The sequence below is a fragment of the Armigeres subalbatus genome, chromosome 2 (genome assembly GCF_024139115.2).
Source record: "Armigeres subalbatus isolate Guangzhou_Male chromosome 2, GZ_Asu_2, whole genome shotgun sequence".
Taxonomy (NCBI): domain Eukaryota; kingdom Metazoa; phylum Arthropoda; class Insecta; order Diptera; family Culicidae; genus Armigeres; species Armigeres subalbatus.
The window spans coordinates 297,607,153-297,729,048 of record NC_085140.1 but is presented as its reverse complement, the minus strand read 5'-3'; the positions used below and the strand labels follow the sequence as shown (position 1 = coordinate 297,729,048).

Below are 121,896 nucleotides of genomic sequence, written 5' to 3'. Positions count from 1 at the left end.
TTGATAGAATTTTTGAGAACTGAGGATCTTGGAATTTCAATTAAGAAACAGAGATTATAATGTTGTTATGTTCATGCATAGCTCAGCAAAATTATACATTGCTACAAAGCCGATCATGCTGAAGTTGACTGGTTTCGAGATTAGACTCGGTTTGAGCTAGTCATTTTGCCTAGAGAAGTCAAGTATGTAGGCAGAACGGTAAAAAATGCACCCCATAAGCTTTTTCGATGTTTTCACCAATATTCTTCAAGAATACCGAACCATTTTAAATGTAGATGCAAATTTTACAAACCCTGCTACATTTCATAACGATCTCCTATTTATTTTTTTGCATTTGCATTTTTTTGCTTATCATTGTTTGTGACCTGAACCATCATAGTAATTTATGATTTACTAATAATCTAGAACTGTTTTTTCGACCAACGGTAGATACAGGTCGAAAATTTTTCTCTTATCAGCCTCTCGCAAAGCCACGAGCTTTGATACCCATACTTGGACTAGAGGAATTCCTGCGTTCGAATATTCCAGCTTCGTCAAAATAGGATTATCTGCCTTTTTGTCTTTTTCCTGTACATCGATTGTTTATTGTTTTGCCTTCACAAACCGATGTGGCTAGTAGAATTCGTAATTAGTGTGCAGCCTCTGAGGAACTCTTGGGCTACTATGGACTTTTTGAAAACCGTCATCCATGTCAATCATGCTGAGGGTGGCTGGGTTCGATTCCCGGTGCCGGCCTAGGCAATTTTCGGTTTGGAAATTGTCTCGACTTCCCTGGGCATAAAAGTATCATCGTGTTAGCCTCATGATATACGCATGCAGAAATGGTATTGCGCTTAAGCCACAAAATTTTATCCCCCAAACCAGTGCCAGATTCAGCGACATGTAGAACTGTCAATTTTTTTTGCACTCTTTAATGTTTACATTCTTGTTTCGAAATGATTCAGTGAATAAATAACAAAGTTGATTTGGTAATTTGCTTTACATTAAAAATATTATTATTTATTAATTTGTACAAATCTTTTGCAATGGCTTTACTTTTGCATAATGAGGTCCATCGCAAACACGCCTCCTCGAACACAGTTTATCACTGTCTTTTCGGATTCTACGTACTCGGACTACCACAAAAATCACTGGCCAAGATTTATGGAAAAATCCCAGCAACTATCGGCAACTGGATCAAGCATTACGAGATGCACGCATTCTTCAGCAGAAAAGAAAGAGAGTTTAGACGTAAGCCCGGGGTGTCAGTAGTTTCCAACGAATCTGGCCTGCAAGAGACATATTATACGGATGGAACGTTCAACAGGAAGAAGTTTTTTGAATGTTGTAGGGATTTTGCCATCAACAGTAAAAAAGTGTTTCAGCACCCTGATTTCCACTCGGTATGGATCTGGGATGGAGCACGAAACGTCCTTGAATCTCCATGAATGTTCTTCTTTAAGCTTTTTGACCTCACGCGTTGAATGCGCACCTGCTCTGTCTTTTTGTGCTGGTTGAATCAGTTTGCTTTCGGCCTGCATCCACATTTGATGTGATTGAACAGACAAGGAATACGTATGAATAATTAGATTCAAATGGTTGTCGTTCCATTTCATCAGAGCTTCGATCGTCTTCGATTTACTCAGATTATACACTTTCTCAGAATCAGGATCTTGAACGAGCTCGTAGTTTTCCATGTCCTCATTACCTGGAAATTCCTTTGGGGACCATTCGACGTCGTATTCCAGTTTAGTGCATCCGGATATTCTGCGACTGTTCGAATAAATCAGTGCTCGATTACAAAACGTACTAGCTACTCCCCACAGCGCCTCAAAGATATCATCCACTGTGTCACCGGAGAGATCGAACGTATCAACCACTTCATTAGACCTCTGACCTTTGAAATCCTATCAAAGGTAGCTCTTCATTGCAAGGTACTTCACTCCATTCATATCCGGAATTCAACGGATCATCGTTGGCTCAGAGATCGCTCATATTGCATGTCTTGATACTCGGCTTCCGGATATTCGGAATTATTCAGAAATGCGGCATCATCGTTACCATCCATTTTTCCTAACCTAAATTATAATAGTTTTTAAGAATAACACATTAATTGATTAAATTAAAAATAAATAGTTTACCTGATTCGCAAATAGTTTGTTTTTGATTTGTTGTTTTTGCTTTTGTTGCTTTTGTTGTGCACGATGACAGTGAGGGTCAGTCACAATAGAATCCCTGTGATGAAAACTATATGCCCAGCAACAATTTGTGATTCGCATAATAGTTCGCCAAAGCTTGGCGTCAAAAGATTCAGCGGAACTTTGAACAGCGATTCTAGAATCTCTTCAAAACCCGAACAATAGGATTGTGGTAGTTATTCAGGTCGACAAATTTCCTCAATAGAATAAAAAGATTCCATTCTCTCTGATAGTCAAATGAATAAAATATACTGAATAAACGTGTACAAGTCGTTTTAAATTTCGATGTTAATCACAAAATTAGATTTTTTGCAATAATAATTTAACATCCGCCATTAGGCATTTTTGTCTTAGGTATCCCCAGACACCATCTAAGGTATCCCCAGGGGTACATGTACCCCAGGTTGAGAACCGCTGCTGTAGAACCTCCTGGATGAATTTATTCGAGGAATTTTCAATAGTATGAGAATAATGATTAATGATTCTGATTAAAATATTGTCGGGCCGGCACCAAACCGGACCGCGCGATTGAGCACTCGCGCTGCGACGCGAGTCGCGACAATTTGAAATATTTCATTAGTAGTGCGCATCATGCACGCATGGATGTACTATCATGCGCACTAATCAGAAATGAGTTGCGACGTCTGATAACTGCAAATATTTCATTTTATTGAAAACAAATTTTCGATTTTCGACTATACACGGAATATAATTGAGCGAAAAAACTTCATTAGCTGCAGGGCTGGTTATGCCGATTATGCCGATGTATCAGTAGAAATTTATTTCTCAAATCAACTGGAGTACCTGTAGCACTTGTTTTTAAAGCTCTATTATTGTGTTTTGGCTTTCTCGTAAATACTATGGCTCGGAGACCCATAGTGTTATATACCAATCGACTCAGCTCGACGAATTGAGGTTGTTACCGAACGGTAACTATTTTGGCAATTGGTGTGGGGTCGTAGGGCTAAAATTTGTATAGCTAGAGATCAACGGGCAATTTAAAATTGGCTCGTTTGGCTGCGGTGAGTGTTGCTACCAAAAGCGCTGATAACGAGTGATGAAGGAGATAAAAGTGGTAGCTATGCGAGGCATGTAGCGAGAGTGAGAACCAGGATCAAGAATAAGAGATATTGGCGGGAATTTTTTGGAATTTTTGGATGGATCGGGGATTGTTCGTAAGGTCTTTCGATGGTGCGGTTATATTTTCACCAACGGAAAATTGTTTTTTGTTCGGGTTAAATTTCAAACCAAACGGTTTATTTCTGGAGGATATTATACTCCAAGTGCAACAGTGTTTCGATTATACCGCGAACGGAGGCATACAAGCGAAAATAACGAAAAGCCACGTCGCCATTGTGCTCCGTCTGGCTAAACGATAGCACGGACCTACCACGCCAACGTGGCTTCTGGCCCGACCTTTTGACGTCAGTACCCGCTGAGTATAGGCCATTTCATGCTGCCATCGACATTCGACTGGCCGTCTACGAGACGCTGAATACATCCGCCGTGAACCCCGTTATCCGATAGGCCACCCGCCATCCGCAAAGCTGCTACCTATCGTCGCCTCTACGCTCCTGCAAACCAAGCATTCCCGGCCATCACCGTCCCTCGGCAGATGAACGAACCAACCAACCAGCATCCAAGCCATTCCTCGCCGACGCCGCCGCCGTCCTGCCACGAGACTGTATTCTGCCGCTACAAAGTCCGTTTCTTCACCTCCCTCCTCCTGCCAACCAAGCCGTATCAGCCATAGCCGTTCCTCAGCCGGTTAAAATCCGGCCAGCACCGAAGCTATTACTCGCAGCCGTCACCGCCGTTTTCCGACAAGCCTTTATTCTGTCGCGGCAAAGCCCATTTTGGACACGACGCTACTGCAGCCGCCACCCAGCCACCATTATTGCAAAGCCTGCGGTAATCGAAGCCATTCCTAGCTGTTAGCCGTCCTTCGGCCACCGCCGTTCCCGCTTTCGCTGGGGTTTTTCGGCCGCTAACAACAACTGGCCGTGGCGCGGACGAGCATTGTTCGCTTTGCTCACCGGAACCATCTCTTCGGCGGCATTTCTCGTCACCCGTAGCCACCGAATAAATTATCAAAAGGTAAATCAATATTTTCTTATTAGGACCACCCCACCGAAAACACCCCCATCCAAACAACGCCCTGGGACCCGGGAGAAAAGAGGCCTTGCGCGCCCACCCCGGAAGCTGCCGTTGGCTATAGACCAGCAGCTTGGGGCTTAGGCACGTCCCCTTCTGGGACGGAGCAAGACTCCCGGGGTCAAATATAGTTTCAAGGTGATGTCTGTATGTATGGTATTCCTGAAGAAATTTTCAATGGAACTAGAGGGATTTTATAAGAAATTCTTGGAACAATTTTCGATGAAATTACTTGAAGAATCTTTGAAGAAATTCCGGGAAAAATCTCGAAGGAATTTTTGGAGGAATATCCTATCGAATTCTGGAAGGAATTTTTGGATGAATATCTGAAGTAACACCATGAAAATCTTCCGCAGCAATTCATGGGATAATTTTTGATGCAGGAAATTCGAAAGGAATTTTTGGAGAAATTTCTTGAGGAATGCCTGAATTTTTTTCCGATGAAACTCCAGGGGAACTTCTTTTTTAATTCCTGAAACAAATTTCATAGAAAATACTAAAGGATTTTCGAAAGAAATTCCCAGAGACAATTCCAGGAAGAAGTTCAAAACAACGTGTGAAAGATTTTCCAATGGCACTCATGGAAAAATTACCAATGGAAATCCTGGAGGACATTCCGAAGGATTTCCTAGAGGAATTTTATAATGAATTACTCAAACCAATTTCCAAATTCTTCCACTATTTACCACAAAATCCAGAACCAGAACTAGAGCCAGAACCGTCCAAGCTTGCGCATTTTTGTTTAACCTGCACCCCTGGAAATAATTATAAGACATTCGCTGATTTTCATACAAAATGGTCATGTTTGAGGACCAAAATCCTGATTCCCAGCGACTAGATTGAGGGCATATTTGGTATCCCAGCCTAAAATGGCCTGAATTTTTAATTAATGTTGGTTTTTTGTATGCGCGTTTACTGAAAAGGCACGTTTTATTTGGTAATAATTATGAAACCACCTCTTTTATATGAAGCTCCATACAAGTGGAGGGGCTTTATAATTATTTCTAACTGAAACGTACTTTATTAGTAAACATGCATAATAAAAACCACCATCAATTGAAAATTTATGTCATTTTAGGCTGCCAAATATGCCCTCAATCTAATCGCGTGAAATCGAGACCGACACAAGTTCCATTAGAAAAAACACAGATTAATCTACCTAGCAGTGATGATGCCTTTCTCGTGCAATATAAAATATATCAAAAAAATACTTTAGAAAGATCAAAAAAGCTCCTTAGGGCAATAGATCACAATTTTTCGTTCATTTTGCATGCATTTTGTTCATTTTAAAATGCATTGCCACCGTTTTTGAAAAAAAATTGGTTTAGAATTTTTTTCCAAAGGTTCCTTGGGAAAAACCAATGATTTTCCAATAATTCCGAAATGCAATGTTCGATCGAGCCGATTCGAGTAAATCGGATAATGCTGAGTTCCAAAAAATGTATCTACACAATTTGTACACATACACACATACAGACATCACCTCAGTTCATCGAGCTGAGTTGATCGGTATATAACGCTATGGGTCTCCGGGCCTTCTATCAAAAGTTCTTTTTTGGAGCAATCATATAGCCTCTGAACATTATGAATTATTAGAATTTTCTTGACTTTCTTTGCTTTTTCCTTGACCACAAACATTTTCCCATTGGTTTTCAAGATCCACTTTGCAATTTTCCAGACCATCAATATTCATGGTGATATTCCAAATTCACCACATTGATGATTGAATCTAGTGTTGTTATATTTAATTTACTTTGATGAATCTGCTTCTGGAATATTATTTTTAGGTAATTTCAAATAACAGTCTGGTTCGACTGCCAAAAAGTGTGGCCCCAAATGGCCGGAGCGGAATATAAATGAGACGACAAACAGCTTACCGTGGATGTGTGCTGTCTGACAAGAAAAGTGGAAGAGTCACGGATAGCTGATCAAAAATGAAAATTTTCTGAAAAATAGCCTTAATATGTAAGTAATAATAACTTTGGGTTCAAGATGTCGCAAAACCTCTTCCAATAAGATTAATAAATCGTGAAAAAGACTAACGAATCTGTATCATGTTTTAATATTTTCAAATATTTTGAAATTTTTTAGAATCCAAAACGAATCTGTTTCAATTTTGAGCACCTGATAAACCACAGTGCGGCGGCGGCAGCAGCGTCCAGCGTGGAGGATGAGAAAACGAAGTCGAGAAAAACTCGGATCCGGATGGTGTGCACGATTTTCCACCGCGTGACGCTGTATCGGCGGGAGTCGGGCTCGGGACATGTAACCCGAAGCCCGACTAGATCCGATTGGACTTGGGCGGTATGTGGCGTCGCGACGACCGGCATGGTGATACCAGCATGCCACAGGCCGCAGTATCTAGCTCATCGTTGTCGTCGTGCTACCAGGAAGGGAAAACCCATATAAGAATGCTTGGCGGCTGGTATCAGTTCATCATTTTACTATCGGTTTCTGTTGCTCGCGGTTGGCACACCACACCACAGGATAGAGGAACTGAGTCAAGTGACACCACGATAGAGCGAGTAGTGGGAGGCCAGCCTGTAGGGCTTCCAGCTGTTGAGGGTGTGCGATTGCTTATCCAGCGAAGGAGAACGGAGGCTGCTGGCGCCTTTTGTCGACGCAGGACGGAGTCTTGGTTTTGTGCCGAGAAAGGACTTGTTGGTTTTCGTTCGCCCATGTGAATAGGTTAAAAGGAAAGCAAACGAGTCTGTCTTTGACAGAGACTTCCTGAACTACAAGGTGCTCTATTGTTCCGAAAACATACCCCTCGTAGAGAGTGCAAACAATAGTGTAGTGAATAGTGCCCCCACCCAAGGGTAGCTCCGTGGAATTGGGTGAAGTGCGCTAATAAAATCGGCGATAAGTGAAAGTGCTGTTCGTGGTTCCTGTCGGGTGGAGTGAATGCGTCAAAATGAATAAGTATTTGGTGAGAAGACTGTTGATCTGCCTGTTGATCATGTGTGTGGCTAGCGCCCGGGGTGCTAGCAGCTACTTCTATGACTCGGAGGAGCCTTATGGCAACATGTTGGACGGAACCGGTAAGTGGATGCATGCTTCCTGTATTTTGCAATCGGGTGGAGTCACATACCTGACTAATCGTGTGAAGTGCTAACATATGGTTCGATTGAGGCAAGACCGCGCCATTTCAGCTAGCGTTTTAATTTCCGCCGTCGGTTTCAGATGGCGTTCACGGCACGAGGGTGGGCTGGGAACATGAAACAAGCATGATTAGAGGTGTCATTCAATGCTGTGCACGTACGAACGCATGGTAAACATAATATCCGGTCAGATTGAGATTGAGCGTCCTTTCGTATGATTTCCACGTGCGTACACGGAAGAAAAAAAGTACCCAAAATTGAGTATTTTTAAACTTACTTTTGAGTTATTTTTTCTCTTTTCTTTCATCCACTCTTTCTTTAGTTGTCAAAAACAAAAGAGCCAAACAATCCAACGACGCCAGTTCAATACGGGAAGCCAACTTTGAGTTTTATTACCTGAGGTCGAAATTGAGTGAATTAAACTTAAATTTGGGTCAATAAATTTTCCGTTGGGTACTTTTTTAACATGGGAGTAAAGGCAAACTACTTCGACCCTACTTACTCAATTTTGGCTTCCCGTACGGATGTTCGAGGTTGGGTGAATTAAACTCACTATTGGGTAGTTTATTTCTTCCGTGTACCAATGTGTTTTTCTGTAGCTTTCTATATTTGAAGTGGTTTGTATGATTGTCACAGAGGATACAGTTGTGAAGACGGGTTAATGTCCTATTAATAGCTATGTAATAGTTAACGTACGAATATTTTTCAGCTCTTTACCATATTGCCACACTTGTTGAATGCCTCAAAGCTTCACATTTTTAAATCTTCTTAGAAATGACTTTTATGTGCTGAAAGGGCTAATAAAAATTACCTTATGGTTTCTCACTTAGAGTAGATAGAGTAAATATATTTTATATTTAAATTATAATGTATTCTGAACATGAATCTCTAATAATTGAATCAATTCAACTAATTTCTGGTACATTGTCTAACTATTGCCCTGGTAAAAATTTGTCAACCACCAAAAAATATAATTTCCGAAAATGTGATAATAAATTTAATCGCGTTATATAATTAACTTCTGTGGATTGCAAGCACATCTGTTAGCAATCGACTGTTACACGTTCAACCCTTTTCCGCTCATGGTGTACGTAGAGCATCGTCGAACTTGGCACCTTTTAATATTTGTCGAATAAATTCAACAATAGAAAGCAATATTCTTCATATCTTTTTGGTTTGACATTAAAAATGTCAATATAAATTCAAGATAGTGAAACTATTAAAACAATCAAGTAACTATTAATTCACAATTATAAGCGTTTCATTCCTTCTCTACTATTTTTGGCTATATTATATAACTGCTTTTCTTTAATTTATCTCAAAGGTCATAGGGAGGGATTAAAACCTTTGGGAAAAAGTCGTGGACGATATAGAATAATGATAAATGATTATGATTAAAATATAATTGAGCGAAAAAAATCATTAGCTGCAGGGCTTTATCTAGTGATTATAAATACTAGGGGAAGAAGTTCGATTCGGGCACCCTTTTTTCTGTGGTCTATAACGTTGTCCTTAGTTGATCTTATGCAGCCATTTGTATAGCAATGGGAAAGCTAGACGATTAACCCTACTACTAGCGAAGAAATTATATTGATTTTGTTGATTTGGAAAATTTTATTGACAATTTCGCAAATTTGATATTTTGGACATTTCAGCTTTATGATTCGGTTGTGGGCAATAACCTTATATGTTATGACAAAAAACATCCGAAAATACTTATACTCTTCATTATGCCTCCTAATTAATGATCCCTTATCAAAAAGCTAATAAAATTCATAAGTTAATGAAAAGTATAAGTTTTGGAATGTATATGACTAATGCGATGTATAAGTTTTTTTCTTATACATATCATTAAGCGCCTGGTTTGGCAAAAAAGTATTAGAAATAATAAATAACATAAAAATTTTTTACGTGTAGGAAGCAACAAACTTATGTCAATCCACCTAGCGGTAATGATACCTTTTTCGTGCATTAGGGAGAATTTTGAAAACAATCACATACCCTAGCATCAATATCTCCATCAATTTGGTTGCAGCAACTCAAATGTTACTAAATTCGGTTGTATATGGGTCACATAATCTTTTATGCAACATGTGTGCTGCTCCGGTAAGAAAGGTCTAAAATCGCACTTTAGATAAATGGATTTAATTTTTTAAATTGATTTGCGTTTTTGCATTCATTTATATGCATCACAGTAAAAAAAACCCTGATTGATCATCGTAGCGATAATAGTGCCTTTCTCATTCATTACTTAATAATATTTTGTTCATTAGTTTTGATTCCATAGACCGATCTGACCAACTTTAAATAGAAAATAATGGGATTCCCCGTCGGACAGAACTTATTGGATGCAAATCGGCCAACGCTTAGTTCTAAAAAGCGTGTGTACAATAACTAGACATTCCCAAGAAACAAAAATATAAATTAAACTCATTATTTTTTTTATCAATTATGCCTAAATAATTTGTAAAACTAGTGGATTACAACTGTGAAATTTGTACCTTAATTTTCGGATTGCCTTTCAGCCCTGATCGAGCCCTGAAGAAGATCCCATCCCCGGATCGAAACGTCGGCGATGAAGTAAAACTGTCAACGCTATTACCCGTGACTGAAAGCCAATCCGAAAATTTAATTTGAAAAGACTGCATAAAAACATCATTAGAAATAAGTTGAGGGTGCTCAACCGAATTTCGCAGCCGTTTTGAAAGAAGAAAAAATATAGCGCCTAAACTGCGATGACATTCATTATTGAACCGCAAAGTAGATTAAATTTACTATATAAATACCCATTGGAACTCATTTTTTTCAATTAAATCTCTTTGAAAAAGGTAAAAAAATTGTGTTGTTTTTCTTGTAAAAAATGATTTGTTCTTAGTTCAAAGTAGATATGTCTAATTGATTTGATATTTAGCACAAAACATTGTTCCTATAGCAAACAAATGACGGTAGTCAGAATGACAGCATCTGTTATCTGTCAAAAGATACGTAGTGGTGCCCACAACCCAACGATGTCACATGCAGGGAAATGGCTGTTCCAAAAAGAAAAATTCTGATAGCAACACAAAAATTTCTCAAGAATAGTGGCTAAAGCTTGTCCGAAATAGTTGGTATTGGTAATCTGTTGTGATCGATTGAAACTGAAACTTGAATCTGCTTCCGACACTGACCATAGGTCGAAGCTGACTGACAACCGCATTTTTTTCACGAAATTAGGCGAAATCCTAAGAACTGTGCCCCCAAAGTGTACTTAAAAAGTTACATCCGGGTGACATGCCACACCTCAGTGAAGAAATTAGGTCATAACACTTGTCATAAGACGAGTTTGTACAATCCCATTTAATTCCACCACTTAATTGTACCTTGACAGATACGTATTTCGACCTCAACAGTAAGGACATCTTCAGTGTCTCGTACTTGACTCGACGAGACACTGAAGACGACCTTACTGTTGAGGTCGAAATACGTATCTGTCAAGGTACAATTAAGTGGTGGAATTAAATGGGATTGTACAAACTCGTCTTATGACAAGTGAAGACATTCCACTAAAAAGCTCAAAATAATTTTCTTAACAAAATAGGTTATAACATTGTTTGGCAAGATATAGGGGGAAAGACGGCTTTGGCAGGTTTTGTTCTATTATTGGCAGGGGGTTTTTATCGACAAAATTTTATGAAATTAGGCCACAATATTCTTTGATATGCAAAGAATGTTTAGGTCATATTTGAGTCTAGTCAGTCATAAAAAAAACCCTGCCAATAATAGAACACAACCTGCAAAGCCGTCATTCCCCCTATATATATTTTTTTTCAGAAATATATAAATATTTGAAAAAACATAATTATTTGTACTTTTGTCTCATTCCAAAAACAATCAAATCCATTGCGTAAATTAAAAAAATCTACTGTGTTATAATAAACGGAGATTAGGCCTTTATGTATTTCATTGTTTGTCTTCCGTAGTGAATTAAATGCACAAGGGTCGTTTTTACGCGGTTTGTTTTAGGGTATTTCTGGCTTTTGTATTCATTGAGTTGACCCCACGAAAAAGATCATAAAAAAATCAAAGAAAAATCATCTAAAAACCTGTGGAAAATGAGGAAGATCGAGAAATATAATAAATATAATAATACCATAAACAAATTTTAGGTTGAGTGAATTATTTAATTTAATGTAATTAGCTCGCCAAAAGTATAAAAATATTCTATATTATAATGAATTGGCATCGAATTTTTTTCTATTGTGTCGAAATATTGTGGAATCGATAGTTTCGATTACAGTTGAACCTCCATGAGTCGATGTTCCATGACTCGATATCGACTCATGGAAGCAAATAATGCCATATTAAAAATTATTTTCTGGGCTACTGTGTTGGTCCCTCCAAACAGCTTCCCAAGGATTTCCTATTCCACATCTCGATATTTCGATGAGTCGATAGCCTTTCATTATTTAGTAGGGTGGCTCAAAAAACACTTTATCAAATTTTTTGATGGGCCGCCCTCTTATTCGGTTCTATTTGATGCCCTGATGCTCTGGACAAAATTTCAGCCAAATCGGTCACCTTTTGGGCGGTGCTGAACTCGTTGGAAGTTTATATGGAAAAATGTATGCAGAAATATCTAAAAACAGTGATTTGCAGTTGGACGGCACAATTTATGATTAGGAACAATGATACTCATTCAGTTCTTGTAGAATTAAATACAGAATGTTATGCTGAAAACCGCGAGAAGATTAGAGTTTATTAGGCAAAGATATTAGCATTTTACTGGAGTGTTGTAGGGGTGAATTTATTTCTTTTTTTTTTTTTTTTTAACTATTGTATTTATTTGGCAGGCTCAGGCGTGTATAACACTTAACGGAGCCGAGACTCTTAATGATATTTACAATCGATATCATCTTATTATCAACTGTTAGTAAGGGAAAGGGACAAAGACCAAGATACTCGTGGCGACTCAAGGTTAGATTGCGTAATTTGGTGATGGACGGGGTTGGGATTTAGGTTTGAGGTATTTCAGCTGCTCATCCGGGTATTTGACGTCATGTCTGGTTTGGCGTAGCGTCGTGCTCGGGTTTTAGTTCTTCAGGGAGCATCTTCCGGATGGCCAGAGCTTCATGGTACACGAAACAATGAGACAGAGACAAGAAAAAAACTGAGAAAGAAAAAATTGAAGTATTAAACTTTGATGTCAGACGAGCAAAGAAAGGCATAGATGGCCTGCAAATACACCACATCGCGATCTCCCAAAACACCTCTTAGTTCCCGGAAGGGTTGTTTACCTCGGGCCACAAGGGTATCCAATAGTTGCTCTCTGGAGGCGTCATTTTCCGTACAATACCAAACTACGTGATCGATGTCATCGTAACCGGCTCCACACCTACAAAGATTGCTATCGACCAGGTTAATTCTATAGAGATGTGCGTTTAGTGAATAGTGATTGGACATAAGCCTCGACATCGTGCGAATGAAGCCTCGGCTTAAGTCCTCACCTCTGAACCACGCTCGCGCAGAAACTTTAGGAACTATGGAAAATAGCCACCGTCCAAGTTCATTGTGTGACCAATTCATTTGCCAATTTTGGAGAGTACTCTGACGGACTAATGGGAAAAACTCGTTGTTCGTGATTTGTCTATCATAAACTTCACCTTCCTGTGCGCCCACCTTTGCTAGCGAGTCCGCCTTCTCATTGCCATAGATTAGGCAATGGGACGGGACCCATACAAAGGTAATCTTGAATGATCTTTCGACCAAATCACGCATCTGCTCTCTTATGTTTGTAAGAAAGTAAGATGCGTGCTTAACTGGTTTCATCGACCGGAGTGCCTCGATAGAACTAAGACTATCCGAGAAGATGAAATAATGGTCTACGGGCTGATCGGAAATTATCCCCAAAGCGAAGTTAATTGCTGCCAGCTCAGCAACATAAACCGAGCACGGTTCCTGAAGTTTTCGGAAGGTGGTTGAATTTTCATTGAAAACACCGAAGCCAGTGGATCCGTTAATGCGAGAACCATCAGTGAAATATCTGTTGTTGCAATTGACATGTCCATATTTTTCGGAAAAAAATTAGGGGAATAGATATGTGTCGAAGGTGATCTGGTATTCCTTGAATAGCATGTTTCATGGACAGATCGTATTCAATTGAGGAACTGTCGTTGATGAAGTGGGCTCGAGGTGGATTATAACATGGAAGACAAAGATCTGACGATATGTAGGTGAGGTAGACCCTCAGGAATCTTGACTGACGAATCAGATCAAGCATATTATCGAAATTTTCCAAGACAAGTGTGTTACTTGTTCCACATTTGATCAATATTCTAAGTGAGAGTTCCCAGAAACGGTGCTTTAAAGGAGTGACTCCAGCAAGTACCTCCAGGCTCATGTTATGCGTTGAATGCATACAACCAAGGGCAATACGCAAACAACGATACTGAATTCGTTCCAATTTGATCAGGTGGCAATCAGCTGCTGAGAGGAAGCAGAAAGAGCCATACTCTAAAACAGAGAGAATAGTCGTTCTATAGAGTTTGATGAGGTCTTCCGGGTGAGCACCCCACCATGTTCCGGAGATAGAGCGTAGAAAATGGATCCTTTTCCGGCATTTCTCTATCAAATAATCAATATGGGGTTTCCAGGTACATTTGGAATCAAACCAGACTCCAAGGTATTTAGAAGATAAAGATTGATTGATGTCATCATTCAACAGCTTTAGTTTCAGTTGAGCAGGGTACCGCTTCCTAGTAAACACAACCAACTGAGTTTTTTGCGGTGAAAACTCGATCCCCAAATGTCTGGCCCAAACAGTCAGATTATCTAGGGTACTTTGCAATGGTCCTTGCAAGACAGCTGCACATGGACCTCTTAGGGAGATCACGGCATCATCTGCAAGTTGTCTAAGCGTGCATTGTCCTTCCAAACAATTGTCAATATCTTTAACATAGAAATTGTAAAGCAAGGGACTTAAACATGAACCTTGGGGAAGGCCCATGTAGCTATTTCTGGAAGTTGTCAGAGTGCCGAGTGTGAAGTTCATATGTTTTACTGACAACAAATTGTACAAGAAATTATTCAAAATAACGGGTAATCCACTACTGTGCAGATTTTCTGACAGTACTTCTATGGAAACAGAATCAAAAGCGCCCTTAATATCCAAGAAGACTGAAGCCAGTTACTCCTTGTGCGCATAGGCCAGCTGTATATCTGAAGAGAGCAACGCTAGACAATCATTTGTTCCTTTACCTTTTCGAAAACCGAACTGAGTATTTGACAGTAATGCATTTTGCTCGACCCAATGGTCGATTCTTGAGAGGATCATTTTCTCCAATAATTTTCTCATGCATGATAGCATGGCAATCGGTCGGTATGAATTGTGATTAGACGCTGGTTTCCCAGGCTTTTGAATAGCTATTACTTTGACCTGTCGCCATTCAGGTGGCACAATGTTGTACTCCATGAAACAGTTGTACAAGTCAAGTAATCATCTTTTTGCGATATCTGGGAGGTTTTTAAGAAGGTTGAATTTGATGTTATCGCATCCCGGAGCAGAGTTGTTCGATGAAAGAAGAGACATAGATAGTTCCAGCATTGAGAATGGTCCACCCAAAGAACCGGGATCAGTGATTGATTCTCGAAATAGCGGTTCTGCTGGTACGGAGTCTGGACAGACCTTTTTTGCGAAGTTGAATATCCATCGATTGGAGTATTCTTCACTCTCGTTGGTGGAAATGCGGTTCCGCATGTTGCGGGCCGTTTTCCAAAGTGTTGTCATTGAGGTTTCTCGAGATAGTCCCTCGACAAAACGTCGCCAGTAGCTACGTTTTTTAGCCTTGAGAAGATTTTTTAGCTTTCTTTCAAGCCTCAAATACTCTTCAAAAAGCTCAGACCTTCCGTGTTTACGGAAAGCCTTGAAGGCATCAGATTTCTCAGAATACAACTTAGTACATTCATCATCCCATCCAGGAGTGGATGGCCTTCTTATGACAGATGTACTTGTAACGCGTCGTTCCTGAGGTTCCATTGCGCTTTTGAATCAACTCGGTGAGGAATCGATATTCATCCAGTGGTGGCAGAATATCAGTTGATTCAATACCAATTTCTACCGCCGATGCAAATGTTTGCCAGTCAATGTTCCTCGTGAGGTCGAATGGAGCCTGTGGTGACTATTGGCATGTGGTCACTACCATGGGGATCTTGGATTACATTCCACGTACAATCTAATGATAGTGAATTTGAGCATAAAGACAGATCTATTCGACTTTCTTGACCTTGAGGTCCTATTCGAGTTACTTCACCTGTGTTCAAGATATTCAAGTTGAAATCGTCGCACAAATCATAGAAAATAGGCGCTCTGTTATCGTCTCTGGTTTCGCCCTATGCAATACCATGCGCATTCATATCGCCCAATATTAAAACTGGGGATGATAGAAGAGAGACTGCGCTCCAAAGGTGTCGACGACTAAGCGAGGTATTTGGAGGAATATAAACTGAAGCTATGCAAAGATCTTTATTCTTTACATTTACTTGGCAAGCGACGATTTCCAAGCCATTTACAATTGGGATGGGAATTCTGTAAAAGGGGTGACATTTTTTGATCCCCAGAAGAACGCCACCATAGTTATCATCCCGATCTTGGCGAATAATGTTAAAATCGTGGAAATTGATTTCATCTTCAGAAGAAAGCCATGTTTCACAGAGTGCAAATATATCGCAATCGGAGTTGCGAATGAAAAACTTAAACACGTCCAATTTATGTTTCAGACTATGACAAATCCACTGCAGCACAGTGATTGTATCTTGTATGGCCGTATTATCCATCGAAAGATACAAGTCCTGCAAGAAGGGGCCATGAAACAGTCAATTGCTTCAGATAACTTTCAACTGTTGGAATAAAGAGGTCAATGATTGGCCTCAATGAATTCGGAATATTGAATAAGTTCAAAATACGATCCACAAGGTCCTTAAAGGATATCAATCCTCGCTTGGACGAGATTCTTTTCTTGGAAGTGCGAGTAGCAGTTTTCTGCTCGGAGATATTCCTTGACTGATGTTTCTTTGTAACATCAGTTTTAGGCAATGGCGGGAATGTCTTACTGCAACATGGGTCAAAAGGAGCAGTATAGACAGGCTGCTTCGGAATTTTAAATAATCCCCCATTACCATCAGATTTGGGCAAGCTTCTAGGGATGATTTTTGTTTTCTTACGGCGCAATCCCGGGGAAGACGGTTTCTTCCTCTTTTCGGGCACGTGTACCTCCGCAGAAACATCCTTATCGGCTACGTCAGAGTCCGATTCGTCAATGGAAATGACATCATAAAAGTCACTAACTTGAACGGCAGCTGAAATAGCGGCCGTTGCGTTGGCAGTTGCGGATGTGTCTTGCGACTTCACCATTTCCGCATACGACTGCTTGGAGCGCTGTACCAGCGAGCGCTTCACTTTTTTTGTGCGCTTTTTGTACACCGGGCATTCTTGCAAACCATGGGGAGGATCCAAGCCACAATAAGCACACTTTGTTACTTGTTGTTGGTAGGTCTCCTCCCGATGTCTTTCAAAACATTTGCCACAACGGGGCTTATTGTCGCAAAACTCGGCAGTATGCCCCAACTGTTTGCAGTTGGTACAATTAAAAACCCTGGGTACAAAAAGACGCACCGGAAACATCATATCTTCGATATCTACATATTTTGGGAGTATCGAACCGGCGAACGTCACTCGAAGTGAGCCTGACTTTGAATACACTTTTTTGCCATCTACCGTGGCAGCTGAATGCAACTCCTTGCAATCCAGAATATCCACGGTAGACTTTATTGCATTCTTCAAGCGGCCTTTTCCCGCAAGTACATCCTTGCAAGTCAGGCTCGCTGCGTTTATCACACCTTCAACCTCGACCTCCCGCGAGGGCACATAAACCAAATATTCTACATTATACAGTTGGTCTTTTGCAATAGCATTTGCATCCTGATATGTAGGTGCGGTTACACGTAGTTTATTCCGATTGATCTGATGAAAATCAGTTTTCGGAAAACGACGCGTCAAGTCACGTTTGATTCCTAGAAAATCAATACTTTTTACTTTCTGCCGAAAGTAAACAACCCAGGGACCAGGTGAGGAAGCCTGGTAAAATCGCGTGCGGACAACATTATCTTTGGGAGGCGTTTCGCCTCCGTTCTCTTCATCCATCAATTGCGGGATGAATTCAAAATTGATAAACAAAAAAAAACAAGAAATAAAAAAAAAAATAATAAGAAAGAAAAAAAAACTTAGGTCTAAATTAATTAGTTAATGTTTAGAAAAAAAAATTTAAAAGAGAAATAATAACTTTAATTACAAAATTCAAAATTTGTATTCTCGTATCACTCTAATTTTGTCGCACTCTAAGCAAGCCGACGGTAACTGGTGAACGACAGACAGACAGCGGCTCGACCACTGCTGTGTGGTGAGTGCAAATTGGTTGCAATGGGAACGGTTAGAACAATACACTTTGTTATACTTATCCGTTCCCGTTCGAGTAGGTAGATGCTGCGCTGGTGCTGTTCGGCCTCTCTGTTGACTTGATGGAGACCGAATAATATCACTTGTAAATGCACGCGTAGCCCTTTAGCTATACGTGCACCTTCTTCGACGATCACGAATCGCCTTAGACAGCCACTTAATCCACAGTGGGAATGACGCGGGAGGATATAAAAAACTCACTTTTTGTGAGAAAAAACTCCACTGTTTAGACAAAATAACTGCCTGCGATGGAGACACGGACATTCACATCCGGCTACTTCAAGCGATCGGCAAAGAATGAATTTATTTCTTTTCAAAGGTAAAAGAAACGAAATTTGCTTAAAGAGAAATGCTAATAACTTAGCCGGACAAACTCTAATCTTCTCGTGTTTTCTGCATAACATTCTGTATTAAATTCTTCAAGATCTGAATGGGTATCATAGTTCTTCTTCGTAAGTTGTGCCGTCCAACTGCAATTCACTGTTTTTGGATGTTTTTGCATATATTTTTGCATATAAACTTCCAACGAGTTAAGCACCGCCCAAACGTTGACCGATTTGGCTGAAATTTTGTCCAGAGCATCAGGGTATCAAATAGAACCAAATAAGAGGTTCTATGTATGCACTTCATATGGTCCATATTCATTGGCGTAACTACCTCCGACGCCTAGGGGGGGCTATAGCCCCTTTATATTTTTTCTCAAAGTTGACCCTCTTTTTGAAAACATTTTAACATCTCATCAAGTTATCAGCGGTAATGTGACAAATGCAGTCCAATCACCTAAGGCAATTGCGGATCCATCACACTCATTCATATTATTCTCTTTTTTCAAGCACGTGCACGTGTGCACGTGTGAGCAACAACTCACAGTCTATGTTTAATTGCGCTCGACTAGCGTCAGGCAGTGGATATATTTGCATACTTCATAAATATTCTATCTATCTCAAATGAAAAAAATAGTGCAACTTTCCATGGATTCCGCCGAGAATCTTCCAAGAATTCTGATGAGAATCCTTTAGTGATCCTGACTGGAATGTTCTAGGGACTCCGACGGGAATCTCTAGATATTTCGACGAGAATACCGATGGGAGCCTCCAGGGATCATGAAGGGAATCCACCAGAGATTTCGGAGGGAATATTTCAGGAATTCCAACGGAAAAATTTCAAGGATTCCGACGAGAATGTACCAGGGATCTTTCACCCTCCAGGAATTTCGACGGGAATATTTCAGGAATTTGAAGGGGAATATTCCAGGGATTTCGTCGAAAACCCTCCAGGAATTCCAATTTGATGGTTCCAGGTTTTTCATGAGCAATGTTCCAGGGATGAAGACGCATATCGTCGAAGGATTCGGAAGCAATACGTCGAAGAACTTCGAAGCAAATCGTCGAGCGACTCCGAATTAATCCTTCAGTTATTTCGAAAAGAATCTTCCAGCGATCCCGAAGGGAATCCTCCAAGAATGTTGAAGCAAATCGTTGAGGGATTCCGATGCAAATCATCGAAGAATTTCGAAGCAAATCGTCGAATGGTTCCAAAAAAAATCGTTAAGTGACTCTGAACAAAATCTATGATAAATTCTGAAGCAAACCGTCGATGTATTCCGAAACGAAACGTCGAATGATTCTGAAGCAACTCTTCGCGGGATTCCAAAGCTAATCGTCAGCCGGATTCCTTATCGTCTAGAGATCCCAACGCAGATCATTTGCAAAACGTCGAGAGACTCCGAATTAAATCTTCAAAGGATTACGAAGCAAATCGCCGAAGGATTCTGATTTGTCAAGGAATTCCTGAACCAATCTTAAAACGAATCTGGAGATGTTCCGGAGCAAATCAACGAGAGATTCTAAAGCAAATCCTCCAGTAGGAATTCTTCTGGATTACGATTGGAATACTTCGATGAATCCGAAAAGAATTCTTTAGATATTGAAGTGAGAATTCTTCTCGGATTCTGATGAGAATCCTTCTCGTATGCTGATGGGAATCTTTCTCAGAATTCAGAAACAAGCTAATTTTTCTTCCACTCATTTCATTAACCCTTAAAAGACTGGGACGACACTTCGACCATACTTTTGGTCATAACTTATGATGCCGTGGGCCGATTTTCGAAATTTATATAGTTTTACAAAGGGGAATAGCAGCACTTTCAAATGCCGTTACGAAATTCCGGTTCATAGATTCATGTCCGGAGGAATAACCGGAAATGTAGGGGACACCTCGCATATTTCCATTTATCGAAGGTCAAATTTTAATTGTAGTCAATAGTATTCTAATAAAAATAGCTCAAATCGACAATTATATTAATATATGATTGCCAGGAATCGATATCTGTGAATCAATAGACTTATATTGACAACTACGTCCACTATTCCGGGACCGGAATCACCGGTAGGTGGTTCCGGAGGACCAAATCATAATTTCAGAGAACCATACCATGCGACACATCAAATTACATTGCCGCAACGAGATATGACCAACGAAAGTGTAATCGGACCGTTTTGGACACATGTGACCACTCTGGCACAGGTTCCAGTACACCACTATCCGGTTCCGGAGGACCAAATCAAAATTTTTGAGAACCATACCATACGACACATCAAATTACACTGCCGCGACGAGATATGGCCAACGAAAGTATAATCGGACCGTTTTGGTCACATGTGACCACTCTGGAACAGGTTCCGGTACGCCACTATCCGGTCCCAGAGGACCAAATCAAAATTTCAGAGAACCACACCATGCGATACATCAAATTACACTGCCGCGACGAGATATGACAAACGAAAGTGTAATTGGACCGTTTTGGTCACATGTGACCACTCTGGCACAGGTTCCGGTACACCACTATCCGGTTCCGGAGGACCAAATCAAAATTTCAGAGAACCATACCATGCGACACATCAAATTACACTGCCGCGTCGAGATATAGCCAACGAAAGTATAATCGGACCGTTTTGGTCACATGTGACCACTCTGGCACAGGTTCCGGTACGCTACTATCCGGTTCCGGAGGAGCAAATCAAAATTCCAGAGAACCATATCATGCAACACATCAAATTACACTGCCGCGACGAGATATGGCCAACGAAAGTATAATCGGACCGTTTTGGTCAAATGTGACCACTCTGGCACAGGTTCCGGTACGCCACTATCCGGTTCCGGAGGACCAAATCAAAATTTCAGAGAACCATACCATGCGACACATCAAATTACACTGCCGCGTCGAGATATAGCCAATGAAAGTGTAATTGGACCGTTTTGGACACATGTGACCATTCTGGCACAGGTTCCGGTACGCTACTATCCGGTTCCGGAGGACCAAATCGACATTTTTGAGAACCACACCATGCGACACATCAAGTTACACTGCCGTGACGAGATATGGCCAGCGAAAGTGTAATCGGACCGTTTTGGTCACATGTGACCACTCTGGCACAGGTTCCGGTACGCTACTATCCGGTTCCGGAGGAGCAAATCAAATTTCCAGAGAACCATACCATGCGACACATCAAATTACACTGCCGCGACGAGATATGGCCAGCGAAAGTGTAATCGGACCGTTTGGTCACATGTAACCACTCTGGCACAGGTTCCGGTACGCCACTATCCGGTTCCGGAGGACCAAATCAGAATTTCAGAGAACCATACCATGCGACACATAAAAAAATACTGCCACGACGAGATATGGCCGGCCAACAAAAGTGTAATCGGACCGTTTGGAGCACATGTGACCACTCTGGCATAGGTTCCGGTACGCCACTATCTGGTCTCGGAGGACCGAATCAAAACTTTAGAGAACCATACCATGCGACATGTCAAATTATACTGTCGCGACAAGATATGGCCAATGAAAGTGAAATCGGACTAATAAGAATAAGAATTTGAGGGAGCAATGCATTGAAATTCCAAAATTTGAACATGGATAGCTAAAAATTCAAGCTTTATTCACTTGGTGGTCAATACAATTTCTCAAGTTCTAGTCATTCACTAAGTAGCAGCTACAAGTTGTATGGTTACCCTGCTCATGCTCGTGATATGTTGTTTCATTGTCCCTGTATCTTTCATACACTTCCATCTGGTGGGTTCTATACTACAGCTCATCCATATTTTGATATTGTCTTTCATAACTCGCATGGTACGGTTCTCAGAAATTTTGATTTTGTCCTCCGGAGCCGTATCGGGGCGTACCAGAACCTGTGCCGGAGTAGTCACATGTGTCCAAAACGGTCCGAATACACTTTCGTTGGTCATATCTCGTCGCGGCAGTGTAATTTGATGTGTCGCATGGTATGGTTCTCAAAAATTTTGATTTGGTCCTCTGAAACCGGATAGTGGCGTACCGGAACCTGTGCCAGAGTGGTCACATGTGTCAAAACGGTCCGACTACACTTTCGTTGGCCATATCTCGTCGCGGCAGTGTAAATAGATGTGTCGCATGGTATGGTTCTCAAAAATTTTGATTTGGTCCTCTGGAACCGGATAGTGGCGTACCGGAACCTGTGCCAGAGTGGTCACATGTGTCCAAAACGGTCCGATTATACTTTCGCTGGCCATATCTCGTCACGGCAGTGTAATTTGATGTGTCGCATGGTGTGGTTCTCTGAAATTTTGATTTGGTCCTTCGGAACCGGATAGTGGCGTACTGGAACCTGTTCCAGAGTGGTCACATGTGTCCAAAACGGTCCGATTATACTTTCGTTGGCCGTATCTCGTCGTGGCAGTGTAATTTGATGTGTCGCATGGTATGGTTCTCAAAAATTTTGATTTGGTCCTCCGGAACCGGATAGTAGCGTAACGAAACCTGTGCCAGAGTGGTCACATGTGACCAAAACGGTCCGATTACACTTTCGCTGGCCATATCTCGTCACGGCAGTGTAACTTGATGTGTCGCATGGTGTGGTTCTCAAAAATGTCGATTTGGTCCTCCGGAACCGGATAGTAGCGTACCGGAACCTGTGCCAGAATGGTCACATGTGTCCAAAACGGTCCAATTACACTTTCATTGGCTATATCTCGACGCGGCAGTGTAATTTGATGTGTCTCATGGTATGGTTCTCTGAAATTTTGATTTGGTCCTCCGGAACCGGATAGTGGCGTACCGAAACCTGTGCCAGAGTGGTCACATTTGACCAAAACGGTCCGATTATACTTTCGTTGGCCATATCTCGTCGCGGCAGTGTAATTTGATGTGTTGCATGATATGGTTCTCTGGAATTTTGATTTGCTCCTCCGGAACCGGATAGTAGCGTACCGGAACCTGTGCCAGAGTGGTCAAATGTGTCAAAACGGTCCGACTACACTTTCGTTGGCCATATCTCGTCGCGGCAGTGTAAATAGATGTGTCGCATGGTATGGTTCTCAAAAATTTTGATTTGGTCCTCTGGAACCGGATAGTGGCGTACCGGAACCTGTGCCAGAGTGGTCACATGTGTCCAAAACGGTCCGATTATACTTTCGTTGGCCATATCTCGTCACGGCAGTGTAATTTGATGTGTCGCATGGTGTGGTTCTCTGAAATTTTGATTTGGTCCTTCGGAACCGGATAGTGGCGTACTGGAACCTGTTCCAGAGTGGTCACATGTGTCCAAAACGGTCCGATTATACTTTCGTTGGCCGTATCTCGTCGTGGCAGTGTAATTTGATGTGTCGCATGGTATGGTTCTCAAAAATTTTGATTTGGTCCTCCGGAACCGGATAGTGGCGTACCGGAACCTGTTCCAGAGTGGTCACATGTGTCCAGAACGGTCCGACTACACTTTCGTTGGCCATATCTCGTCGCGGCAGTGTAATTTGATATGTCGCATGGTATGGTTCTCAAAAATTTTGATTTGGTCCTCTGGAACTGGATAGTGGCGTACCGGAACCTGTGCCAGAGTGGTCACATGTGACCAAAACGGTCCGATTACACTTTCGTTGGCCATATCTCGTCGCGGCAGTGTAATTTGATGTGTCGCATGGTGTGGTTCTCTGAAATTATGATTTGGTCCTCCGGAACCGGATAGTGGCGTACCGGAACCTGTGCCAGAGTGGTCACATGTGACCAAAACTTTCCGATTACACTTTCGTTGGTCATATCTCGTTGCGGCAGTGTAATTTGATGTGTCGCATGGTATGGTTCTCTGAAATTTTGATTTGGTCCTCCGGAACCACCTACCGGTGATTCCGGTCCAGGAATAGTGGACGTAGTTGTCAATATAAGTCTATTGATTCACAGATATCGATTCTGGCAATCATATATTAATATAATTGTCGATTTAAGCTATTTTCATTATAATACTATTGACTAGAATTAAAATTTGACCTTCGATATATGGACATTTGCGAGGTGTCCCCTACATTTCCGGTTATTCCACCGGACGGGAATCTATGAACCGGAATTTCGTAACGGCATTTGAAAGTGCTGCTATTCCCCTTTGTAAAACTATATGAATTTCGAAAATCGGCCCACGGCGTCATGAGCTATGACCAAAAGTATGGTCAAAGTGTCGTCCCAGTCTTTTAAGGGTTAAGTATGATAGAGTGAATATGAGAGATAACTCTTTAGTCTTCAAACTTTTTCGGTAATTCATTATGCTATATGTTGAAAACTGATATCACTGCTAACTAACTTATCAAATCCTAGGGGGGGCTAATTTTTTTCTAGGGAGGGCTTAGCCCTCCCTAGCCCCCCCTTATTTACGCCAATGTCCATATTACCCAAACCAGAATGTGTCCGTTTTATCCCACCACACGGTGTGTCTATGGGGAAAAATTATTTTTCAAAAATCAGTATCTCTGAAATACCCACCACGTGAAAGTATATGCTCTCCTCTTTCATATAGCGGGTAAACTAAAATGTTATATCGGGGGATCTAGAACAATTTTTATTTTTTTCACTATTTTTGGTGCAAACTCCATAGAAATCTCAAATGATAGCCGATTTAACCCCCCCCCCCCAAATGTATGGAAAAATTACTCCCGATAGACCATTTTAAAAATGCACCTACGTGAAAGAGGAGATCCTATACTTTCGTGTAGTGAGTGTTTTAGAGATACTGATTTTTTGAAAATAAGCCTCTTCGGACAAACACACCGTGACCATGATCCAATTTCTGAAATTTTTTTTTTTGAAAATCATCGGTTCAACCCGTACACAATCTTTGAATAGTGAGGTGCTAGATGCCATTAATAAGCTTAAGGTAGCCCGATTATTCATTAATTAATTGAGGGTCAAACAGCAACAGTCCCTTTGTACATAGTATGACCAAAAATTCGAGAACCCTCAAATCATTCAAAATCAAACTGCTAGGGCTTGGTGGCCTTATGGTTACCGCTTCGGCTTCATATGCAGGAGGTCATGGGTTCAATCCCAGGCTCGTTCAATTCTCCTACTTTGTATCTTTCGCTGTACTACTTATGATGTTCTAGCAATTACTAGAACAGGAAATGGAGTCCAAACCGTTTCCATATTTCACTACAGGTCGGACTTGATTATCCAGGGACTCGATTATCCGGGGACTCGATTATCCGGGGTTCGATTATCCGGAATTTTAGACTCGATTATCCGGAGTATTTTTTTTTTCTCCAAATTTTTTTAATTCTAAATTTTTATTTTCGGTAGGATAATATACACTATGATTATTTTAACAATGTGGCGTATCTAGGTTGTGGGAGGGGGTTGAAAAGGGGGTTGTTTTGTATATTGAAATTTGACTATAGGCTTGTATATCAACTGCATGAATTCAAATGATTATATTACTACTATATTCATACAAAATAGGATTATATGAAGAAATATGAACGTAGCTTGTATGGGAGGGACTGAAATAGGGTTGTTCTACATATTTATTTTATTTGGATGAATCAATTATTTTCTTCAGAACATGTCCACAAACTTCTCGCTTCAAAAACTTTTCCGTGGTCGGAGACCAGCCAGCCTCGGGCTAAAAGTCTCCCTAATAAAGGAAGAAAAAAAAATTTCCGTGGGAGCCTTGCCACCATGAAACGATGTGTTTGGATGCATAACATTGGTTGCAGAATTCGCTCTCAATTTATAATTAACGACGATGGACATAAAGCATAAGGCTTTTTCTTTATCATATAAAGACATGAAAACAAATTGCTCGTCACCTGATACAAATGCGAGAAAAGGGGCAGAGAAATATTTCCCCCACCGACGTTGTGATAAAACGCTTTTGAAGATGATGCAAAACAAGTCAAAATGCTCCATCAACACCAATAATGACCTTTCAATTGGAGTTATCCTAAATGAATTTATCTTGCAGAATATCACCCTTTAAGGAATAATCCATTAATTACGTAACGTAAAAATCGCGAATTTCCAGGAGAAAATCTTCAGCAACAAACGGAAACACGTTACCAAGAAGAGATTGCAAGGACCTGTAAATGGTTATTTGATGCGCGGATCATTGCCTAATATTTGATTCAAAAGACCCCTTTTTGTCTCCCTCGGACACAAAGTATACCGAAAGGCTATTTGTTTTCTCCAAAAACAAACATATTTTAGATGTCTCGGAGCTTCATAGAATTATATACCGATCATCTATGGTCGGCGAATTGGGGCCCATTTTTGGCACTTATCCTTATCCAATTTGCTTGCGACTGGTTGCATTTAACGGGAAATCTTATTAAGTTCTAACACACGTGACTTGACCGAAAAATTGCGACGCGATTCTAACGCTTGGCGAATGCGATTCTGTCGCCGTTGGAGTGGAAGAGTAACTGGAACATTGCCTACAGCGACCCAACGATAAAATCGCGGCTACTAGTTTTTGCCGTTGAGGCGATGAAATCACTCAGGCCTGGGAGACTTTATATTGTTTCCTATTGACAAATGGATAGATCGGACAATTGACTCAAAAGTTTCATAGCTTTTTGTTGAAAATTGACTAGATCAAACTTTGGGTTCAGAAATAATGACCAAAATACTATTTTTTGTACAAAAAGTGCGTAAATAGCCTAGTTATTTTTTTGGCGCTTATTCTCAACCATCAAGTTTGATTGAAATGGGAATCCTGTCTCATCATTTCATATTGAAAATTGGCTGGATCGTACTATAGACTCAAAAGTTATGCCAAAAATACTATTTTCCATTGTATTCCAGAAAATCACCGATACCGTTAGGCGGATTAATCAGGGTTTTTCCAAATTAATTTCTGACTACAGCACTGCAAATACACTCAAACATAATTTTTTCGTCATTTAATTGCAGATTTGATTTTTTTTAGTGATTCGATTATCCGGAGGATTCGATTATCCGGAGTGAAAAAAAAATCGATACTCCGGATAATCGAGTCCGACCTGTATACTTCCACTAACTATTCTAACATTCTGAACGGAACATTTCCAATTCTAAAAATATATTAATAATCAATTCGTTCCTATCACAATGGCAACCCGTTTACCAAGACGAATCTCTGCCATTGAACACTATCACTTAAATTCCAATAAAATTCCGCATGAACACGTCTCAGGTTTATAGGTACACTCGTGACTTGTAACTGAATCATCATTTCCTCTCCATTCCCGATGACCGAAAGGACATGGGCAGCGCCGTAATTGATCATTAAAAGTTGTGCACATTGAGCATTAAAAGACTGTGCACATTGAGGTTGGAGAGCAACTCCCATGGGGCCGTACACGAATTACGTAAGCAATTTTTCTGAGTTTTTCAACACCCCCTCCCCCATGTAAGATATTTTCCATACAAATTAATTTTTATTTATATGGAGTGTAAGAAATGTACGGCCATCAAGCTCAAGTTCAAGTATGACCAAAAATTCGTAGGTCGAACAGAGAATTGAATCTGCGATGATTCGAGAACTATCAAACCATTCAGAAGTAATAACGTATACTTCCAACTTATCCCTCTATTATATAATTCAGTCCACTTGACGGCTGGAACTTTCCAAATGGCAAACAGCGACGCATCGCAGTTAGTAAGTGTGCCACGCTTTTATCAATTAATTTCATTTCATTACAAGTACTAATTAAATGTCAATGCAATTTCGATGATGGCGATAGTAAACGTGCCGGAAAATCGATCACATTATGTGCTCATTAGTGTCGCAATCAGGTGTAGAATGGTAGCTAATGAGATTTCGTCATAGGTGTTTGGCTGTCGAGCCGACTGTCGCTCTGACACGGATCTATTAATTTCATTAGACGATTATCGAAAATTGATTTTCAAACTAAATTTGTTAAAACGCCTAAAGATGAAACAAACGTACTAATATTTTTTCCCTTGATTTTAACATGAGTAGCTGCTGAACCTTGTTGAATGTTAAGTGACAAACTTGACCATTGGCTGGAATAAGACATTATTATATACTAGCAAACTCGACGATCTTCGTTTCTCCTAAAATTGATTCATTCTCTTATTAATTCTCGAGTTATAAGGAAATTGATGTATGGGGCCCGGGGAAGGGGTCTCGAACCATCTTAAGAACCTTCCCCGGCCCCTAAAACCTCTGCATACAAATTTTCACGCAAATCGGTTTAGTAGTTTCGGAGTCTATAAGGTTCAGACAGACAGAAATTCATTTTTATGTATATAGATTAAAGATTATTATTACATTGCGTAAAATCTATAGTGTTGAACTTAGATTATAAAATTAAAAAAAAACAAGTAAATAAAGAAACAAATATCTTGAACTTTGTATCCATGTGAAAGTCCATGGATGGAACTTACTGCAATGTATTCTTACGGTAAGGGGCCATCCACAAAGTACGTCACACTCCTAAGGGGGAGGGGGGCGGTGTTTCCGAGCAGCGTAATGATTCATACAAAAACTTTAGAGTTTTAATACAAAAAGTGTGACGAAGGGGGGAGGTGGGGTTGCAAATCGCCAATTTTTCCGTGATGTACTTTATGGATCTTCCCTAATGAGAATCTAAATTTGCAAATTTAATTCCGGTTCATTTATCATTTCAAACCCAATTCGTGGTTTTGTGCAACGTTTTGAATGAATAAAATGTTTCACAGATTCACAATCGAAAATTAAATTAGATTGTTCGTATTGGCGAAGAATAGCATATTTAATTGGATTACAAAGCAAATTTATCCATGCTCTGCGAAACCCTTTTCAATTTCACTGCCCAAACGGAACGTGTCTACCGACACTTCCGGTACAGCGATGCCGGTTTACTCTTATTTATTTATAATGCGGACTATAACTCAACATCTTCGTTTGCAACTAATAATATTAAAATGTTAATCTGCATACACGTAATTGAATATCCAACTCGTTCGTTCCACTTGTTGTCTGGTGAGTGGCTAAGGAGCAGTTCGAATTCGCACCATCATCTTGGTGCGCCGGCTTGTCGGCAACAATGTTACGACTATAGGATTCGGCCCCTCTCGTGTTACAAACCAGTCAAGAAGCGGGATGCGAAATGATTTTGTTTTCCGGTAGATGCGTTGGGGGAAAAGAAAGATAACATATCAGGACCTGCGATGTATCCCATAAACTACATGCGACCAACATCGAGGACGCCCACGTCGAGACGGTGGTAAATAATTTATACCATTTTATTCACGATGATGCTGCTGCTGCTTCTGTAACGGGATGTAACTGAGAGCGACGGCTCCTTCTGGAAATGTAATTGTAGTCCTGTCATCGGGGAATGGTATTACAATATTAGATGCTGCACAAGGACTTGATAAGCAACACTCGACGATGGATTTACATACTTAGGTTGAATTTGAAATTTGAAAATGTCGTTTAGCATATTCAGTATAATCACGAAATGAATGCTTCTTTTTAGAATAATCATTTCCCTACAACAACACACCAAGAGAAGAGTATATATGATTCCTTTTTCGAAAGCACGCCTTTGTTCGGAAACGCAAGGTATATATGCTTCCTTATTCAGTTACCATTAGGCTAAACGATTTTATGTTGAACCGCATGTCAAATAAGAAAAACGTCATGAAAATAAAAAAGATCTAGTCTCTACCGTCCTTCTTCTACTTCTTATATGACTCTACATTCCAACTGGACCATGGCCTGTATTGCAACTAGAGTTCCATTAGCATTTGCATAGTTATTAACTGAAAGTTTTTCAATGGCTGCCATCGTTTTGATATGTACAGGGTCCGGCTATTGAAGTGCTTTATTAGAATAAACGGATAAATTGATCAAAACAAAAATATTTCTTTTAAATTTCATTCGATTTCACAAGAAAACATATCACTTTTTGAAAGTTCATGGGTAAAGTTAATATTTTTTGTCCTTGAGCTGGACCACTCGTCGCAGAAGCTTGAGTAACGCATCGTACGAGTCCCGCGGCTGCTCTTGTATTATTTTACCAGAGGTCACCAGATGTCGCTGCAGGACTTGTACAAAAAACATGATGTTATAGAGCAGCTGCGGCCTCCAACATACTCCTGACAGTGAAATTCACAGGGTTTATGTCCGGTGAACTCGCTGGCCGCTCTCAGCTCGAAATGACTCCTGAAAACCCCTGCCGGACCCTGTATTTTGTGTGGCAAGCACAATTGATACTGTGTGCTGTGATACTGTAGAGAATGTCTTTAACCCGAAAACATCCTAGACCGGACAGAGAATCGAACTCGCCATCTCCGGATTGGCAATCTTAAGTTTGCTAAGGTTTATTATAAATATCAGTATGAGACAACAAGGGTCAGCTGTACTTCGAAATCACAAACATGTTGTCTGAACATAACTGTTTTAAGAAATTCTTGCGTAGGCTTGGGATTGCACAGTTACCGGACTGATCGGAATGCATAGGTGAGGTAGAATCGGGTTGTAGTGTAAGTTAGTCTGGTAGCAACTGGATAAGACACTGAAAACAACCTTACTTTTGAGGAGTTATAATTCCACTTGTTTCCATAGATATTCTTCTAAACAAACTCTAAGACAAATTTCTATTACTTTGTTAAAATCAAGCTAATCAAAATTAAAAAATAGAATTAACGGCATCGGAGATGGTTTCCTTCTCAGCACCCATGTACAAGCGGTGCCCATTATTAAGTAGGAGCCAATACTCTCCAAGGGATATATATGGCCAACGTAAAAGATCTCCATCCTGGGAGATTGTTCGCTTCAGCCCTGATTTGTGCCCATGTCAGATTCCTATCAACTTTGTTCATTTCCTTGTTGAGGTTTCGTAGTCTCTGCTATAATGTCTTGCCGGATTCCAGTCTGCTCTTTGTGATACGCACAAAGTCTGATAGCGAATAATAATACAGATTTTACGATAGGGTTGAGTTTTCGAGGTTTAGTTCTTTGACTGGACTTGTTTTTATTGATCTGGTTCCACAGTGCGACGGTGGCTGGATTTGAGGATGTTAAAAGTTTTCGGTCTTCTCCACGGCCACCGTGGGGTTGAAGGGGTTGTTCGTGTTAACTACCAACGATTTAGTCTTGTTGACGTTAATGAGAGGAGTGTTCGATCAGATCGTTCAGCTTGCTCGGCATGGCAGAGCGAAGCTGCGCCGAATGGAGTATCCTTCTCCACTGGTCTCGATCCTGAGCCAATCGCTTCCAGTCGCCTGAACATTGAGCGCCCTCAGGTCCTGTTCAACTGCAAAAAGTCATCGTGTACGCGTCCTTCCACGAAGCCTGCGGCCTCTTCCGGGTCTACTAAATATTATCTTCGCTTGACGTTCTTCCGGCATACGAACAAAGTGACCAGTCTGCCGTGTTGTATAAGCTTAATAATGTCCAGCCCTTTATACACCTGGTACAATTCGTGATTCATGCGACGCCGCCAGCTGCCATTCTCCTGTTTACCGCCGAGTATTGTCCGCAGCACCTTACGCTCAAAAACTCCGAAAGCTCTCCGATCAGCCTCCTTTAACGTCCATGTTTCATGGCCGTATAAAGCCACCGGAAGTATCAGAGTAGTATACAGCGCGAGTTTTGTTCTCGTTTGCAGACTACGGGAGCTGGTTACGAAGCCCTATTTGCTGCTGCAATACGCCTTTTCACCTCGCAGGTAACATCATTATCGCACGTCACTAATGTTTCAAGATACACAAATTCTTCTACCACTTCAAATTTTTCACGATCCAGCACTATTTCACTACCACCACCACTGATAATGGTACCGCTTCTTTGCACACCAGCTCTCTTAATCCCTCCCTCGAGCGCTATATTGAACAGTAGATTCGAGAGTGCATCACCACCATGCTTTAATCCATCTAAGGTAGCAAATGACGACGATACTTGCGTCGATATTTCATCCGCAACCCTTACACTAGATTTCGATCCGTCCAACGTTATACGAATTAGCCATATCAGTTTTGCCGGAAAACCATGTTCAAGCATAATTTTCCGTAATTCATTCCGTTTCACTAAATCGTACGCCACCTTGAAATCAATAAACAGAAGATGTGTCTCAGGGTAAACATTTGATCCGTCGTTGATCGGCCCTCACGAAAACCTGCCTGGTATTCGCCGACGTAGGACTCTTCAAGCGGTCTCAATCTGTTGAACAGAATACGGGACATAATTTTGTACGCCGAATTAAGGAGGGTTATTCCTCGGTAATTGGCGCACTTCAGTCTGTGTCCTTTCTTAAAGAGAGGGCAAATGAGGCCGTCCAACCAGCTAGCGGCAATTCCTCGTCTTCCCACATTTTCGACATAACATGGTGTAGAACTTCATAAAGCTGCTCACTGCCATGTTTGAGAAGTTCAGCCGGGAGCTGGTCCTTCCCCGCAGCCTTATTGTTTTTCAGCTCTTTAACAGCTTTTTTAACCTCATCTAGTGTAGGCGACTCCACAGTTTGTCCATCGTCGCTAATATTTATTCTGTTCACCGATACACCGTCACTTCCACTATTCAACAAAGTCTCGACGTATTGCTTCCACCTGGCAGCCACTTCGGTTTTATCTGTCAGCAAATTCCCTTGTTGGCCATTGCATATGACGAGAGATGACGCTGTCTTTCTCCGTACGCCTCAGACTCACATAACCTCCGCATATCGTTCTGCTCCATTTTTGCTTGCGCCTCGCTAATCACTTGTTCTCCTTAATAAAGATACGTGAGTAGAGCAGGTTGAGGTCGTTCGGTTGGTCCATAGAGGTGGACTCATGATTTCATCGATTACGATGGGGAACAGTGACGAAGATAAAAAATATCCATCCTTGCCTCACTCCAGCGGCTACCCGGATGGAGCTGGACAGGGCTTCGTCGTGCAGTACTCTGCATGTAGAAGCTTCGTACTCCGCTTCGAGGCTGACGATTTTGTAGGGGACTCCCAATCATTATAAGGCGTCCCAGAGATTTTCGTGGTTAGATGATCAAAGACTTTTTCTTGGTAAATTACCAAATAGAGAGACTCGTTGAATTCGTAGGCCTGCTCAAGGAGCGGAGCGTAATAATGTGGTCTTCACATGATCTTTATGCTGCTTCCAATAGAAAAGCCTGTCTATCTCTCCCTGTATTCGAATTAGTTTAACTTTGCATAGAGCTTTGAGAGCAAGCAACATGATTCACCGCAATTTGTCGCACACAGTCAGATCTCTTTATTTGGAACTTTCTCCAAGACGTCTTGCACCTGGTCGGTCGTAGTGTCCCAGATATTGCAGAATGGTTGATACAGCATTTGCGCGGGTGCCATGGAGTCGGCTTTGGTCTCTACTGATATGCGGTTGATCCTGAGCGTTTTATTGGATTTCATATTTCGGATGACTACTTGACAGGATTCGAAATTCACGCGGGTAAGGCGTCGTACACTCAGCGACATATGTTGAGATGTTGATGGTTGGTAGCGTCAAAACTTGAAAAAGTTGTTTGAAGTGCTCAAGCCGATGTTTCTGTTGATCAGTTTACTCACTCAGGCGTCAGAGGCCTTCCTATCATAGGCCGGGAAGTCCACTGGCGTCTGCAGCGGCGTTTGAATTATTTCTCTAGAGCCGCATACAGTTGGCGGGATTAGTATTTGGCTACTCTTGTTCTTGTCCACTGTATGGAAATGAAGCTGGATATGGATCAGCTTTGTGCTGCTCTGGCAGTTTATTGTTGTGGAGCATCTAGACGACTCCGATCTAGCTGATTGTAATACGCTATGAGTAATTCTCGCTGAGACCGGGCCACTATTTGCACGAGGTTCTTAAAAATGCCTAAACTTATATTCATTCGAAAGCTTTCGGCGAGTATATTAAGGTTCCGAGCTAAATTCTTCAGAAAGATGAACCCCTCGTTAGCTATACACGAAATCATTTTAATGGATCCTTCAATTTTTGTCAATTTTTGACTCACCAAAGCAGTCATAACTCCAAAATTTCTCAACCGATTTTAGAGTTCAGCATATCGTTGGAAAGAGGAAGAGTGTATCCTTAATTTACAATAATAAAAATAGAGGCAGCCATATTGAGTTTGACCGCCGTCTTGGATTTCTTTTTAAAAATTCTTTTTCCGCTAGGTTCGCAACCACCTATTTTGGACATTAATATATCGATGGAAATCTTAGCTTATATTGTGCATTGTGTCAAAAAATCTCAGGTGTATGTATTTTCTATCAAAAGTTATGTACGATTTACAAATATGTACCAAAATTCTTGAATTATTTAAAACAAGAATTTAAATACGGCTCCGTTATGCTCAACACTTTTGAGCCCTTCAAATAAAGTACTGTTGTAGTTATGCTTTTCATTTTCGAAACATATTTGGCTCAGAATAGTGTATGAAATCAAGGAACTGACTTCGTAGTATCATATTAACCATAAAAATAACGTTCGTTGAACAGATGGGCCATCAAAAAAAAATTGTTACATAACTTTTGATAGAAAAACAAACATCTAAGATTTTTGGACACAATGCACAATATAAGCTAAGTTTTTCATCGATGTATCAATATTCAAAATCGGTGGTTGCCAACCAGGCGGAAAAATGGTTTTCAACAAGAAATCCCAGATGGCGGCCAAATTCAATATGGCTGCCTCTATTTTTATTATCGAAAATTGAGGATATACTCTTCCTCTTCCTCTTTCCAACGATATGCTGATTTCGAATATCGGTTGAGAAATGTTGGAGTTTGATTGCTTTGGTGAGTCAAAAATTGACAAAAATCGAGGGGTCCATTAAAATGATTTCGTGTATAACTAACGAGGGGTTCATCTTTCTGAAGAATTTAACTCGGATCCTTAATATACTCGCCGAAAGCTTTTGTATAAATATAAATTTCGGCATTTTTAAGAACCTTGTGCAAATAGTGGCCCGTTCTCAGCGAGAACTACTCCTATATTAGTACTGCGACGCTTTGTTATGTGGAGCAGGCTCATCAACCAGACCGTATGCTCCTTTGTGGCAGCAGGACTAGGTAATTTAGTGTCAACGGGAACAGCTCAAACTATCTGCAGGTCGTAGTCTTTCAATACCGTGATAGCCTGATATCGTTGAATGACGGAATTGGAATCGACATGGAAGCACTAGTAATCCGGTGAAAATTGTTCTCGACAACGATCCGACGGGCACAAAAAGGCGAGGTACACAGCGAGCAAGGTGGATCGATCAGGTGGAGAATTTAACGTATTCCACAGGCCACCCCGGCCTTAGTCTGAGCAAAGAATAATATTAATGGAAACACGAGTTAGGAAGGCTGAGGCTACCTTCGCGAGTATGCGAGTATGGAGTTCCAATCGTATTGATCCACGCGCCCAATTTTAATGTTCTACTCCAGCGGTTCTCAACCTTGTTGTTGAGTGGTACCCCTTGAGGCTGTGTCATTGCTTGAGGTACCCCTTAAGGATTTTTTTTTCTCATGGAAATTCAAATGTTGGCTTTCTCAGTCTAATTTAATTAAGACGGCTAGTTTGGCATAGCTAGGGCTATGCCAAACTAACCGTCTTAATTAAATTAGACTGAGAAAGCCAACGTCAAAATATGGATATTCAAACCTTAGCCGGAATTGTAGCGTAATTCTTAAGATGTGTGCGAAAGCACATGGAAACTTACGGTTCAAAATGATTTTTTTAACTTAATTTTAATACAAAAATATATTTGAACTGTTCGTTATTCAGATATATTCCTCTATTTAATTTTAAAACCTATTCTCAGGCTTCCAACAAAACTTCAAAAAAATTTGTATTTCGACAGAGCTATTGAAATTTGGAAATTGATAGTCGATCATTTTAAGCGATTTGGACAAGAAAAATCCAACTTCACCGAGTAGTGATACTACCTTTCTTGCATTTAGCCAAGGCACCAACCTTATATGGAGCTAATTTGATTCGATGAACCATTTTCTTAATAACTTCTAAACGCAACGGTTGATCGTTACCAAATTCAATAGTGATCAACTAGCACTTGCCTTCTGTCGAATGCAACTTGTTGCAAGAAAATCGGTTAAAGATTACTATATAAAAAGTTGGCTAATGTTTTTCTTAGCTTTTGTTCACACACATACACACACACATACACACATACATACACACGGACAGACAGACATTTTTTCATGAATTAATTTGAGTACTGCAATAAAAAGCTTTAATATTGGTCCAACTAACCATCCTTCCCCTTCCATAGCATTCGCAAGGACGTGGCCAGGACAGATCTCGACTATTGGAGAGTGCATTGCTTCCATCTAAGAAATACTGGTTAGTCCCAAATCAATATCTGTGGTAACGGATGAAAGTAATGCTACTCTCATACAATAGTCTTGGCTTGTACCACCTACGAATTTGTGCGAACTGCTTAATGCTAATGCTAATGCTAATGCAATAAAAAGCTTTAATATTGGACTGTTGATTGCGCTATTCAAACTATTTCATGAAAAAAATGTTACTTTGGTCCTTTTGAAAAGTTAAGCGAGAATTTTTTAATAATTTATCTTATCGTCCTCTTAGGCTTTAAAATTAAAACAACAAACATAAAACATAAATTGACAATCAACGAACGTATTCACCTGTTAAAAATGTACCAGAAGTACTGTGTTTAGTTTATAAATAACAGTAGGAGAACGATTCGGCACTTCATCTCATAGCTTCCATGTTCATCCCATCAAAAACAAAGCATTGAGAACTGGCTGGATCTTGTTATGATGGGGCACCTATGAAATATGATGGCGTACCTAACAGGAACTCGAGTTTTTCTTTATTTGGCGTGTTCCACCTTTATTTTTGGCGTAATATGAATTAGAAACAACAACATTGCGCTAGAAGGTGTCATGCGGAGAGCCGGGTGTAACAGCCGGGGTACGATTTTCAACAGATCCAGTCAATTTATTTGCTTCGCGGATGACATGGACATTGTCGGCCGAACATTTGCAAAGGTGGCAGAACTGTACACCCGCCTGAAACGTGAAGCAACAAAAGTTGGACTGGTGGTGAATGCGTCAAAGACAAAGTACATGCTTGTGGGCGGAACCGAGCGCGACAGGGCCCGCCTGGGAAGCAGTGTTACGATAGACGTGGATACCTTCGAGGTGGTCGAGGAATTCGTCTACCTCGGATCCTTGCTAACGGCTGACAACAACGTTAGTCGTGAAATACGAAGGCGCATCATCTGTGGAAGTCGGGCCTACTACGGGCTCCAGAAGAAACTGCGGTCGAAAAAGATTCGCCACCGCACCAAATGTGTCATGTACAAGACGCTTGTGAGACCGGTTGTCCTCTACGGACATGAAACATGGACAATGCTCGAGGAGGACTTGCAAGCACTCGGAGTATTCGAGAGACGGGTGCTTAGGACCATCTTTGGCGGTGTGCAAGAAGACGGTGTGTGGCGGCGAAGAATGAACCATGAGCTCGCCCAACTCTACGGCGAACCCAGTATCCAGAAGGTAGCTAAAGCCGGAAGGGTACGATGGGCCGGACATGTTGCAAGAATGCCGGATAGCAACCCTGCAAAGATGGTGTTCGCTTCCGATCCGGCAGGTACGAGACGGCGTGGAGCGCAGCGAGCGAGATGGGCAGACCAGGTGCAGAACGATTTGGCGAGCGTGGGGCGTATCCGAGGATGGAGAGATGCGGCCTCGAACCGTGCATTGTGGCGTCAAATTGTTGATTCAGTGTTATCTGTTTAGACTTTAACTAAATAAATGAAATGAATGAATTAGAAAACGAGAATAACATTCGATTGACGATATTTCGTTAAACAAACACATAATTAATTTTCATTTGGCGTCATAGAAAAAACCACAGCAGAACTGGTAAGACGCATCAATATTTTTTCTGCAGTGAGTACGATTGTCAGTAAAAAGAACTGACAAGATTGGTGCTGTGCTGTATTTCTTTGTTTTGTGATATTCAGTGAGATGGAAAACAGAACAGTTCTCCAGAAAAATGTGAAACCAACGCAGTACAAATCAAAGAGTCTGTTTTTCAATATATTGTGAAATTGTTTGCAATGTCAGTTTAGTCCATCATCAGTCTTGTTTAATTTATTGATTCAGTCAAAAAATAGCAATACGGATTTCGATCCATTGCTTCAGCATCTGTCCACGGTTGTTGAGTTATTTTGATTCAGGAGGTGTTGAATTATATCAATATTCTGATCAACTTTTCGTGATTTTAATATGTGAGAGTGAAACACCCAAAGAATCAGGCCTCTATGTAATTGTACAAACGACGAATGATTTATTTACCTACTTCCAATTTTTGTACTTGGTAGGCACTACTGTATTAATTTATTGGAGTGCTTGCTTAGGTGTACGGCTCTCGGGGTCCCACGGTAGATGTTTTATGTTTTTGAAGTTTATTTTATTATAAATTTAATAGGTTTTTGTTTGTGTATCTGAAATTGTATTAATGTGAAGTTAATTCAGAGTAATATAATTCAAATTTCAATTAAGTTTCAAGTAACTTGGTTGTAATTTAAAAGCCAATTGAAAGTCATTTGCCATATAAATAGGCAATTCACATGGGAAAAATGTTTAAATCGTCGTACAGCTTTAAAATAGTGACGAATTTGATTGTTCAACTTCCATTTCCATTATAAAATAAAATAAGCGAATATTTCATTAATTTAGAAGTGTTTTTTCTATGATATTTGCCCATTTTACTAATATGTCAATCAAACCGTTTTATCGATGAATCGGTAAAAACTTTAAATTGTCTCTTAATGTTGTATTTTGCACAACACTGTTTTTAATAAATAAGAATATTTTAAAAGTCACTTTAAAAAGTTAAAAAACAGCAGAGAAATCCTGAGTTAATGTTCATAGCATAAGCGAAATAGCATTTGGGACCCTGATGCGCGCTCGTGCTGAACCGTGGGGCATCGAAATCTAAGCACTTAAGCATATTTAAAAGTCTTCTGAAATACGACAAATATTCGTCGTTGATAAGAGTGCACAAGTGCCTCTAATTTTTATGTGGGAAACATTTTGAAATAATTAACAAAATCAACTCCACGTGAGTCAAAATCCGTTCCCCGTTGATTGATTTCGAATCAAAATATCAAAATTAGAGAAGCTATCATTAGACTGAATTTTTGAAAGCCGACGAATTCACTGGGCCACTACTGTAAATGTCCAAAACCACCCCCGTGGCTACGCCACTGGCTCTTATATTTAGTGAGTATCAATCATCAAGGAAGAGCCTATAAATGGGTATACACCCTTTGAACTTCATCCGTGTTTTGGAGTAAATAATCATTATTTTAGTCTTTCAATTTGGCGAACGTCTTAGATTGCTGAGAATTGGTATTTCCTCTATGTATTTTTCAATAGATGTTTCTATAGCCAACAATGTCTATAAATAAATCAGTGAAAAACTAAGAGTTAGTTATAATCTACTGAGGTTAAGTTCATGATCAGGGGGTGTGATGAATCGCTACATAATCTCTTTTCGTGATGATTTTGTTCACATCTTATCAATTGTGAGACTTTTGGGTGGGCGTTGTTAGATGAATAGACAAAATCATATTTCATATTTATTTTGGATCTTCGATACAACAGAACTGACATCTGCTTACCAGAGATTACCAGCAAAGATAGCAACGTCAGCCGCCTCACTCCCACAGTTTTGTTTTCTCGCAGATCAAAAACATGCCCAACCAACAGCAACTAAGCCATCTCCGAACCAAAAACCCGCAAACCGCACAGACACTTGCTGATTTCGAGGAAATTTTTCTCGTCGTCATCGGCAGCACGTAGAATGTGATTGATCCTGACTCAATCGCACAACCCACGTCAAAGAAATGGAAATTTCTCGGACCTGTCATCGCCCGGCTATGCCAGAGAGCCACGTATCCAGTGAATGACCATGACCAGCTTATATGAGTAAGGTAATATTGACGATAAAATTAATCTTTCCCACCCCAGCCTGGCAGTTCCTGGTCTGCTACGGACTGAATCCCCACATCCACGCATAGGTACAAGGGGGGTCGAAATGATTCAATTTACATCATTCATATCACTTGCTTGGCTTGATGTTGCAGACTACCCACTGAGGTTACGGCTCCTATGTTGTCCATTTCGTATCGTTATCTTTGCAACATGAAGAAATGTGCCACGTAAAGCGACACTTTTTCATATTTACGTAAGAGTTTGTAAAAAGTTAGTGCTCTGCAGGGATTCAGCAGAGACGTGATGTTTGTCACGTCGTCCCCCGTATTCTTCTTTGTTGGAAATCTTTTTTAACTTCCAAATGCTGCTTTCGCATGTATCTAGCAATTGCATAAACCTGAAGATGAGATAAGATGAAAATAGTTCAAGTTTTCGCAGATATTTCAATCCTGTTTTAATGCAGATACCTCAGGCAGGACCTTCCTTAGCCGTGCGGTAAGATGCGCGGCTACAAAGGAAGGCCATGCTGAAGGTGACTGGGTTCGATTCCTTGTCCGGACTTCCCTGGGCATAAATGTATCATCGTGTTAACTTGATGATATACGAATGCAGAAATGGAAGTGCTTAATGAACACTAAGCTAAGATATTCCGTACTAGAGATGGGCGTTAAGATCCGGAACTGTTAAAATGATCCGGATCTTTGATGTGAACGAATGATTCGTAGCTCATTTTTTAAAAGATCCGTTTCACCATATCGGCAAATTATCGGACCATTTGTAAGAAAATGACAAAATAAAAAGTTTTTTGTAGTATTTTATAAATATTATATATATAATAAATACCTGTGACTGAGAGAAGGATGATATTATTGTATGTATATTATACGGGTCAATAGTGTGAGCTTGAATGAAAACCATTTCATCAATTTGCTTTCTCCTTACGGTTTGTTTCCAAGATCCGATTCGTATCGAATCCGTATGGAGGATGCGGATCATTAGACTGAATGATCCATATCTGATTCGTTCGTGGATCACTCTCCATTTTGCCCATCGATATCATCTTATTGTTAAAAGTTAATAAGAGAGGGAGAGCCAACGTGATGACTCAAGGTTAGGTTTGAAATGTTCAAGGAACGACACGGCTTAAGAATCTGGATCAGTGAAATAAGAACAAAGCAAACAATAGATAGCCTGCATATAGACCACAGCACGATCTTCCAAAACATCTCGAATTTTCGTGAAGGGTTATTTACCTCGGGCCACAAAGATGTCCAATAGTTGCTCTTTCGATGCTTCATTTTTCAAATAGTACCAAACCTCGTGACCCATGCCATCATAACCGGCTCACCCCATATTTAGTTGCTATCAACGAATTTTCTTATGTAGAGATGTGCGTTTAGTAAATAGTGATTGGACATAAGCCTGAACATCACGCGAATGAAACCGCGAAAAAGTACGTTTGAACTATTTTAAGAATCATGGAAATTAGCCACCGTCCAAGTTCGTTGTGTGCCCGATTCCTTTTCCAGCTCTGAAAAGTACCTTGACAGACTAAATGGGAAAAACTCAATTAATTGCATATTATTCGGCAACTCGGCCGTAAGAAAACCATTTTTTTGTTAAATATCTTGGCTGTGCATATGCACAGCACATGTTTCGAAATGGACAAATTGATATGAAATTTGCGAAAAAGAATCCACGTGTCTTGGAGGGACTCGAACCGTCAAACTCCTACTCTCTAGATAGGCATCATAACCCCTACACAACAAGACCACTTAAAGGTCACGTTTGCGGAAAAGCCATCAGAATCCGAGTACCAACCTCCACCGCGGTTAGCTCTTTTTTTTGCAGATTGAATATCTTTCGAATGCTTGATTTATCCAATCTTCACATGTGCTTTATTGTTGTATATCCACAGCCAAGCGAGTGCATTCTAGTCATATTTTGTTTAGGATTCTCTCTCGCTATATCGATGTCAAATTTCCACGATACTAGACCATCTTTGGACAATAACAAATACATCAAAAACAAGAAATGACATTTGCTATGTTGTCGTTTTTCATAGCAACGAGTTTTTTTCGATCTATTACCCATTTCAATTTTCCTTCCATTCCTCGATCTCTGCTTATCTCGATGGTCCGCTCAATATCGAGATGGGGAGAGGCGACTGTATTATCATTTAACTTTTATCATTTAGTTCAAATCTAACCAAGATTGTGTGCTAGTGCTAGATTCTAACTTGATACTAGTTCAACTTTTAATGTTTTCAACGAGTAATTTTAGCAAATTTAACGTGATATAACTTTTTTACCTATTTGTCAATCTAATGTCAACGTCTTATACCGATCGGTTGACGTTCAGATATATTTTGTCAATGTCGACATGGTGTTTATGACTGTCCGAGGGGGCCCTCCTTAGCCGTGCGGTAAGACGCGCGGCTACAAAGCAAGACCATGCTGAGGGTGGCTGGGTTCGATTCCCGGTGCCGGTCTAGAGAATTTTCGGTTGGGAAATTGTCTCGACTTCCCTGGGCATAAAAGTATCATCGTGTTAGCCTCATGATATACGAATGCAAAAATGGCTAAGAAACCTCGCAGTTAATAACTGTGGAAGTGCTTAATGAACACTAAGCTGCGAGGCGGCTCTGTCCCAGTGTGGGGATGTAATGCCAATAAGAAGAAGAAGAAGAAGACTGTCCGAGAGTCGTCACAAGGATATTTTTCTGATGTTTTGCAACAGAACTATTTTCACCTAATTTCGGAGCACTTTTCTGGAATTGAATGTAGGAGAAGAGGCACCAAAACGCCAACCCCCACCCCCCGGGGGCAAAACTAGACCTAAAATTATATAAGTTAGGCGAAAAAAGTGTCAAAATATTAGATAGGAAGGTGGGAAAACCCGAAATTTTGATGAAACATCTAACATTTCGGCGAGGCAAAACGCCCTAGAGGGATTAACCTACAATGTACTACGCGTCTCCACGCACTGTTCATACTAGAATGCTGATTCGCCGACGCGTGGTGCGTTGTTCTCTATGATCAGCCAAATACAAGGCGTGTTGCCTCATGAGTTTTTCGGCAACGAAATATCACCACTTTTTTAAAATATGAATATTATCGATATTATGAGAATCTCTACAATTTAAGGATGGCATCAGCTAGCTATATTGTTTAACTGTTACATGCGGTGAAAATACCCATGAAAATTGTTACAGCTAAGACATTAAAGCATTATTCGCTTAGCTAGGGCATATCACCCCCCCCCCCTTTCCCAAAGAGTAAATTTATTCACTTTTTTCACTTAGCATAAGACAAAGAAGTAGGTAGATGAAGTTTTTTTTTCCAGAGATGGAGTGAAAGATGGCTCTTTCTTTTAAAGCGCGCGTTATTTCGGAATAGTTTGACCGGTTTGATGCCATCCAACAGACCAAATGAAGCAACTGATAAGGATGGTATCGGAGCTGAGCTCGCCAGGATGGACCCGGAAAAGCTGGCCACTTGCCTGCACAAACATATACAAGAAAGGCAACAAGCTGCAGAGAACTTTCGAGCGATCACCATCCTAAATGTCGCCTACAAAGTATTATCTCTTATTATCTTTGCCAAAAAAAAAATAAAAAAGAAAGCTTTCCTGGGAAGCTTGCCAGATGGATCAAAGCAACGGTGGGTGGTGTGCAAAACTGAGTGGCAATTCCTGGCGAACACTTCAGTGCGGAGAGCCGGGTGTAACAGTCGATTTTCAACAAATTTGTCATTAATAAAAAACAAAACAAAAAAAAAACAGCTTTCCAGTAAATCTGTTTGTTTCGCGGATGACATGGACATTGTCGGCCGAACATTTGCAAAGCTGATTGTACTGTACACCCGCCTGAAACGTGAAGCAACAAAAGTTGGACTGGTGGTGAATTCGTCGAAGACAAAGTGCGCGCTAATGGGCGGAACCAAGCGCGATAGAGTTCGTCTGGGAATCGGTGTTACGATAAACGGGGATACTTTCGAGGTGGTTGATGAATTCGTCTACCTTGGATCCTTGCTAATGACTGATAATAATATTAGTCGTGAAATACGAAGGTGCATCATCTGTGGAAGTCGGGCCTACTACAGGCTCCAGAATAAATAGCGGTCAAAAAGATTCACACCCGCACCAAATAAGCCATGCACAAAACGCTCATAAGACCTGTAGTTCACTACGGACAAGAGCCATAGACCATGCTCGAGGAAGACTTGCAAGCACTCGGATTATTTGAGAAACCATCTCTGGTGGTGTGTGGCGGCAATGGATGAACCACGAGCTCGCCCAACTCTACGACGAATCCAGTATCCAGAAGTTTGCGAAAGCTGGAACGGTACGATAGGCAGGGCATGTTATTAGAATGCCAGATAGGAACAGTCAATTTTTTGATTCAGTGTTTTCTGTTTAGATGTAAGCTAAATAAATGAATGAGTATTTATCGAACTTGGCAAGCCTCGCTTGGTAAACGTTCAACTCGTGCTCCTCGCATCAATCATGAAAGTCTCAGCAATAAAGAATAGAAAAAAAAATCTTTTCTCGTTCTATAAATAGCTATTGAGAGCAACAAATCATAAAAAGTATGGTAATTCAGTTTATGTTTATCAATGTTCGAAGGCTACTATCCCTATCTAAAACTTACGTCAACAATCAAATTTGCTATTTGCGATACAAGGTAATTAGAAAACTTTTGCATGAGCTGGATGACATACTAAATCCCTTTCAAAGACACATTATCTCCGAGCAAAGCAAATTTCACAATCATTTTTCTCCCACACAGTCATAAATAGCACACATTGTAGCACGATCTCAACTCGATCAAACTTATAGATTAGATTACACAAGTGCCGACCGACCAATCACCACTGGTGGTACCTTCCGTCGTAAACCGGGCATGCGGCACAAGGACAAGTTCGCACACCTGTGAAAAGTTCCACGCCAACTACTGGAAGGAAGTCTTTTCTATATTCCAATATTTTCCACATGTATCTTCCCAGGCTTTCTACTATGTAGGGTTTACTCATCTACTTTGGGCACATGGTGTCTAGTTTGTATTTCTAAATAAATGTCCGACTGGATGTCAGTTCCTTTCCACCTTCGAATAATAAATGCAATTTTGATTATGAAATGCGCAAATGTCAAATAAAACAACAAAACAGGATTAATTACCCTAAGCGGACACCAGATGCGGCTTTCCAACAACGTCATCCATAACGATAAAACTCCGACCGGAACCGGTCTGGTCTGGACGATTATGGCAAAATAAAACCGATTGAATGGGTGTTATCCACCCACGTGGAGCGGCGATTCTGTAGAAATCGCTCACCACCGCCGTCACCCATTGTGCCACACACCGCACCGCCATTGACTGCGAACATTATTGTGTCCGATTTCGCAGAAGTCTCCTTTGTTCCACCTTATTCGAAATATCAATCAGTTCAGTGGGTAACAAGTCAATTGGATGGCTTTATTGGAGCAGGCCTTTTGTTGATTGAGACCTGGTTAGGACGTTCCGCCATTAATCGTGCTGAATTGTTACTTGATTTAGAAGGCAATATGTAAAACAGCATCTGTTTTGGACATAGGACTGAATCGTCAATCATCTGTGAAATATTGAACATTAAAGATAATAATTAGGTTGTCCGAACCATGTATGTATAATAATATGTACTGGGAATGGTTTTAATTAGTAAACCTTGTAAAATTTTTGGGCCCCGTGCGGCTTTCATCGGTGAACAAACTTTGTGTACTTTGCATCAATAAAGGTTAGAATGAGTATTAGAGCGCAATGGTAAATGCAAAATAATTTATATTGGAATTACTTTCAAGTAACCAGATTTGTCTTGGCCAATCCGGGACACATCCGCTGGTTGGGTGTACTAGGGCAAAAATGTTAACTTGGCATAGGAACCGCGCAGTTAATAACTGTGGAAGTGGAGCCAATGGCAAGAAGAGTTAGAAGAAGTTAAGAATTATGTGGTGTGGGTTCGATTGCCGCTTATAATCGATTTAGCTTTTAATTCAGCCGTACTGAATTGGGCCACGTGACTTTTTATGGACAATACAAATCATTTTTAGCAGAAAACCAAAGAAAGTAATTCAAAAATAAAAAAATTCCTGTCGAAATACCGAACCACGCGAAGGGTTTTGGGAACTCCCACGTCCATTTTTTTGAAGAAGAATTTCGTTCAAAACCCTATACATTAAAAAAATAGCCTGTGCCGCTGACTACAGCATTCAAAATCCTTTCTTATTAAAAATAGAATGGACTCATGAGTTAGACCTTCCAGTCACAATCCGGAAACTCTCTGAACATTTTTGGAAGGTGCAGGCGTTCAATTGACCTTCTGTGAGCAGATGCATGTATCTTCATTTCTCTACCATTTTTGTTCAGTGGTACGTTGTCAACTACTAATAAGGCGAGTAAATGCTGTTCTGGATTCTAATCCGATTTTGAGCGTCAAGACCACGGCACTAAAGACGAACATACTTTTAATGTGAAAATATGTATCGTAGAGTTATAATACAGTTGTGGAATTGAATGAACATTTTTTTTTTTATCTGAACAAATTAAAATTTATCAATTTGATTTAGATTTGATCGTTTCATTACACTTTCTGGAACTCGAAAAGTACTGAATATCGTATGCTGACCCATGTTGTGTACAACACTATGCACTATCGGTTGGGACAAGTGTGCTTTAATATTTGTGAAAACTGTAAAATGATCTGTCGCCATCCACACCTGTTTCGATTTTAGTGGACTGTTCCCATTGGTGTAAATAAGGAGGGGTTAGGGGCCCACCTTAGCCGTGCGATAAGATGCGCGACTACAAAGCAAGAACATGCTGAGGGTGGCTGGGTTCGATTCCCGGTGACGTTCTAAGAAATTTTCGGTTTAGAAGTTGGCTCTACTTCTCTGGGCAATAAAATATCATCGTGTTAGCTTCATGATATACGAATGCAGAAATGGTAACTTGGCTTAGAAACCTCGCAGTTAATAAATGTGGAAATACTTAATGAACACTAATCTGTGAGGCGGCAATGTCCCAGTGGGGGATGTAATGACAATACAGAAGAAGAAGAGAGGGGGCTTAGTCCTCTGTAGAAAAAATAACCCCCTAGGTTTGAAAAGTTAGTTGGCAGTGACATCAATTTTCAACATATAGTATAATGAACTACTGAAAAAGTTTGAAGACAAAAGAGTTATCTCCCATATTCACCCTGTCATAATGAAATGAGTGGAAGACAAATGGGCTTGTTTCTCATTTCTGAGGAAGATTCCTATGTGGCAGTGAAATTGCACTTGGTGTTAATTATGCAAAGGCAATATCTAATTGATTTGAAAGCATTAAAGTAAGCTTGATATGAACAACAACGGAGAGCCACCAAAATATCAATCAAAGCAATCGTGGTACTTTGTTAGCAGTCAAAGACATGTGGTCAATCATCACGGACTGGAGTTTTCTAGCAGACGTCCGCTTGTCTAGCAGCATGATAATCTCATCAGAATCCAAGAGGAATTCCCATCGGAATCCGAGAAAAATTCTCAATAGAATCTCTAAGGAATTCCTTTCAGAATCATCGAATTATGCCAACCGGAATCCAGTAGAATTCACACTGGATTCCTTTTGGTATCGTTGAGGGATACCCATGGGAATCTGTGGGGGATACCCTTTATAATCCATGGAGGATTTGCTTTAGAATTTCTCAATATTTGTTTCGGAATTCCTCTGGAGTCGTTTGAAAATTTGTTTCGGAATCGTTCGGAGATTTGCTTCGGAATTCCTTGACGGTTTGTTTCAGAATACTTCGACGGTTTTCTTCAGAATCCCTTGAATATTTAATTCGGGTCTCTCGACGTTTTTCCTCGGAATCCCTTTGACGATTTGCTTTGAAATCCCTCGACGTATTGTTTCAGAACCATTCGAAGATTGGCTTCGGGATACATCGTCGGACTGCTTCGGAATTCCTCGTCGGATTGCTTCGGAATCATTCGACGATTTCGCTGGAGGATTCAATACAAACTCCCTGAAGGAATAATTCGGCTTCTACATCCCTGAAATATTGCCTACGAAATCTCTGAACATTTACGTTGGAGTTCCTGGAGGATTTCCGACGGAATCTCTGGAACATTCCCATTGAAACTCCTGGAACATATCCGTTGGAATTCCTGGAGCGTTTCCGTCGGAATTTCTGTAGAATTTCATTTGGAAATAGAAGATTCTCATTGGAATCCTTGAAACATTTCCGTTGAATTCGTCGGGATTCCTGGAGGATGGAGGATATCAAGAATATTCACTCTGGAATCATTCCCTTCGAACTCACTGGAACATTCCTGGAGGAAAGTAACATGTTTTTTTCCTTTGAGATAAATAGAATATTTAATATGCAAAAAATAAATAAATATGCAAAAATTTCCACTGCCTACTGGTGAAAACATGACGGCGATCCGTCACAGTCTGTGGGACTAAGCTGAGCGCTACTACACTTAGACGCAATAGCCATTGACTTCTCCAAATGAATAAAGGTTCCCCCAAACATTTTCTCATTTATTTAGTTTACATCTAAACAGATAACACTGAATCAACAATTTGACGCCACAATACACGGTTCGATGCCGCATCTCTCCATCCTCGGATACGCCCCACGCTCGCCAAGTCGTTTTGCACCTGGTCTGCCTATCTCGCTCGCTGTGCTCCACGCCATCTCGTACCTGCCGGATCGGAAGCGAACACCATCTTTGCAGGGTTGCTGTCCAGCATTCTTGCAACATGTCCTGCCCATCGTACCCTTCCGGCTTTAGCTACCTTCTGGATACTGGGTTCGCCGTAGAGTTGGGCGAGCTCATGGTTCATTCTTCGCCGCCACACACCGTCTTCTTGCACACCGCCAAAGATGGTCCTAAGCACCCGTCTCTAGAATACTCCGAGTGCTTGCAAGTCCTCCTCGGGCATTGTCCATGTTTCATGTCCGTAGAGGACAACCGGTCTTATAAGCGTCTTGTACATGACACATTTGGTGCGGTGGCGAATCTTTTTCGACTGCAGTTTCTTCTGAAGCCCGTAGTAGGCCCGACTTCCACAGATGATGCGCCTTCGTATTTCACGACTAACGTTGTTGTCAGCCGTTAGCAAGGATCCGAGGTAGACGAATTCCTCGACCACCTCGAAGGTATCCCCGTCTGTCGTAACACTGCTTCCCAGGCGGGCCCTGTCGCGCTCGGTTCCGCCCACAAGCATGTACTTTGTCTTTGACGCATTCACCACCAGTCCAACTTTTGTTGCTTCACGTTTCAGGTGGGTGTGCAGTTCTACCACCTTTGCAAATGTTCGTCCTACAATGTCCATGTCATCCGCGAAACAAATAAATTGACTGGATCTGTTGAAAATCGTACCCCGGCTGTTACACCCGGCTCTCCGCATGACACCTTCTAGCGCAATGTTGAACAACAGGCACGAAAGTCCATCACCTTGTCTTAGTCTCCGGCGCGATTCGAACGAACTGGAGTGTTCGCCCGAAATCTTCACACAGTTTTGCACACCATCCACCGTTGCTTTGATCAGTCTGGTAAGCTTCCCAGGGAGCTGTTCTCGTCCATAATTTTCCATAGCTCTACGCGGTCTATACTGTCGTACGCCGCCTTGAAATCAACGAACAGATGGTGCGTTGGAACCTGGTATTCACGGCATTTTTGAAGGATTTGCCGTACAGTAAAGATCTGGTACGTTGTCGAGCGGCCGTCAACGAAGCCGGCTTGATAACTTCCCACGAACTCGTTCACTAATGGTGACAGACGACGGAAGATGATCTGGGATATCACTTTGTAGGCGGCATTAAGGATGGTGATCGCTTGAAAGTTCTCACACTCCAGTTTGTCGCCTTTCTTGTAGATGGGGCATATAACCCCTTCCTTCCACTCCTCCGGTAGCTGTTCGGTTTCCCAGATTCTGACTATCAGTTTGTGCAGGCAAGTGGCCAGCTTTTCCGGGGCCATCTTGATGAGCTCAGCTCCGATACCATCCTTACCAGCTGCTTTATTGGTCTTTAGCTGTTGAATGGCATCCTTAACTTCCCTCAAGGTGGGGGCTAGTTGGCTTCCATCGTCCGCTAAACTGACGTAGTCATCTCCTCCGCTGCCTTGACTTTCACTGCCTATACTCTCAGCGCCATTCAGATGTTCCTCGTAGTGGTGCTTCAACCTTTCGATCACCACACGTTCGTCCGTCAAGATGCTCCCATCCTTATCCCGGCACATTTCGGCTCGCGGCACGAAGCCTTTGCGGGATGCGTTGAGCTTCTGATAGAACTTGCGTGTTTCTTGAGAACGGCACAGCTGTTCCATCTCCTCGCACTCCGCTTCTTCCAGGCGGCGTTTCTTCTCCTGGAAAAGGCAGGTCTGCTGTCTCCGCTTCCGTCTAACACGTTCCACGTTCTGCCGGGTACCTTGCTGTAGCGCGACCGTTCGCGCTGCGTCCTTCTCCTCCAGAATCTGTCTGAACTCTTCGTCGAATCAATCGTTCCGTCGACTTCGACCCATATACCCGACGTTGTTCTCCGCTGCGTCGTTAATGGCTGCTTTGACTGTATTCCAGCAGTCCTCAAGAGGGGCCCCATCGAGCTCACCCTCTTCCGGCAACGCTGCCTCGAGATGCTGCGCGTATGCAGTGGCGACATCAGGTTGCTTCAGTCGCTCTAGGTCGTACCGCGGCGTTCGTCGGTACCGAACATTGTTGATGACGGATAGTTTTGGGCGCAGTTTAACCATCACCAGATAGTGGTCAGAGTCAATGTTAGCGCCACGATATGTCCTGACGTCGATAATGTCGGAGAAGTGCCGTCCATCAATCAGAACGTGGTCGATTTGTGATTCTGTCTGCAGTGGTGATCTCCAGGTGTACCGATACGGGAGGCTGTGTTGGAAATAGGTGCTGCGAATGGCCATATTCTTGGAGGCGGCGAAATCAATTAGTCGTAGGCCGTTTTCGTTCGTCAGCCGGTGAGCGCTGAACTTTCCAATGGTCGGTCTAAACTCCTCCTCTTGGCCAACCTGAGCGTTCAAATCTCCTATGATGATTTTGACGTCGTGGCTTGGACAGCTGTCGTACTCACGTACATCAGTGCTTCCGGAGTGTGGGCTATGGACGTTGATTATGCTGAAGTTGAAGAACCGGCCTTTGATTCTCAACCTGCACATTCTTTCATTAATCGGTCACCACCCGATCACGCGCCTTTGCATATCGCCCATCACTATGAAAGCTGTTCCCAGCTCGTGTGTGTTGCCGCAGCTCTGGTAGATGGTATGATTACCTCTAAACGTTCGCACCATTGATCCCTTCCAACAAACCTCCATCGGCGAGTATGCGTGTGCTCCCGATGAAGTTGAGAGATTTGCAGTTCCACGAACCGAATTTCCAATCGCTAGTCCCTTTTCGTCGCAGTGGTATTCGCCGATGGTTCCGGTCCGTACTATCTTGTTGATTGTTCGTTGCGTGAGTTTTTTTTTTTGGCTGGCTTGCAGGGCCTGACACCAAACCCCCCAAACATACGCGACGCGATTCTATCGCTTGGCGACAGCGATTCTGTCGCCGTTGATATGGAAGTGCTAATAGAACATTACCTGTAGCGACTCAAGGATAAAATCGCGGCGACCAGTTGTCGCCGTCGCGACGATGAAATCGCTGCGGTCTGGGGAATCCTTAAAAGTGTGCGTGATTCCACTGGTAGTCTTCTCAAAGTGTTTGTGATAGTTTTGCTGCAACTGGATTTTGAACTTTTTGCTTGCTTCTTATGGACAGGGCTGACAATAGTCTTTCTCGTCATATGAATAAAGCGAAAAAAATATAGTCTTCGTCATAACATTGCACGACGCAACACCTATCCCGAGTAGCACACTTGTCACACACTAGTTACTGTGATTCATATGCGTCCAAATTCAGTCACATTGGAGTTGCTGCAACAAAATCGATTCGAACTGTGCTACTAGGGATATTATTTGAGGGCTTCGCGGCCGTTCAGATAGCAACGTCAATCGCATGACGCATGTGCTATGGAGTGTGGGTTCGATTCCCGCCCCGGTAAGGAGGAAACTTTTCGTGATCGAAACATTCTCCACTGGTCCACTGGGTGTTATGTGTCCTGTTCGTTGTCTCATGCCAGGTGTTAAGTGTTCAGTCTGTACGACCTCTGGTCGAAGACGGTGTCCCTGTCTTTTATTTGGTTTCTTCGCGCCGCATGCCCACCACGAAGATAGTCCCGCAGCCAAAAGTTCCCAAGTAACAATTTCAAGGCTTCATAGATTTATTTAAGTTTTTAAACGGCTTTATCGCTGCTTTGTTCAATGCCGCGAGATTAGTCTTATTGGAAGACTTGTAGCTATCTTCAAAATCGTAATAAAACGTTCGTAAATAAACGTTAAACCACAAATGTCAAATGCTTTATGAGCTTATTAGAGGCCTAATGATTATCTTGAGGACTCTAATAAAACCAATTTTGAAAACTGTCATAAAGCCGAATATATTGGTCTAAGCCTTATCTTACGCAAAACCTAAATAAAACTTAGTAGTTTTTAAATAGGTTTATAATGGTATTGTACAAGAACACAATATTTATGTTGAACTTCGTGAACTATGGTCAACCGAATGGCTAAAAACAAATGTTTCTGTTCCATGTTCCCCAAATATTTTGAACAAAGAAAACAATAAACACCTAAATTTTCCGAACTGGGCATTCACATATTTAAAATTTTGTTTTAATTAGTCAAATTCCACTTCTGAAAATGAAACAGACAACAAAAATCAAGCAAGGGGTCGTACACTTATTACGTAAGCATTCTTTCTGGGTGGGCTGCGAAATGGTGAGTTGACATCCGGGAAGGGGCGCCTAACATAGCTCTGGTCCTCACAAGTTCCAATACTCACGCTTCCACGGGTCTTCCGATGACAATTGACCGCCAGCTAAGGGTTGCGTACTTAGCTGGTAGTGCAGCCTGGGCACTGTTGTCCTTCTGACATCAGCTAGAGTGAGAGGGTGCGTACTGTGGGGTCTGCCTAGGATGTGGTGGGGTTCGACAGTGGGCTCTGTTGAACTTCTATAAAAGCTGCATGTGTCCCCAAGCAGGCCCTATCAAAGCGACCGTGTGCCGCTCAAAGCGCACTAGCCTAGTCCTGGTGTTGGGTGGGACTTTAAACAAATTTGACCCGACTGATCGAGCGTCTGTCCACCAAGGAGGTGCGGCTCCAACAGCGTCTGTTCTGGCATCCAGCGGCTGAGTATGAAATGCTATTCCCCGGAAGCTATACCTAAGATGGCAGCCCCATCCCGGGAACCTTGGGCCAACAACCTACTGTTCCCGAAACATCAATTTGTTCGAGAATCCGATAATGAAAGAATACGGACTGATTTTACGGCGACGACTCTTAGCGCGAAACAACGGACACGAATAGGAACATGGAACGTTTTAACCCTAGCCCAGCAGGGTAAATTGGCACAACTTGCCAATGAGGCACGCCGCATGAAGCTTGAGATCCTGGGACTGAGTGAAGTCCGTTGGCCAAACTTTGGAGAACACAGAACGCCGTCGGGACAAGTTCTGCTATACTCTGGTTTACGAGGTGAACACGCTCCCCGGCATCGCGGAGTTGGCTTCCTACTAAGCGCTCAGGCACACTCTGCGCTTATGAAGTGGGAACCTATAAGTGAAAGGATAATCGTTGCCAGATTTAGAACACGGGTCCGAAACCTTACTATAATCCAATGTTATGCGCCAACCGATGCTGCCGATCTGCAAGACAAAGAGAACTTCTACAGTCAACTCAATGCCGTCGTAGATAGAATTCCGAAGGGTGATATCAAGATCTGTTTGGGCGACTTCAATGCGAAGATCGGATCCGACAACTCGAACCATGAGCGCATTATGGGACGCCATGGTCTCGGAGAAATGAGCGAAAACGGAGAGCTGTTCGCAGAATTTTGTGGTAATAACGACATGGTGATCGGGGATCGCTCTTCCCTCATCGACCGGTTCACAAGGTCACGTGGGTCTCCCGTGACGGCTTTACAGAAAATCAAATCGACCACATCTGCATCAGCCGAAAATGGAAACGGAGCCTTCTTGATGTACGGAATAAACGTAGTGCCGATATTGCGTCTGATCATCACCTCCTCATCGGCGAAATACGCCTGCGCATTGCGCGGATTCGTCGGCAGGAGGAAAGAGTTGGACGACGATTCAACACACGCCGACTGGAAGATGCCACGGTGAAACGGTCCTTCGTTGAAGAACTGGAGACGCGTGCTGCAGATATTCCGGAAGGTGGCAGCGTGGACCGCCATCAAGAATGCCTTCATCGCCACCAGCGAGAACAATCTGGGCGAACTACGCACCCAGAGAAAACAATGGATCACCGATGAGACCTGGAGGAAGATAGAGGAGCGAAGAGAAGCCAAAGCCGCGATAGATCGAAAACCAGAGGAGCCAAAGTCTTAGCCCGTCAACGATACACGGCTCTTGAGAAGGAAGTAAAACGCTCATGTCGACGGGACAAGCGAGCGTGGGCAGACTCTCTGGCCGACGAAGGAGAGAGAGCCGCCGCAACCGGGGACATTCGCCTCCTCTACGATATCTCACGACGCTTAAGCGGGGCGAAGATGAATGCAACGATGCCTGTGAAAGACGCGAATGATCAGTTATTGACCGACCCAACTGACCAGCTGAAACGCTGGTTCGAGCACTTCGAACAACTTTTTCAAGTGCCAGCCAGGCCATCACCACCTCGGCATGATCTGCCTAGGATCCGACGTATAACACGCGTCAATACCGAAGCTCCATCACTGCTAGAGATTCAAACAGCCATCCAAAGCATGAAATCGAATAAAGCCCCAGGGGTCGACCGCATATCAGCCGAGATGCTCAAAGCTGACCCCATGACATCTGCTCAACTACTGCATCGTTTATTTCATAATATCTGGGACACCGCAACTTTCCCGGTCGACTGGATGCAAGGTATCTTAGTAAAGGTGCCCAAAAGGGTGACCTGACTGTATGCGATAACTGGCGAGGCATTATGTTGCTGTGTACCGTTCTCAAAGTTCTGTGCAAAATTATCCTAGCCCGGATTCAGGAGAAGATCGATGCGACTCTCCGGCGGCAGCAAGCCGGATTCCGTGCCGGAAGATCCTGTGTGGACCATATTGTCACGCTCCGCATTATTTTGGAGCAGGTCAACGAATTCCAAGAGTCCCTTTACTTGGTATTCATTGACTACGAAAAGCTTTCGACCGTCTCAATCACGAGAATATGTGGGGCGCCCTGAGACGCAAGGGGTTCCTGAGAAAATCATCGGCCTCATCGAAGCACAGTACGAGGCCTTTTCGTGTAGAGTGCTGCACAATGGGGTCCTGTCCGACCCTATCCGGGTCGTAGCTGGTGTGAGGCAAGGATGTATTCTATCACCGTTACTGTTCCTCATCGTAATCGATGAGATTCTGGTAGATGCGATTGACCGTGAACCAAACCGCGGGCTGTTATGGCAGCCTATAACCATGGAGCACCTAAACGACTTCGAATTGGCGGATGACGTTGCACTACTCGCGCAACGGCGCTCTGATATGCAGAGTAAGCTCAACGACCTTGCTGATCGCTCCTCCTCAGCAGGTTTAGTCATCAACGTCAACAAAACCAAATCGTTGGATGTAAACACGGTGACTCCTTCCAGTTTCACAGTAGCCGGGCAACCAGTGGAGAATGTTGAAAGCTTCCAATATCTTGGTAGCCAAATGGCGTCAGACGGCGGTACCAAGATCGACATAGGCGCACGGATCAAGAAAGCAAGGGCTGCCTTTGCGAGTTTAAGAAATATCTGGAAAAACAGGCAGATAAGTGAACGCACCAAAATACGATTTTTCAACTCTAACGTGAAATCTGTGCTGTTATACGCTAGCGAAACATGGTGTGTATCAGTGGAGAACACTCAACGGCTGCAGGTGTTCATTAACAGATGCCTGCGGTATATAATTCGGGCCTGGTGGCCTCACAACTGGATCTCAAACAACGAGCTCCATCGTCGTTGTCACCAGAGGCCGATAACAACAGAAATTCGGGATCGGAAGTGGGGCTGGGTCGGCCACACTCTACGTAGGGGCGGAAACGAAATCTGTAAGCAAGCATTAGACTGGAACCCAGCGGGACATCGCAGCAGAGGCAGACCCAGAGGCTCATGGCGGAGAAGCCTCAATAAAGAAATAAAAGAAGTCGACCGAAATCTAACCTGGCAACAGGTTAAAGCGATAGCCGGGCATCGCTCAGGATGGAGATCTTTCAAGTCGGCCCTTTGCACCACCGGAGGTGTACAGGATCCATAAGTAAGTAAAGTAATTCTTTCTGGGTTTTTCAACCCCCCCCAGTAAGATTTCTTTCATACAAATGATTTTTTATTTATATGCCGCGTTAGAAAACGGCTGACCCCGTCCCCACCCTCCCCCCCAAAAGCTTACGTAATATGTGTACGGCCCCCACACTATATACTTTTACTTCCGGTAAATTAAAATGGTATAAATGCAAACACACAACGAATGGTGCAATGACCAAGATTCGATATAGAAAAGCTTTCAATAGTATGAAATATGCATAACTGTGGATATGCTAATTAACCACATAGTTGAAAAACAAGCCAAGTTCCAGTTGAATATAGAATCATCGTAAAGAAGAACTGATCGTAAGGAACAGATTAACTTACAGCAAAATACTTATTATATTTGAAAGTTATGCAAAATGTTATTTTGGCCGTCAAAATTGCCCACAGTGTAGTAGCAGCCATGCTGGTAGAAAAAAATAATTTTGTATCGACGTAAATCGCATATATAATAGTAATAATCGCTGCATTTCAAGACGATTTTCAAAATTTTAAGCACGAGATATGTTGATTTGCAAATCGGAATGCCACCAGAAAAAAGGCAGCATATCGATTAATTATTTACACTAATTAATTGGCCGTAAATCACAGTATTTCGACGGCGCACTTGAACAAATTGATTTTCTTACCTGTTTTCACCAGAAATTCGCACGCGCAGAAAAATTTGCAAGCACGCGAACGAATTCTGTGCATCCAATTTCCAATAATTGAACATTATTTTTCATCCATGTCCGTGATGTTGTTTTTTTTTATTCTTCCATTTCTACGATTGACGAATTTCGCACCAACTCGAGCAGCGGTTGGCAGCACCATCTCAGAATCGAATGAAACTTGGTGGGCAGTAAGATATGGTATTTCTAAGCCACTCTGCATACTTAGTTTTTCAAAAATTGTCAAGAGTAACATTTGATAAGCGCCTAATTTTTTTTCATTGATTTAAAAAAAATCGATGTAACTTTAAAATGACAAGACCTACAAACAACTATTGTATGGCGGACTGTCGTGAAATTCCCAGAAGTTTTTTGGAAAAATATTAAAAAAATAAAAAACCGATTTCTACACTGAAAAAAAAAGTTTTAAAAATTAAAATCGATATTACAAAAAAACCTCATCTCAGAAAGCGATGAAATTTTTTCAGTAGATAGGTACTTCAATTATCTAACTTTTCTGGGAATAATGTTCCTGTGACATATTTAAGGAAAAAAAGTTTTTCAAACAAAAACTTTTTTCATGTCCATATTGAGTGAAAATTTATCAGCGTGTTTTATGCATACAGCGCCAAATATAGGTTCAGCAGCCTATCATCAACCAACGACACATTTTGGACATATTAAAATTCGTTTGGGAAGCAATTTCTAACATTAATGTGGAGCAACATTTGAAAAGGGCGTATATTTTCCTAAATTTCTTATATCAATGTTACACACAAATGACCAGATTTACAAAATTGTGTTGTTTGATGGACTATTGTAAATTTGTCTGAACTGTAAAATCTGAAACATAAAAGAGCGTTTCGTTCACCGAGAAAATGAATCAATGAATGTAAAGATTAAAATTGGTTTAGCAAAAAAAATGCTCATTAATTTTTAAATTTACTCGAACGATTTGAAGAAATTTGGGTCTTCATCTGAGTTGTAATATTTTTTAACCAGGATTTTATTATGAGCGATTGGTATAAAATAATGAAACTTTTGTGCACCAGTTATAGTTTTTTGCTTTTTTGAATAGTTCACCAAACTCTTCTGCCATTGTTGAGTATTGCTCATTCGATATGTAACAGAAATGTAATTTATAGAGATATTTTTGTCTGATTGTGTAACTGCTCATTCGTACAACTCCCGAGGAGTCTTAATAGTATTTCCATAATCTTTGGCAAGACTTGCTCGTTTTGCCATTCGTTTGAGAGAGCCACCAATAGCTTCGCTAGGGCCTTTTCCGTGCGATGTTGCAAAAAAGTGCCATTCTGCTTCTAAGCCATGTTTTGAATTGAAATTACACATTAATTTCGTAACGCAAAAATCGACCATTTGCAACCCTCTCCTCCAACCCTCCTTCAAACTTTTTATATCAATCGTTTTAAAATTGTGTATGTTTGTCAAACTTATGTAATTCATGGATGTTCATTTAGGTAAGCAGAGTTTAGATTTAGTTAACAACTTCAACAAAACCAAATTGTTAGTAGTGACCACGACGACCCCCTGTAGCTTTCAGAGGAATTCTCCCAAATAATCTTTAAATTTTTAACATTCAGATAATTTTAAATTTTAAATATTTTTAACATTATTTTAGATGGCTCGGAGATCCATAGTACTACATACCGACCGTCTATGATCGGCGAATTGAGGTGATGTCTGTGGTTTTGAGTGCACAAAATCTAACCCATTTTGCAGTACTGTTCCTTATCCTTATTTGCTTCCAACTGGTTGCATTTATTGGGAGACCCTGTTTCCTATTGAAGCATATTGTTTTGTATTGATAATTTCATTTATCGGACCGTGGACTCAAAAGAAATAAACACAAACATACTATTCTTTGTACAAACAACTTAAATAGTCTATTTTATTTTATTAGCACCTATTCTCAACCATCAAGTTGCATTGCATCAAGACTGAATCGGACTATAGACTCAAAAGTTTTGGCAAAAATACTATTTTTCCATATTACACCAGAAAGTCACCGATACCGCTAGGTGGATTAATCAAGGTTTTTCTCAAATCAATTTTGACTACACCACTACAAATAAAATAGAACACAAGTTTTTTTGTTATTTAATTGAAAAATTGATTTTTGTTGTTGTGGTGTTTCGATTATCCGGAGGATTCGATTTTCCGGAGTGAAAATGAAATTGATACTCCGGATAATCGAGTTCGACCTGTATTACAAATAAATATCACTTCCATTTCGTTTCGGCAACATTTGCCCGTTTTCAAAGCAATTATTTGTTTTTTTTGTAAACTCAATTGTTTTTAAGTTACTTCGATACAAAAAGTAAAAGAAAATATAAACCCTTTTCAAATGTTGGTCCACAAATATGTTAGATTATGCTAAATTGCTTCCTAAACAAATTTTTATACGTCCAAAATGTGTCGTTGGTTTATGATAGGCTGCTGAACCTATATTTGGCGCTGTAGGCATAAAACACGCTGAAAAATTTTCACTCAATATGGAAATGGAAAAAAGTTTTTGTTAGAAAAACTTTTTTTCCTTAAATATGTCACAAGAACATTATTCCCAAAAAAATTAGATAATTGAAATACCTATCTATACCTACCTTTAATTTTAGAAAACGATTTTTTTCAGTGTAGAAATCAGTTTTTTATTTTTTGAATATTTTTCTAAAAAACTTCAGGGAATTTCACAATAGTCCGCCATACAACACTTTTTTGTAGGTCTTGTCATTTTAGAGATATAACGATTTTTTAAAAATCAATGAAAAAAAATAGGCCCTTATCAAATGTTACTCTTGACAATTTTTGAAAAACAAAGTATGCAGAGTGGCTTAGAAATACCATATCTTTATGCCCACCAAGTTTCATTCGATTCTGAGATGGTGCTGCCAGCCCCATAGAAGGGTTGGCGCGAAATTCGTCGATTATCCTTTTTCTTCAAAACAATAACAAAAAGCTCCATGGAAAAGAAATTCCCTTTTTTGACAGTGGTTTTATGGAACTCTTATGAGAAACCGTAAACTTGCTTTGAAGACGATCTCAATAGTGGTCCACAATCATAATCTTGTAGCGGTCATCAAGAGGTTGTCATGTAGATTAGACCTCTTCATGTTTTCAAAAAGTATCAAAACAGCAACCGGTCAGCCCAGAAACACAATTCTTATGCTAAAATAAGCCTCCTGTAAAATTTTCAGCTAATTCGGATAAAATTTCGAGGTGGCTCAAGTCGATTTAGTGTTTTTGTGCTATTTTCAATTTAAAAAAAATCTAACGAGAGATATAAATGTCATGAATTATCACACTACAACCACACTCTGTGCTACAAATTCTGAATATTACATGCTATGTAAATATTTGAGCCCATATTGTTGTGTCCAAAAGCCTTTAATTTTACATCCAACTTTTTCTTGTACGCAATATTGAATACAACTTCATAGTAACGACGACCTGTAATTTTAAAAAGTGATGGAAAAATGAGTAGAATCGAACGGAGCCTTTTTGTTACATCATATATGATGTAACATTTTTATACTGTGAAGTTTTTTGGCTGAAGAAGGCTGTTTTTGGTTGAATAAGCACTATATCAGCCTCCAATGTATGTTTGGTAAAGCACGTGCTTAAGAAAAGAGAATATGGTTGAGTGTGATTGATCCGCAATTGCCTTAGGTGGTTGGATCGTATTTATCACACTACCACTAAGATAGCTTAATGAGGTGGTAAACTGTTTGAGAATTTGAGAAGAAGCCCAAAATAGAGGAAATAGATGAAGGGGCTATAGCCTCTCCTAGGCGTTGGGGCTAGTTACGCCAATGAGTCTGTACCTGATTTGAAATGGTGAGATATCTCAACATCAATGGGGTTTCTGGATCCGTATTTGGGCAATAAACACATCTTGAGTCCATTTAAATGCCACAACGGTCCTTAGTTCTTGAACAATTATTTATTTAACACGACAAATTTTTATAATAAATAAAAGTTATTTAATGACACAACTATTAAAAGACTACACAGTATAAAAATGTTACAGCATATATGATGTAACAGAAAGGCTCCGTTCGATTCGACTCATTTTCAATCACATCACTTTTTAAAAATACAGGTCGTCGTTACTATAGAGCTTGTATTCAATATTGCATACAAGAAAAAGTTGGATGTAAAATTAGAGGTTATTGAACACAAAAATAAGACTTTAAATATTCACATGGCGTGTAATTTTCAGAATTTTTAACTTTGTATCTATTCTATTTTCTATATATAAAACAAAGTTCGCAACTTAATTTTACTAATTTATATTCGTTTTCTTCTTCTATTTACAAGGAAAAATGTTATGATGAAACTGGAATACTTTGAAAATCAAAACACAATCTTTTCGATAAAAAGGTTTTTCGTATAATTTGCATGGAATTTTTAAGTTTTGACTATGGCTGAGATTCTGCCAAAACAAAAATTAAATTACCCATTTTTCTGCACGAGCTTTCGTTTAGCGAATTCAACTGATCACTAATTTAATCGGATATCCCTCAACTGCAAAACTGACGATATCCTTCAACAAATGCACGTATGAATTGCTATGGAATGATTCCGTTTTTCTAGTATTGGTATGCAGAATAAAATAATTCTTCAATTTTTGCATAAAAAGTTTAGTTACTCACGAGGAACTGATGAAACAAGGCACCATGCGTCTCCAGATGATTGATGGTTAAAATTTTGTTGTTGTCTTTATTAACGAGACTTTCAGCCCAAGGCTTGCTCGTCTCGTTGGTTAAAACTTGTTGACATGAAAAGTAATAAATTGCCGACGATTTCTGGACCGGCGCACACTTCTAGCGGGAATTAAACCCAGTCACTTTCAACTTGGTCTTGCTTGTAGCCGCGCATCTTACCACACGACTTAGCAAGTAAGAAACGTAGTATTTGCATGTAAGCAAGAATGAAATAAACGTGATAAAAAACGCATCTTATCATTTCCTGATGGGTATATAGTAGGCATTTCCAAACAAATCCACCAACATTAAATTTGAATTTATTTTTTCAGTTTTAGTATTTTCTTGACGATGAATTCCAAGTGGTAGAGGGAATGCATTCGAATGACGGCTTTGGCAGGTTTTGTTCCATTATTGGCAGGGGTTTTTTTATGACTGACTATGCTCAAATTTAGCCTAAACATTCTTTGCATATCAAAGAATATTGTGGACAAATTTCATAAAATTTGGTCGACAAAAACCCCCCTGACAATAATAGAACAAAAACTGCCAAAGCCTTCTTTCCCCCTATGTGATAAGAACGCTTAACAAAAAACAATGCGTCCATAAATTCAAAAAGTTAGGAGTTGTTTTGAAATGTAATATTTAAACAGAACAAAATGAGTGAATTTGATAATACATAGTAGGAATAAAAAATGTCAAACAGAGCAAACACGAATGATTAAATTCCAACAAATATGTTCAACCCTAGGCGCGCGCCTCACACCAATCCTTCAATTATCCCATAGTCATGTTGAGTTATTACCGCCTGTCATAAACGCCTCGTAAAACTATCCATTAGCCAGTAAATTGCGGTCGTAAACTTTGTTGGCCATTGGATCATCGGTCGTACTGCCGTATCCCGCAATTCTTTCCTTATTGTTCACAACTTCACATACGATTAAGGGCTTCGAGCAATCCAATCAACCATATCGCATGTGAACCCTTTCTCTGCACTCTATTGATTGTGACACCCCGTCGAATACTGTGGTGCGGTACAATGCTTGACGGGATTCCGGGGTAAATGCAGTTTGAGTAACACGTGCTGAAGGATGCCGTTTTGTGTGGGTATTCCGGATCATCCCGTTCCAAACACCCACGAAATCAATAATGTGGTGAAAACTAAGCCCTATAATGGTCTAGGACGAGTCCGCAGTGCAAATTGCGGTCGTTTGGTGGTTTGCTTTTCACTTGATCTGTGATGGTGGCGTGATGTGATGATGTGGCATTTTGCGCAAAGAGCAAACAAGATGTGACATAACTGGAAATAAAAATATTTTAAAGGCCACATACGCTTTTATCCATCTTCCTAGAGGGTGCTTTATAGATCTCAACCCGAAGTGTCTTTCGCGGAGAAATTTTCCATCTTTTTTGATAAGTGCAAAGTTGTCTTCCGAAAAAGATACCCATCGCGTTTCGAGGACTGAGAACTTCGCCTGAACTATGCGAATTGAAAGATATTGAGTTTAGTTGGATTTGTTAACACTTTCCTGGTTTTCATATCACCATTACCGAGAGCCGTTTGTCGTGAGAATAGTACTTTTGTCATACATCTTCTTGATATGCGTGTCTTTGGATATATGCAGTGCGACCGGCAAAAAGGAGTCAGCACATCGGGCTTTAGACGAAAGTGGTTCTCTCAAGAGATAATCGTAAAAATGGAAAAATATGGTCCCGCGCAGCACATCTCTTGTAAAAATGTTGCACTTGTTGTAGCAAGATTTTGTTGTCAGCGTATCTACAATAATATAGTAGATGTGGTTATATGGTGGAAGTGGGATATTTCGTTATGCAAGCTGATGTGCGCATATTTTATAAGCACATTCGAAGTTACTGATGCTTCTGGATTTTAGTATGAGGAAAGTTAATGCGAAATGGTTGCTAAAAAGATGAGATACTACGATACTACGGTATTATTACAAGAGAACAATAAGGCATAACATTTAGAATAGTGGTTACTTAACTTACCAAAGTTTCCAAACCTTATGGTTAATCTATATTTCCTAAGGCTAAGACCCACCCCATAAAACGCAAAAGCAGAGCAAAGTTTCAGTAACTAACAATTGTTTCCGAAATTGTTATTCGAATCTTGAAATCATATTGGGTAAAACTAGACCTGTGCGAGGGTCATATAATCGGCGGCGGCGTGGTGGTCACTTTTACCCCGGCGGCGGCGGCGTGAACCGGCGTGGATGGAAAAATCAATGGCTGGAAAATCAATTTTACAGCGAGTTTTTGGATTCACGCGGTTTTTGATTCACATGGTAGGAATCGCCCGTATAAAAATCGAATTTCAATATTCCACGTTTGCCGATCATCAAACAGCACATTCAAAATAGTCAATTGCCGGCGCTGATCAATACACTGATCAATACATCATTTCAAAAACTTATTTAAATTAACACTATTTCGTTATTCTCTGATTTTATGAATAACATTTCAACAATTAATCACTTCACTTTTCGTGACCCCTGAGTAGTGTTGAGATTTCAGTGTCATAGAACCAATTTGTTAAAAACTTTTTTCAAAAGTTATTTCTAATTCAAGATTTTGACACACTGCAGTCGTTTTACTTCTCAATATATCAATATTTTCAGAAAAAAACGAATATTTTTCCCTAAAATTGGTTAGAAAATGCTAAAAAAAGTTCTTGATTTAGTTTCTGGAGGAAACTATGATTTTTTTGAAAATTCCAACAGGCATTTCTTAGGAAATTTCAGGAATTCCAGAAATTCGTTCGTAAAATCCTACGAGAATTTCTGCAGAAAATCATAAGTATTCTTTCTAAAATCCATTCAAATTCACATTCAAATTGTTTAGTAAAACCTCCTGCAGTAATTCATTCGGAAATTTACCAAAGAATAAACTAGTCTTTCCGAGGGAGTTCCTGGAGAAAAAAGAGTTTATGAAGGTATTTCCGGCAAAATTTTTGGAGGAATTTTCGGAAGAACTTTGAGAACTGAAGGAATTCACGAAGAACATTTCGAAGGAATTCCCACAAACATTTGCAAATGAATTCCTAACAGTATTTCCAAATGCATCTCAAAAGCAATTTAAGAATGAATTGTCGGCGAGACCCTAATGTGTGCTAATGTGCATCTTTTAACTTCCATGATTCATGGCCGTACAGGACGAATGAATTAATCAACGATGTATACAGAGCTAGTTTTGTTGCTGCCTGTAGGTAGCATCCTAAAGTTACCAAAGAATATACTTGAGGAATTTTCAAAGGATTACCCGGTGAAATTCTCCATAAATTGCTTGAGGTAGTTTTGAAAGAATTCCTATGGGAATTTCAGGAAAAATTGTCAAAAAAACTTGCTAAGGAACTTTTCATTTCATTCATTTATTTAGTGAATCAACAATTTGACGCCACAATACACGGTTCGAAACCGCATCTCTCCATCCTCGAATACGCCCACGCTCGCCAAGTCATTTTGCACCTGGTCTGCCCACCTCGCTCGCTGTACTCCACGCCGTCCCGTACCTGCCGGATCGGAAGCGAACACCATCTTTGCAGGTTTGCTGTCCGGCATTCTTGCAACATCTTTTGCCCATCGTACCCTTCCGGCTTTAGCTACCTTCTGGATACTGGGTTCGCCGTAGAACTGGGCGAGCTCGTGGTTCATTCTTCGCCGCCACACACCGTCTTCTTGCACACCGCCAAAGACAGTCCTAAGCACCTGTCTCTCGAATACTCCGAGTGCTTGCAAGTCCTCCTCGAGCATTGTCCATGTTTCATGTCCGCAGAGGAGTACCGGTCTTATCAGGGTCTTGTACATGACACATTTGGTGCGGTGGCGAATCTTTTTTGACCGCAGTTTCTTCTGGAGCCCGTAGTAGGTCCGATTCCACAGATTATGCGCCTTCGTATTTCACGACTAACATTGTTTCAGCCGTTAGCAAGGATCCAAGGTAGACGATTTCTTCGACCACCTAGAAGGTATCCCCGTCTATCGTAACACTGCTTCCCAGGCGGGCCCTGTCGCGCTTGGTTTCGCCCACAAGCATGTACTTAGTCTTTGACGCATTCACCACCAGTTCAACTTTTGTTGCTTCGCATTTCAGGCGGGTGTACGGCTCTACCACCTTTGCAAATGTTCGGCCTACAATGTCCATATCATCCGCGAAACAAATTAATTGACTGGATTTGTTAAAAATCGTACTCCGGCTGTTACACCCGGCTCTCCACATCTAGCGCAATGTTGAACAACACGAAAGTCCATCACCTTGTCTTAGTCCCCGGCGCGATTCGAATGAACTGGGGTGTTCGCCCGAAATCCTCACACAGTTTTGCACACAATCCACCGTTGATCAGTCTGGTAAGCTATTCTTGTCCATAATTTTCCATAGCTCTACGCGGTCTATACTGTCGTATGCCGCTTTGAAATTAATGAACAGATGGTGCGTTGGACCTGGTATTCACGGCATTTTTGAAGGATTTGCCGTACAGTAAAGATCTGGTCCGTTGTCGAGCGGCCGTCAACGAAGCCGGCTTGATAACTCATTCACTAACGGTGACAGACGTCGGAAGATGATCTGGGATATCACTTTGGAGGCGGCATTAAGGATGGTAATCGCTCGAAAGTTCTCACACTCCAGCTCGTCGCCTTTCTTGTAGATGGGGCATATAACCCCTTCATTCCACTCCTCCGGTAGCTGTTCAGTTTCCCAGATTCTGACTATCAGTTTGTGCAGGCAAGTGGCTAGGTTTTTCGGGCATATCTTGATGAGCTCAGCTCCGATACCATCCGTACCAGCTGCTCTATTGGTATTTGGCTGTTGTATGTCATCCTTAACTTCCCTCAAGGTGGCTTCCATCGTCCGCTGAACTGACGTAGTCATCTCCTTCGCTGCCTTGACTTTCTCTGCCTGTACTCTCAGTACCATTTGAATGTTCCTCGTAGTGCTGCTTCCACCTTTCGATCACCACACGTTCGTCCGACAAGAAGCTTTTATCCTTATCCCTGTACATTTCGGCTCGCGGCACGAAGCCTTTGCGGGATGCGTTGAGCTTCTTATAGAACTTGCGTGTTTCTTTAGAACAGCACAGCTGTTCCATCTCCTCGCACTCCACTTCTTCCAGGCGGCGTTTCTTCTCCTGAAAAGGCGGGTTTGCTGTGTCCGCTTCCGTCTATAACGTTCAATGTTCTGCCGGGTACCTTGCTGCAGAGCGACCGACGCGCTGCGTCCTTCTCCTTCAGAATCTGTCTGCACTCTTCGTCGAACCAATCGTTCCGTCGACTTCGTCCCACACATCCAACGTTGTTTTCCGCTGCGTCGTTGATGGCTGCTTTAACTGTATTCCAGCAGTCCTCTAGAGGGGCCCCATTGAGCTCACCCTTTTCCGGCAACGATGCCTCCTGATGCTGCGCGTATGCAGTGGCGATATCAGGTTGCTTCAGTCGCTCTAGGTCGTACCGTGGCGGTCGTCGGCACCGAACATTGTTGCTGACGTATAGTTTTGGGTGCAGTTTAACTATCACCAGACAGCGGTCAGAGTCGATGTTAGTGCCTCAATATGTCCTGACATCGATAATGTCGGAGAAGTGCCGTCCATCAATCAGAACGTGGTCTGTCTGCAGTGGTGATCTCCAGATGTACCGATACGGAAGACTGTGTTGCAAGTAGGTGCTGCGAATGGCCCTGTTATTGGAGGCGGCGAAATCAATTAGTCGTAGGCCGTTTTCGTTCGTCAGCCGGTGAGCGCTAAACTTCCCAATAGTCGGTCTAAACTCCTCCTCTTGGTCAACCTAGGCGTTCAAATCTCCTATGATGATTTTGACGTCGTGGCTTGGGCAGCTGTCATACTCACGTTCCAGCTGCGCGTGGAATGCGTCCTTATCTGTGCTTCCAGAGTTTAGGCTATGGACGTTGGTTATGCTGGAGTTGAAGATCCGGCCTTTGAACCTCAACCTGCACATTCTCTCATTGATCGGCCACCACCCGATCACACGCCTTTGCATATCGCCCATCACTATGAAAGCTGTTCCTAGCTCGTGTGTGTTGCCGCAGCTCTGGTAAGAGGTATGATTACTTCTAAACGTTCGCAAGATTAATCCTTCTAACAAACCTCCTGTAGCGCTACGATGCCGAATCCATCGTCCTTGAGTACATCGGCTAATATGCGTGTGCTCCCGATGAAGTTGAGAGATTTGCAGTTCTACGAACCGAGTTTCCAATCGGTAGCTTCTTTTCGTCGCAGGGGTCTTCGCCGATGGTTCCGGTCCGTACTCTTTTGCTGATTATTCGTTGCTTGAGTTTTTTAAAGGCTGGCTTGCAGGGCTGAAACCAAACCCCCTAAGTTGCCGGAGGACCGTTACTCCTTATGTCCGGTGGTCCTTGGTGCACAGTTTCACTTAGAGCCCAAGTCGCTGGAAGTCGGACGATGATCAGTCGCCTCTAACATGGAGACCAGACGCTGTCGTGAGCCGCTCCTAATAAGGAGAACAGACGCTCAGCACCTCCAGAGAGGAGCAAACCTCCTTCCTTGTCAGCATACGACCATAGTTCCCACCGGGGTTGGTTACCCGATCTTCCCTAAGGTTGCTCTTGTCCCGGCCAGCACCACGAGGAGGTAGAAACAGGAGTTGCTGGGTAAGAGGTTAAGGACCGCGAGATGGGGTCTATTTTATTCCTTCAGTTACGCGAAGTACCAATGGCACGCTTTACCCAGCAGTCGCCGTGTCATTTTCCCAGGATATTCCAAAGTATCTCCGGAGAATACTTCGTAGAATTAGCTAAGAACATGTAGAAGGAAATTTACCGAGGAAATTCTATCTGAATTTCCAGAAGAAAATAATAAGTCGCCGATAAAATTTCGAAACTTTGCCGGGATAATTCCGAGACAAATATATTATAAATAAAATCCGAGGAAATTGATGAATTTTCCGAAGAAGTTCTCAATAATTTGCTAATGGATTTCCGAATAATTTGCTGAAGAATTTCAAACGAATTTATCGAGTAAATCTTTATACAACCCTACTTCATCGAGCTGATGAAGCAAGACAATACTAAATATTTATCCTACTTGGTTAGCATTGTACAACAATACATAGGGTAAGACGGTATAATATAACCCCCCCTAGGGGAACTCCTCGATGACTTTTTACTTTTCAGCGTAATTTATGCAAGCTTTGTTTTATTTGGTAGTCCAGGAAGTCGCAAATCAAATGCCTGTGAGTAGTCATATAAAAATATTACAGATAACAAGTAATAAAGCTTTTTTGAAAAGTCGTGAAAAAACGGATTTTAAAAAGTGCCTGGGCAATACGCCCCACCTTAACCAAAGACGTTTCATAGCCCTTCATTAGTATTTTATCAATCCCATTATAAAAAGGTTACAAATCCTTGACATTGATGTGCTTGTCATTGAAAAACCAACATAAGCCCATTTAAGCAGGCTTGAATTACATTTCAATAGTTTCCATATAATTTGGAAGTAAGTATCTGCTGCAACCTCGCCGCACTTGTGTTTGGCTGGTAAGGGCATATCGTCCTGCTTACGTAGGAGCGTTATGGCCACTGATCAGTTATTGACCAGTGAAACATATTTTTGAAAAACGATACATTTTTGAAGATGGAAGCAATTTTATATCACATTAACCACTGAGAAAAGTTATTTGCAAGTTCAAGTTTTGGGGACAGTATGCTAGCGTCGCTCCAGAATGTTGAGCAAACAAACATTGAAAGTTACATCAAAACTGTAACTTTTTGTATTTTGCAAATATTTTCATTATGTAATACAAAAATACTTCCACATTCACATGGTATGATGGTTTTTCAAATATTTATAGGTACCAACTGATTTTGACCCTTAGTTATAGTTTTCTAGAAATGAAAGGGGGGCGTTTTGGCCAGGTGGGGCACATTATACCGTCTTACCCTATGAAAGAGTTAGTTCTGAAAATGCGAGAGTTCGGCTACGTGCCTGGTGCTGGAAATTTGGTATCATCCAGGCTATAGACATCCCTATCTAACTCCTTTAGCCTGAAAATAGCCACCATGTCCCGGGCACAGTGTGCAGATAGACCGCTGTCAGTTGCATGAGATGTCAACAATCGTCAACAACACCAATAATTGTAGCTTGATAATTACAAATATCCACAACAATAAAAGAGCAGGATTTATTTTTAAATTCTGCTCAAGCTTTTCACGGTGGAAAAAAAGACAAATTGTTGTTCTTCATGTAAGTAAAATCAAAATCAATCAATTGAATCAATTAAACTCATGAATAATGAATTAATGAATATTCCCGATTGAAGTTGCATATTGAAGAAAGCTGAATTTGGATGTTTTATGATGTTAAGCTTTTTTAGATTTGACGTACGTTGCTCGGCGTTGGTGTTGGTGTTGGCTACGCTAAACATGAACTCTTATCATAGGCCTGGTATCATCAGTACTCGCTAAGCTGCGAAAGCACCTGTCTAACGTACTGGTTTCGTAGGATCAAACCCTACCGAAGGCAGTGGTTATCCTCCAATACCTTTTCACATGTGGCGGCAATGTCCCAATGGGGAATGTAATGCCAAGAAGAAGAAGAAGAAGAAGAAGAAGAAGAAGAAGAAGAAGAAGAAGAAGAAGAAGAAGAAGAAGAAGAAGAAGAAGAAGAAGAAGAAGAAGAAGAAGAAGATATGGAATCTTGAAGAGTATGCTAAGGAAGTTTCGAAGAATTTGATGAGGGAGTTCCGAAGAGTTTTCTGAAGAAACTCAAAAAAAATTGCCGAGGCTGTTTTCACGAAAGAATTTGGGGTCTCCAGTAGCTTTGCGAGCAAAGGCGTAGGATTGCCAATCCAGAGATGTCGAGCTCAATTCCTGGTCTATGATGATTTCAGATGGTAAACATTCTCGACTGCTTGGGCATAGTGTATCCATTGTACTTGCCACACAAGATTAAAGTATAGTCATGTTATGACGGTCATAAAATATCCCTTTCTTCATCCGGGACAAAAAATTTACAACAAAATTTTTACAGGTATTGTTACTGTAACACATATTGATATAATTATGATAATTTTGTTATGACTAGCTGGTCGGGTGGTACTTATTTAGTCAAAACTTTATTGAAATCAGTTGAAAAACCTTTAAATTGTCATGCATTCTTGATATGTAGAGCTGCAGAATTTTCATTTCTGTCTATCAGCCATGGAAAGCAAAAACATTGTTGCTTTCTATTTCATAAATTTATTCAGCAGACTACTAAGCACTTCCACGGAAACTGCTGGAAGTTTTAACGTGCAACAGTTTCAGTCCAAACACAGACAAACTTCTGCATCGAATAAACTGTTCATTACGACTTGACCAAATCGTTCAACTGTTCCTACTCAACCAACTTTCGTTCTCCCCATGCACTGAGAGTTAGGTACTTTCGTTTCCTAACAAAGTAGGTAATACTTTTAATGTTGATTGGTGCAAATTATGTCTAAGCTCGTTGATCTTTCCCTATTTGTTATTAGAGTTTACGTGCAAAAATTGAAACTTCAACTTGAATGGAAAAACTTCGTACCTATTCTTGAATGAAATTCAAGTGGTATTGCGCGCGGTGGCACGAACCACTTTTGTAAGAATGACAAAAAGCTACAAAAAGGCGTATTTCCGGTACACGAGCATACGCTTGCTTTTCTTTTATTACCGCCGCGTCGCGTCGTATCGATGATGGTCGAGTCTGAGTCAACATCTAACACCGTGAAAGCTTTTAAGTGCCGAAGCGAATTGTTTGGCAATGGCTAAATAATGATTGACGCAATTACACACACACACGCGCGCACACACTGACAAACGAGGAAAGTTATAAAACCGGTTCCTTCATTCAGTTCGTTTCATCATTGTTCCTCGATTCAGAATGAATTTTCCGAACACATTTCCGTTTCGCAATTGTGCTATTCACGTCGTGGGTTTGAATGAAATTTTCAACTAATATCGAGGTCTAAATTAGTTTCAGTTCCCCGAACATTGATGGGTAAAGTGGATTGTCAATAGGGCTACTTAGTGTTCATGTTGAAAAGGGCAGACACATTTACGTCATTCTATAGCAGCTGATGCGTTTCCTTTGAAAGGAAAAGTCCTCTTGATTGAAAACTTAGAGTAATAGTTAGCCTACAGTTAAGAAAAGTCTGGATTCATTTGTTTTGGAATTATGACTTTTGTACGGGGGAGGGAGCAAATGTCCCTAGCTAGACGAAGGTTCTTTCTCATGAGACATCTATCGAATATAGCTACATATACAGTTGATACCATCTCAAAATTGCAGGAAATTTGATGTCCATATTTCTCCATTTTTTTGAGTCCACTAAATATATCAGAAAATTTCCAATACAAATTGATGTTTTCGAAGTTTCACGAAGTTCAACTTTTCGTAAATAAACATTTTCTTCTCTGCCGCCCACGTGAAAATACTTAATGAACCTCAACTTGATAAATATTGTTATTTTATGGGCAAATAGAGAGGAGTATCGGGGAAGGTCTTTCATCCATGGTTCCGAAAATCTCCCCATTCAAAACATACACCAACTTGTATCGTTTTGTCGTTGGTTTGGCTTAGGTTCGGTCGTTTTGTTCCGAGAAGGATTACACGATTGACTGAGGCAGGATGGCGGGAATTCACAGAATGGTTGCGACATTGCGATAACTTTTCCGGTGCTTTTCTACTGGGTGAGCACAGATGAGCCAAACCTCGGACGGATGTATAGCTGCCGGAGTCAATCATGATTTGATCGAGATTTAAAAGCTCCTTTTCCCGAATCTAGCGTCCTTCAATTTATTAATAGCAATAATGGCTCCGGATGCTATTTCCATCCGCTTGAGTAGTTAAATTTAGCACTCGAATTGAGAAAACATAATCTTATTCAAATACTTTGATTGTTTGTCGTTGAGCTTTTCGTTCGCGCCAAAAGGACTAAATGATATTTAAATGTCAATGAAAGTGACATAATATTGCTTTTATGTTCTCCGTCTCTCGGTGGCCGCGGGGATGACTAAGTGGTGGGTTGTTGATTTTGTTCAGCTGTTGAGCTGTAAAGTTACTCAAATCAAAGCGGAAATCCAGGAAACGGTCCGGCAGGCACGCAGACCACTCAGAATGACATAATTTGTACGCTGATTATGACACAAGAGAACGCAAAATGGTTTCATAGTCTTTGCTGTCATGAATGGAGAATGTAAGATTGATTGGAAATAATTAATTGTTCATGTTATTTGACGGTTCTGTTTGATTGACTCGTATCTCTTTACCAATCTGAATTTTAACTTTTGCTACATAATATTCGTAATCTGTTGATAACAAATTAATCATTTATCGAAATTAATTTATTGTCGTTTTTCGGTGATAATTATATTACTCTAAACGAAAGGAAGTAGATGGAAGTAATGAAGATAAAGTTTTGATTGACACCGCAAGCGAGTGGCAAGTGTGAAATGAAAAGAAATTGAAAATTAGCACAAGGCCATATGTGTGAAACACTTGAAAGTCAATTATTTGTTTGAGAAACTACATAAATGAATTTCGACAAAGTCTATTTCTAAACAAAATGTCACCAAGGTCCCTGATTTTTGTTTGTTTATTTAACACCTAATACCATACCTCGGCATACCTTGATAGTACGTACACCTGCGTTATTTTAGAAATATTTTGTTTTAGTTTTTTTTTGTTTATTTAGGAGTGACAGAATGTTTATAAAAAAATCCGGAAACCAAACTTTTGATAGAAGGCTCTGTACTCTAAGCCATGGTTAACCAAACTGTGGGTCGCGACCCCCATGGGGGTCGTGGGCTAACGCAAGGTGGGTCGCGAAAGACAAACCTTGATTTATACTTTTGTCTATATTTTGTCCCACAAATTTTTACCAGCTGTAAGTAATTGATTGCGATTTGTTATGAATTGTTTAATCAAACGCGAAATCATTTTTATTCAATTTCTTAAAATCAATGCATTTTGTATCTGGTGGGTCGCAAGCAACATGAGATGCTGCTAGGGGGGTCGCATATTCAAAACAGTTTGGGAACCTCTGCTTTAAGCATATTTGTATTTGATATATTACACAACGGGCCAACAGGACCCAGATTTTTATTTAAATGGTGTCTATATGTTGTATTGAGCAAAATCATCGGCTTTGCAAATGTGAGGCTATTTTTTTAAACAAAATTTTGTGTTTTGATGCTTCGGACATCCATAAACTACGTGACATTTGTTGTAGGAGTAATGTTTTAAATATATGTCACACAACTCACATAATGATGCATGTTGCTACAAAAAGCGACGATTGGGAGTAGTTGATAGATCATTACATTTTTACGCGAAATCTTTAATGGATTTTCCCTATAGATTTAATTGGAATGAAAAGCTTTTAGCTTGCACTGAACTGTCAGTGACGTTGCGACTCTATTCCCGATCAGCGATGCATATCAAATTTATAACTCAATTCTATCAATAGTTGTTATTTAAAACATTAAAACAACGTGTGTTCTAATTAGATAATTCGATAAAAATGTGTCCAGTTCTATTTCATACCAAAATTCTAACAACATTAGTTATGTATATTTCAACCGTCTAAGACGATTTCAGTACTCTCCATTTAACTCCACTACGTTTTGTTATCTTTGCAGATACGTATTTCGACCGCAACTGTGTGGTCGTCTTCAGTGTCTCGTACTTGACTCGACTATATTTAGGGGAAGTGGGGGTAGCACGCCCATAGGGGTTAAAACGCGCCACCCCTGTATAAGGTTAAATATCCCCATTTTGATTATTTTCAATAGTCTATACGATAAAGCAATGAAAATATTGCCATTGGATACATATATTTCATGATTTTTCTCTAGTTATACATGAAAAACTCGAAAAAACGATTTTTGCGTGTTTTGATGCAATTCTAGCTCGGTGGAATTTAGTCTTTCTGTCGCTGTTATACATTGATAAATTAATAATTGAGCCATGAGCCATGCTGCTTACTCGTGTTCTTTATGTTCCACACGAAATCGTCGTCAAAAATGGTTTTAAAACGATTTTTTGGGCCTTCAAACTTCTGAGGTCGGTGTGGGGCATTACGCCCATGCTCATTTCGTATGACCGAAACAGCTGAAACATTCGGTCAATTGCCTTAATGTAGGCAATTAAAATGAAAATCAGTACGATAAGCACATGCGCGTTTTAACCCATCCACTGGCGCATCTCACCCCGCATGGTTTCAAAATCATTTTTTTCGGGTGCTTTTTAAAAATCAAATTTCTGTGCAATAAAATGGACAATTAGATATCTGTTATCGGTAGTCAGTCGCAGATATGCTGTTCTTCAGTATGCGCTGATGAAAACTGGCTGAAATGGTGGTTTTTATTGATAAAAATGGCATTTTCCTTAACGTGGGCGTCCTACCCCCAGTTCCCCTAAACAAAATAATTGCCTACATTTTTTGTAGATATTGGAAAAAAATGTAGGAAATTACCTTGAAAGTAGATTTTTTTCAGGATAATTATACCAACGTTTGTTATAATGCTGGTACGAAGGTATCAACCTCTGATTTAATTGTGTTACGGCTAGAGAGATTTTTGATATAATTTTTATTATTTTGACAACTAACCAGCCAAATTTATAACACATTTTGTTACAATATTTTTCTGAAATAAATAACTCCCCTTGCTATAAATTTGTTATGCATTATTGATCGGGTTGGCTCCATAGACGCTACCTTCCCAACGCGACAAATTGCCAGCTATAGCAACAGTCGCATCGCGTTGGTTTGGAGGAACCTTTGTTATGGTTCGTAATTATATGAGTTACAAAGATGAGTATAGAGATAACAAAAAACTGATTTTAAAGATGTAAACTAAATTTTCTTTCTAACTAAATTATTGAAATTTTCTCGTTTTTAGAATCGTTTTTGCCTTTCTCGTACGCCAAGGTGTAATGAAAAGGCTATATGTTCACTACAAAAACGAACTTTTGATAGGAAGGTATCAACTTTGCACGATTGGGGTATTGAAATCTAAATCATTGGATAGCGATGTACTCACAACTGCAACTAGTGTGCCTTTGGCCTTCCAATCACCTTTGAATACAATGGAGCTCGGTCTACTAAAAATCCTTTATCAGTTTTCGAAACATTTTCACGTTCAAAATTGCCCACCTTGTACTTCTCCCACGATCTTTGTTTGCTTGAAAAAATTGAACAATATGGCGTGCATCCTTCCTGTTTTGACAGTATGTTTGCAACAACTGAACATGTTGGAGTAAAAGTTTGTGGGGGACAATTTTATGAATATTTTAAGGATTCATTTAAATAAGAAAATATTTCTCTGAACGCATTAATATTCTCATAGAAAAATATGGAAGTAATGAAATTTCCGTTTTCTAGTGACGACCCGTTATTCTCGGCCAAACATAAAGATTCTTTTTCTGAAAATGTGGGTATTGTTCTTCAGAAAACTAAGAAGAACACCACCTGGAATTACTGCTAGAGTTTGTTGCGTATTTTAGTCTGAATTTATTTCATAAATTGATTTAAAATTTGTTATGAATTACAAAAAAAAACAGATCAATCCACTTAGCGTTGGTTGTTGCTCTTCTCGCGCATTAAAATAATAAGAAAAAGACATAAGAGAGGTCTAAATAGCACTTTAGGGGGATAGATTTTACTTTTTCCATCAATTCATATACATTTGCGGTCATTTGAATGCATTGCTGCAATATTCGAAAAAAAAAAAATCGTTTTTGAAATTTTTTTTCCAACAATTTTTTTTTTATTTTTTTTTATTTTATTTTTTTTTTAACTAATTTTATTTGCTAATTATCTAATACATGCATTCATCTCTTAGACTAGGTGTTCCGTGTTTTCTTAACACTATCATCCTTATTTGCTATGTTATATTTTTAGTTATTATTAATACATTTCAATTGCCTCTGGCAGTTCGAATTTTTCCTCTGGTTGAATTAAAACATGTAGGAATTACAATGTTTTCTACTTAACCTAATTTATACTAAGGGTACAAGGAGCTAATCGTTGCAATAGAAGATTGCAACGATTTTTGTCTAAAATTGGAAATTATTTTGTTGGACATTTGTTGCAATGTCTCAATATTAGAAATTCTATGAAGTTCATTGGTACTATACCACGGAGGCAACTTCAGAATCATTTTCAGAATTTTATTTTGAATCCTCTGAAGTGCCTTCTTTCTGGTATTGCAGCAACTAGTCCATATTGGCACAGCATACAACATGGCAGGTCTAAAAATTTGTTTGTAAATCAAAAGTTTGTTCTTAAGACAAAGTTTTGATTTTCTGTTTATAAGTGGATATAGACACTTAATATATTTGTTACATTTGGCTTGAAGGCCTTCAATGTGATTTTTAAAAGTTAATTTTTGGTCTAGCAGAAGTCCTAAATATTTGGCTTCGCTACACCAATTAATTGACAACATGTCTGCTAGAAGGTTTCAAATAAGAAGCTCTCGGCTTATGTGGGAAAAATATAAGCTGATTTTGAAAGCATTCGGGGAAATTTGCCATTCTTTCAAGTAAGTGGAGAAAATATCTACTACAAATGACACGAAGGCTTCGCCCTTTGGCTGAAGTACTTTAATCAGCCCGTGTCATCTGCAAACAAAGATTTTTGAAACCCTGGTGGTAAAACAGGTAAGTCTGAAGTAAAAATGTTATACAATATGGGCCCCAGTATGCTGCCTTGGGGAACACCAGCTCTTACAGGTAATCTATCAGATTTAGAATTCTGATAGTTTACCTGCAGTGAGCGATCTGATAAATAATTTTGGATCAGTTTAATAATGTACAGAGGAAAATTAAAATTCATCAATTTTACAATCAAACCTTCATGCCACACACTGTCAAATGCTTTCTCTATATCAAGAAGAGCAACTCCAGTCGAATATCCTTCAGATTTGTTGAGCCGAATTAAATTCGTTACTCTTAATAACTGATGGGTGGTTGAATGCCCATGGCGAAAACCAAATTGCTCATCAGCAAAAATAGAATTGTCATTAATATGAACCATCATTCTATTTAAAATAATCTTTTCAAACAGTTTGCTTATTGAAGAAAGCACACTGATTGGACGATAACTAGAAGCCTCAGCTGGATTTTTGTCCGGCTTCAAAATAGGAACAACTTTGGCGTTTTTCCATTTATCTGGGAAGTATGCCAATTGAAAACATTTGTTAAATAAATTAACCAAAAAGGATAAAGAGCTCTCAGGAAGTTTTTTGATAAGTATGTAGAAAATACCATCATCACCCGGGGCTTTCATATTTTTAAATTTTCTAGTAATAGATCTCACTTCATCCAAATTAGTTCCCAACGAAGGGTCAAAAACATTATCTTGATCGAGAATGTCTTCGAAGCTTCGTGTAACCTGAACCTCAATTGGACTAGTGAGACCTAGACTAAAATTATGGGCACTCTCGAACTGCTGAGCAAGTTTTTGAGCCTTTTCGCCATTTGTTAATAAAATTTTATTTCCCTCTTTAAGCGCTGGAATTGGCTTTTGAGGTTTTTAAGAATTTTCGTTAATTTCCAAAAGGGTTTCGAACTGGGATCCAACTTCGAGACATTATTCTCAAAGTTGGTATTTCTCAGAATAGCGAAACGTTTTTTAATTTCATTTTGCAAATCTCGCCAAATAACTTTCAACGCGGGATCGCGAGTTCTTTGGTATTGCCTTCGCCTCACATTTTTAAGACGGATCAGTAGCTGAAGATCGTCGTCAATAATAATGGAGTTGAATTTAATTTCACATTTAGGAATTGCAATGCCTCTGGCTTCGACAATTAAATTTGTCAAAGATACGAGAGCATTATCAATATCACTTTTGGTATCGAGAGGAATATCAGCATCAAAATTCCTATCGATATACGTTTTATATAAATCCCAATCAGCCCTATGATAATTGAAAGTAGAGCTGATTGGATTATAAATGGCTTCTTGTGAGATTTCAAATGTCACAGGAAGGTGATCAGAGTCAAAGTCAGCATGAGTTACCAATTGGCCACACAGCTGACTTGAATCCGTTAAAACCAAATCAATTGTCGAACGATTTCGAGTGGATGAAAAACAAGTTGGGCCATTGGGATATTGAATAGTATAATATCCCGCAGAACAATCTTCAAATAAAATTTTGCCGTTGGAATTGCTTTGAGCATTATTCCATGAACGGTGTTTGGCATTGAAGTCACCAATTACGAAGAATTTTGATTTGTTGCGAGTCAGAATTTGAAGATCAGCTTTCAACAAATTCTTTTGTTGCCCATTGCATTGAAAAGGCAAATAGGCTGCAATGAAGGAAAATTGACCAAAATTTGTTTCAACAGAAACTCCCAAGGTTTCAAAAACTTTGGTTTCAAACGAAGAAAATAATTTATGTTTGATACGTCTTTTGATGACAATGGCGACCCCACCACAGGCGCTGTCAATTCGATCATTTCTGTAGATAAAATAATTTGGATCTCGTTTAATGGAGAGTCCTGGTTTTAAATAGGTTTCAATTATAATGGCAATATGCACATTATGAACTGTTAGGAAGTTGAATAATTCATCTTCCTTACCCTTTAGAGAGCGTGCGTTCCAATTTAGAACTTTCACACAATTATTTAGATCCATTGAAACGGAGTCCGATAACAATTTTTTGTGTGTACTTTATACCAACCTGAACAGCTTCAGGAATGGTATTTGCTTTGAACATTGCATCAATCATGTGATGCAATTGTTCAGTTAAAAAATCAAAATCGGAAGCAGTCATGCTACCTGAATCGGCAACATGACCATTATTTTCCGTTGGGACATGGGTATAAACCTCATTTTGAGAAGAGAAATTTTGTCTACCAGCAGCGATGTTTGCATACGTAGGTAAATTCGAAAAATTGGAATTTACTGAAATGCTTGCTACCCGTTGACGAGCGGCAAAATTTGTTTGTGAATTGTGGTGGGTATGAATTGCTCGACCGGTAACTGGTTTCGAAATTTGAGCGTTTGAAAACTTTCTACCCGTCGAATCTGGGATCCGATTGGAATTCCCGTCATCAATTTTGCACGGGAATTCAAAACTTTTTTGCGTGAAGGGCATTCCCAGAAATTGGATTTATGATTGCCCCCACAATTTGCACATTTAAATTTATTGGAATCTTCTCTCACAGGACATGCGTCCTTGGCGTGAGAGGTTCCACCACAAATCATGCATTTAGCATCCATGTGACAATGTTTGGTTCCATGACCCCACTTTTGGCACTTACGGCACTGGGTGGGGTTTTGGAAATTTCCCCAGGCCTGCGGAAATGTTCCCATGTAACACGGACATGAGACATAATACAGGCCTTTTCCAAACTTTTCATATTATTTAGTTCACTTTTGTTAAAATGAACTAAATAAAATTCTTGAGAAATGCCCCCTGAGAAGTACCAGAGTGGGATTTCTTTTTCATCTTAATTACTTGGACTGGTGAAAATCCAAGTAATTGAGAAATTTCAATTTTAATCTCATCCAGTGATTTATCATCACTGGGGAGACCTTTCAGGACGACTTTGAACAATCGCTCAGTTTTGTCGTCGTATGTGAAGAATTTATGGCGCTTCTCAGTTAAATACTGAAGAAGACGTTTGCGATCGTCAAAGGATCCCGGCAAAACACGGCAGTCACCCTTCCTAGCAATCTGAAATGAAACCTTGATCCCCTGAAGGTTACTCAAAATCTCATTCCGGAAGCCAGAAAACTCGGCAACAGATACCACAATTGGCGGAATCCTTTGCTTTTCGCATGAATCGAATCACCTGGGCTAGAGGTATATTCGATTTGCTCAATTTCATAATTAATCAAATCGAACTGATTGCTCAGTTCGATTGGAGAAGAATTATTTCCGATATTAGAGTTAGAAGGTATATCTGAATTCTCCAGCTTCCTTCTATTTTTTCCGCGCTTTGGCAGGACGGTCTTGAAACCTTGTTTCTTTGAAGGAAGTGGAGAATTCAGAGACTCCCCCTTCCTCTTGTTTTTATTAATGCTCATTGCTGAGCGTGGAGACGTGACCTTCTAAGAGTTTTTTCCCAGAACGGTGTCCCTGCAGGATTACCACCGCTTGTCGGAATTTTACTTCCGCAAACGGGTCCAACGTAAAACGAAGGCACGGGTCCTTGCAAAGATCGTAACGGGATCAGTGGGTACAAATAGCGCTAAGAAGCACCGTTGAAATTAAAATAGCTTCGGGTAGTATTAAAAACTTCCTTCCGCAACGAGAGAAAGAACCGCACAGCACGAAAGCACGATGCGGTCTGTTTTTTTTTCCAACAATGTTTTTTAATAACTTTGGAACGCAATATCCGATCGGGCCAATTTTCAATAGGAAACAACTAGACCGCAATCCGCGTCGACTGCAACTTGTTGCGAGCAAATCTAATAATGCTAAGTACCAAAAAGTGTGTCTCACATTTATGTACACACACACATACATACCCACATACAGACATCACCTCAATTCGTCGAACTAAGTCGATTGGTATATAACACTATGGGTCTCCGAGCCTTCTATCAAAAGTTCGGTTTTGGAGTGATCCTATAGCCTTTACGTATACTTTGTATACGAGAAAGGCAAAAACTCCTAAAAATTCCGTAATAACTTCTTGTTTTAGAATTTCTCTTAGATTTGTTTCACATACTCTTCTAGGAACTTCTCCGAGATATCTCAAGGAAATCCATCAAGAGTCATGGATTTCAAGAAACAAGGAATTCTATCTCGAATTTCTTCAGGAATTACTTTAGGAAATTCTACCGGAAATCCTTTGGAAACTCCACAAAAAATCCAGAGCAGTTCTTGGAAGAATTTTCTGCAGTACAGCTTAAACAAATCTGTGGCAATTCCAAAACGAATTCCCTGGGAATTCTTGAAGAAAATTTCGTGAAACTTATAAAGAGATTTCAGGAGAAATTCTTGAAATAATTCCCGGGAAGTTCTTGAAGGAATTTTTGAAGAATTCATGGAAGAAAAAGTGGGAGTGTTTCTAGAAGAATTTCCGGGGTTATTGTTTTAAGCTATTGCTGTTAATCCCTCTGAAAATCTTGAAAGGCGTTTTGGATGATTTTAGGGGAAGTACCTGCCGAAATTTTGAGAATTCCGACAGGATCTTCCGAAATAATTTCCATAATGAATTTCATAGGGAACTTTTGAAAATAGCCAGATGAATTTGCAGACGAATTTGTCAAGAAATTTCCGGGAGAATTCTCGAAGAAAAAATCCCTGAACATTTTTTCGGGAGAGTTCTTTGAGGAATTTTCGGAAGAATTTCCGGGGTGTGAGTAGGAGGTGTATATTGAGGACTTCCACGTGAGTTCCTGAAGAAATTAAAAGGGAATTTTTGTAAAGGTTTCGAAGTAATAAATGATGAGATCTTGATGGATTTTATGGAGTAACTCCTGAGAGAATGTCAGAATGAGTTTACATAGAAATTTCGGAATGATTTTTGTTGGAAGTTCTGGGAAAGGAGACGTGGAATTTTTTTCCTAAGTGAATTGCTGAACAAATAATTAAGGAAATAAGTTCTTGTGTATGTTTGAAAGAATTAACGGATACATACTTGGAAACAATTTTAGACGGATGTTTGAGGGATTTTTTTTCTGGAGTAACTCTTATAAGTCCTAGACGAAATCATGAAGGAACTTGCGGAGGAATTCCGGAGGAACTTGCGACGCGCCGCCATGCCACCGCCGCTGGCTGAAAATGATCTATCACGCCTCTGCCGACAAAATTTCAGTCAGCGCACAGGGTTAGATTGAATATCAAGTGAAAGACGTCGTAGAGGAATCTTAGAAGGAACTCCTGATTCTCTAGTGGATTCCAGGGATGCATTTTTGAAGGAACTCCTGGGAATAGACCATAATCATTCTTTCAAATAAATAAGTAACTGAAACAACAGCAAAATAAATAACACTAAAATAAAAAAAAAAATCCTATTAAATAAATTTAATAGTAACGCTGCTAAAGAAAAAAGAAAATTATTGTCACCGACAGTGGTTGGGTAGATTGGAACTAAACTTACTGTAAACTGAATAAAACAATCAAACATCTTGTAGCAAATTCAATATCAAGAAACACTATTCCCATGATGAAATTAATTTACTCCTCTGGTCTATTAGGTGAGTTGATGCATGGGGACGGGTTCTAGAACTGGAACTAACTTTCTTGATAGCTAAAATTATTCTAAGAAAATTATCTATTATCATACACATAAAAATTATCATACACATACAATTTCAATCATTGCTGATAATACTCTAAACTGTCCATATAGGTTTGGTCAGTTTTAGATAACCCCCTCCCCAAGATTGGGCAATTACTCACAAAATTAACAAAACATTAATATGAACCGGGGGAGGGGGGGGGGGAGTTGTGGCGCCTGCCTAGGATGTGGTGGGGTTTGACAGTGGGCCCTGTTAAACCTCTATAAAAAGCTGCATGAATCCGCAAGTAGGCTCCGCCAAAGCGACCATGTGCCGCTCAAAGCGCACAAGCCCAAGGAAAGATCCATAAAGTACGTCACGCAAAATTAGGTTATTTTCAACCCCCCCTCCCCCCTTCGTCACACTTTTTGTATTGAACCTCTAAAACTTTTATATGAGTCGTCACGCTGTTTGGAACCCCCCTCCCCCTAGGAGCGTGACGTACTTCGTGGATGGCCCCCAAGTCCTGGTGTTAGGTGGGACGCTAAACAGCCCTGACACGACGGCCCTCCGACGAGACAGGAGGTTTGCGCAGGCCCAATAAGCCGCCTTTAAAAACAACTATTACGAACGACATAGAAGATAATACGACTCGATACAATCGGCAACGACCTAGGCGACGAATAATGGATCACGATTGGAAGCTTGGAACATGGAACTGCAAGGCTTCGCAGGTTGCGACAGGATAATCTACGATGAATTACATCCCCGCAACTTCGATGTCGTACCGCTGCAGGAAATCTGTTGGACAGGACAGAAAGTGTGGAAAAGCGGGCATCGAGCGGCTACCTTCTACCAAAGCTGTGGCACCACCAACGAGCTGGGAACCGGCTTCATAGTGCTGGGAAAGATGCGCCAACGCGTGATTGGGTGGCAGCCAATCAACGCAAGGATGTGCAAGCTGAGGATTAAAGGCCGTTTCTTCAACTATAGCATCATCAACGTGCACTGCCCACACGAAGGGAGATCCGACGACGAGAAAGAAGCGTTCTATGTGCAGCTGGAGCAGACATACGATGGATGCCCACTGCGGGACGTCAAAATCGTCATCGGTGATATGAACGCTCAGGTAGGAAGAGAGGAAGTGTATAGACCGGTCATCGGACCGGATAGTCTGCATACCGTATCGAACGACAACGGCCAACGATGCATAAACTTTGCAGCCTCCCGCGGAATGGTAGTTCGAAGCACTCTCTTCCCCCGCAAGAATATCCACAAGGCCACATGGAAATCACCTAATCAAGTAACGGAAAACCAAATCGACCACGTTCTAATCGACGGCAATTTCTTCTCCGACATCACGAACGTACGCACTTACCGCAGTGCGAATATTGAATACTACCTCGTTGCAGTATGCCTGCGCTCAAAACTCTCGACGGTGATCAACACGCGTCGGAGTCGTCCGCCGCGGCTAAACATTGGGCGGCTACAAGACGGTAGACTAGCTCAAGAATACGCGCAGCAGCGTGAAGAGACGGAGGAACTGTACCGCGCTAATAATGCACGAAAGTTCTATGAGAAGTTGAACCGTTCACGTAAGGGCCACGTGCCACAGCCCGATATGTGTAAGGACATAAACGGGAACCTTCTTACGAACGAGCGTGAGGTGATCCAAAGGTGGCGGCAGCACTACGAAGAGCACCTGAATGGCGATATGGCAGACAACGGTGGCGGTATGGTAATGAACCTAGGAGCACGCGCGCAGGACATGCGAGTTCCGGCTCCGAATCTCCAGGAAATCCAGGAGGAGATCGGCCGGCTGAAAAACAACAAAGCCCCTGGAGTTGACCAACTACCAGGAGAGCTGTTTAAACACGGTGGTGAGGCACTGGCTAGAGCGCTGCACTGGGTGATTACCAAGGTTTGGGAGGATGAGGTTCTGCCGCAGGAGTGGATGGAAGGTGTCGTGTGTCCCATCTACAAAAAGGGCGATAAGCTGGATTGCAGCAACTACCGCGCAATCACATTGCTGAACGCCGCCTACAAGGTACTCTCTCAAATTTTCTGCCGCCGACTAACACCAATTGCAAGATAGTTCGTGGGGTAGTACCAGGCGGGATTTATGGGTGAACGCTCTACCACAGACCAGGTGTTCGCCATACGTCAGGTATTGCAGAAATGCCGCGAATACAACGTGCCCACACATCATCTATTTATCGACTTCAAAGCCGCATATGATACAATCGATCGGGACCAGCTATGCACGCTAAAAATGAACTACTCAAAATTGAGTCGAATCCGACTCATTTTCATTAAAAACGGGACAACTCAAAATTTGAGTAAAAGATACTACTTCAATAAAATGATGATTGCACTTAAACTAGGAGTCTGTTTGTCGTAAAATGCACTTAGATAGATAGATAAACTTGATTCGCATCTGTCGTATTAAAAATTGATGGAAGGCCAAGCTTAACTTTCGCGAAATCATCATTTTATTGAAGTAGTATATTTTACTCAAATTTTGAGTTGTCCCGTTTTTAATGAAAATGAGTCGGATTCGACTCAATTTTGAGTAGTTCATTTTTAGCGTGTGGCAGCTAATGCACGAAAACGAATTTCCGGATAAACTGATACGGTTGATCAAGGCGTCGATGGATCGAGTGATGTGCGTAGTTCGAGTTTCAGGGGCATTCTCGAGTCCCTTCGAAACGCGTAGAGGGTTACAGCAAGGTGATGGTCTTTCGTGTCTGCTATTCAACATCGCTGTGAGAGGGAGTAATACGAAGGGCAGGGATTGACACGAGTGGTACGATTTTCACGAAGTCCGTCCAGTTATTTGGTTTCGCCGACGACATTGATATCATGGCACGTAACTTTGAAAGGATGGAGGAAGCCTACATCAGACTGAAAAGCGAAGCTAAACGGATTGGACTAGTCATCTACACGTCGAAGACGAAGTACATGATAGGAAGAGGCTCAAGAGAGGTCAATGTAAGCCACCCACCACGAGTTTCTATCGGTGGTGACGAAATCGAGGTGGTTGAAGAATTCGTGTACTTGCGCTCACTGGTGACCGCCGATAACGATACCAGCAGAGAAATTCGGAGGCGCATAGTGGCTGGAAATCGTACGTACTTTGGACTCCGTAAGACGCTCCGATCGAATAGAGTTTGCCGCCGTACCAAACTGACTATCTACAAAACGCTTATAAGACCGGTAGTTCTCTACGGACACGAGACCTGGACGATGCTCGTGGAGGACCAACGCGCACTGGGAGTTTTTGAAAGGAAAGTGTTGCGTACCATCTATGGTGGGGTGCAGATGGCGGACGGTATGTGGAGGAGGCGAATGAACCACGAGTTGCATCAGCTGTTGGGAGAACCATCCATCGTTCACACCGCGAAAATCGGTAGGCTGCGGTAGGCCGGGCACGTAGCCAGAATGTCGGACAGTAATCCGGTGAAAATGGTTCTCGACAACGATCCGACGGGAACAAGAAGGCGAGGTGCACAGCGGGCAAGGTGGATCGATCAGGTGGAGGACGATTTGCGGACCCTCTGCAGACTGCGTGGTTGGCGAAGTGCAGCCATGGACCGAGATGAATGGAGAAGACTTTTATGTGCAGCACAGGCCACTCCGGCCTTAGTCTGATAATAAATAAATAAATAATATGAACCTGGGCATCATCTGCTGGTTCCAAATGTAACAACAGCTAAGTAGGCAATAATGGAGTAGCAATTGCGAGTGGTCAATCGTGCTCATGCGCTCATGAAAGATTACCATCATTCCGAAAATAATCGCTACATTTAGGTATGAAAAATAATTGTAGATAAGATGTGAACATTTAATAAAAATGACGGATTGAATAAAAAACAGCTCCCACTCTTATTTTGACATTTTGACATGACTCTTCTTCATGTTAAGCCGAACTATTCCTTTGGAAGAAAAAGTTGTTAGGCCGTAGGGAAGGAGATCGTAAGCCTGGCCCCTTAAGCATTTGGTTAAATTAAACATAATGGGAAGCTCAAACTTATGTAATCTGCATACAGAATCTTTCTATAAGTCATTATCTAGCATATGTATGCATTGTAAACATTAAAGTTTGATGATTTTAAGGTAAGCCCGTCTCCTTTTGGGGGTAAGCCTGTCACATTATAAAATAAGCCTAAATTTTGTTTCTTGTATGAATTTTTCGTAGAAGGTATGGAAACGGCAGGTGTTCCCGTTTGGCAGTTATAATTTGGTTCGCCCCTTTAAAACGACAATATTGATGTAATATTAGGTTTAGGGATCCTATAATAAGAGATGTGCGAATACTTTTCCAGACGATTTAGCAACGCTGTAACTTTCGTAAACAAACGCTGCCTGCACTTGCCGCGGCACAAAATGTTGGAGCTCGGACATGACTTTGCGTATGATGGCACCTTTCGATTTTGTTATCTAATATCCAACAATTCATTATCACTAAAATAAAAGTGCTATACAAATGAACATAATACCATTCATAAACTAGACTACTTTTACTTGCCATTAGGGATGAAACGATACCACTAAGGTATCGATACTTTTACTTTAAAGTAGTATCGAATAAAAGTATCGATACCACTAAAGTATCGAATTAAAAGTATCGATACCTACTTGTATCATATGAGTACTCATCAATTTGAAGTAAAATTAATGTGTCACTTACAAATAGTCATTCTTGAATTATGTTGGATGAAACACTGAATAGTGGAAGGATTAAACACTTTCCATTACTATTACTTTTTATAAAAATAATAATTCATGTTCCTATAGTCGTAAATCTCTAATGCTTCTTTAATGGATTATATAAGATATTTGCGTAATTTGTAATCGAGTGATAATAAGTGTTGAGTGTTGAGCGGCAAAAAATGAATACTTGAAAGTATTAATTTGAGCTTGAGCTTGAGCTTGATTGACTGCTCGTAGTTGCTACTCCATTATGACCAGATCAACTGTTCTTGCACAGGGAACTAACAGATGTTTACTTGGGACTAGCTCACATCTTCAATGTACAAGTACTGGTGATCTCATTTGTTAGGTCATACTGGCGCCTGCCACGCCAAAATGTAAGTCAATGTAGGGAATGGGGAGGAAATGATGATGCAATCACTCGCCCACTGCAAGCCGAATATACCTCTGCACTTGCGACGAGTTCATGCGGAATTTGTTGAAAGTTTTGGGTTAGAGGTCCGAGAGGCAGAGGTCCGACTTGGTTAACGAGCTGCCAATGTGAAAGCAACTTATGGAATTTCTAATTGGATGTTTGGAAACGCGCTTTATAGTTCATTTCCAATTCTAGCAGATTACTGTTAGAATATTCAAGTTGAAGGTATAGGAATTGAGATGGAACGGTATGGAAGTCCATTTCCAGTTCTAGCGATTGCTAGAACATGAGAAATATAGAGAAAGATACAAAGTAGGAAAATGGAACGGACCTGGGATTGAACCCACGACCTCCTGCGTATGAGGCAGAAGCAGTAGCCATATGACTACCAAGCCCGCTGAATACTTGAAAGTATTAATTTGATTTAAATACTAAAATTTGAAAGATTCTTTTGAAAAAATATGAATGTTTCTATTTATAAGATTTAATAGATTTTGAATTACTTGGTATCGGTATCAAAGTATCGATTCCAAAAGCACTTGGTATCGAATCAAAAGTATCGAGTATTTACTCGTATTTACTTGTCTCGATTCATCCCTACTTGCCATTGTAAAACAAATTGTTTATTCGACAAACCTTTTCGAACAATCTTTTTCATTACAATCGCAATACTTCTCAAACCGCAACGATAACAATGTGCATTTGGCTCAGATTCTGACATCTCTCAATGCTCGATTGGCTCAAGATGGCCGCTTTCGCATATCTCTGAATTAGGTTCAACAAGCTGAGTCGTAAATTCAGAGTGTAGAATATTTTTTTGGTGAAGTCCACCTTCCTTCACTTGTCAGTTCACTTTCAGACACATTCATAGTCGGCTCTGGACTGTCAATATTCGGTTGAATATTTATTAGTCATTGAATATTTATTCACATTCTATATTGGAGCTGATTTTCTTGGCATACTTTATTGTAACTTATACCATTCACTTTTTAACCCAGCCCCATTTTTTTTTTTAATTTTTCCAAGTGGGAAGTCACTGAAAAAACATTTAACACATCTGACAGATAATTTCTGCTGAAATTCCAGCAGTAAGGATCACAGCAGATTATTCAGCAAATTATATTAACATTATTCAGCATTCTGTATACAGCGATTCCACGGAAAAAGAATAGAGTTGAAAAAAAAAGTTGTCCAATTTTGCTCAAAATCGCTTAGTATGTTCTTCATCGAAAATAATTAGACCCGTATTTTTTTATTTTTTTATTAGGGTGACTATGTTCGATATAGGGTTACCAGAAAAATCGGTATTTTTCGAAATTTTTTATTTTTAAAAAATCATAGCTTTTGAACCACTGGATCGATTTGCAATGTTTTTTTATGGATAGAAAGCTTATTACTTCTAGTTCTTACTAAAATTTTTGGTTTGGTGTATTGGTGTACTCAAATTTGCTAAAATGGTCAAAATATTCTTTTTTTAAGATTTTTTAAATGTTGGGCCACAACGACTATATATTTTTATATTTTTTTTATGAAAATTCAAATATTTTTACATAACATATCAAAAAATTAGAAATGTTCATCGAGCCGTTTTTGAGTTACATTTTTTTGAAAATTTCAAGTTTTCTGCCCATACAAATTGAAAATAATTCAATCGGAATAGTCTGGTGTTGTTATTGATGACTTCATTCTCCAAAATCGGCAAATCAATATGTCGTTTTTCAAAAAGGTTGGTTTTCAGCAATCCATACAATAGGTTACCTGCTTTGTTTATATGTTTTCAATATTTTTGATGCAGGTAATTCATTGTATTTTCTTTTTTGATTATGATTCATCTGTCTCCTTTTCCTTGTTCACTCTACCTAAATGATACCCAAAGGGACTATTTAAAGTGGTCTATAAGATGAAGTATATGTCAGTCAAAAAAATCAGTGAAATTGTCCAGTTGCCTTACTGAAGAAACGTTTAATACAATGAAGCACGAGTGCTCAAATCGCCATGTTTGGAGTAATTGTTACAGGAAGCTTACTCCTAAACTGTATGATTATGCAGCGGAAAGGAGAATAAAATTTGATAAAAACTGTTCCTACATTTGTAATACCTGCTATTGCCGACTTTATCGCATTATCAAGAAAGTAAACGAGCCAGCAGCTCCAAGTGCAGTTAATATAGAATGTGAAAATCAAGAACTCACCGTTTCTGAACCATCGAAACTTGATGATCTCGCCGTTGCCGGACCATCAGGCACCAATAATTTCGCCGTGGCGGGACCATCTAGAGTGAACAATTTGGCCGCACCAGCAAACTTTCGAAATAATCGATCCCAATGCCGCTGGATCATCGGAAATTGACGCTGTTCCTAGTGTTGGTAAGTAGAATAATCTCTTCTTTTTGTTCATTCAGACATCATGATTTGCTACGTTATACTAGTTGTACTCGATTATTCAGAAAATTGAAAAAACATCAGTTCCGTATAATCTTACCTAATCCGACCTAGTAGCTCAATTTGTAGAGCAGTTGCCTATCATGCAACAAAATAGAATAATCGAATACAATATGTATTACATTATATGAAGAAACATGCTTCTAACTAATAGTTATTTTTCCATCTTGTTTTCAGAATCTTTGTTTTCTTTGGAATCAACGAGGGCTGAATCAATTGGTAGCGCTGGTGCCCAGAAACCCGGAGACGGTCAGGAAATTCTTCAACAAATGAAGGCAAAATTTGATGAAATATCTGACAGAAACGATCGATATAGGAGTCTAACTTCCCTTCCCAAATCCTGGACTGCATACAAAATGATGCAAGAATTCGGTGTTTCGCAACGAACTGCTCAACGTGCAAAGAAATTACAGATTGAAAAAGGTTTTATGAGCACACCGGAGACCAGAGTAAATATGTTGTCTTTGAGCGATGATACTCTAACTGTAGTTAGGGACTTTTATAATAGTGACGAGATAAGCAGAGCATGTCCTGGGAAAAGGGATTTCGTTATTGAAAATATGGCAGGAGAAAAAGTGCATGTACAGCGCAGGTTACTTTTATGTAACCTTCGTGAAATTTATTCAATTTTCAAAGAGCAATATTTTACTTTTAAAATTGGATTTTCAATGTTTTCCAGCAGCCGCCCAAAAAATTATATTCTAGCTGGTTCAAGTGGAACGCATACTGTCTGCGTATGCTTTTATCATCAGAATGTTAAATTAATGTTTAAAACCCTTAAGGACAAGAAACTTATTCATAACAATTTAAAAACGTATCATGATTTGTTTTTTAAAATACTTTGTGAAAATCCTTCAGAGAAATGTTGGTTGAAAGCCTGTGATCATTGCCCGGGTACGCAGACACTGGAGAATGACCTGATGAATTTTCTTGAAAATGTCGATTCCTTAGAATTTAAACAATGGAAGCAAACAGATCGTTTTCATTTTAATTCAATGCGAATGGATGCAGAAGAGTATGTGGAAACATTTTTAGAAAAATTAAGCGAATTATCTCCGCATAATTTTATTGAAGAGCAACAAGGAAACTACTTAAAACAACTTAACATTAATTTGGAAACATGCAATCATTATAATTGCTGACTTCTCTGAAAATTACTCTTTTGTTATTCAGGACGCTATACAAGGTTTTCATTGGGCAAACGCTCAATGCACAATCCATCCTTTTGCCATATATTATAAAGATGAAGCACAAAATTTAAAGTTTACAAGCTTCATAGCAATCGCAGAATTTACTAAACATAACCATGTTGCCGTTCGGCTGTTTATAACAAATTGTGTGAATTTCATTAAAAAACCCAGATTAATCCACCTAGCAGTGATGATGCCTTTCTCGTGCATTATAAAATATATTGAAAAAATCACATTAGAAAGGTCAAAAAAGCTCTTTGGGGGAATAGATCACATTTTTTCGATCATTTTTAATATTTTTGTCTTGCCACCATTCAAAAAAAAATGTTCTTTGAATTTTCAAGGGGGACCTTTGGGGAAAAACAATGATTTTTCAATAATTCCGAAAAGCAATGATCGAGCCCATTTCCAATAGTAAACAATTCCCCGTCGAATGCAATGCAACTTGTTGCGAGTAAATCGGATAATTCTAAGTTCTAAAAAGTGTGCCTACAAAATTTGTACACATACACAAAAAAACAGACGTCACCTCAGTTTGTCGAGCTGAGTCGATCGATATATAACACTATGGGTCTCCGGGCCTTCTATCAAGTTTTTTTAGCAATCATATAGCCTTTCGGTACACTTTGTTGTACGAGAAAGGAAAAAATGCATATGTTACAAATATGCGATCGTGCGATAGTACAATGATTAGCGATAGTAAATACAATGATTAGCGCAACGGCGCGTTTTGAAAAATACATATGGATTAAAATTCGATATGTTTCCAACTTTCCTGATTCCCACGTAGTGTTTTTTCACCAATGTAATATTAAAGTTCAATAATACTAGTTGTATGTCATACATTGATTTTGCATCCCTTTGTGTAATAATTGTACAAGTACATTTGTGAAAATGAAACCAACAATTCACATAAATATAAATGAAAAAAAAAGCCGCATAATATGGAAATAAGGAGGTGTATGAAAACGAACGTCAAGTTCAAATCACACATATGCCCAAACTACACCATCATTCCACCCAAACCAACCAAACCACCCAAACCAAAAAACAGTTAGCCTTAATGACACGCCTCTTCTTTCCTTCCAAAGCATGAAACAAAATGGCAGCAAACGTAACGAGCGCACGAGAAAGCATGTACGTAGGTATGCGATTTTTATTTCCAACGATGAAACTTTTACAGCTGTGTTGATGCGAGCGGATGAAGTCATCGGCTTCGGGTCTCTAGCGCGTGTGTGTTCGTCCATTAGTTTTCGTGTTCCACATTTGAAGCTTTGGAAAACTTTGCTTGAGAGGTTAGCATCATCAATAAAGCACGAAAGGAGCAACACAAACATTCATGCTGTCAGTTATATACACGGACACGGTGCGAAATTCATTCACCGCATGCAGAAATGCTACACCCTTAATTTGTTTTACTCAATATTGTGCGGTTACTTGCTAAGTTTTTTTTAAACTTTATTAAAGTGTTATTTTAATCTCCAGATTATGTTCAACACCGTACTTGCTAAATGGACACGGTCGGTTAAAGTAGCTGTTCCTTAAATAGTTCGTTAAAGTAGTCGCTAGATTCTTCGCTGTTGGTTTGAGCGAGACAGAGTATATGTCAAAAAAAAAATTAACCAGCAATCTGCGGTGTATTGTTCGAAATGAACGTTTATCAGCAATGGACTTTCTGCTGTACTATAGATCTCGCATAATTTATCAAAAGGACCTAAGTAACATTTTTTTCATGAATTAATTTGAGTACTGCAATCAACAGAACAATATGAAAGCTATTGATTGCAGTATTCAAATTGATTCATGAAAAAAAATGTTACTTACGTCCTTTTGAAAAGTTAAGCAATTCATGAATTCATGAAAAAAAATTACTTAGGTCCTTTTGAAAAGTTATGCGGGAAATGTAATAAAATGCGTAAAGCCAAAATAGAACTTTTTGGGAACTTGCAAGTGTTCTGATTGTTTAAGTTGACTTTTTGTAAATTTATTGGTCAATATTTAAGAAGTGCAGTTAAAAGAAAAGTGCATACTTAGTTTTTTCAAATTTGATTCAGACTATCTTTTGAAAAGGGTCAAACTTGTTTTTACTGATTTTTTCAAATGGATATAATCGAAAAACGACCCTTCCTACAAAAAAGTGTTGTATGGGTGACTATCGCAAAATCAGTCAAACTTTCTAATAAAACTTTTTGAAAAACTCAAAATTGAACCCTACACTAAAAAAAATCGATTTAAAAAATTAAAAGTCGATTTGCAAAAAAACGTCTATTGCGATTTGGACGAAATTTTGTCTCAAGATAGGTGATTATGTTCCCTACCAACCGTCCATACATCGCAAGCTGGGCACTTTGAAGGGAAAAAATTTTTACATCGTTATAATGATTCTGACCATATAACATGTTGTTTTTTATTATGCGGGATATGTATACATAATATACTCATATTAAGTATTCCTGTACAGTCAGGCAGAGTACAATGTTTTGGTCGTAACTGGTCGCAACTAAAGAAGCTAATAATGGAATATAATATTTTTTTTGAAGATATAAACCCCTTCTTAATATTACTCTTAATTTAAAAACAAACTATATTAAGTGACTAAATTAGACAATGTATCATAAAAATAGATTTGCTTGGGGTTCTATTATGAATTCAGTAGAAAACCGAATTATAGCCGCTATCGAAATTGGATTTTTCTCACAATCCATACGTTAAACCTAATTTCGGAAGTGGTGCGCTGTTTAGCACATCACCAAATGAAAACAGCGCACCACTTCCGAAGTTAGGTTTAACGTATGATTTGGGAGAAAAATCCAACTTCGTTAGCGGCTATAATTCGGATTTGCACTGAATTGATAATATAACGATGGCTTTCATTGGTTTAATTTCAGATGAAAATACACTGAAAATAATTCCGACAAGAAAAAGTTTTTGTTAAAAAAACTTTTTTTCCTTAAGAGTGCCCAGCTTGCGATGTATGGACGGTTGGTAGGGAACATAATCACCTATCTTGAGACAAAATTTCATTTAAATAAAAAAAGGGCGTTTTTTCGCAAATCGACTTTAAAATTTTTAAACTGATTTTTTTCAGTGTAGGGCTCAATTTGGATTGTTTCCGATATTTTCACTAGAAAGTTTGACTGATTTTGCGATGGTCACCCATACAACACTTTTTTGTGGGATGCGTCGTTTTTCTATTATATTATAGTTGAAAATATTGGCAAAAAAATTTCAGCTCTTTTCAAAGGATAGTCTAGATTAAATTTGGAAAAACATTTTTGTTTTCATTTCGGATCATCTGGTGATTTTTAATTTCTCATTTTTCATTTCTTACTTCTTAATTTTCACTCCTCACTTCGCACTTCTCACGTCTACTTTTCACTTCTCACTGCTCACATCGGCCCATAGGGAAAGAAATGGCAGAAATGACGCTTAACTTTAAAAAAGAACATATGTCACCTTTTTTCACGAATTAATTTGTGTACTGCAATCAAAAGCTATCATATTGGTCTGTTGATCGCAATATTAAAATTCATTCATGAAAATATGTTTCTTAGGTCATTTTGAAAAAATAAACGAGAATTTGCAGTGTATACATGAAATCTTAAAATAGGTACTTTTTAACTCATTAATGGGTTTCTATGTCTCTTTGTGAAGTTTTTTCTTCCGTGTAAGCTGTGTATTCTATGCTGTCAGTGTGCCGGTTTCGAATAAATTGTGTCTTGGGAGAACATAACCTAGAAAATCGATAGCTTATTTGTTACGAAATAATGATGTCTCATAACTCTTTGAATATTTACTATTTTTTGAGAAGTGCCATCATTATGAAACTCAATAGTGAACAAGAAGAAAACATTCCCCATCGAATGCAACTTGTTGTAGCAAAATCGATTCAGGTTTAGTACTAGAAAAATTGGCTAATGTTTCAATGTGCACACACATACGCACACACACACACACGGACACACACACGGACAGACAGACATTTGCTCAGTTTGTCGAGCTGAATCGAATGGTATATAATACTATGGGTCTACAAGCGCTCTATAAAAAGTACGTTTTGGGAGTGAAATGAAAGCCTTTCTGGTACAACTTTGTTGTACGAGAAAGGCAAAAAGCTACCTTACCTGAAAAATATTAATTTTTTTTCTGATGGATCAGGCAGTCAATACAAAAATAAGATGACTGCTTTCAATTTGTGCCACATGTACAAAGACTTCGGTCTTAAAGCAGAGTGGAACTTTTTTGCCACTTGCCATGGAAAAGGGCCTTGTGACGCTTTAGGAGGTGTTCTAAAGCGAAACGCTTCAAAAGCAAGTTTACAAGGCCATCATATTACAACTGCGTACGAACTTTACTCTTGGGCTGTTTCTAAAGTAGATTCCAAAATGTATTACGAGTTTTTCTCCGAAAAAGATTACAATGCAATGGAAAAGAAAATAAAGAACCGTTATACTCAATCTCTGGGACACAATCGTTTCATTACTTTAAGCCACAAAATGAAAATTACATTATCGTGAAACGGTTTTCGTTTTCAGATGAAGAAAAGTGTTTTAAATTGTAAGAATTTTGCTATGTAATATTTTTTTTGATGAATTATGAAAAACAAAAATAATCAAATTAAATGCTGAGTTTTAATTGAAGGTAATCAGAGAAAACCATTGCTTGTAGTCTAAAGCTTTGAGATTTGAGCTACCATTCCTCAATATAGCAGAGCCAAGATGCTCTCAGACAGCGCTGGTTGCCAAATTTTTAATAATACCAATGGAAAGCATTCATTACACAAAGAATTTCAGCGTAGATTTCATTGGTCGGAAAGAATGTGTTTTTTGGACTTCAAAATTGATTTTTCAACTTCACTAAATACAAAAAAAAATCTACACGCTAAAAAAATATATTCTAGTTTCAGTTCGGTTCACTCAAAATGACCCTTTTGTGGAATAATTCAAAATAGTTAAGTTTACTCAGTCGTGGTTTACGCTACCACTCAAATTCGGCATGAGTGCCTCTGCAACCCTTATGAGCACTCATGCTGAATTAGGACGCTAACGGACCATTGTGGTTCCAGTTAAAGCGTAAACCATGGTTGAGTAAACCCTAGCAATGTTGGTCTCTGCTTTTAAACAATGTGAGGGTGATTTATAGTTCTTACATTTAATGGGGTCAGAATTGGACAAGCCTCCCCTACTTTTGATAGGTACATTACTTCACAAATAAAACTAGATTAGTACACATGGTTATCATGAATTTATTAGGAATAAGTTTGATAACTTCAACAGAATGATTCCCGCAGTTATTTTGAAGTGATGGAAAATTATGCTCATTCCATGTGTGTATGTTCAGAAAACTTGAAATTTTCAAAAAAATATTACACAAAAACGGCTCGATGAACACTTCTAATTTTTTGATATGTTATGTAAAAATATTTGAATTTTCATAAAAAAATATAAAAATATATAGTCGTTGTGGTCCAACATTTAAAAAATCTTAAAAACGAATATTTTGACCATTTTAGCAAATTTGAGTACGCCAATACACCAAACCAAACATTTTAGTAAGAACTAGAAGTAATAAGCTTTCTATCCATAAACAAATATTGCAAATCGATCCAGTGGTTCAAAAGTTATGATTTTTTAAAAATAAAAAATTTCGAAAAATAGCGATTTTTCTGGTAACCCTATATCGAACATGGTCACCCTAATAAAAAAATAAAAAAAATCGGGTCTAATTATTTTCGATGAAGAACATACCAAGCGATTTTGAGCAAAATTGGACAACTTTTTTTTCAACTCTATTCTTTTCCCGTGGAATCGCTGTATATTGCTGGATGCGTTTCAGTAATCCATTTTGCTGAAAGGTCACATGAAAATTTTGTTTGTATTTTTTGAATAATCATGCGATGTTTGTCGAAATTCGGACCGAAGTTGCTTCATGAAAATGAATATTTCAGGCATTGCGTAAATTTTTAGTAAGCAGTGAAGTTTAGACAAAACAATATCTCTACCAGGGACAGAAAAAGTCAGTTCAACTACACTCAAACAGTTGACATCCAACACACAATCAAGTTGCTAGTCCTTCCCGAATTTGAATGTGCGAATGAATAGGACGGCATGTGCACGAACAGCAGCAAGCGTCGACTCTTGGTGTCAGCGTTGTTTTGTGCGGTGTCAAAATGAATCTTCAGCTTGGCACATTGATATTCAATTTGAAATCTCAAAATATGAATATCATTTCATACTGCGGTGCATGGATTCAACATTTTGAAGTCAGATTCCTAAAATATATGCATCTGTTTAGTATATAAAGTAAAATAATCATCATTTATCGGTGCAAATCAACCGCAATTCAAAATATTCATTTCTGCCCCGGTAGATATTCAGTTTTTACGCTCGATTATCAATCGGCTATTGAGGATCGGGTGGTAAATTTGGTATGGAAGTTTGACAGCATACGCTAAGAGAAGAATGAATTCTGTCATCAAAAGAAAAAGTAGAATCATGAAACAAAATTCACAGTGAGGTATGGAATGCAGTTTTCAAAATAATTTTCAAAATTTCAAAATAAAATTTATTTACAAATAATTTATAGCATGAGGTTAGAATTTTTATTGTCTACATTATACATATAATAATTTGATTGTTAACGACAATGAAGTTTTTTCTTGAAATGATTCCGGAGATGGTACTACTTTTAATCTTAATTGAATTTCTAATCCCGCCTAAAAAATCATTTTCAAAAAAATCTCTGTTTGTAATTTTTAAAATTATTTTCAATTCCATTGGCTATACCTTGCCGTGTTAAATTTCAGTGATTCTACTTTTCCTCTGATGACAGCGTTCATCCACTTCTCCTCGCGTATGCTGCGAGATGTTCGTTCGTGCATTGCCGAGCGTCTGATCCAAACAAACACGAATCAATGACGAAGCTGCCTCCTGAGCATCGATGCAACTGATAGTAAAACGAAGATTTCCGTCCTTGATCTCTACCATTGGTCTGTACCTAGAATGAAATCCGTGCCAAGAATATCCATCGTTTATGAAGAAAAAACTTTTATTTGTCATCATAATTTAACAAAATTCGTAATAGGGGCAATATGGGCCACCTAAGGATATCGTTCCGAAAAGCGCTGAAAAGTTTAAAAATCATCATTCAGATGTAGTTGACTTATACTAGGGAGTGTTAACTTTCATATAACGTCGATGTATGATGAAAAATGCGTTTGGAAATTGTTGGAATGAACTTTTGAAATTGTATTGATTTTTATGTGTGTTCCTGACTACATATAAGGGGCAACATGAGCCACCATTTGGGGCAGTATGGGTCACCCATCCAGAATGTTTTTTAGGAGAGAAAAGTGTCGTAATAGGGATGAATATGATATTCCTACAACAGTTTAGAGCATAGTTTCCCAAAGTGGTGAGTCGCAACCCCCCAGCCTGTGTAAATCTTATGGAAGGGTGGTCGCGTCCCCCAACTTTAGGAAGCTATGGTTTAGAGTATTCCATACAAAATGAGATAAATAAACCACACACCAGCGGACCAAACCGATTTGCCAGGCTTCACAGTTTGAACAGCCACATTTCAATTGGTCAATGGTATTTTTTTCTGTTCCGATCGCAGTAATGTGGTGTTGTAATTTATTCGTAATGAATCTAACGATGATAATATTTTTGTATTCGGCAGCTGAAATTTGAACTTGTTCGCGTATTAAGGCCTAATATCTTGCTCTCTATATAATTTGTTAATAAGCTAAAATTACCCTGTATGATCATATTGCCCTTACTACCCCTACTATGGGCTTATAAGTTGTGGTTAAAATTCAAATTTTGAATCGGGTATAGGAAACATCCCTTTTTTGGGCAATTTTACTTATTCGATTTGCACACAACAAGTTTGCATTTAACAGGGAATCTTGCAATGAGTATACACGAATGTAAACATTTAGATTAACTCAACTATCAGAGAAGATCCAATTATACCCGATTGCTTTTTTACACGGGGGATGCGTTTCGTGTAAAGTTTTGAGTTCAAAATTCGAAAATCCGTGTAAAAAAAGTTGTATGATTTCGACGAATCATGCAAAATGGATCAACTTTGCAAAAATCCATGTAAAAACAGAATCAGGTGTATCACGTAACGCAAAATTGGCCATTTTTATGCCTCCCCTCCCTTGTATGAAGTATCTGAACATTTTGTATGGGTCGTCACACTTCATCCAACCCCTCTCCCCCTCGAATCGTTACGTAATTTGTGGATGTTGCCTCAGTGATATTTAAGACTTTCTCTACATATTTTTATCACCTTCACCGAGAAATGCAATATTACCACTGATGTTCTAAAAGCATTTTTCACGTTAAAGGTGAGAATTTAACAATGAAATATTGCACCGGCAACGTGGCGAAGGTTTTTGCACTTGTTTTGATAATTTCTTGACATTTGACATTTGACAAAAGCTAACATGGCATGAGGGCATAAAGTTAATTGAAAAGTGGTTTCTTGTGCAAGTCTGGGGGTGACTGGCTTACCCACAGTTCCCCTATAGTTCATTAGGCTGAAATATACGTTTGGCAGTTGACTCGTAAAGAAGAAAATAAATGTCATATTCGCAATGCCATTTGAAATTCATAAAGTTTGATACCCATATTGCTTGGTCCGCACTGATTACATTTATGGTCGCTATCCCGGGTCTCCCATGGTCCCAGGGGCAGCAGGGACTATGTCCAAGGGCATGACGACCCCTCCCCATGACCACTGCGAGTTAGGGGGCCTGTCTAGGATGTGGTGGGGTTTGACAGTGGGCTCTGTTGAACCTCTGCAAAAAGCTGCATGTGTCTATAGGCAGGCCCTATCAAACCCAGTCAACACATCGAAGTATATGGTGTCGTGTAGGCTGTTGAAGTGGAGGCGATGTAGGTGCTTCTCCATACAACATGTATGCATATCGTGGATCTATATCGTCTCCAATTTAGCATCTTGTATTGCACCATGTACGACTTTATATTGACTGAAAAGCGACCGTGTGCCGCTCAAAGCGCACAAGCCCATCAGGATTAATACTAGTGAGATCCTGATTACGGTATACTGGTCACGGCAAGCGACAAACACACGCGCGAAAGTAATGCAATATAAACGACATGTAAAATAAACGTAAATTAACAAAATATGTCTGGCTGAACATTCTTATTCAACGTCAAATACAGATAACATAATTAGCTTTCCGATTACTATCAATTTGGTTGAACAGCCGTGATTATTACTTTATTTTCAATTTAAATCCCGTTTCTTTTTTACTTTTCTTGCGTTGAAGAAATGATGCCGCGGGCGCCTCATCCGAAATTCAAATGAACAATCGCTCATTTTGAGCGATTGATTGTTTTTCTCGCGAAGGATAAACAATTGAACAAATCAAGAAAATGCTAATACTGTAGTATAGAAGTTGCATAGTCACATCACTTTCCATGGTGAATCCCGATCTATGTTACTGATTACCCTACCCAACTAACACAACTTCCTTTCCGTGGTAATTGTGGAGATGCAGAGGTATTCTCGGTCTCTAGTAGCAACAATAACCACACCTAACATTCCCTCCCTTCCCCAACTGACTGTAAGGACTTGGCCGGCGCCGTTATTGATCAACATTTGAGAGCTGCTGAAACGTGCACTTCGAGAATAGATGTAAACCCCAACCACTATTCACTTGGATCGTAGTGCAATTTGCACCAGTTCTGATCAATCACGGAGTAGCAACCATTGATATGTACAGTCAGTCTAAGCTAAGCTAAGCTAAGCTAAGCTAAGCTATCCCGGGTCTCCCATGGTCTTCCGGGACCGGCTACAAGCTGGCCAGTTGACTTTAACGGAAGACCATTACGTAATGCCATTTGAAATTCATAATGTTGGTTCAAGATCTGGCAAATGTTAGTCCGATCTTCAAAAACAGCACGTTTTCGAGTTTTTTTTAATCTTAAAAATAGTTAGAGGCGTCAAATAATATGGGCTCTTTGAGTAAGTTGACCTGACGTTAAATAAAATGATGAATCGATTGGACGAATAAAAAATTTTGACGGGAAAGGATTTTTTTTTCCATCACTTTTCTAAATGTTAGAAGGTCGTTACTATGGAGCTTGTATTAAAAATATTGCGTACAAGAAAAAGTTGGATGTAAAATTAAAAGCAATTGAACACGAAAATATTGGTTTCAATAGCGTGAAATTTTCAGAATTTTTAACTGTGTACTTAAAACATTTAAAATATGATGTTTTGTTTGACTATTATCGGCTCTTTCAGTTCTATAAAGCAGCTAAAATATTATTGCGTCTATTTTCCTATTGTTAATTGACAACGTTATGTCAGACAGGACACACACATACACAACAAAACGCAGCCTCTAAATCCTGGTGAAATATACACCAAAACGTCGGAAAATAGACGCAATAACGTTTTAGCTGCTGAATCAAGAAAACAGTTTTTGGCATTAACTTTCTTAACAATTGATTGATCAACGCATCGCGTTCTATCATCCAAGTCAAACTTTTGTAAATAAATGGATAGTCATGCTATTTTCCATAACTGAGAAGGCCAGTATTACATCCCGTAAATCCCACAGGTAAACCAATAAAAACATCGATGCATTGCAGCAAACAGAGGCTTGGTACTTGTAGTCTTCATTAAGGTATACGTACCCCTTTCTACACCGAATGAGGTGTACCAGACTCGGTTGCGTGGCATTCACATTTCTCGTTGCTCCACAGAAATGGTGTTTACTTTTCTCATTTGTAGTCGCCAGGCAGCACCGAGCACTTCCGGTTTGCTTCGAGCAGTTTGCACGATACCGTGCTCAAAACCTAAGGGAGCTTCATCCAGACCGAAATGGATGGAACAGCTATACAAGAAAGAAACCCGACAGAGAAATAAGTTTCCCCGTGCTGCTTGTCTTTATTTATTTATATCATTGCACTTGAGCCTTGATACTGGAGACGTCCCACAAAACGCCACTATGGGTTGAACTATGGATAGTAAAAAACGACTTCCCTTCTGGAGTAACCCGGCTAGAAACCTGGTCCAGGATTCCTGGATATTCCATGAAGTTTGAAATAAACCGTACAGGTGGAAATTAGTTTTAGTTAATAGGAGTTTTTATGGCTTAAACCACAGCTTATGGTTTGAGAATATTAAACAAGTTTGAAGCTAATTTTATCTATAATCTAAGACTATGAAACGATTTAGTCGTCAAACTCCCATTTTCAGCCCACAGCTGCACCGGTGGATATCAAGATTCTCAAGTATCATAGTTTAATTATTGAGGGCTTACTGTGGCAAACTGTTGCGCTGCCTACGGTGAAGAATGAGTAGGAGGTAGTCCACCCCATCCGGAGCGCGCCGGTGGAATAAATTTAAGGAAATCCTATCCCTTCCGCCACGCCAAAGTCGGGGCAATGAAGAATGCAACAGGTGGCAAAACAGCACGTGATCTCTTGTTTGTTGCACCAGAGGTGGAGAAAGTTTCCTTATCGTTCGGCGCTCGTTGGAGTCCTCGTCGCCGCAGAGGTATTTGTTCATCAAAAGTGTACATTTGCTAAGGGTATGTAGTATGCGATTCTATTTCTAGGGTTATATGCAACCAAAAATACAGTTTCGTATGTTTTTTTAACATGTATCGGCCTAAGTGAAGGAAAAAAATCAAATTGCTGCCATTTCGTCTTTTTTTGTCGTATTGGCCTGGTTTTATTACTGTTCTGCTCATACGGATCCCAGAACTCAGAAAACATATTGGGACTTGTGATGTGGTTCTCCTCACCGGAAAGTCATTGGGTCATATGTAATCAATTTGACCACAATCTTCCTTTTTTGGCGATATAAGTCCAAGAAAATGGCGTTTATTTCCTCCCTATTTTTACCATTCCGGTAGATTTGTATATAGGGATTATGTAAGAACCAAAAATCATGGTGACACCTGTTCCAGAAATACAAGCAACAGGTTTCTTTGAAGTGATCCTTTGGGAATCGACCTCAAATTGACCAGAACAATATTTTCGTTTCATATTAGAAATATGGGTAGCAAATTTCAGCATTTTGCAAGACAAGTGGAATTATGAAATCCTGATATGATTCTGGGGACATTGTCCACCCTGGGGTCAGTTCCGATGCCATTGAGGAAGCATCAAAATCAGCCATTTTTCGAAATGTCACAAACTATGGCAATATTGGTTTCAAACTTTAGCATTTTGCAAGACAAGTGGAATTACGAAATCCGGATATGATTCTGGGAACATTGTCCACCCTGGGGTCAGTTCCAAGTGTCAAACTTCAAAATTTTGGCAGAATTATGGATATGATTCTGGGGATATTGGCCACCCTGGGGTCCATTTTGAGGACATGGCGGAAGCCTCCGGAAGCATCAAAATTTGCCATTTTCGAAATGTCTCAACTACGGCAATATGGGTATCAAACTTTGGCTTTTTGCAGGACAAGTGAAACAATTACATCCGGATATGATTCTGGGAACATTGGCCACCCTGGAGTCAGTTCCGAGGCCCTTGAGAAAGCCTCCGGAAGCATCAAAATCGGCCATTTTCGAAATGTCACAAGCCATGGCAATATGGGTATCAAACTTCAGCAAACTTTGCAACACAAGTAGAATTATGATTTTTTTTATTTATTCAGACTAAGGCCGAAGTGGCCTGTGCAGTACATAGCATGTGTAATGCATATCATACAACCTTTTCTGTTGACTAAGATCGCATACCTTTAATATAGACTGCCGGCGGCCAGGACAAGGTTGAATCTTGCTTCAAAAGTATCCCTCGTTCGTAATCAACTTCCAGGAGGGCGTTTGCTGTAATTCAGTTTGCTTGTTTCTTGTGCTGCAAAGTTTTGCCCTCTTGATAAGGATTAACCTAGGAAATAGGAAACGTGTTGCTTATGACTGCCTCAAGAGGATCTGTTGAGCAAAATTTCGTGGAATACCTTTCAGAGTTTTGCGGAGAGATTGTCGATTGCGATGAGGCGATGATAGTCTTCGATGGTTCCATGCTGTTTTTCAAAAATGTTAATCACGTTCAGGACTAATCAATGTATATTTGTTTTCGTTATTTCATTTCAGATGAAACGGAAGAACCAGAGAAATCCATATCAGATGACAGATTACTAGACAGTATGCTTCGACAAGGCGCCGACAAGTAAGTTGAAATATAATTAATTTTATTATACCTGTAATTTATTTGAAAATGGTAAATCATAAATGGGCATTGCTTTTTGTTGCCAAAAAGTTAATATTTTATGCTTGGGTCGTACTGTAACTAAGTGTTACAAGGTATAAGGGTTATTGCTTTTTATAATTTGTAATGTTACGTGTCACGATGGTGATTTTTACAGCACCCGGAGAATGTTCAATCGCTTCAGGCACCGCTCAGAAAAATAAACGGCGACTCTATTTTCAAATGGCAAAGATCAGGAAATTACGATTTTCACTGTATCTATTAGGGAAAGCTACGACATTTCGTTACAATTGTAAAGATCCCATTACTGTCAGCTATTTCGTCTCGACTTTGGAATCTAAAACAAATCTCCCCATTATGCTACGAATGCCATGCAAATAATTTAAATTACTTGTTGTGTTTGCAAAACTGCTGCGCGCCGTTCGTAAGTACCTCCGTCGCCCATTTCCACCGTCCTACGTACGCAATCGAGTTTCTGACTGGAAAATTTTCCTCGTAAAAGTCGAAACAAAGGCACAAACGAACCAAATCCTATGCGTGGGCGGGTGGAGCAAAAGTCTTATCAGCGCACAAAGCGTGGGGCTAGACAAAACTCAATAAATCCAATTTAGCGACGCGATTGGCATCGCACGGTACAGCCACGTGTCTTACGAATGGATCCATCAGCGTGAAATGATTTGCTTTTCAGCAAACTGTCGACAACAACGATCACCCGTAAAGTCACAGGAGATAGGTAATGCTCTTCATATCGTATCCGTGGGGGGAGAAAACGGTTTTTCCGTTGTTTAAGCTGCTTGTGGCTTACTAAGCGGATTTCGGTAGATTGAGATTGCGTTTATGTACATTCTGTTTTCTGATATTGGTTAAACGCTATCGGTGATGTCTGGCAGCGAAATCGAAGATGCGTTCGATCATAATGTTCATGCAGACTGACATACATCATATCATACCGTTTTCGAAATAATATGGAGAGGTAGTAGGTATTTTGAATGATTCTGATGGTTATCCTTTTTGTTTCGCATCTAAGTTTACAAGTTGTATATATCCGGGATTACCAGTTTGATTTTTTAGATGTTGATACCATTTGAAAAATGATAAAATCAAGTCGAGGTCTATGTTTTATTAGTTATACGTTTTCACTTGATAAGAAAGATTATATATTCGAAATGTTACTTCAACCAAATAAATTTGACTCTTTGGTAATTTATAAAACCAATAGTTGTGTGTAATTATTATTTCTCAGTTCTCGATCTTCGTTTAATTTCTTTGTGTGAAATATACGAAGGCCAATATACTGATAATAACACTTAAACTATCGAGACGAATCTTAAAACTTAAAACGTCTTGGTCTTGGTCAATTTTCTAAATGTTAGCGGTTTTAACTTAGGCCAAGCTGTATGTAATTTAACAAGCATGGAAATTGTTACTTGGGATGTATCTGAGAGTGATATCTGACTACCGCACGATATCACGCGATACAGCCTGCGTGATTGCGAGCATGATGCCATGATGCCAGTGGCACCAGAGGACCCGCGAACGCATCAGGGTGACTTCGGTTACCAGATGGCAGCACGAGTGGGATAATTCTTCTAAAGGTAGGTGGACCCACCGGCTTATACCTTACATATCGAGCTGGGTGGGGAGACCCCATGGGGAAGATCACTTCCATCTGACACAATTCCTGTCAGGCCATGGCTACTTCCGGCAGTACCTCCACAGGTTTAGGCACGCGGAGAGCCCCGTCTGCCTTGACTGCCCAGGTGCTGATGAAACTGCAGAGCACATATTGTTCGTATGTCCTCGTTTAGACGTCGAAAGAAGAGCTATGCTAGACGTTTGCGGTCGGGACACAACTCCGGATACCGTCAACTGGGGGGAAGATGATCATTTTTAAGACAAAACATGCAATAACAATGTGTGTTTACATTTTAAATCGAAACAAATATTTTCAAAACATGTACTGCTATACGTTGAAATAATCAACAACTTTAGTTTTCTGAAATGCGTTCGTATTTATTAAAATTAATTAAATTATCACACATTTTTTGAGTAATCTGGTTTGGGGTGAAGTTGATCAAGACAGCTCTACTAAAATCATAATGACCTAGTAGTCAAAATACACTAGGTTATTTGTATGAATGTTGAATTTACTACGTAAAGAAGTCTACGAAGCCAATATTTGAAACGAAAATAGCGTCATTTATGACTATCTCTCTCTTTCTTTCACAAAATACATTTTCATGATTATAATCGAAAAACTCGGATTTCTACCTAGCGGTAACATTACATGAACTAAGAATATTGTTGACTACCGTTTCAAAAAAAAAAATTGTCACTTTTGACTGACACATCAAATGATCATCTTCACCTCAATGATCATCTTCCCCCCAGTTGACGGTACCCTTATCCAGAGGGTGTGCCAAGCGGTGGAGAAGTGGAACGCAATTTTGACTGTAACCACTCAGATTGCATGCAGCTTGCAGAGAATCTGGCGCGCCGAGCAGCAGTCGACAAGAATGACTAACTTGTTATTGGTTAGTTAGAGCGAAAACAGGCTGCGTGAGGAAGTGAATAGGAGGTATGCACATGTCGAGGTAAGAGTGTCGCAGTGGGTGGCAACCGCAGTTGCCATCACGTGGCATGGCAGAAGAGTGAGCGCATAGGTGAGGTATGGACTGCACATGCCGAGGTAGGAGGGTCGTAGCGTACCTATCGCTATCGACACCTCGAGACATGGCAGAGTAGAGTAGAGTGAACATCCGAGTCAGCTTCGCGTGGCATGTTAGAGGTGAGCACCCAAGTCAGACTCACATGGTATGTTAAGGGCGAGCACCCAAGTCAGCTTCGCATGGCATGTCAGAAGTGAGAACCTAAGTAAGTCCCACATGGTGTGTCAGAGCGTGTGTAAGGAGGAGTGGCAGAGTGTGCCAGATTGAGCACCCAAATAAGTCTCAGATTGGTTGAATCAGGTGGTAGGGTGAGCATCCGAGTTAGTCTCACATGGTGTGTCAGGGTGTGTCAGAGGGTATGTTAGAGAGAGCACCCAAGTAAGCCTCATACGGGATGAGTGCCTGGGTGAGCGTGAATGAGCGAGTATATAAAGTACTGCCTATCCACCAGAAGTAATACTGGGAGGCAGTTCCTGGGGGGACCAGGGTATTAGTAGAGAGGGTAACTCAAGTAACCTTCCATTGCTTGGATGGGCTTAGTGGGTCCGGCGTTCCGTCAACCCCACTCCCTGAGTGATAATTTCAGGTGTCTGTTTGCAGATTTGCCCTCATCCCTCTATAAAAAAAATCACAAAATGGTGAATTTGGGCAGAATTTCATTCATGGTCCTCAAAGCTTAAGAGTTTAACAGTGTAGTGCATGATGTTTTACTGCAGGGTACTGCGAGGTATCAAACTGTTTTTTCGTTAAATATTGCGTAAAATATGCTTTTACAAAACTACTAAAAATAAATTCTGGACAAAGCTATTATTACATTATCAAGCCTGTTGCGTAGATCTGTTTAAGAGCTTTGTAACGCTATATAAATATGTTACTTTTGAGACGAAAATATATTTTTTTCATTTTCTTTATTTATTAGGCTTAGCTGTTTTATTAAAACTCTACGGATCCAAGAACAAAAGAAATTAGAAAAATATATTAAGCTTTTTTAGTGGAATGTATTCAACCGTCTAAGACGAATTAAGTACTCTCCATTTAATTCCACCAATTATTTTCGATATCTTTGCAGATACGTATTTCGAACACAACTGTGTGGTTGTCTTCAGTGTCTCGTACTTGACTCGAGTTGTCGAAATAATAATTGGTGGAATTAAATGGAGAGTACTTAATTCGTCTTAGACGGCTTAAAAGAAATTATATAAATGTAACATAAAATATAATTAATAATATGATCTACGAACGCATTTCTTCTTCGGGTGTGTTGTTGAACCGGTACTTGAACCAGAGCCCGACGCAGACAATTGAGCCCGTCGCTGCGTCGCTGGTGGATGAGCCAAAGCTTCCTTTATGGCGATTGCCACCTCCTCCAAAGTAACATCATCTTTCTTCCTTCGATTTTTTTTCCCTGGATGTGTGTTTTCACGAACCACCGACTGCCTCTGGTTTTCTGATTTCGGATTTTCTTCTGGAACTTCGATGAAGTCCTCATCCGAGGTTTCCGACGATTCCTGCTTTTCTTCATTCCCAGAGACAACGGCAGCGTATGAAGTGCACTGTACTTGTTTTTCTGGCTTCTTCCGCTCTTGCTGAGGACAAGAATCCCACCGATGACCTACTGCTTGACAAAGGAAGCATGTGTCCTTGACTTTACTTATGGATCCTGTACACCTCCGGTGGTTCAAAGGGCCGACTTGAAAGATCTCCATCCTGAGCGTTGCCCGGCTATCGCTTTAACCTGTTGCCAGGTTAGATTTCGGTCGACTTCTTTTATTTCTTTATTGAGGCTTCGCCGCCATGAGCCTCTGGGTCTGCCTCTGCTGCAATGTCCCGCTGGGTTCCAGTCTAATGCTTGTTCACAGATTTCGTTTCCGCCCCTACGTAGAGTGTGGCCGACTCAGCATCACTTTCTATCCCGAATGTCTGTTGCTATCGGCCTCTGGTGACAACAACGATGGAGCTCGTTGTTTGAGATCCAGTTGTGAGGCCACCAGGCCCGAATTATATACCGCAGACATCTGTTAATGAACACCTGCAGCCGTTGAATGTTCTCCACTGATACACACCATGTTTCGCTAGCGTATAACAGCACAGATTTCACGTTAGAGTTAAAAATTCGTATTTTGGTGCGTTCACTTATCTGCCTGTTTTTCCAGATATTTCTTAAACTCGCAAAAGCGGCCCTTGCTTTTTTGATCCGTGCGCCTATGTCGATCTTGATACCGCCGTCTGACGCCATTTGGCTACCAAGATATTGGAAGCTTTCAACATTCTCCACTGGTTGCTCGGCTACTGTGAAACTGGAAGGAGTCACCGTGTTTACATCCAACGATTTGGTTTTGTTGACGTTGATGACTAAACCTGCCGAAGAGGAGCGCTCGGCAAGGTCGTTGAGCTTACTCTGCATATCAGAGCGCCGTTGCGCGAGGAGTGCAACGTCATCCGCCAATTCGAAGTCGTTTAGGTGCTCCATGGTTATAGGCTGCCATAACAGCCCGCGGTTTGGTTCACGGTCAATCGCATCTACCAGAATCTCATCGATTACGATGAGGAACAGTAACGGTGATAGAATACATCCTTGCCTCACACCAGCTACGACCCGGATAGGGTCGGACAGGACCCCATTGTGCAGCACTCTACACGAAAAGGCCTCGTACTGTGCTTCGATGAAAGCCAAAATCTAACACCCATTTTAAATCCGGAATAACTCCGGTATCAAGTGGCCAGTCCTAAAAATTCATAGAGCACCTGAAACTTGAATAAATTCCGCTTCTTTTGGTGAAAGTTACGAAAAAAATGTCAAAAGGCAAAAAAGTAGCAGCCAAAAAGATTGTTGTTTTCGTTTTAAAAAGGGGGGTTGGTAACGGAAGGGTTAAAAACCTTATTTCGCTTAAGGATTATGCATATGATATTGACCCAACTCAAAACCAGAAACTGAATGCATAGATTTTTTTTTATATAAGGGGATATAAAATCAAAACCGTGTTTCAAATCAATCCAACGTTAAACCAATATGCTTCGTTTAATAATAATGTATTCCTTAGTCATTCGCACGACTTTGCCTCTTTGACAAAGTTGTACTGATCTGATTCATATCTTCAGTGTCAAGTGTCATATCAAGTAGAGTCAAGTACGAGACACTGAAGATGACCTTACTGTTGAGGTCGAAATACGTATCTGTCAAGGTACAATTAAGTGGTGGAATTAAATGGGATTGTACAAACTCGTCTTACGACAAGTGATGATAGATTAGTTATGACATTTTTCGTTTTCTGTTGGACATTTCTAACAAAACACTGAACACGTTTAATAGAAGAAAACTAAATACGTAATTGTCGACTTAGAATGGGATTATGTAGTAAGCGTTAATAGAAAAATTTGTATAACATTAAGTTTTGAAAATAGCTTCATGATTTTGTTCAGCGGCGCAGCCAACATTTTAGATAATGCTCGATCATTCGAGACAGTATGGTTCAAGTCTAAATTTGTTTCGAAATTCCGCGGAATTCCGTTAAATTTCGTTAAAAGGTAGTTTTTTCCAGCGAAAGTTTTGTAATTTTACGAAACGAAACGAAATAAAAAAAATCAGATTTCGTCATGCTAAAATTCCGCGGAATTTCGTTTCGAACCACCAGAAACGAAATTTTTCGAAATATCGCATATATGCTTAAATTATCAAGCCTGTTGCATAGATCTGTTTAAGAGCTTTGTAACGATATATAAATATGTTAATTTTGAGACGATTTTTTTTTTTTCATTTTCTTTATTTATTAGGCTTAGCTGTTTTATTAAAACTGTACGGAGGCAAGAACATAAGCAATTATATAAACGTAACATAAAATATTTATATTTTATATATTTATATTTAATTATAATTAATAATATGATCTATGAACGCATTTCTTCTTCGGGTATGTACTTGAACCAGAGCCCGACGCAGACAATTGAGCCCGTCGCTGCGTCGCTGGTGGATGTGCCAAAGCTTCCTTTATGGCGATTGCCACCTTCTCCAAAGCAACATTATCATTCTTCCTTCGATTTTTTCCCTGGATGTATGTTTTCACGAACCACCGACTGCCTTTGGTTATCTGATTTCGTATTTTCTTCTGGAACTTCGATGAAGTCCTCATCCGACGATTCCTGCTTTTCTTCATTCCCAGAGATAGTGGCAGCGTATGAAGTACACTGTACTAGTTTTTCGGGTCTCTTCCGCTCTTGCTGAGGACAAGAATCCCTCCGATGACCTACTGCTTGACAAAGGAAGCATGTGTCCTTGAGTCCGTCGTAAAATATTCGTCCTTTTAGACCTGCTACATCTATTGACGATGGAATACTTTTTCCGACTTCCATGTATACACCACGGACTCCAGTGCATAGGTGCCCCAAACCCGATTCCAAGGGGAACTTTTCTTGGACAAGGCGATCAACTTTCCCAAACAATCTGAGAACCTGGGATTAACTTTCGTCTGTAACTTCCGGAGGCAGATCAAATATACGGACGTACCGCATATTGATTCCTGCGATTTGCATCCGTACTTCAACCGACGTCCCAGTCGAATAGACAAACTTCTTCGGCTCCGTGTTCTTATAAAAGATATTTTAGTTACTAGATAAAGATTGTCGCTGTCGTCGCTGTCCGAAACATCTTTTGCTGGCGATGATAGGGGAGCTAAATGTCAAAGAAGGAAAATCCATACGATTTGACAGCTTGGTACCCAACATATTCCGGACAGCAGAACAAAGGGAACCGAAGCGACAATCTTTATCTAGTAACTAAAATATCTTTTGTTCTTATTCATCGACTCTTCCAGTGCATCGCGGGAAATGAATTTAACGTACAGCGAACGGTCGTGTGCTGTTTTGTACACGGTATCCATCAGCAATACATCTGTATCCAGCTGCTTCAAAAAGCTGGCGATTTCAGCCCACGATGGCCGGGGACTGCCCACTGGGAAACGAAACTGAACAGTATTAACAAACATTTTGTCATTCATTACGTTGGTTTGATGCCGGTGCACCACCGACAAGCGAAAGGAATGCGTACGAGCGAACAAAAGGAAGCAAACGCGCGTTATTATTTGCTACTAGCAGACCCGACGAACTTCGTTTCGCCTAAAATTGATTTATTTTCTGATTAGATCTCGAGTTATGAAGAAATTGGTGTTTCATTTGTATGGGAGCCCCCCTTTCCAAAGCGGGGAGGGGTCTCAAACCATCTTAAGAACCTTCCCCGGCCCCAAAAACCTCTACATACAAATTTTCACGTCGATCGGTTCAGTAGTTTCCGAGTCTATAAGGCACAGACAGACAGAAATTCATTTTTATGTATATAGATATTGATAAAAAATATGGCAAAGCTTCCCGTTTCCCCAAAAACCGGTAAAAATGTCATTTATAGGAGGGGCAATTTTGAACTCCCCCACCCCTCCCCAAAAAATCTAAAAAACCAAAACCGTCCTGATTATAAAAATATAGGTTGTAATCTGTGTATTCAACATATTTTACACTCCCAATTCGAAAATTGTTTTTTGGTAGTTCTGGACACTCCTTTATATGGGGCTGTCCTATTGTGTCGTGGTTCAAACCAAGTGACATGGCCATCAACCAGCAAGTTGGTACACAGAGTGTTTGTAATAAATTCTCATCTCGTAACGGATTCCCGTTCCTACGTGTTTTGGCCGGACAAGACATCATAACACTACGTGAAAAAGACGCTAACGTTCATGGAGAGCCAAAATATACCATTCGTGCCCAAAAACCGAAATCCGAGTAATCTGCCCCAGTTTCGTCCTGTCGAGGATTTTTTTTTTGGTTTACTGAGCACCATTGTATACAAGGGTTGGAAGGCAAAGTACACGAAGCAACTCATCAACAGCCATTCTTTGCATTCCCACTTTTGAATTGCCACCCGTTTTAGCTACTTATTAAAAATGTCAATTGCATATCAGGAACTCATCCTATACGTTGCAAAATCGCAACTTAGTATGCATTAGGCTCTTCTCACAGTAATCAACTTGAAATATTCGATACCAAGTTACCATTAATTTATTCGACATAATTATAATTTATATTTGGTTCAGATGGATCGGTTTCGAATCATACCACCACCTTCAGCACGGCCTGTTTAGAAGCCGCGCATTTTACCACTGAGCAATGGAAGGTCGCAAAGTTGATACTGAATTGGAAGTCTATTAATCCTATCTCGTATCAAATCCGAAAACGTGTAACATTTGTGGATTTCCACGGAAATTATGTTGACAACGATTTTCGTGTCTATGCGTGTGTGACAAACGTTTTTATTCGCACCACGATTCACGTGCATGCGAAGGATGACACCGACTGTTTTGTTCCCCGCATGAGAGAATTTGAAGCGTTCGTTCGTTCGTTGAAATATTGGATTATCTCGGAAATTGAACTGCTGCCCATTTTTCATGGCGAAAGCACTCCGAGTGCGCCACAATTGCACTTCCTGTCATTCTGTAGCGGCAGTAAATGGCACCAGCATCGACAGCTCAGTTTTCAGCTCTGTTTTTTTTTCGGGTATCAGTAATGGGTTTCGGTTGTCATTTGATTTGCTGTGATGAAAATGTGATTCGAGCTGCTGATGGACGGATAAAGTATCACTCTTGGGAATAATCCAAAACCCAGTTTCATTCAACGAATTCCATGGAATAATGAGTTTCTATGATATGCAGCTCGGCCGGGTAATGTCAGCTAACCAGAAATGAATTCGATTTTGAGGTATATAGTTTTACAAATATTCCTAGATAACATAACGATTGGTATCATAAAAAGTTGTGGCCTAGGTACTGGTATTTCTAGTTTCTCTTCAAGCTAGATGCGGCACGGTCAACCATGAGAAATAATGACTGGCTTAGTTAGAATGCTCTAAAATAAAATAAAATAATGCAGATCAAACATTAAATTAGTATCTCCACATGAATATCGTTTATTCTAATCAGACGAAGTTTGAATCTAAGTTTTATTGAACAACGCATTTTTCTCCTTTTCCTCAGGCGCTCCGGGTCTCTAATTCAGGTCTACCGGAGGTCCTGCATCCGGCGAGGTGGAGCTTGCGACCACCGATCCAACGATTGCTGCCACAACAGTTCCTGCCGGTGCAACCTGTGGGGCTCCAACTGTCGGTGTCAACGGATGGGTCTGTTCCAGAAGTGGGGATGAACAATCTGCCACCATCGTCAGTCGTACTGCTGCACCGGTCGAGATTCCTTGGACTTGGACCCCCATGGCGAATGGGAGCTTTCGGCGCTAATGGTGGAACATGAGCGTCGAGAGTGCCCTTTTCCGTCGGTGTCGACGTCGTTCTTGGGTCTCGTTCTTGTGTCGCTACCGTTCTTGGTTATCGATCTAAAACTGCACTCGTCTACTGGCTGCTGATTTACGGAACACGGACTGGATTTTATTCGCGGGCAAACAAATAAGTTTGAGGACTTACGGCAACAGGACACATATATGGCAAACCGGACACAAATTGCTACGAAAATCGAGTTTGAAAAAATACTGTATTTTATGGTGAAATCTGGTTCATGCGCTATTTTCCGAGGCATGGTGAAGAATTTACAGAAATATTTTGCGTTTGAAGGTTTTTAGGGATAAGTGACTTACGATTATGTTTATGGTGAAATTCCAGTCAGATAGTAAAAGCTTTAGTTGAAACTGAAAAATGAGACATGCTTTACATTTGAAAGACAAGGAATACACTATTTAATGATAATGATAATAATGATAATGATAAATGATAATAATTATGATTACAAGAAAACTGAGAGAAAATATTGTCTATAGGTTATTCAGATTCATTCTTTACTGTTTTAGGGCCATAAGTTGAGTGAAAGTCGGTACGACATAGAATTACTTTTAAACACATCTAGAGCAGCTAAAGAGACAACAAAGAATTATAATGAGGCAACTTATAATCAATTATTCGACGCTTTAAAGATGTATTCCACGAACACAACAAGCACATAATTAAAGCCCAGGATGTTGAGAAGCAAAGCACTTCGACTTTGTGGAACCGTGTTGAATGTTTTCTCTGATGTCCAGTGGATTTTGATACGACTAATTTATTCGCTGTTTATGTAATAAAAACAGATGGGTAACCAACTACTATATACAAGTATATTATAATGATGAGGATAGTAGCAGCAGCAGAGCAGCAGATGATGGAGATGCAAAGTCTATGAGTGGAGCAGTAAGGAAAACTAATTAATTAGGAGTAATCAATGCGAGCGGAAAAATTGTCTGGAGTTCGGTTCCCCTCGGTCTTCAAGACAAACCATCGTCCAGCGCGGCTCAATCGTTTCCCAGCCTTTTAAAACGAACGAGCGTCGGAGGCACCGACGGAGAAAAGTCCTCCGCATGTACTTTTCCGCTTGTTGTACGCATAACTATTTGAATAAAAACTAAACCTAACGGAAATGTGTTTGAGCACATTTATCAGACTTCCTCTCCGATGTTCTTATATACATGTGTAGTGACGATTTATCTCCCGTTTATTCTCAACTCACATTTGTGGCACGACCTCTAACCACCCACGTATCATCACATGCTCCAGGATAAACCACAAACCGCACAATGCATAAATACACATCTCCATACACACAAACACGGGAAACCATAAAAACCGAACTGATACGGCTATTGGAGAGGAGATTAGCTACCCAACCCACCCCGACATCCAGATGGTCGCCTGTTGATCCTTTCCGCTTCGATTGCGACATCGACTTCGACAGTGTTCCGATTGAAGAGCTTAGCATTTTTTCTGCAATACTGACTGGTGGAAGTTTTCTTCCACTTGGGCATCCAGCGGAACGAATGGCGCTCGTTTCAGTTTTCATTACGTTAATCCCCTTGTTTAAGCCGTAGCTTCAAATTTATCTGCTGATGCTGGAAACTAATCCACTGTTCAAGTCAATAATAAACAACAATTTTGCAGTTTGATGTTTGATCCGAATTCAACTGATTTGTATAAGTTGCGTTTTTATTTGTGTCGTGCATTAAACTTGCAGTTAAAAATTTCCACACAAGAAATATCTTTTAATCGGTTGTGCAAATGTAAAAATAAAGGCTAAGAAATCTATTTTTATGTTCATATACAAATATTGGTAATAATAATATTAAGGTTTGATTATTACACTGATTGATTCTTTGATTGAAGAAACATCGAAGACTCATGTATGCCCACTAGGGTGGTTCAAAAAATCGATTTTGCTCCACCATGCTCATCTGATTTTTTACCATGTTCTGAGTGTCCACTGAAAATTTAAGCTCATTTGGATTAAAACTCATTTAGCACAAGCCGTTTCAAGTTTGCATGCAAATTAGTATGGGGAAATGTGGAGCAAAATCGATTTTTTGAACCACCCTAATGCCCACTATTTGTTGATTTGTTTTTATTAGAAATGTGGATGTTCTGATGTTGTTTGAGATATTTAAAACCTAAAAAGCGTGTTTTAACCTGTAAAAATACAACACTTTTCCATTACTAAGGTTGCCGCTGCTTCTGAAGCGCGATGTAAGGTGCTTTGTTAAGCAAGTTAGCTTGATTTTCAAAACGCACAAAAGAACGTTGATTTATTATTCCAGTAAAAAATAATAATTGAATGATGTTGTTGACATTATATCGAATAACAAGATATCATGAGATTGGACACAGGCATTTTTATTTCATATTGAATACATTCGTTATTATTACTTCACATCACATGTCACAAGTTTTCTGCTAGTGGACTTTTAAATATACATCAAAAGAATTCAATTTTGAGAAACCTTGAAATCAAATAATTTCCCGTGAAAATTCAAATAAATTCTGGAAAATCTTCTGAGAGTATTCCAAAGAATTTCCCATGGAATTCCGGGAAGTTCTGCCCCAAAATACTGAAGAATTTTCCATTAAATTTTCGAATAATTTCTCGTGCAAATTCCAAACAATTGTGTGTAGAAAGTCCAATGCCTACTTCAATAAACTTCCAGTGGAAATGTCATAGAATTTCCAGAGGAAATTGTAAAATCGAAATCGTGGAAATTCTAACAAACTGCTCGTGGAAATGACAAAAAAAATCCCGTTGGTATTAAATAAAATTTTTCGTGAAAACTCTAAAGGATTACGCTTGAAAATCTCAAAGAATTGTCGTTGGAAATTTAAAAAAAATCTCGTTAGAATTCTGAAAAAATTTTCGTTCCGTGGAAAGTTCCCAAAAAATTGTCCGTGGATAGGAATTTCCTCAGAAATTCCAAAAAATATACCGTGGACATTTTAAAGTATTTTCCGTGAAAATTCTAAGAAATCCGGAGATCTTCCCATGGAAATTCCGAAATATTTCTCATGAAAATCCGAAGAATCACCCTTTGAATTTCCGAAGAATTTCCCATGAAAATTCCGAAGAATTGACTTTCTCGTGGAAAATTAGAAAAACTTCTCCTTGAAGTTTGGAAGGTTTTCCTATGGAAATTGGAACAATTTTCCTTGAAATTCCAAATATGTTCCAGTGGAAGTTTCATAGATTTTCTCACGGGAATTCTGTACAATTGTGTAAATGTAAAAAAATGTGAAAGCTCTGGTGAATTTAATCTCTTTAGCATCGAGGTGAGTTTATTGTTCTCGAAGGTATGCCAGAAGCCATTAACAATTCACTCAATTATGAGAAAATTAGGAATAAGTCATGGGAACCATTCACAAGTTTCTCATGAGTATTATTCATTTATATATTGCTCATAAGTTATTATTGTTTAACGTGGTTTAACTAACGTGCAACTTATGAGTTTCTCACAAGTTAATAAATTATTATTCACCTGTCATAAGACGAGTTTATACAATCTCATTGAATACCACCACTTAATTGTATCTTGACAGATACGTATTTCGACCTCAACAGTAAGGCCTCAACAGTAATAATTTTCTTATCAATTATTGTTACCGTAAGTTTTGAGCTTCTCTGGATTTACTCATTGGTATGTCAGAAATCATTCAACACGAACTCACAATTCATTCACGAGTCATGTATAAGAATTTTGAGTTACATGATAAGTCAAGTAGAGAGCATCTGATGGCGTATTGAATTACTAACAAGGCGCTAGCATAATTTTCTCTACGGTATTTTACAATATTCTCACGAGTGAGATCAGCAGAAACTGCAAGTATTCATCAACCGATGTCTACGTTTTACAATTCGAGCTTCATAGCTAAACCTCAAATGCTGAGCTCCATCGACGATAACATCAAAACTGCCACACATTACGGTAGAGCGGAGACCAAATTTGCAAGCACGCTCATATCTAGGGGCTCCAAAACCTCGATAAAAGAAGTCGACAGGAATCTGACCTGGACCAAAGGCGTGGCTTAATCAAGCAGTCGCTCAGGATACATGTGTGAGGGTGGGTGAATCACGAGTGAATCAATTTCTGCTAATGAGGCGAGCGCAAGTTTCAAACAAGAATCTCCCACAAATAATCCTTCAAATGTGTTTCATTCTTTCATCATCATCACTCATTAGATTCGCAAGAGTACATGCAAAAGCGTTCATGAATTCATGAACTAACAAGATCACGTTATATTGTGAGTCACGGTTTTGTGAACAACAGTCACGTATTCTGGAACGTTCTGGAAAACGTGACTGGTGTTCCCGAATCCATGACTTAAATCACGCTGCTAAAGGCTGCGGATTTACATTATGGTGGAGTAAGATCTTCTCTAAAGTAGGTGTTCGTACATACCAGAACGTATTTAGCTACGGTTTTAATATGGAGCTATTCCATTCAGCGCAGGATGCAGGCCACTTACTAAGAGGGTCACCATCATCACCGGCTTCGGCTGTTTTCTTAGGAATATATTTTTCTTGGGTTTAATATTTAGGACAACTCATAGAATTTTGAACGGCAAGAGTGGCTTTCATACAAATGAAACACAAATGTCTGCATAACTAATCAAGTAAATGGAATTAAATTAGGTATTTGGAGATTTTTAAGACAAGAAATTTTTCTATGGTAATTTGAGACCCCTCCCCCTTCTGGAGAATCGATTTTTTAATCGTCTAGAGGTCTAATAAAATTTCTTCTCTTTCCCCCAGAAAATTCCAGTTTTTAGTTCCAAGATTGTTATTTTTTAAACATTGTTCATTGTGTCCACGAAAATGAATTTTTCATGATTTTTGTCATGCTGCCTTCAGTAATTCATTATTATACAGAAGTTCAGATTTTATCTGAGTTCTATTGAAAGTAACTTTGTCATCTGTTACTGTTGAAGAAACATGCATCCACTTGTTAATAATCGAACAGCTTGATTCTTGATTGCAAGAACTATGATGTAAATTAGATTGAGGGAGTATAGCTAGAGCGTCGAATAGGCTTCGAAGCCAGTTACGTCGATGCAGAAACCAACCCCCAAAGCGCATTTATGTAGCTCACAAGATATGCACGAGGTTGCTTACGAGTTACACACACATCAATCCCGAATAAGTGACTCTCTCATTTGCAGTGAACTAGTATCTTACTATTAATAGCATATTAGTCGGAAACTCGGCCATACGAAAGTATCTCACGATTCAATTATAAGTAACAGACATACTGTGACCCATGTATTACCAAATTCAGTCATATATGAGTTGCTAAAATCAAATCGTTTTAAATTGTGCTACTTGGGTTAAAGATGAATAGATCAATAGACGAAGTTAAATATTTGTGGGATCGACCTGAAGTGTAAATCAAACGATCTTCTTCATCAACAACCAAAGCTTATGCGATATCATCAAAACTGGTGGATTTTTAATCAGACTAATGGAAGCATTCTTAGCTCTCGTGCTCTTGGATTAACGTGATGTTTCCGGTAGGGGAAGGTTAGGAGATTCGATCCTTTGGGGGACTTTGCTCTTTATTCTACAAATACTTCAACGGGCTATGAACAAAATAATGTCGTAATCAATTCTAATTTAACCTAATGTCGGACGTGTTGGGCACTTGCAAATAAACTGCGTGCTCACGCCAACATTAACATTGATGGATGTTTATGGATAACTATATTCTCCACAAGGCCATCGACAAGCTTCTATTAAAAAAAAAAAAAAAATCGTTTGGTCCCGGATAGAGAAAAAATTCGGTCAAGAAGCTGTGCCCGATATCATTGTTTCATCGCTAGCAATCGCATCGATATCTTGTTCATCCAAGAGTGGAATTCTGCTTGTTGTGAGCTCTATTCACTAAGCTCCTCTTCGGAAAACATCTTGGCAAACTTATACTTTGCACTTTCAGAACCGTCGAGGATGTGATTTTAGGTTCTGTTTAATATGTTGCTGATATCGATAAAAGCATTCCTTACTGTCTCACTAGTCGTACTAATTTGGTTTACGTGTTTGGACCCTATTGTTATTACCAGACTAAGGTCGGAGTGGCCTAAGCTGGCTGTACATAAAAGTCTTCTCTATTCAGCTCGGTCCATGGCTGCATTTCGCCATCCACGCAGTCTGCGGAGGGTCTGCACCCCACCATATATGGTACGCAGCACTTTTCTTTCGAAAACTCCACGGTCCTCCACGAGCATCGTCCAAGTCTCGTGTCCGTAGAGATAAGTCTAATAAGCGTTTTGTAGATAGTCAGTTTGATACGGCGGCGAACTCTATTCGATCGAAGCGTTTTGCGGAGTCCAAAGTACGTATGATTTCCTGCCATGATGCGTCTCCGAATTTCTCTGCTGGTATCGTTATCGACGATCACCAGTGAGCTCAAGTACACGAATTCTTCAACCAACTCGACACCACCGATAGAAACTCGTGGTGGGTGGCTTACATTAACCTCTCTTAAGCCTCTTCCTATCATGTACTTCGTCTTCGACGTGTTGATGACTAGTCCAATCCGTTTAGCTTAGCAGTATGATGTACACAGTATATAAATGTTACAGCATATATGTAACAAAAAGGCTCCGTTCGATTCGACTCATTTTTCCATCATTTTTTAAAATTACAGGTTGTCATTACTATGGGGCTTCCATACAATGTTGCGTACAAGAAAAAGTTGGAAGTAAAATTAAAGGTTATTTAACACAAAAATATGGGTTCAAATATTTCTGTGGCATGTAATTTTCAGAATTTTTAACTGTGTAGGCTTCCTCCATCCTCTCAAAGTTATGTGCCATGATTGACATTGATCGTCGGCAAAAC

The 121,896-nt window shown here is 40.0% G+C and overlaps 1 protein-coding gene across 1 annotated transcript; it reads left to right on the top strand.

Moving 5' to 3' along the window:
- Nucleotides 1-6,755: 6,755 nt before the first annotated feature.
- On the top strand, nucleotides 6,756-116,190 carry LOC134212455 (uncharacterized). Its single transcript, XM_062690343.1, has 3 exons — nucleotides 6,756-7,372; nucleotides 104,948-105,023; nucleotides 114,745-116,190. The coding sequence occupies exons 1-3, from the start codon at nucleotides 7,246-7,248 to the stop codon at nucleotides 114,908-114,910; spliced, it is 369 nt and encodes a 122-aa protein (XP_062546327.1). The 5' UTR covers nucleotides 6,756-7,245; the 3' UTR covers nucleotides 114,911-116,190.
- Nucleotides 116,191-121,896: the final 5,706 nt, after the last annotated feature.

Coding starts and splice junctions, on each gene's coding strand:
- LOC134212455 (XM_062690343.1), top strand. CDS start 7,246: ATGAATAAGTATTTGGTGAGAAGACTGTTGATCTGCCTGTTGATCATG. Junction 7,373..104,947: donor CAACATGTTGGACGGAACCG/GTAAGTGGATGC, acceptor ATTTCATTTCAG/ATGAAACGGAAGAACCAGAG. Junction 105,024..114,744: donor CTTCGACAAGGCGCCGACAA/GTAAGTTGAAAT, acceptor CCTTTTCCTCAG/GCGCTCCGGGTCTCTAATTC.